The sequence below is a fragment of the Phacochoerus africanus genome, chromosome 1, assembly GCF_016906955.1.
Source record: "Phacochoerus africanus isolate WHEZ1 chromosome 1, ROS_Pafr_v1, whole genome shotgun sequence".
Lineage (NCBI taxonomy): Eukaryota > Metazoa > Chordata > Mammalia > Artiodactyla > Suidae > Phacochoerus > Phacochoerus africanus.
Window position 1 is genome coordinate 160,403,055 of NC_062544.1, and position 144,179 is coordinate 160,547,233.

Here is a 144,179-nt window from a genome sequence, read left to right on the forward strand (position 1 = left end):
CAGGAGGGAAATACTGGAAGGAAAAAAATCCCATAATGTTGGTTTCGTCTCTCTGCACTCTCTATTTGCATAATTTCTACAGATTGAGCTCTACTTGTGTAGTTGGGGAAAGCCACAACAATAAATAGCAGTGAGCCTTCCTGGGGTTGGTGCCTTTCCAGACTAGCGGACAGAGGCAGCCCCAGCCCTCTCCCACAGGGACTGGGGAGGTGAGCGCTCGGGGACCTTCAGGAGTACCCAGGCACCACAGTGCCCTGGAAGACTTGCTGCCCAGGTGTGGGGGTGTGGGGCAGCACTCTAGGCTCCATCCCGCCCTTGCTGGAGGGAGGGCTATATGTATGCTGCGGGGTCAGCGGGGGGAGGGGGGGTGTGCTACTGTTCCACACAGCCATCTGAGCCGACTTTGCCTGCTGCTCAGGGAGGGTCCAGCCCCTCCAGGCCTCCTGATTGACTGGAGCCCCCACCTCCACCCCAAGAAAGAAGTAGTCCCACCAAGAGTGTGACCCTGCTGGCCAAGAGTAGATGTTTTCCTTTGTCACCTCTGCAAAGCCAAAGTCTGTTTTGCCCAGAAAGTGCTGGGCCAAGTAGTTAGGAAAAAGCAGAGCCCTCCAGGCTAGAAGTGGTCGGAGTTCAGGTGTGGGGTTGATATGTACTGTGATGGCCAGAGGGTCGGGAAAAGCCTGCTTCATGGTCCAGGATGCTCGGCTGGGGCCAGCACGCCAGGTTTTGGTGGGTCCAGCAAATCTAGGTCATAACTTCCGCTTGACACCCACCTCCTGTGGGGCTGCAGGTCTCAATGCTTGCACCGGGGGAGGCTGCTGGCTCGGAGAGCAAGTAGACCGAGCTTGCACACAGGAGCACAGGACGTTGTGGCCCCCAGCCGAGTGGGCTCCGAAAAGGCCCAGCTGCATCAGCATTAATGGTAGTTCCCATCTACTGAGCGCTTGTCTGCAGTGGTGGCCCTGAACCGAGAGCTGCTCAAATGTCTGCACAGGTGTAGATAGGATGGATAATTGGAGCCCACCTGCCCCAGCTCTTCACCTGCCACCAGGGAGAAGTGATCATGAACAGTGGGGCAGGGTAGGGGAGGAGGGACTGGCATCCAGGAGAGCCACCGGTGCTGAGGAAGGTCCCCAAGGAGCCAGCAGAGCAACGCCCTCCTTGTAGGGGGTTGATGAGAGGCTCCACTGGGCGGAAACCTGAGCTCACCCCAGTCTTCCTCTGATCCAGTGATTCTGTGTTCAGCTCACTCCCAAGCCTCCTGCCTACCCACCCACAGACAAGTGGGGCAGTGCTGTGTTCCTGGCACCAGAGCTGGGCAGATGTGCACACGGGCCTCACTGGCACCCCCACTCACCCTGGCTGCCTCAGTCTCCACCCTGGAGTCTCACTCACTCCCAGGAGCAGTCTTGGGTTTCCTTTGCTGGATCTCAGCACGACTTCTCCCTCTCTGTGGTGGCTAGACCAGCGAAGCTATGCTTGGCATGTGTGTGGTCACAGGGGACAGTTGTGGAGTTACTTGCTGATGGTTGTTTTGGTTTTGTGTTGTGTTTGTTTGTTACTGTTTCTTCATAACGCTTAGATCAGACAGAGATGTGGTTATGCAAGAAAAGTAAGGAATGTTGGCTGTGAATGGAATGAAAACTCACGAGGAAATGAAAACTCAGTGCAATGTTTTGGTCTTTCCACCTCTTTTATAATAGTAGCTACTATTTATTGAGTGCTTACTGTGTGCTCTACCCCTTCAGTGGCCCTATGAAGTAGGTAGTTTTTTCATTCATTCTGTGACTCTTGAATGAATTATTACTGTATGCTAGGCATTCTTATCACCCCCAAGTTGCAGCAGTGAGACTCGGAGAGGTTAAGCAACTTACCTAAGGGCTCAAGCCAGGGAGTGATGAGAGGCAAGGGAGGAGAGGTGGAAGTGGGTCCAGATCCAGGGGAGACTGGGTGTATCAGGCCAACAAGGCTGGGAATTGCTACTGAGAATGAAGCCCTCAGAAGCACACGTTAGAACAAGTATGGGCTGGGGGTAATTTGTAAAGAGGGACCTGGGTCTGGAAGGGGCAGGAATCCTGGGGCTGTCAGATGAGCCCAGTTCATTTTACAGATTCCCAGACTTTCATTCAACAGAGCAAACACAAAAGGAAGAGCTGAGACCATAGGAACAACTGAGACTGGTTTTAGATTCATGAAATTTGTCTTATTGGATTTGATTTTCTAAAAAGCTCCCTCTAAGACTCGGATTAATCCCAGCCCCCAGCCCAGCTCCCAGTTCAGTCCACAGTTCCAGTGGACACTTACCATGCACTTGGGCCTGGGCTAGCTGCTCTCGAAGGGGAGAGAGGAAAGCAGGCGTGTCCCTGTATGCATCGAGTTACAGTCCAGGCGGAGGTGGCAAGACTTACACCCATTTCCTGGGTGCTCAAAGGTATCTTCATGGAGGAGGTGGCTCCCGAGTAGGGTAGAAGCTAGAGTGCCTCCCTCCACCCCCTGGGAAATGTACCTGGCATTGCTTTCTGGTGAAATGCCTGTGCTCCTGTCATCACTATCTGTGAAGATTAAGAGGTGCTTCACCTAGTAGTCACATTCCTAAGAGATCAACCTCCGGATTAGAGAAACTTGTTGTAGTCTTGGCTCAGCTGCTCCTCAGTGATGTGACCTGAGGCACGTTGTTTAGACTTGCTGCATCTGTTTTTTTCTCTGCTGGTGAAAGGAGAGGATGAGAGTTTCTATTTCATTCCCTATTGTGAGGACCAAGGGAGATGCAACCCTTTAAGTTTCATTGTCGCTGTGGCTCAGGCTCTGTGCCGTGACATTCAGGGAAGCTCAGTCCAAGAACCAGAAGTAACTTCAAAAGCATTCCCATCTCCATTGCAGCCCTTAAGGACTCTCACAGGGGATCCATTCCGTTGCTTGCCAGAATGATTCTCCAGGTCACTTTCCTCTTCCCCTTAGTTCTCCTGTAATTTGCACTGGCTCCAGAAATCCTTCTTCACCAAAGGGCTTTTTCTGCTCTCTCCCCACTGATTACCATTGTAATATGGCAAGTGGAGGGAGCCTTTGAATGCTCATACATGAATCATGTTTGTCTTGTTACAGAAATAGTGCTTAAAAAGCACTTAGAGCCTGGCCCTTTAAGACCTCAAGGCATTCTCTTATTAATAAGAAAAACTGTGGAAGCACACCATTACTTAGAATCCACTAGTACAAATAGCTTTTTTCTCCTAAAATAGTAACTGAAGACATTTAAACTTTTTATTCAAATCTTGAAAACCTTTTAAAGGAGACTTTCCCCTAATATCTTAGTTCCATAGATCTGCTTCCTGAAACCTTGTCTATGGATCAGCAAGGAAATTGCCTCCCCTGGCAGCCTCCCTAGTTCCCTTCCCCATACCCCTGTTCCCTGAAACCACAGTGAGCACCACTGAAATTCTAGGGAGTTCAGAGAACTCAGGACCTGGAAGGGATTTCATGGCTTCTTAGCTTCTAGAATGGAAGGAGGGGCTGTGACTTGCCGCTGGGGCTTGTCAGAGTTGATTGGAGTATTAACTGAGAATTCTGTGAAGACAGAGGAGAGATAAACAGTGCAGAACAAGAGTCCTTCATTCATTCATTTCACTCCTTTGTTCACTCACCAGCTCTTCGTTTAGCGCCTGCTGGCAACTGCTTGAAGCAGATTGCATTTTGCAGACACAATCACACCTCAGTATTTGTCCTACCCCATGTGCTTGTCCTGCTGTGACTATTAACTCCTTCCACCAAGAAGTGGCTAGCTATGTTTCTTCCCCTTGAATCTACATGGGTGTGTGTGGCCACCTTGATCAAGAGTATGGCAGAATCGATGCTATCTGACTTACACTTTTAGGCCATAAAAATGACACAGTTTCTGCCTGTCTGTATCTCTGTCTCTGTCTCCTGGGATGCTTGCACTTTGCACCCAGCCACCATGTGGAGAGGAAACCCAGGCCACATGGAGATGCCCAGCTGGTCCTCAGTCAATAGGCAGCATCCATCACCAGCCATGGTAAATGATCCTTCTGACAATTCCAGGCCCTAGTTGAGGCCCCAGATGCTGTAGACAAGATATCCCTGTTGTGCTACATTTCTGACTTCCAGAAACCTGGGAGATAATAAATAACTGGTGTTGTTTTGAGTCACTATATTTTGGAGTAATTTGTTATACAGCACTAGATAGCTAATACATAGGACCTAAAGGGAAGCTGACCTACCAAAGAGGGGGAGCTCTCAGGATCTCTGGGGAGATCACCAGCTAACCAGACAATGAGTCTGCCGTTTGATAAGGCTGGACATAGGGAAGCACTGAGGAACTCCCCTGGGACAGTGAGGGTGGGGGTTCAGAAAGGCTTTTTAGAAGAGATGACAGGAGTTCCCGTCGTGGCGCAGTGGTTAACGAATCCGACTAGGAACCATGAGGTTGCGGGTTTGATCCCTGGCCTTGCTCAGTGGGTTAAGGATCCGGCATTGCCGTGAGCTGTGGTGTAGGTCGCAGACATGGCTTGGATCCCGCATTGCTGTGGCTGTTGTGTAGGCCGGCAGCTACAGCTCCGATTAGACCCCTAGCCTGGAAACCTCCATGTGCCATGGGAGCAGCCCAAGAAATGGCAAAAAGACAAAAAAAAAAAAAGAGAGAGAGAGAGATGACACTTCAGCTTGGTCTGGAAGGGTAAGAAAGGATTGTCCTGGGAAAGGATGAAAAATAAGGAAGAGTATGGGGAGGAGGCACTCCAGGAAGACCCTGGACTGAGACCGAATCCTTGGGACATGGCTGTCAGGAATTGCCTGGATTTGCTGACTTTGCATGTAAGCAATAGGTGTTCTAAGAACTGGCCGTCATACTGGGCCTCACAGCTGGCAGAGCCCTTTGTATCTGCCCAAGACAAACAAAATCAAGGCTGCAGGCTCTGAAACACTGCAGCCAGGCTCTGGGCCCAGGCAGGGTGTGATGCAGGGGCCCCACAGACTGCAGTGGGTTATCCTGGAGAGCACCCTTCCCCCTTGGCTCGGCCAGCCTCTGCAGGGAATGCTAACCAGTGGTGGTGGGGAGGGTTGGCAGCCATGACCAGTCTGATTGGCCAGCCTTGGGAGGTCCTCATATGGCTTCCACTCAGAGGGAAAAGGTGTTTTAGGTGTTTGTTTTTGACTGCTCCAGTGGCACGTGCAAGTTCCTGGGCCTGGGATCAAACCCGCACCACAGCGGCCACCCAAGGCACTGCAGTGACAAGGCCAGATCCTTAACCCACTGCACCACAAGGGACTTCTGGGAAAATGTATCTTTAATGTGAATCACAGCAGCATCAGTGCCTATAGGTCGAGGTTGACTTGCTAGGCAGCAGGGCTTGGGTCTGACTCCCTTCAGATGCTCCCGGCTCCTCCTTGTGGCTGCGCCACACTGTTTAACTCCCCTTCTCTGAACATAGCTTCTCCTTCTGTCCTTGGGGCTTGGCCTGGGCTCCTTCTTATGCAGGAATGTCCTTTCTACCATTTTCACCTAATTCCTGGCCTTAAGCATCCCCTCCTCCGGGAAGAACTCAGAGACACCCCAGGCTCCTCAGAACTCCACAGCCCCCTCCATCACAGCCCTGACATGTGGTGATGCTCTGGCCTATTCACCTGTGCCTCATCCACCAGGCTTAGGACAGTGGGATATTAGGGTAGGTGGGCTTGGTGTGTGTCTCTCTCTATGTGTGTCTCCATCTTGTGGTTTGGGTCTGTGTTGCGTGGGTCTCTGTAGGCTTGTGTGTGTCTGTGACTGAGTGTCCATGTATGTCTCATCCTGGCTGTGTCCATATGTGTCTTGTGACTGCGTGCCTGTGTGTGGTGCGTATCTGTGTGGGATGCTCCCTCTGGGCCAAGAGCAGGGGGTAGAGACAGTCACCACCCAGTCAGGAGCCAGCCAGCTTCGTCTCATGCCTGCTGGCCTCCAGGACAGCCAGCCCAGCCCAGCAAGGCGCTGAGGGCCCTCTTTTCCAAGTTGCATGTCGTGGTACAGACACAGCCGGTGCTGCTGCTCTCCCTCTGGCCCCCTGCTGGGGTGGTGTGCGTGTGGATGTGGCCAGCATTTCTGGTCTCCTTGCTGCTCAGTAAGGAATGGATTATAATTCATGGGCAGGCTGCATCTGCAACCAACTTGAGGGAAGTAATTGTTGAGCAAGTTGAAAGAAAAAAATTGTAGTGAGGAACTTCAATCCAGCCAGTCATCCGTGTCATTAAATTAGGCTAATCTAAATCCTCAGAGCCTAATTTAGCAGCCTCCAAGGCCAGCCAAAGCCTTACCCTACATGGCTTTCTGCAGTTTTCATTGCTTCGGGGGAACGATGGGCAGTGACCTCACAGCTGAGGCCACACAGAGCCCAGGACGCACACAAGCCACTCCTTGGGGACAGAGCTGTGCAGGAGGAAGCTGAGCTGAGAGGCAGGCCCAGGTCTTGTGCTGCCCCTGCCTGGACATCAGTCACCCAGCTGCCCGGCCTCATCTGCCCCAACCCAGGTCCCAGGGGCTGTGAAAAACATTGCCTTCATGCCGCTCCTCCAAACTGTGTCTTGTTGACACCCACCAAGGGGTGAATGGAAGAAGGAATGAGAGATGGATCTGTGTTATAAAACCCAGCTTTTGTAAGGGCTGTAAATCCCTATGCCCGTTCAGATGCTTAGTGACTCATTAATTCAGCCCTTCCTCCCCTCCTGTATTCTTTCTTTCCTTAGATCACTCACTCTTGCATTCTCTCTCTGTTTTACTCATTCAACCACTGGCCTCTCCCTCCCTGCCTCCCTTTTAGCCCAAGCTTTGGGAAGAGGAGCCTAGTAGCCTTTGCATCCCAGTGGCTGCCCAGACACACACAAGAATTTGGGACCCGCTGCTCCAGTTGGACTCCCAAACTTGCTTCTTTTCCTCTCCCCTTGCCTCTGGCTCCCACTGCCCCCTCCCTGGAGCACCATTTCCTCTCTGCTCCAGAGCGGGTGTGGGAGCTGCTGGTGGCCTGGTGGGCAGGCCTTTGCCAGGGGCACTGGGAGGAAAGGTGCTGAAGTGACCTGATCAGTGAACCACCAGGGATGTGTGGCCTGGCCCCCCTCCCCCTTTGATCAAAAGCCTCTGAACCCCTGATGACATCCCGTGGCGTATTCCTCTATTAATCAGAAAAGCCTTGACAGATGTAAGCAATTTGTCTTTGGAGAAGACTAGAGGGGGGTGAGGGGAGGGAGCCCGCTCCAGCCCCATCCTGCATGGAGAAGATGCTGAGGGTACGTCTTGGAATGGGGGCTGAATTCATGCATACTAAGAAGGCAGGAGAAAGGAGAGGGCCAGGCAGATCAGAAAGAGAGCGTTTTCATTTCAAAGCATATTTCTTCCTTGATTGAATAGCCCCCCCTCCCCACTACCAACACCAAACCACGGATGCTGGAATGAGGCTGGGATCCAGGGGTTAATCCCACCCAGACCCCTTCAGGGCGCAGATGCTTGAAGCAACAGGGGCTCAGCGGATGGGGTTCAGGTGTAGATTCTCTGACAGAACAGCAGCGCTGTCATGATGCCCTGTGGCCATGTCCCTTCTTGCCTGCTGATAACAGTGAAGCTCAGCTCAAAAACACCCCCCATAGGTTAATAACCCTGCCATGCAGCAGGTCAGGAGCTGGCATCCGAGATGCAGAGAAGAGATGATGTCTACACTCCATGTTAACACACCAGTCTCAACCACTAGGCAGACAACCCAGGAAAGGGTGAGCAAGGGAGGGAGTGTGCCAGATACGGTGTGGACACAGAGAGGAAGTCGCCAGCTCACTGAGCGGAGGAGACAGAACCCGGGTCTTCCAGATGAGTAGATGTGCTCACATGAGAAGGGTCTTCCCTTCTTTGTTGGTTTGGAGAACTTCTACTCATCTGTCAAGACGCAGCTTGGGCCTCCTCCTCCGTTAGCCTCCTTTTCCTCATGAATTCTTAAGGTCAGAAACTGTCTGGTTCATCTCTGTGTCATCTCAGAGTAACGGCAGATGTCCCCTGATGTGAGTGGAACAGAGTTACAGATAGTGGGAACAGCATGTGCAAAGGCATGGAGGCAGGCATGAATTAACATTACAGAGAACTATACAGCCTGCGTTTAAATCAGCAGGGCTGTATCTAAGTAAGAAAACTGAAAACAGAATTGCTTTTCTTGGTTTTCACTTGGATATCTGGCACTACACAAAAAGCACCCTAAAAATCTGATTGCAACTATCTGAGGAGTATATACCGTCTTGTCTTCATTGTGGTTTAAAAAAAAAAGAAAAAGAAATAAAGAGTGCTCCACGAATCTGTTTAGATGCTTCAAACACAGATTTTTAAAACTTGCTCTTGCAAATTTCAGAGACAAGAGCCACAGCCAATGTTTTGATCATTTGCCTCCTTTCCCTTCCATTAAACACCTAACATATTTTGCCAAGCTTTCTGTGGTCAGGATTTACAGATCTGTGACTCACCCAAGTGAGCCAGGGAACATGAAAAGATGTCGCTGGGGAGAAATATGCAGGGAAGGATGGGAGAGGTCAGCGCCTCCACCAAGCAGGACAGACTCCCACAGCTTTTCCTAATAAACAAGTTTCCAGGGCCCTTTGAATTCTTCCGGAGAGGAGAGGCGCGTTAGTGTTCACATGGAGGGGAGGCAAACCACGGACAGTGACCACGTGGGCCCGGAGCCTCAGAAAGGGGTTAAATCTCGGGCAGGAAGCAGAACTGGGAGGTGGGCTGGTACCTGAGGGGTGGTTGCTGACAGCCTCACTAAGCAACTGCTGTTTGCCTATCCCCTAAAGGAGGCGAATTGCCTTGTCTAAGGTCATGTGGCCAGTAGGTGGGGAGCTGGGATCCAGGCTGGCTTTGTTGGTTCCAGAGTCTGTTGTTTTGGATCCCCCTGTGATTTGGGCAGTGTTGGACCTTTCAGTAGAGCTGCGACCAGTGACCTGGGCCTGAGCTGCCTCTCGGGGCAGATGGCTGCCCCTTGTCACACGCCCAGGGATGCTCACTGGTACTGAGGCCTTGCACTAGTTCTAAAGGAATTTGGAGTAAGAGGAGTTTAAGTAGGAGTCACCCCAGGCTTAGAGTGCCCTCTGAATGCCTTTTGACTGGCAGGACCAACCCTCTGCCAGCCAGGACTGCGCATGTGTAAATTCCATTTCCTCTACCCACATTGTTTCCACCAGCTCCCTGACCCCTCTACGAGGCCAGCTCAGCATCCACACTGTCCACGCTGCCCTCTTTGGCTCCTCTGGCCTTCATTTATTTCCTTTTCTCCCAGGGCCTGATACTGATGATAAAAAGCTGTTCTGCATATTGATTGCTTGCCATATGCCTGCTCTGGGCTCTGTGTTTTATGTATATTAGCTGGATTAAATCTCCCAGCCCTGCTCAGAGGTGGGTCCTCTGGTCTTCATGTCTCAGATGAGGCAGTGAAAACTCAGAGTTAAGGTGCTTGCTGGAGGCCACACAACTAGGAAATGAGGGAGCCTCGGTTTGAACCCCTCATCTGCATGACAGAGAGCACCCCTCACCTCTGCGCTCTTGTGTAGGCTGCCCCATCACCATCTCTGTTCCACCTAATAGGGATTGGCCTCTTCATCTCCCAATGCCTCTTAAACCCGTTTTTCCCAGGATGTTTGAGGCGTCTTCATGTGATCAGTCCTCAGCATGTGGTTTCTGGAAAGTCATTCTGTGCACAAAGGAGCCAGTGATTGGTTATGTGCATCTGTGTGCGTGTACAGGAGCGCATGCAATGCAGTTGTGTGCCCGCGTTGGTGAGGAGAAGCGGGAGATGAGGGTGGGGAGGGGAGTCAGAAAGTGCTCAGCATGCTGGGCAGGACAGATCTCTGGGTGACAGGCTGGGCCGAGTGTTTCCAGAGCACTCTGCTGCTCCCCACAGGGGACAGAAGCCAGCAAGCAGGGTGTGGAGGGGCTGGGGGCCCCGGGCTGGCAAGGCTTCTGCGAGGGAGACACACTCCTCTGTGATACACTTGTTGCTGCTGGGCAGCCTGGCACAGACTTGTGTGGACTTATGGGGAAAAAAGGACAAGGACACTGCTCAGTGATGAGGTATGAAGAGGTATAGTGATAACTGCTGTTAGCTGAGCACGCGCTATGTGCCATGCTTGAGACACGCGTGATCGTTTGTAATCCTCAAGCCCTTGCAAGGAATCCATCATGAGTGAGGAAACTGGCCCAGAGAGGTGAAGCGGCTGGTCAAGGCCACACAGCAGGGAGATGTATATGGAAACAGGAATGAAAACGAGGATGGGTCTGCCTTCCAGTGACAGGAGCTGACAAGCCTCCTGAGAGGCGCACAGACAATCAGTCTGAAGTCCAAGGGATGGGTTTTACAGGGCCATAGAGAGGTCTTCCTTTCTTAGGACTTGGGGACCTGGCCTCCACTCCAGGGCATTAGGGCTGTTGTAGAGTGGACCTGGGGGGCTGCCAGGTCTACGCTGGTAGGGGCGCCCAATGCTTCTGATCTAAGAGGACTCATGTTTCCCTACAGTTGACACAGAGTTCATGTCAGCAGTGTTGACACGATGTCAGAGACCTTGGATGTGAGTCTTGGAGGTCAGCTAGAACCTCATCAGGGAGACTCCAGGGCAAGTGCATGTTGTCACCAAGTTCATTCTGCTTCTGAGTCATTGAGCAAGCCATCCCCATTCCCTCCCCAGTCTGACTCTCACCCACTCTTCAGGGCTGAGCTGCAGGCCCGCCTCCTCTGGGAAGCCTTTCTGATCTAGTCTGACCATGCTGATGATACCTTTGGGTGGCCCTGCCCCGGCCTGTGTGCAGGATAATTGTGACCCAACCAGGGCTCTCCATTTGGTGGAAACAGCACTGCCAGGAGGCCCTGCAGAAAACAGGAGAGGTAAGAGAGGGAAAGATCCATTGTCATCTGCTGAATAAGCCCAGTGGGAGGGAGCTTTCTGGCAGTTCTCTTTTGGAAATAAATTATAGTCAGAGCTACAATGAAGCAAGTCCTTGACGAGTGTACAGAGGTGACTATACCCAGGATACTGTTTATTTATTTATTATTACTATTATTATTATTATTATTATTACTATGTCTCTAGGGCTCTACCTGCGGCATACAGAAGTTCCCAGACTAGGGGTCCAATCAAATCAAAGCTGCTGGCCTATGGCACAGACACAGAAATGTGGGATCAGAGCTGCATCTGTGACCTACACAGCTCACAGCAATGCCAGGTCTTTAACCCATGGAGTGAGGCCAGGGATCGGACCTACATCCTAGTTGGGCTCTTAACCCACTGAGCCACCCCTGAAATTCCAGGATACTGTTTTTAAATGCCTCTCAACATACATTCTGAAATAGGCAAGCTGGGATTTTTTTTCCCCTCTGAAATCCCACCTATCTATTGAGGCAAAGCCATGAAGTAGGTGCCCCAGGGGAGGAGAGAGCAGGTGTAGCCTAGATGATGGAGATCCCCTGGAGCAGGGAAGGAGGACATGACTAGGAGAATCCCATAAGACTGCAGAGGGAGGAAACCTCTCTCAGGATGGGGAGGCAGGAGGAGGAAGGCTGCGAAGTAGCCAGACTATGTCATCCAGCTAACCCACAAGCCCTCCTCCACCCCATGAAACCCAAGAGAGATGTGGTATAAGAAGATACAGATAAATTTGAGAGTATTTCTGATTTCAGGGCCTGTTTATGGTTCACCTTAGGAACATTGATCCCTCTTAGAGAAGCACAGCATCCAACGTGGCACCACCGCCCAGAGGACAGAGCCAGCAATGGCTGGACAAAGGACTCTACAAATCATTGACAGTCTACTTTGGCTCCTCTAGAGTTGTCCACCAGCTCCCACTGAGATGTGGAAAGTTGGGAGTGGGACAGCCGGGAGGCCACCATAGTAAGGGTCAGTGGGGCCCCAGAGGAGAGACCAGGATAGGGAGGCTGAGTCTGGGCTACGTGGAGCATGTGGCTGAGACACAGAGCTTGTAGCATCACTGAGAATGGGACCAGGTGCAGAGGTGGGGAAGCCCAGTGGGCACTGGTCAAGTTGAAGGAAAGACCGTGAGTTCTCAGCTCCAAGCTGCATCGGAGGAGGGCAGAGGTGGGTGGAGAGAGTAACTCCAGGGCTTAGCTCTCACTTTCCTGGGGACCCGCCCTCTACCAAAGGAGGACACAGAAGCTTCCTTCTGCTTTTAGAAGCTGCTTTGGGAGGAAAGGAAAGGGAGAAAGACTATTTACCTGAAAGAGGTGTTCATTGTTAAATTCAATTGCCCTTGTTTCCCTCCACTATCCTGATGGAGGAGGTATATTACATAAAATATAAAAGAAAGCCTCACCTCGGGGCATAGTCCAGCGTGTAGCATGTTAAATTCTTGACCATGAAACGAGATTAATCTCAGGTTTGGGATTTATGCTTAGGGCACAGTATCTCACATGTGAAGCCTTCTCAGAGAGTTTACCAGTTATTATTTTAAATCATTTTGTCAATTTAAATACCCAGAAACAGAGGTCTTCAAAGACTTCAAAAACCTCAAGGACAGTTATACCCCACCCCTCCTCCCTTCAAGTGCGAAAGTTCTTACTGTGCTTCCTTTTCTCCCATTCCACTTCCTGTGTGTTTCCCTTCTTTGGTGGGAGAGAGAGGAGGAAGTGCAGGGATGGGTTCTCCTAGCTTGGTTGGCTAGGCAGGGTACATGGCCACTGGAGACTGCTGCAAGGACAGCCAGATCAGAACTTTGTTTTCCTGTAACTGTACCAGGGTCTTAGCTTTTGATGCAAGTCACAGCTTAACTAAGGGTGACTTAGAAAATGTAGATACTTCACAGGAAGCCTGAAGAACGATGTATCCAAAGTCAGATCAGTAGTTTGAGGATATCATCAAGGAGCAAAGCTCTTTCTAACTCTCTGTTTTCCTACCCTCAGCATGTTAGCATTTTTGTCCCTGTGTGTTGCCTCACAGACACAATATAGCTGCCACAACTCCAGATATCACATTTTCATTCAACTTTATTCAAGTCTAGCTCATGTGCCTCTCTTTTCTGTTCAGAAAACTTCTCCCAGAAGTTGACCAGGGATGACTCGCATGTCCACTCCTCAAACTGGGTTCTGCAGCCAGCTTCCCTAAGATCAAGACATCTCTTATCAGATAACCAGTTTTACTAGTGGGGAGAAAGGTTGGGATGGCTTTGGGCCAGGAAACTAGCAATATTTGCCAATAGTTCAAGTGAGACCAGGCAAGGAGAGGGAGCCAGGGCAGGAAGCTTCATGTAGCAAAAGCTAAGAGGAGACAATAAAGAGGATTTGAAGTGGATTGATGCTGATCTGCAGTGTAGATGATGGTGATGATGATGGTGGTGGTTGTGGGGATGAAACTTCAAGTTATGGAGCACTTTGTGTCATATTTGATCCTTGTCAAGCAGGTCACGCTTAATCCTGAAACAATCCCACTTATTTACAACAAAGGAATTGAAGCTCGTTCCCATGCAGTGACAGGTGGTGGAACTTAGGTTATTATTGTACCTCCCTGGCTGCTGATGTGTGTTGTTGGGAACATTCCAGAACAGCTGCTTTGTGTAGATTCCTTCTTCCCTCTTCCATCCCATATTTGGCATATATTTAAGGAGTCTCTTCTCTTAGACTCATCAGACACCCTTGCACTCTAGGATACAGCAGAGAACAAGATCGACAAGAGCCCTGCTCTCCGGGAGCTACATTCTAGTGGGAAGTATGGGGGATCCTTCAGAAAGCAATCAGTAGGAAAACTCTCATGGTGAGGGCTAAGTAGGGCATTGTGACCTATTGGTGGTTCCAAGAATGCCTGAGGAGAGAGTCTTGTTTGTTTGTTTGTTTAGTTTTGCTTTTTAGGGCCACAGCCAAAGCATATGGAAGTTCCCAGGCTAGGGGTCCAATTGGAGCTCCAGCTGCCAGCCTACACCATAGCCACGGCAACTGGGGATTCAAGCCGGGTCCATCACCTACACCACAGTTCATGTCAATGCCTGATCTTTGACCCACTGGGCAAGGCTAGGGATCAAACCCACGTCCTCATGGATACTAGTCGGATTTGTTTCCATTGCACCACAATGGGAACTCCCAAGAGAGCCTTGTTTAAACAGATGGTCTGGGAAGGGCTCTCTGAGGAGATGGTGTTTGGGCTGAAACTTCAATGATGAGATGGCACAGCCATGTCATGATCTTGGGGAAGAGAATTCCAGGCAATAGAACAGCAAAGGTGCAGGCTCTGGGGTAGCTGTAGTTTGCCTTTGAAAAAATAAAACCACCCTGCCTAGAACCCAGCTGGACAGGGATTAGAGTGACTTAAAGAAGAGTGGAGATTTCTTCCCCAAGTGATGAAATGCAGGAGAGCAACTTTAGCAGGGAGATGGGTGATCTGATTTTTGCTTTTAGATGATGCCTCTGGGCACAGAACTCCCCCTTTCCATGGTGACACTGACCGTCCTTAGGCATCCATCTTGTCTTCTCCAGAGGGACTCAAGTGGTCCTGCAAGTGGTGGTGTGAACTGAACTCACCTCCTCTTGCACCTGCCTAAAGTCATCCAGAGTGAGCCAGCCCCAGAGACACCAGTGTCAGGAGTAAGTGTTGCAAGTTCTGTCTTTACCTGAAGGGACCTGAAAGGCAGAAGTCCCAGGTAGAAAGTGGAGCATAAAAGCATCTGTTTGGTGCTGGGTCCACTATTTCTCAAAAAAAAAACAAAACAAAACAGGGTCAGAAGAGAATATCCTGCCTCCCTTGGAGGTGTTTCTTCAGGTTGGTGGGGGTTCCTCTCCATCCAGCCTCCCACACAAGATTGGGAGCAGCCCTGGGTCTCATTAGGAGGCAGCCGTCAAATGATCTCAGCGTCCAGAGGATCATTCCTCCTGTGAGATCTGATAGGTAGCAGACATGTGGGCTGGGGGTGACCTGGTGAGTGGCTACCCCTCTGCCCCTGCCCCTCAGCCTGGGGGTGCTGCCCCCGCCCCCGCAAGGTGCTCTCAGAACTTGGCTCTGAATACACGAAACATGAGGCCATCCCCCTTAATCAGAGCTGACTTGTGGGAAAATTAAACACAGAAGGACACTCCAGCTCCAGGGATGGTTCCTCCCCTGCCTTCTCAGAGGCCCAGCCTGGCTCTGAGCACCATCAGGGAGAGAGGCTGACTCTGCTGGGACCCCAGGGTGACTGTTGCATCTGGATGATCTGTTCATATTGGCTGGAACAGGAGGACTAAAAACAAAAGAAGACGACATGGGCGAAATCTTTTTGTTTGCAATGTGCTGTCTGCTCTCCAAGTCTTTGTGACCGCATAGCATTGGTTTTTCCGAAGTACTGAGTTGAAATTTCATTAAGCTTTTCCAGGTGCTCCAGTGACAAATGATCTAACTCCTTCTGAAGCCATTAGGAGGAATGCAGGTTCTGCTTAAGGTGGTTAAGGATGGAAAACCTAGGGGACCTGCTTAGAAGCACTGTTGGGAGGCTGGGCATAGAGGACATGGGGAAAGTTTTAGGTTGAATCCTGAGTGAGGCTATGACTCAGCCCCACTGGCACTGTTTCAATTGGAAGATAGGCTGGGGGTCATCTCTTGAGCCACATTGAACTTGCATACGGGCAGCAGGGTGATTCAGAGCCAGGGTCTTCATGCACCTTGATTTGTCCACAGAGCCCTTTGAAGGTTGCATGCAGTGGGCTTCCCCTTCACTTAAAACAATCCTTTCTCATGAGGATTTAAAGCATATGCTTGGCCAAGGCTGTCAAAATGCATCATAGAGATGGTCCCAACCCAACCGCTGATCACCCCCCTGTCCTGATCAAAGCGGAGGCAGCAGACATCCGCTGCCCATGGGTGCTGGAGTGGAACAGGGGGGCGGGGAGCCAGCTGGGACTACAGGCCAGCAGCCCAGCTAGTTCTAACTACCACAGCACCCTTGCATGAGCACCAGCCATGTACCTGGTGCTGTGCCAGGGCTGTCACACCTGGCCTCAGGCCACAAAGGTAGGCATTGCCCATTTGACAGATACCATGATAAAATGCCAAGACTTGAGTACTGTGCCCACCTTCACACAGCTGGCTTGTGGCAGAATTAGGATTTGAATCTATGGCTGTTGAGCCCAAAGGTGGGCCCCCTAATCCCTGGGTAACCAGAGTTCAGACCAGATATGGCTTCATCACAGAGAGAAGAATGGTGTCAGAGGGCTTGAGAGCTTGGGGTGCAGGGCTCCACAGTGGGAGGCTGGCTCAGAGGAACACCACGTGTGCAGCTCAGTAACTGCATGGCCAGGGCAGATTGGAAGGGAAGGAACAGATCAAATGGGTGGGGTGTCCTGCTGTGACCACGAAGGCTGGTCCGCCCAGGGGGGCCCACTCTCCCCATCTCACAGCTCTTCCCAACATCCTTGAGTCTGGGGTGTGGCCCCATCCTCTGGAAACCCCTGAGAAAAAAGAACTCAGAGATGGAGGGAGTGGTGGCTGGCTCATGGTCGTTACAACAAAGAGGCTAGTCTTAGAAGAAAACTAAATGTGGGATATGTTCCCTCTGGGGTCACAGTAGCCTTGCCTTGGGAAGGCTTCAGCTAAAGAAGAGGATACCATGTCTCTGGGAGAGGCATGCTTGTCTAGCACTCTGCTTTTCTGTCTCCCTAATGGGAGGCCGTGGTTCAGGCCTCCAGGACCTCTCAGGCCTGGCTGTCCAGGGCCCATGGGTGCAGAGCCCAGAGCTAGGACATCAGGTCACCCTGGCTACCTTGCTGCTTCATCCAGGCTGGAATGGGGGCTTAGCTCAAGAGCAAGTACCATGTCCCCACATACCCCAGCCCCATAACTGAGTTTAAGCTTGGCCTCCCTGGCAGCCTTGGCTCTCTGCTTCAGTATTAGGACAGGTCCCTGGTACCCACTGGGAGTTCTGTGGTGCTGTCTGCCCAGCCCTGACCCCCATGCTTAATGCATCAGACTTTTCAGGGTCTCTTCTTCTGGCCTCCAGGAGCGACACCTGCCAAGTGTCTCCTTTCAAACCCCAGCTGGGCACTGGCCTCAGAGCCAGACACTCCTGGATCAAAACTCCATCACTTACTAGGTGTATTCCCTGGGCAGGGGACTTTATCTGTGGTGCAGGTTATTAAGTTCTTGTCTCACAGCTTTAAACCCTCTGTGTTGTGATGCTCTGGGATGCTGCAAGTCAGGTTGAAGCCTTCCAGAGGCTCTCTGTTAGGCTCTCCTAAGAGGGGCCACCAGAGGGAGCCCGCAGGTTTGGAGGAGGGAGGAGGGACTGGCTTCCAGTTCCTCTCAGCAATGGCCTTGCACTCTAGCAGCAGCTGCCACTTCCAGTTTCTGTGTCCTCCACAGGTCCAGAGGCAGGCTGGTGTCCCCTCAGAGGTCTGGGTCCCAGACTCGCAGGCCCCTCCTCCAAGTGTCTGTCTAGACCCTTTTATTTTTGTCTTTTTTTAGGGCCACACCCGTGGCATATGGATGTTCCCAGGCTAGGGGTCTAATCAGAGCTGTAGCCACTGGCCTATGCCACAGCCAAAGCAACGTGGGATCCGAGCCACGTCTGTGACCTACACCACAGCTCACGGCAACGCCGGATCCTTGACCCACTGAGCAAGGCCAGGGACCGAACCCGCAACCTCATGGTTCCCAGTCAGATTCATTAACCACTGAGCCACGAGGGGAACTCCCTCCAAGTGTCTAGACCTTTATAGCCCTAAAGCCTACACCTGTTTCCCCAGCCCTGGGGATTATTGCCAGTGTTGAGCATCTTTTCATGCACTTATTTGCAATCCCTATATGTTCTTTGATGTATCTGTTCACCTCTATCAATTTTTAAAAATTAGATTGTCCTCTACTTATTGAGTTGCAGGAGTTCTTTACACATTTCTGTGGTTACTACTTCTGTGATATCTCAGTGTTCCCTTTTGCCTTTTCAGTTCTGCAGTTCCTGGTTAGCAGAGCTTATGTGACATTGGCTCTGTCAAAAAGACATTTTCCATCTCTTGACAGACACACCTATTCTTACCTCAGAATCTGCATCCATCCAGTGGGGACAGTGACTTGACACACAGGTGGTCATGAGGACTCAGTGAGGAGATACCCATGAAAGGCACTGCAGACCAAGGCCTGGTGCCCAGAGAGGACTTGGTCCAGGTACCTGAAGCTTCAGCAGCTGAGAGCCCTCAGGGTAGCACCCTGTGTCTGTTTTAAGCTGACAGAAAAGCAGTGTTCTCTTGGCTTCCTCTCATTTGACAAGGAGGAAATTTTTCCAGCCAGACTCTCCTAAGAAGACTGATGGGATGAAAGACAAACCCAGCCCTGTGTGTCTCTCCACCTTGGAGTGGGGCAGGGGTCAAGGAAACCCATCTTCTTACCAAGACTAAAGTCACATTTAAGAAGGACCTCAATGAGAAATCAAAAACTTCTGACCCTCAAGATGCACTGATAGGAAGCAAAAAAACAAGCCTTAGATGAGGAGCAGTAATTCACTAATAAGTATACAAACATAAGCAAAAGATTTGGATACTACACAAAACAAGATATCTGAGTAGTCAGCAGGCACATGAAAACATGCTTGAGTATCTTTAGCCTTAGAGAAATTAAAATTAAACCACAGTGAGATATCATTGCACCCCCACTAGGATGGCTGAAGTTAAAAAGACAATACCAAGTGTTGATGAGGATGTGGAGCAGTTAGAGCTCTCCTACTTTGCTGGTGGGCTATAAGAAGATACGGCCACTTTAGAAAACAGCTTGATGATTTCTTATAAACAGCGCTTCCACAATGATCCAGCTTGCACTTACAGGTACTTACCTGAGAGAAGTGAAAATATCTACCTCTCCAAAGCCTTGAATGCAAATGTTCATAGAAGCTTTATTTACAATAGCAAAGACCTAAACACAACCTCAGTGTCCATCAACAGATGAAAGAATAAATTGTGACATATTAGTACAATAGAATACCAACTCAGCATAATATCAGTGGTATGCACAGTAACATGATGAGTCTCAAAATCATACAGAGGGAAAGAAATCATTTATAGATTACACACTGTATTCTTCCATTAATATGAATCTCTAGAAAAAAGTAATGGGATCTCTAATGATAGAAAGCACACCAGTAGAGCCAGAGTGTAAGGGAGCAGTGACTGACTGGGAAGGAGCCCAGAATACTTTAGGGTGATGTGAATGTTTTATTCATTGATTATGGCAATAGTTACTTGGGTGGATAAAGACTCATCAAAAGGTACACTTAAAGTGGATGCATTTTACAGTGTCTCAATTACACCTTTATAAAGTTCATTTTAAAGATATCACTCAGACATGAAGCAGTATCTTCACAAGGGAGGGACCCATCACCAGAGAGAGCCCCCAAGTAGAGCCCCTCCACACCCTCTTCACGCCCCTATGTGGAGTATCTCTGGGTACCTTCTCCCTCCTCCATCCTGCTGTGTCCAGGAGGCTGACCAGAATGGCCTGCATGGACAGCCCCTTGCTGACTGCCTTCCTGTTAGATTAAGCCGTGTCTGGGCAGCAGCAGGAGATGTGAAGGAGGAAGAAGTTTAGTGGGAGTATCTCCCCTAGCAGATCCTGCAGGGTTGCTGCGGGCCGCCGGTGCCCTGCAGATCACAGGCCTCTCAAGGCAGCCCTCTCTGGACCACTCTTCCTTCCAGGTTCTGGTGGCCCTATTCATACTCCCACTCTTTCTGTCTGCACCATCCTCAAGGTGGCCCTGCACCGGCTCACAATGTTCACATAGTCCGTTAGGTAAACTCCCTTCAAATCATCCTCACTCCAGTGTGCCATCTCCTGCGTGCTGGGATCCTGAGCGATAGAGTGCACGATTTTTCCAGTGAGACGAAACAGAGGCTCTGATCCTGGCAGGGGAGACTGGGGAGCAGGTGGAAGCAGAGCCAAAGGGCCCTAAACATCCCATTCATATGGGCCTCTCACACCATTGCCCATTGGAGTTGGCCCCCTGTATTCTTCCAAAGCTTTGACCCAACCTTGGAACCAAAATCCTTCCTTGGTCCCCTAAAGGGGCTAATAATTCAGAAACCAGGAACATTAGCAGGGAAGCAGGACACCAGAGGCCTGAACCACAGCAGGTGACACAGAGTGGGTTGGGGGGCCCGTGGCAGCCACCATCTGTGTGCTTCTCAGTTTGGCTGCAGTGGTTCCCAGCTGCCACAGTGAAGGCTACCACTTAACAGCTGCTGCTCTGCCCTTGAGGCTAGTTTGGCTATCTCACCTATACCAGTACATCTTTTCCTCTGCCAGCACTGTGACTGGGACACCTCTATTTCCCTTTTTACACATGATGAAGCTGAGGTTCTGCAAAGTCAAGTAGCTTGTCAAAGGTCATAATACTGGCAAGTCCAGATGCGAACCAAGGTCCAAGTCAGAATTCTAGCACACTTTACTGCCACCCTTCCTTAATAATCTTGGGTTGTAAACACTTGGACTATGTCTGGGTGGTGCCCCCACCTGTGGAATCCAAGGACCAAAAATGACCTACTTCCCAACACCCCCACCCCCAACAAAATGCCTTGATGAAGCCTGGGAGCCCCAGGCCCTCCTGGGAAGAGAGGAGGGGAGGCACCTGGCCAGGCCAAACCTCACCTGGCCTTCCAGGGCCCCTGCTCTGGTCACAGTGGAATGGAGCCCAGAAAACTTGCCCCACTGGGCAGTGCAACTCATCCTTGGGATGGGGAGCCCCTCTGTGTTCTGGTTTCTTGGGGGGGTGTTGAGGACAGGTACTTGGCTGCCCAGGCCTCTGAAATGCCTTCTGAGGGGTGTCCCAGCAACTGTACTTGTCCCCAGGGTCCCCTTGCAGCTGGAGGCCAAGGCTGACTTCATCTCATGGGCCTCCCTGCTCATCCCCCCAGGTGCCCAATTGCATGCTCTGGAATGATTTTTGGCCTGTAGAAATTATTATGTAGAATTTCCAGGATATATATAAAATGACCACCCATGTACATTGCCAGGATTTTAGAAGCTCTGTGTGAGCCACCCACCTTGTCCCCTAGATCAGGGTGTCTCAAGAGCAGCAGTATGAGATGCGGGCAGTATAATTCTATGGGGTGTGTGGGAGGCTGTCCTGTGCATCGTAGGATGTTGAGCAGTGTCTGGCCAGTAGCACACTCCCCCATCCCCCACAGTCATGGCAATCAAATATTTCAAGCAGGCGGGGGCAAAATCACCTCTGCTATGGAGGAAGCTGGCAATAGTCACAGCTTTGATGTGTAGCGTTGTAACACCCACGTGTGCATTCTTAAAGCAACATAGTTTTGTTCTGCTTGTTCTAAAACTTGGTCAGAATATAGAATCATGCATGTACTACTTTCTGTGTTTGTGAGATTCATCTCTGCTACTGCGTGTAGTTGTTGCCTCCTGTGCATTTTCACAGCCGTGCAGCCTTCCTGCCACATATTACCCATGTGCTGACCCTCGGGGCTGTTTTAGTCCTGGGCTGTGGTGAGCAGTGCCTCTAGGAGCACCTGGCAACACCCTCCTCATGTCCTATTGCACAGACCTGGGTGTGAAATTTCTCCTGCGGTCACAGGGAATGGGCCTTGCTAGTAGTTTTTGAGTAGTTCTGCTAAATTAGCCTCTGACTGGCTGGGTGTAAACATTCCTATTGTTCCGTGTCTTTGCCAACATTTTTGATGGCCAACCTTAACATTTTTGTCAGCCGAGCGATGCATGTGTGCACTCTGTATTATTCCGCACACCCAGTGGTCTGTACACTGTTGGGAGCCTGGCCCCCATGCCGTCCTGAGTGACCCAAGCCTCTCTCTGTCTTAGCTCTTCCTGCCTGTGTTGCATCTTCCTCACTTTCGTGTCTCTCTCTCTCTAGGGCTTGGGGACACCACAAAAGTAGGGATATGTCCTTGCTGTCCCCCAATCCCACCAGGAGTCTGTGTGTTGGATGAATGAATGAATAATTCTGTGGAGTAGCCCACACATGTGGAGAAGCTGCAGCCTAGTGGGGGTGAAGGACGGGCCCAGGGCTCAGCGGGGAGGCAGGCAGAGGCTCCTGACCCTTAACTGTGTTCTTTCAGTAGGACCCTTGACCCCAACTGCACTTTGGGCTGAGTGAACAAAAGCAAAGACTCCTGAGCTCTCCTCATGGTTCTCTACCCACTTTCACCCCCAAATACACTTTGTCCCGAAAGCCGCTTGGGGTCCCAACAAGGATGCAGCAGAGAGCCCCACCTTGGGCACCTTCCCTCCTTCCCTGAGGTGACTGAATTTCTGGAAGGTCTTGGTTTTGGTGGGAAGGGAATAAATGAGCTGGTGGTGTGACTGAGGCAGTGTTATCTGAGTTTGTCAGTTTCTCTACTGCACTTGGAGGACAATGACAGTGACCAGATTCCCATCATAAGAGAGCGAATCCAGTGAGGTTTGAGGAGGGCCAGCCAGATGAGCATTAGGAGACAGAAGCTGGCCAGGCCAGCAGCCTGGAATCCTGAGAGTGTGGAAACACACAAGGGGAGGCAGCAGTGATGGTGAGCCTTCCTTCAGACAGAACATTTGGGTGACTGCCCAAGGGCCAGCTGGCGTGGCCGAAGGCAAGGTGAACAGGTAGAATTGGTAACTAGCCCACTGTGTGCCCACTGTGTGCCTGGCTCTGTATTAGGTGTTTGGCCGGCATCATCTTATTTTCCTGTCTTAGAGGTGAGCTAGGATTAGCATCTCCCCATTGTACAGATGGGGACTCTGAGGCTTAGAAGCGGAAACAGCTTGTCCAGGGTCTCTGCTTCCCCAGCAGAGCACACACTCCAGCCAGGGCTGTGAAAAGGAGAGCTTCCCACTGCATCACATACTCCATCAAGGCCAAAATCACAGCAAACCCCAGGCAGGTGAAGTCCAGCGGGCAGGACCCAGAGCAGAGAATGATTTCAGCTTCCAAGAACCCAAAGAGCCCCTCCAGAACCATGGGGTGCGGGGTCGGGGCAGAGGAGGCATGAGAGTCAGAGGGGCAAGGGTTGGAGGAACAGGGGAGTCCTTTGGAGATGGAGAGATTCCACTGCAGCAGGAGAGGGTATGGATGCAGGGGAGAGGGTATTAGGACTTTCAAGATGAAAGGCCATTCTGGGTTGCTAAAGTTACTGTCCGCCATCTTTCCAGAATACCTCCTACCCTGTACTTTGAAAGCATTTGCAGTTTGAAGTCCTTTCACCCAAATGACCCCTGTAGAGTCTCCCAGGGGAATAGAGTTGCTAAGTAAGATACAAGACATAAAGGAAATTTTGAATTTCAGATAAACATCACATTTTTTAGTATAAGTACGTCTCAAGTATTGCATGGGATATACTTGTACTAAAATATTTTTTTATTATCTGAAATTCAAATTGATCTGGGCATCCTGGATTTTCCTTTGCTAAATATGGCAATCCTAAGAAGATAGGCTGGGCTGATATCACCCCCATTTTATTCACAAAGGAAGGGGGCACAGATAAGTCGTGTGGGGCTTGGCTGGTGTTGGCACCACGCACCCCAATTCCAGGCCCAGGCCCTTTCCACTCCGCACAGCTGCCACCTCTGAGAGCTAATTGCCAAGTGGAGTTGCAACCTGACATCTGGGGCATGTGTCAGACCACAACAGAGCCTGTCTTCCCTTTCATCAAGCCTGGAGAGGGGAGCTGCCAGAGCCCTTGGAGGGAGGGAGAGCCCTCACTTCAAAGGCCTCCTCGCTGAGAATTCCAGCCTCAGCCTTCCAGGTTTGCTTTTGGCTTCATTTCTCAGACTCACTTGGCTCTGCGGACTGAGGTTTCACTTCTATGTAGTGAGAAGATACCGCTTCTTTTTTCCACTGGGGGAAAAATACCATCTTCTCTTCAATGGCGTATGGCCCTTTTCCATATTATTTATGTCTGTCTGTTAATCCTCAGGGTGACCCATGAGGTCCCTTTGGGTACTGCTGTCCCCATATTACAGATGAAAAAAATAGAGCACAGCTCCAAGGGGTTGTCCAAGGCCCACAGAAGGCTCTTCTGCCTCTTTTCTGGATCACGGGCCTTACCTGGCTCTCGTGGGGAAGGAAAGTCACATGACGTGGGGAGTCGCCCCTGGAGCTCAGAACAAAGGCAGAACCCAGCAAACCAAGTCTCCCAGCATTCCAGATTCTGCCGCCTTCCTCTGCCTTCTCCTCCAAGGAGGCAGGCCCAGAAGGAACAGAAAGAAGCTGAGATTCGAGCTTTCCTCCAAGGATGTCTTCCTCGCATTCATCCTCAGGCCAGCCCCACCCCGTCTCCTCCTGTGGTCATGCCATGGCTAGGCTTCAGAGTTAACATTCAAGGGACATTTCATCCAAACCCCCAACAATGATGGGAATGCTGGTATTTCAGAAAGATTATCAGCCACAGGCTGGGAAAGGCAAGTGATTTCAGGTGCCTCCTATCCTCCCCAACAGAAGAGCCCACTGCTCCAGTCCTCTAGCCAGCCAAGGTCTCCTGGCGGACAGTTCCAAGGCTTGGTGATAAGCTTGCTGTGGCGGAGATACCAAAAAAGCGGGTCCCTCCACACTGTGCGGGCGGGGGTGGTGGCTGTAGTGCCTTCTCCTTCTGCTGTGTGGGAGAGAGGGTGAAGCCCAAGGGTGTCAGCACATCAGGTGGCCCTGTAGCTTGTACGGCTTTCCCTCTTTCCTCAGAGCAGAGATGGCCAGTCCTCCATACATTTTAGCGCATGCCTGTGTGTGTGTTGGGATGGCACTGCCAGGTCCTATAACCAGCCTCTCTCCTTAATCCATCCCAGACAGGCCTCAGCTGGGCTCCCTGCTGAAAACTGAGGGCGAAGCCTTAGGGACACTTTACATGGTGTCGGTGCAGATGGGAACACGTGTGTGAGCAGCCCTGGGTCACCTGTTAAGTGCTGCCTGCTGCGACCCAGCCAGTCCTATCCTCCAGAGTCAGGAAAGACCAGCAAGCCTCAACTCTGAAGCCCATTTCCATGGTTAAGAAAAGTTAGGGGAGAAACAGCATTTATTTCCAAAATCACAAGAACGAGGGTGAAAAGCACACTGATTTCAGAGCCTCCAGGCTGCCCTCCCATCCTCTCATCCCACTGCCGCCAGAGGGATCCTTCCAAGGACTGCCCCTCATGGAGATTTCTCTGATGGCTGGAGTGCTGGTTCACATTCAGCTGCTGCCCATCTCAGGTGCTGCCCCCTCCTTCCAGCCTATGGATCAGGCCCCACTCACCCCGCACTTTGCAAGCCCTGTGCTCCTGGGAACGCACTTCTCCTCCACCCTGCATCCTGACTGCCTGGCTCAAGGCCCATCTCTCCCTTCCACCTTCCTCCGCCCCCCCGGCTCCCTCGCTGCCCACACCAGCCATTTTGTCCGTGTCCCAAGGCTGTCCAAGTTTGCTATCATTTTGTGATAACCATGTGGAACAGGTGCTCAGAGCTTTCCAGTGGAAAAGCACTTTCCCAAGACACACTCTCTTACCCCAGTGCAGCTCTCCAGGGCAGGGATTCCTCTCCCCGCTCTACGCTACCATGCTGACTGATTCTAAATCACCTCCGTGTGTGGAGGCAGAACTTGCTTCCAGGCTGATGTTTCCTGACCCACAGGTTCTCCTCTATCCCACATTGAAAGGTCTACAGCCAAGCCCTGTGGACACAAGTGGGCTCCTCATTGCCAGATGGGTGGAAAGTGTCTCTGGCTCCCAGAAATAGACCCTTAGGAAAACAAGTCTCTCCAAAGACAGGTTTGCAAAGATTCATCAGCAAGCTTCCAGAATGACAAAAAGGGATTTACGTGCCTGGATGTGGGCTTTGCACAGTTAGGAGGTAGGCAGTTCTCTGCAGCAAGGTCTCCTTCTCTTCCAGAACTGCGCTTCCTGTCTGCTGCTACTGCCTCCTCCACCGAGACCCAGAGTCACTCTCCGCAGGGAAGAGGGGCCTCTCTCTAACCGTAGGGCTGGTGGAAAAGGAACAGAGAGCATCCGTGAAAAGGGAGTACGTGTGCAGTGTCATTCTGAGAGAAGCAGAACATGGAGGGGGGCTGCCTAAGCTTCAGGAAGGGCCAAGTAGGAAAGGGCTCCTCCAGAGCGGAAGATGGACCACACCGGGCCGGGGTCCCAATGGCGGTCCCACAGCGCCACCTAGTGTCATCTTGGCATAATATGCGTCCCATGGCGCTGCAGAGCTGTGTGCTGGACCAGAACCCAGAGTACCTCCTACTGGCCAGGTGAAAATCTGGACCCACACAAATGAGTAAGAGCTCTGGAAATGGCATACGTGGGTGTGTGTGTATGTGTATATTTATTTTACTTAAATCTCTTTAAGAGATAACTGTTAGGAATTCAGAATTGTACAGCCACTTTAAGAGAGTTTGGCAGTTTCTTACACAACATACTCTCACCATACTATTTAGTGATCATGCTCATAGGTATTTACCTAATTGAGTTAAAACTTAGGTCCACATAAAAACCTGGATGTGAATGTTTATATTGCAGTGCTCCATTGGAAACAATCAAGATGTCTCTCAGTAGGTGAATAGATAATATATGGTACATCCATACAATGGACTTATTTTTTCAGTGACAAAAAGAAATGAGCTGTCAGGCCACAAAAACACATGGAGTGATATTAAATGCATATTACTAAGTGAAAGAATTCCATCCAAAAAGGCTTCATATGTTATGATTCCAAATATAGGACATCCTGGAAGAATCAGTGGTTGCCAAGGATTCAGGGGAGGAGGAAGGGTTGACTAAGTGAAGCACGGGGCATTTTTAGGGCAGTGAAACTATTCTGAATGATACTGTGATGGTGGATGCATGACATTTGTCAAAACCCGTAGAATGTAACACACAGAGAGTAAGCCCTAAAGTAAACTATGAACATTAGCTTTTGAAAAAATGTATCAAGATCAGTTTATCAATGGTGACACTGGCAAAATGTTAATAAGGGGGAAACTGGGGTGGGCAAAGAGGGTATATGGGAACCCTGCTTACTGCTCAATTTTTCTGTAAACCTAAAACTGCTCTAAAAACTGAAGCCTATTAAAAATTAAAAAGGTAATTGTTTAAACAAAAATAGTAACCATCCATTGTGGGGGTCTAATATATATATGTAAAAGAAAAGTTTATATAGATATATATGTAAGGTGTATGATAAAGTAGCATAAATACTGAAGAGGAAAAACAAAATATACTATGGTGTAACATCACACCAAGTGTATTATGTTTAAGATATATACTATCCTGGAGTTCCCGTCATGGCTCAGCGGAAATGAATCTGAGTAGTATCCATGAGGACGAAGGTTCAATCCCTGGCCTTACTCAGTGGGTTAAAGGATCCAGCGTTGCCATGAGCTGTGGTGTAGGTCACATGCAGCTGGATCCTGCATTGCTGTGGCTGTGGTGTAGGCCAGTGGCTACAGCTCCAATTCGACCCCTATCCTGGGAACTTCCATATGCCACAGGTGCGGCCCTTAAAAGACAAAAAAAAAAAAAAAAAGAAAGAAGAAGATATATACTATTCTGGACTTCCTGTTGCAGCTCAGCGGAAATGAATCTGACTAGTATCCATGAGGACTCAGGTTGGATCCCTGGCCTCACTCAGTGAGGGTTAAGGATCCAGTGTTGTCTCAAGCTGTGGTGTAGGTTACAACTGGGGCTTGGATCCCTTGTGGCTGTGGTGTAAGCTGGCAGCTGCAGCTCTGATTCAACCCCTAGCCTGGGAACTTCTATATACTACAGATGTGTCCCTCCCCCCAAAAAAAACCAGGGGACTCAGTCACGGGACCTCCAGACTTTCACAGGTTTTATCTCCAGGAGGTTCTTATAATGAGTCCAAGCTCATATTGCTTGCCACAAGACAGGTCAGTAAATCAAGAGATGAGGTGTTGGGGCAAGGAATACTGACTTTATTAGGAAAGCCAGAAGATTAAGATAGGACCATCCTACCCAAGTTAGAGTCCTACCCAAGTTAGAGTTCAGGCTTCTTCTATACTAAAAGGGGAGGGCATGTGGCTGGTTGTGGCAAACTTCTTGGTGCTTGTCAGACCCTGGAGGGAATGTGATAATCCTGTGTTTTATAGCTGTCCACATAGGTCTGGTCATGATGATCCTATAAACCTCCAAGAAGAAAAATGTTATTCTCAATTTTGCATGTTTTTTAAAAAGTATAGTTGATTTACAATGCCGTGTTCATTTTAGATGTGCAGCAAAGTGGTTCAGATATTTTTTTCATATTCTTTCCCCTTGTAGGTTATTATAAAATATTGAGTATTATTCTCTGTGCTATATCTTTGTTAGTCTCTTGGTTATCTATTTTGACTATGGCAGTGTGTATACATTAATCCCAAACTCCTAATTTATCCCTCCCTCCTACTTTCCCCTTTGGTAACCATAAATTTGTTTTCTAGGTCTATGAGTCTATTTCTGTTTTGTAAGTTCATCTGTATCATTTTTTTTTTCTATTTAGGGCAATGCCTGTGGCATATGGAAGTTCCCAGGCTAGGGGTCGAATCAGAGCTGTAGCTGCCAGCCTACACCACAGCCACAGCAATGCAGGTTCCGAGCCTACACCACAGCTTATGGCAACACCGGATCCTTAACCCACTGAACAAGGCCAGGGATCAAACCTGTGTGCTCATGGATACTAGTCAGATTCATTTCTGCTGAGCCACCATGGGCACTCCTTCTTTGTGGACTTTCTGATGATAGCCATTGTGACCAGTGTGAGGTGACACTACTCACCTTTGATTTGTGCTTCTCTAACAGTTAGTGGTTGAGCATCTTTTCACATGCTTTTTGGTCATCTGTATGTCTTCTTTGAGAAATATCTATTTAGATACTCTGCCCATTTTTTGATTGGATTGTTAGTGTTTTTGACATTGAGCTGTATGAGCTGTTTGTATATTTTGGAGAAGAATCCCTTGTCAGTCGATTCATTTGCAAATATTTTCTCCCAGTCTGTAGGAGTCGTCTTTTCATTTTATTTTTGGTTTCCTTTGCTGTGCAAAAGCTTTTAAATTAAACTAGGCCCTGTTTGTTTATTTTTGTTTTTATTTCCATTACTCTAGGAGATGGATCCAAAAAGATATTGCTGCAATTTATGTCAAAGAGTATTCTGCCTATGTTTTCCTCTAGGAGTTTTATAGTGTTTGGTTCATGCATTTAGGCCTTAATCCATTTTGATTTATTTTTGTATATGGTGTTAGGGAATGCTCTAATTTCTTTATTCTACATGTAGCCATCCAGTTTTCTCAGCACTGCTTTTTTTTGGTGGGGGGGGGGCGGTGCTCCCACGGCATATGAAATTCCCCAGGCTAGGGGTCAAATCAGAGCTATAACCAATGGCCTACGCCACAGCCATAGCAATGTGGAATCCAGGCCATGTCTGCAACCTACACCACAGTTCATGGCAACACCAGATCCTTAAACCGCTGATCAAGGCCAGGGATCGAACCTGCGTCCTCATGGATGCTAGTCAGATTTGTTTCTGCTGAGCCACGACAGGAACTTCTCAGTACCGCTTATTGAAGAGACTCTTTTCTCCATTGTATATTCTTGCCTCCTTTGTCTCAAGATTAATTGACCATAGGTGTGTGGATATGTTTCTGGGCTTTCTGTCCTGTTCCACTGATCAATATATGTGTTTTTGTATCAGTACCATGCTGTTTTGATTACTATAGATCTGTAGTAGTCTGAAGTCAGCCTGATTCCTCCAACTCCATTTTTCTTTCTCAAGATCAGTTTGGCTATGCAGAGTCTTTTGTGTTTCCGTACAGATTTAAAAATGTTTTGTTCTATCATGATCAAGTGGGATTTATCCCAGGGATGCAAGGGTTCTTCAATATCCACAAATCAATCAGTGTGATATAACACATTAACAAACTGAAAAATAAAAACCATATGATTCTCTCAATAGAGGCAGAAAAAGCCTTTGACAAAATCCAACAGCCATTTCTGATAAAAATCTTTCAGAAAGTGGGCATAGAGGGAACCTGCCTCAACAAAATAAAGGCCATGTATGACAAACCCACAGCGAACATCATTCTCAATGGTGAAAAGCTGAAAGAATTCCCACTGAGATAAGGAACAAGACAAAGATATCCCCTCTCGCCACTACTATTCAACAGAGTTTTGGAAGTCCTAGCCACAGCAGTCAGAGAAGTAAAAGAGATAAAAGGAATCCAAATTGGAAGGAAGAAGTAAAACTATCACTATTTGCAGATGACATGATACTCTACCTAGAGAATCAATCCTAAAGACTCTACCAGAAAACAGTTAGAGCTCATCCATGAATTTGGCAAAGTCATAGGGTACAAAATCAATACACAGAAATTGATGGCATTTCCATATACTAACAATGAAAGAGAAGAAAGAGAAATTAGGGAAGCAATCCTGTTTACCATTGCATCTAAAAGAATAAAATACCTAGGAGTAAGCCTACCTAAAGAAACAAAAGACCTGTGCTCTGAAAACTATAAGACACTAATGAAAGAAATCAAAGATGACACAAATAGATGGAAAGACATCCCATGCTCTTGGATTGGAAGAGTTAATATTATCAAAATGACTATACTACCCAAGGCAATCTACAAATTCAATGCAATCCCTATCAAATTACCAAGGACATTCTTCACAGAACTCAAACAAAATATTTTAAAGTTTGTTTGGAAGCACAAAAGACCCAGAATAGCCAAAGACATCCTGAAAAAGAAAAATGGAGCTGGAGGAATCAGGCTCCCAGGCTTCAGACTATACTATAAAGCAACAGTCATCAAAACCATATGGTACTGGCACAAAGATAGACATATAGCTCAGTGGAACAGGATAGAAAGGCCAGAATTCAACCTACACACCTACAGCCAACTAATCTATGACAAAGGAGGCAAGAATATACAATGGAGAAAAGACAGCCTGTTCAATAAGTGGTGCTGGAAAAACTGGACAGCCTCATGGAAAAGAATGAAATTAGAACACTCCCTAACACCATACACAAAAATAACCTTGAAATGGATTAAAGACCTAACTATTAGGCCAGACACTATAAAACTCTTAGAAGAAAACATAGGCCAAACACTCTCCGACATAAACCACAGCAACATCTTCTCAGATCCACCTCTTAGAGTAATGACAATAAAAATAAAAAGAAACAAATGGGACCTAATCAAACTTAAAAGTTTCTGCACAGCAAATAAAACCCTAAAGAAAACAAAAAGACAACCCACAGAATGGGAGAAAATCTTTGCAAATGAATCAACTGACAAGGGATTAATCTCCAAAATTTGTAAACACCTCTTATAGCTCAATACCAGAAAAACAAACAACCCCATCAAAAAATGGACAGAAGATCTAAACAGACAGATAGTTCTCCAAAGAAGACTTACAGATTGCCAAAAAACACATGAAAAGATGTTCAACACCACTCATTATTAGAGAAATGCAAATCAAAACCACTCTGAGGTACCACCTTACACCATCTAGAATTGCCATCATCAAAAAGTCTACAAACAATAAGTGCTGGAGAGGGTGTGGATAAAAAGGAACCCTAGTACACTGTTGGGGGGATTGTAAATTGGTGCAACCACTGTGGAAAACAGTATGGAGATTCCTCAGAAAAGTAAAAGTAGAACTACCATTTGATCCAGCAATCCCACTCCTGGGCAGCTATCCAGAGAAAACCACGACTCACAAAGACACATGTACTCCAATGTTCATTGCAGCTCTATTTGCAATAGGCAAGACATGGAAACAACCTAAATGTCCATCGACAGAGGAGTGGATCCAGAAGATGTGGTACATATACACAATGGAATATTACTCAGCCATTAAAAGGAACGAAATACCTGCATTTTTAGCAACATGGATGGACCTAGAAATTATCATGCTAAGTGGAGTCAGTCAGACAATGAGACACCAACATCAAATGCTTTCACTGACATGTGGAATCTGAAAAAAAGGACAGACTGAACTTCCTTGCAGAACAGATACTGACTCACAGACTTTGAAAAACTTATGGTTTCCAAAGGAGAGAGGTTGGTGGGTAGGGGGAGGCACTGGGGTTGTGGGATGGAAATCCTATAAAATTGGATTGTGATGATCATTGTACAAGCATAAATGTAATAAATTCATTGAGTAATAAAAAAATTTCAAAAATGAAAAATTTTTGTTCTAGTCCTGTGAAAAATGCCATTTTGACAGTATTGATTCTTCTGATCCAAGAATATGGTATATCTTCCCATCTGTTTGTGTCCTCTTCAGTTTCTTTTGTCAGTATATTATAGTTTTCAGAATACAAGTCTTTTGTCTCTTAAAGTAGGTTTATTCCTAGGTATCTTATTCTCTTTGATGCAGTGGTAAATGAGATTGTTTCCTTAATTTCTCTTTGTGATCTTTCATTGTTAGTGTATAGAAATGCAAGATATTTCTGTGTATTAATTTTGTATCCTGAAACTTTACTGAACTCATTGATGAGCTCTAGTAGTTGTCTTTAGGATAGCATCTTTAGTATTTTCTTTTTTCTTTTTTTCCCTTTTTTGCCACCCTGCAGCATATGGAGCTTCTGGGCCAGGGATCAGATCTGAGCTACAGTTGTGACCAACACCACAGCTGCAACAACACAGGATCCTTAATCCACTGTGTCAGGCCAGGGACTGATCCTGCATCCCAGTGCTCCAGAGATACTGCTGATCCTGTTGTGTTAGGATTCTCTATGTATGGTATCATGTCATCTGCATACAGTGAGAGTTTTACTTTTCCATTTGGATTCATTTCTTTTTCTTCTCTGATTGTTGTGGCTAGGACTTCCAAAATTGTGTAAAATAAAATGTTCTGCCACTTTTTATCTCTATATGAATGAAAAGCATTATACCTTTAAAGGTAAAGCCTGGAAGACAGAGCCTTGAGAAAGGACATTATGTGTATTTCAGGCCAGTAGCAACATTCCTTTATGAAGATGCAGCACCAGCATGACTAAGCACAGACAGTAGAGCACAAAAGTTAGAGCTAAAGAAATAGATCCAATATGGAGTCAGGTTTGTTCTTCTCTGTTACATTCTCACAATGAATATCAGAGGAAAAAAAACCCTTCCAGCTTCCTGAACAGGGATGGGAAAATCTGCCAGAACAAAAGACTCTGTTCTTAGTAAGGCCTCACCTCAAGAGAAACTAATTTATTAGAGCCTAAACTGCTGGGGTTTTATGAGAACCTAATTGACCTTGAGCGGGTGGAACATGGAACTCCAGTTTCCATTAGCCATTCTTCCCCACCTGAGACGGGGAGGAGAACCTGAGAAGCACATGTAAAGTTCACTGAGGCATAGGCTTACTAAGACACCAGCCCTAATCATAGGACTGTAGAATTTCCTCCTTCTCCACATCTCACCAAATTACTTGAGGCCTGTTTATAGCAACTCCTTTTACTCAGTACATGATGACTTTCTATCAAGAAAAAAATCACAAAGCACACTAAAAGGGGGGAAATGTTTGAAGACACAGTGCAAGCTTCCAAACCAGACTCAGTTATAGCAGAAATGTTGGAATTATTAGAAGACGAATTTAAATTAACTGTGATTAACGTGCTAAGGGCTCTGATGGACAAGCAGACAGCATGAAGGCATAGGTGGGCAGTGTATGAAGAGAGATGGAAATTCTAAGAAGAAAAAGAAATACCTGAGATCAAAAATCTGTAACAAATATGAAGAATGCATTGATGAACTCAGTAGAGTGGGTTCACCATTGTTGAGGAAAGAATCTCTGAGCTTGAAGATATGTCAGCAGGAATATCCAAAAGGAAAAGCCAAGAGAAAAAAAAAAACTGGAAAAAGCAGAACAGACTATCCAAGAACTGTTGGGCCACCACAGAAGACGTATCATATATGTAACAGGAATACCAGAAGGAGAAGAAAAAGGAACACAAATATTTGAAGAAATAATGAATAAGAGTTTTTCCCAAGTTAATATCAGATACCAAACATAGACACAGGAAACTCATAGAACACCAACCAGAATAAATGTCCAGTAATCTACACCTAGACATTTAATATATATATCTACACCTAGACATTTAATATATACACTGTAGAAAATCAAAGTATTGAATGAAGCCAGAGGAAAAACACCTTACCAATGGAGAAGCAAAGACAGAAGTTATATCATACTTCTCAGAAACCATGCAAGCAATAAGAGTGGAGTGACACATATAAAGTGTTGAGAGATTTTTCTTAAAAAAAAAAAAAACCTATAAATCTATAATTTTGTACCCTGCAAAATTATCCTTCAAAGGTGAAAGCATAATAAAGCATTTCTCAGAGAAACAAAAATTGAGAGAATTTATTGCCAGTAGACCTGCCTTGTAAGAATTTTAAAACAAATATTTATTTATTTGTCTTTTTAAGGTTGCACCCACAGCATATGAAGGTTCCCAGGCTAGGGGTTGAATCAGAGCTGCAGCTGCCGGTCTACACCACAGCCACAGCAACACAGGATCCGAGCCACATCTGCAATCTATACCATAGCTCATGGCAATGCCGGATCCTTAACTCACTGAGCAAGGCCAGGGATCGAACCTGCATGCTAATTCGTTTCCCCTGAGCCATGACAGGAACTCCTGTTTTTTTTTGTTTTTATTTTTAAATTTATTTTTTTAGAGTATAGTTGATTTACAGTTTCTGCCATACAGAATAGTGAAAAGAAGTTCTTTAGAAAGAAGGGAAATGAAATAGTTCAGAAACTTAGAGCTACATAAAGAAAGGAAGAGCATTGGAAAAGGAATAAGTGAAGATAAAAACTTATTTTTTCTAATTCTTAGTTGAGCTAGCAGATAAAAGTTTGTTCAATATAATAAAAGCAACAATATATTACATATGCTTATGTATAAGCAAAGTAAATGACAGCTATGATACAAGGGATGGGAGGAAGAAATTAGGATTATTTGGTTACTGTAAGGTGCTTACAACTACCCATGAAGTTGTATGGTGTTATTTGAAAGTGGACCTAGAATGGTTGTAAATATATATTGCAGACTCTAAGGTAGCCACTAAAAAAAGAAATATGACCGGTGTGCTAAGAAAGGAGAGAAAATGGAATCATATAAAATGTTCAATTAAAACAACAACAGTCAGAAAAAGACTAGAAGACAGAAATAGGAATGAAGAATAAAGACAACAAACAGAAAATAATATCAAATGCGGTAAATATTTTCCAAATATAACAACAAAAGTTTTAAATGGTGATGGTCTAAATATACTATATAAAAGACAGAGATTGTCAGAGTAGTTAAAAAAGAAAGACCTAAAACTTGCGATCTATAAAAAAAACCTACTTTATAATAATATTATAAAGACATGCATAGATTAAAAGTAAATGGATAGGGAGAGACATACCTTGCTAATGCTAATCAAAAGAAAGTGAGAGTAGTTATATATCAGACAGTAAACTTTAGAGCAAGGAAGGTTATCAGGGGTAAAGAAGAGCACGGTATAATGAGAAGTGTGTTAGTTCTCCAAGAAGTCATAGCAATCCTAAGTGCATGTGTACCTAACAACAAGGCATCAAAATATGTAAGTTAGAAACTCATAGAACTGCAAGGAGAAAGATGAATCCACTGTTACAGTTGAAGACTTCAGTTCCACTCTATTAGAAAAGGACAGATCGAGCAGGCAGAAAATCGGTGAAGACATAATTGAATTCAATAGCACCACCAATCAATTGGATATAACTAATATCTATTTTTTTGTTGTCTTTTTGCCTTTTTCTGGGGCTGCTCGCACGGCATATGGAGGTTCCCAAGCTAGGGGTCAAATCGGAGCTGTAGCCACCGCCCTACACCAGAGCCATAGCAACACAGGATCCAAGCCTCGTCTGCAACCTACACCACAGCTCACAGCAACACCGGATCCTTAACCCACTGAGCAAGGGCAGGGACCAAACCCACAACCTCATGGTTACTAGTTGGATTCGTTAACCACTGCACCATGACGGGAACTCCTATAACTGACATCTATTAACTACTTCACTCAACAATAGCAGGCTATGCATTCTTCTCAAGCTTGCATGGAGCATTCACCAAGATAGACCACATTCTGAGCCATAGAACAAACTTTCACAAGTTTAAAATAATAGAGACCATATGGTGCCTGCTCTCAGATTACAATGGAATTAAATTAGAAATTAATAACAAAGATATCCAAATGTGTACTGAGTATTTACTAAGGTGAACTGTATTCTGGGCCATAATACAAATCTCAATAAATTTAAAAAGTTTCAAGTCATACAAAACATGTTCTCTGACCACAATGGAAGTAAATTAAAAAATGAATAACAGAAAGATATCTGAAAAACTACCAAATATAGAGAATCTAATAACATACTAGTAAGTAACCCATGGATTTAATCTTTATTCTTTAAGAAGAAATTTTAAAAGGAAAATTTTTAGGTTATTTTGATTTGAACTAAAATGAAAACAACATATAAAAATTTATGAGATGCTGCTAAAGCAATTCTTAAGGAGAAACACTATATATAATTATAGGTGTATATATCTTATGTATAATATAATAAGAGAAAAAGATCTCAGAACAACCTTGGTTTCCACCTTAAGTAACTAGAAAAAGAAGAAGAAAGGAGTTAAAGAGCAATATAGAAATTAATATAAAACGGAAGAACAATAGAGAGAAAATGAAACCAAAATTTAGTTCTTTGGGAAATCAATAAAATTAATAAATCTCTAGCTAGACTTATTAGGAAGAAAAGAGAGAATGTACAAATTACTAATATCAGGAATAAGAGAAGGTGTATCTTTCCAGAATCTACATGTAATAAAAAGCTGGTTAATATTATGGAAAATGTTTTCCTGGTAAATTTGACAACTTAGCTATACAAATTTCTTGAAAAAATTTTGAAAAAAATTTCTTGAAATATGCAAACTACCAAATCTTAAAAAAAAAAAAACCAAATAGCCATATATCTACTAAAGAAATTAAAATTTAATTAAAAACCTTCCCACAGTAAAACCTCCAGGCCCAGATGGCTTTACTGGTAAATTCTACCAAACATTTAAGGAAGAAACAATACAAATTCTACACAAACTCTTCCATAAAATTGAAGAGGATGAAAGACTTCCCAGTTTATTATGTGCAGCTAGTATTACCCTGATTCTAACACCAGAAAACACTACAAGAAAAGTAACTATAGACTGATTTCTTTCATGAACATAGAGTAAAAATTCTAAACAAAATTTTATTAGATCAATCCAGCAATATGTAAAAGGATGATACATTCTTATCAACTGGGGTTTATTCCTGGAATGCAGAGTTGGTTTAACATACAAAAATCAATCAGTATAAATCACTTTTTTAAAAAAAACTATATAGGGAAGTCCCCATTGTGGCTCAGTGGAAACGAATATGACTAGTATCCATAGGATGCAGGTTTCATCTCTGGCCTCGCTCATTGGGTTAAAGGTCTGGCGTTGCTGTGGGCTGTGGTGTAGGTCGCAGACACGGCTCGGATCTGGCATTGCTATGGCTGTGTCACAGGCCAGTGGCTACAGCTCTGTTGGACCCCTAGTGGGAACCTCTGTATGCCACGGATGCAGCCCTAAAAAGGAAAAAAAAAAAAAAACCCAAAAAACAAACAAAAAAAGCTATGTAAGTAAAACCTTGTGACCATCTGAACAGATTCTAAAAAATTTTTGATTAAAAATCCAATATTGGAGTTCCATTGTGGCGCAGCAGAGGCAAATCCGACTAGGAACCATGAGGTTGTGGGTTTGATCCCTGGCCTCACTCAGTAGGTTAAGGATCCAGCATTGCCATGGGCTGTGGTGTAGGTTGCAGATGCAGCTTGGATCTGGCATTGCTGTGGCTGTGGCATAGGCCAGCAGCTGTAGCTCCAGTTCAACCTTAGCCTGGGAACCTCCATATGCTGTGGTGTGGCCCTAAAAAGCAAAAAAAAAAAAAAAAAAATCCAATATTCATTCCTAAAATTCTCAACAAACTAGTAATAAAGAGGGCTTCTGCAATCTGACAAAGGACATCTATGAAGAACCTAGATCACATTTAATATGAAAGCTTGTTTTCTCTCTAAGATCAGGAACAAGACAAGGATGTCTGCTCTCACCATGGTTACCCAACATTATACTGGAGCTTCCGGAAAGTGCAGTCAGGCAAGAAAAAGAAAAAAAGTAGCCCAGGTTGAAAAAGAAGAATTATTAGGTATCTTTATTTATAGCCAACATGATTGTTTATGTAAAACATCTGATGGAATTTATAAACAGCTTAATAGAACTAAAATGAGTTTAGCAAGTTTGCCAGATAACAGATCTATGAGCAAAAATCAACTATATCTCTATAGACTAGCAACATCATAAGTTGAAATGAAAATCATAACAGTTACAATAGCATCAAAATATGAAACACTTAGAAATAAGTGTGGTTAAGATATGATCTGTACATTGAAAGTTCCAAAACCTTGCTGAGAGAAATTAAATAAAACCTACATAAATGGAGAGATAAACTTTGTTCATAGATCGGAAGACTCAATATTGTTAAGACATAAATTTCCTCCAAATTGATTTGGAGAGAATAGATTTGATTTGATCTGAGATCTTAGATTTTATCTGGGAGTTGGTAAAATTTCAATCAGAATTTCAGGAAGGATTTTTGTAGAAATTGAAAACCTGATTTTAAAATTTATATGGAAATGCAAAGGACATAAAATTTCCAAAACAACTTGGAAAAAAAAAGACAAAATTGGAGAACACTACCTAATTTCAAGGTTTACCATAAAACCGCAATAACAAATAAGTATGGTATTGACATAAAGATGTAAAAGTAAATCAACACAGTTCTCTTGTGATGCAGTGAGTTAAAAGATCTGGTGTTGTCACTGAATCAGGTTGGGTTGCTGCTGTGGTGCATGTTTGATCCCTAGCCCAGGAACTTCTGCATGCTATGATAGTGGCCAAAAACAAACAAAGTAGATCAACAACACAACAGAACAGAAGTTCCAAAAATAGACCCACACGCATATGGACAACTGATTACTGAAAAAGTTGCAAAGGCAATTTAGTGCAGGAAGGATAGTTTTTTCAACAAATGATTCTGGAAGAGTTGGCATATACATGCAAAATATACCTTAATCCATACCTCATACTATTTTAACAAATAAACTCAAAATGGACCATAGACTTGATTTGAAATATAAAACTATGAAACTTCTAGAAGAAAACAGAGGAAAAAAACCTTTGTGACCTAGGGTTAGGCAAAGCAAACCCTGTAAAAGAATACAGTGATAAATTTAAAATTTCTCTTTCAAAGATATTAAGATAATACAAAGGCAATTAACAAACTAGGAGAAAATATTTGCAACCGTTTTTAATATGGACTTGTGGCCGGAATATTTAAGAATTCATGAAATTCAATAATAAGAAAACAACTTGAAAAACAGGCAAAAGATTTGCATAGACAACTCAGCAAAGATACATGAATGGCAAATAAGCACATGAAAATATGCTCAACATCATTAGTCATTAGGTTATGCAAATTAAAAACCATAACAAAATACCACAACACACCTATTAAAATGGCTAACCTTGAAAAGACTGACCATATCAATTGTCAGAATGTTGAGGAAGTAAAACATTCATACATTGCTGGTGGAGATGTAAAGTGGAAGGCAGCTATGCTCACCACTACATCTCCAATACTGGGAGTGTAAAATGGTATAATGACTCTAGAAAACTGTTAAAGTTTCTTAAAAAGTTAAACATACACATATTCTATGATTGAACCACCCCACTCTTGGATATTTCCCCAAGAGAAATGAAAACATGTCTAAAGACTTGTACACGAGTGTTCCTAAGAGTTTTATTTGTAATAGTCAAAGGCTAGAAACAACTGAAAAGTCCCTCAAGAGGTGAATGGATGACAAATTGTGGTACATCCAAAGAATGGAGAATTATTTAGCAATAAAGAGGCATAAACTGACATGACAACATGAATGAAGCTTAAAATAATTATGCTGAGTAAAGCCCCAAAATTTATGCTTGTGATTATAATCTGGAGGTGATAGAACTCTAGAAAATTCAAACCAATCTGTACGAAAAGAAAGCATGGTTGCCTGGGGGAGGTGGGTGTGCAGGAAGAGTGGGAGGGAGAGGATTATCAAGGGGCTTGTGGAAACTTTTGAGGTGATGGACATGCATTGTCTTGATCATTATATAGTGTGTACATAGGTTAAATCTTATCAAATCATAGACTTTATATGTGTGTAGTTTATTGTATGCCAATTATACCTGAATAAGCCTTTGGTTTACTTGTTTATTTATTAAAAACAACAAGGCAGCTCCACTGGGAAATCGTTGAGATCAGGGATATGCGTATTCTCTTCTCACATTTTTCACGGAGCCTCTGTCAGGCCTGCATGTGCAGAAGGTGGCCAACAGCCATTTGATTACTTTCATCTCTATGAAACATACCAGCGTAGAAAGAAAGCTTGTTGACCGGGGGTAGTTCCCATTTAGCTGATGGGAAATTGTGATTTACTAATGGGGCCAAGTCATGCTGGGTGAGGGGAATTGGTATGGCCCCTCACTTTTCTGAACTGCTGGCTCAAGTGAGTTCATTTCCATGTGAAACATTTGCAGCCCTGGATGGGTTTTAAAGCGGTAGAATAAATGCTACACAGCCAGGGAACAAGATGATACAAGAACGATGATGGTGGTGGTGGTGATAGTCATAGTAATGACTATATACAACTTGCTGGGCACTGACTGTGTGCCAGGGAAGAATCTGCTTCATGGCTATTAACCCTCACCCAAGTCCTATGAGGAAGCCGTTATCATCCCCTTTTGGAGAGGACAAAACCATGCTGGTGAGAAGCAGGGCTCATACAGCTAATAAATTGTAGAGTTCAAAGTTGAACCCCTGTCTGATTCCAAAGCTCTCACCATTAAACTGCCCCATTCCCAGGCCGATGTAGATGTGTGAACATATGCATGTCCATCTGTACATACACAGCACCACACACATGTTCAACACATACGTACGTGTACACACACACACTTGAACACACATGTACACTTACGTACATACTGAATGGCCACCCATACACAACACACATACATACACATGTCCCCTGGAGACAAACAAACATACACATAATATACATTTGTGTGATACACCAAGCACATGCACACTGCATGTGCAGCCTCACGAGCACACACTTAGGACATCCTAAGAATATACTTTCTACCCTTTCTGGCCTCCTGTCTGTAGCAGCTAGTGCATCCCTCAGTCACCTTCTCTCAGCCCAGGCCCCAGGAATCTTCAGAACATTTGTGGTCCTGAGTCTAAATTGAAATTATGCTCAGGCCCCTGATCTTGGAACTGCATGCAACTTGGGGTGATCATATTTTCTCATGAAAGAAATTTCCGATGGGCTTATTAACCTTTGAAAATACCAGCCCGCAGTCTGAAGGACTTCCTGAGTCCAGATCAAACTGAAAAATAACCTTGTGACAGACCACCCGGTTCTGAGCCGATGGGAATTACTTTCAACCCAGGCCAGCATGTCCCTCAGACAAAGTGTTCCACATACCAAAGCTGACAGCAGCCAGCTCTTGGGAGTAGGGGAGCCAAATGTCAACTATTATAGATCATATCCACAATGGCTGTGACATGGGGTGATCGCTCTGGGCCTGTGTCATGGGGGTGGGAGGGATCTGGGATGGCAGGAAAGAGCCCGCCTAAGTGCCTTTGGCATTTATGTCCCTGTGCTGTAGGACATAGAGTGTCTGCCTATCATAGACAGATATAGCCTTGGCTTTTGGTAGTTATTTCTGTTTTGAGGGTTCAGTTTGGGATAGAATTGTAGTTCATTAGGTGCTAGCAGAAGAAAAGAGAGTGTCACGTGGGAAATTGGGGATAAACTGATGATTCCAGGCTTGGGGAAACTGACTTATCCACCCCAATGTCTCATGGAGGAGGACAGTTTTCCTGCCTGCTCTCTTTTGGGCCGCATTCTGAGATAGAGATAATAATATAGACCATCTCTATTATTTCTGCCAGTCTGTGTTTTTCCTCACCCCATGAGACACATATGAAACAGCTTTCCACTGTAACAGTTGCAGGGGACTGCAGAGTTTAGCCTCATCTCTGTATTGAATGAATTTGGTGGCCTTGGGGAAGACCTGTAACTGTGGAGCCTCAGCTTATACATTGGAAATGGACATATCAACACCTGCCTTGTCTATCTCACCAATCTGCCTGAGGACACACTGCACTAAAGAGAAGACTGTGCCCCAAGTGAGTGGGAAGGTGGCTCTGCTTTGTCACCTCTGCCAGCATCCTCACTGTTGCTCAGGGGTTTCTGCTCAGACGCAGACTTGCACAGGCATTCAGGCATATCTTCACATGTTTTTCATCTTCCTTGAGAACTACCAGGAATAGTATCCTGGCCTCCAGGTCATGGTTCCTCTACTGCACGGCTGCAGACTATCACACTACTCTGTGTGCTGCATTGCTTCAAGTTTTAGTGTCATTGGCATGTGCCCAGCCCCCATCAGCTACTTCAGACCTCCTGCTCCTACTCCTCACAACACAACACTATCTTTTCTCAGCTGGTGACGCTGCTTTCCATTGCTTAGGGAGAGGCCAGAGGCAGGAAGGCCCTCTGATTCTCTCCTCAAAACCTGTTCACACTCTACCCATCTTTAACTCCCTGCTTCCTGGTACAAAGGGCTCTTCCCATCAGTGACCAACATCCCCACCTACGATCTTATTTCCTGTGGCTTCCTCGGGAACCTCTCATCATCACTTGTCCCCTCTTACTCTACACTTGCTCTTGCTACTGGTCCCTTCTCGGTGTACAAAGGGGCTTTGGCCATGGAATTTGTGTCTGTAGAAACCTGTTTGAGGTTTGGACCCTGAATGGGGAGAGGGATAAACACTCTGAGTGAGGACAGAAATGGGGCAGGTACAGCCCTTGAGGAAGTCTTCAAAGATAGGGTCTTGAAGACTATGTGGAAGTTGCAAAGGTTTTGCTAAAAATTACAAGGGTTTGTGGATTGTTCAAACTCACCTTTCTCCTTCTGTCCCTGTCCTTTCTGTCTCTATCCCTCTCCCTGACATCTATCCTCACACTCTCATCTTGAAGAATTCTAAAAGACCAGGGGAAAATCTTAGTCCTTTACAGAAATAAAGTTCAGAGCTCATAAAATCACTGATAGTTGGCTGACTAAAATGTCACTGTATTTTTGCTTTACAAATATTAGGACTTGTTCTTGCTCTATAGAGCTGATGAGCCCTCTCCCAGATTTGACCTGATTGATTCCTGCCACTAGATTCAGCCAAGCTATCTTGGGACTGTCAGTGAGAGGGCCAGTTCTCCCCATTTCCAAGGGGTAAATAGGGTCCCACTCAAGTCAATCAGCTTCTCTCACCAGGAACTTGAATTTGATGGAAAGCGTCCCTCAAGATCTGCAGAGCATTTGGTTCTAGGACCCCCTTGGATACAAAAGGCAAGGACTCGCAAGTCCTTTACATGAAATGGTGTAGTATTTGCATATAAGCTACACATATCTTCTTCTTTTTTTTTTTTTGTCGTCTTTTTAGGGCTGCATCCACAGCATATGGAGGTTCCCAGGCTAGGGATCTAATTGGAGCTGTGGCTGCTGGCCTACACCACAGCCACAGCAACATGGGATCCGAGCTGCCTCTGTGACCTACACCACAGCTCACAGCAACGCCAGATCCTGAACCCACTGAGCGAGGAGGCCAGGGATCAAACCTGCAACCTCATGGTTCCTAGTCGGATTCGTTTCCACTGTGCCAAGATGGGAACTCCAACCTATACATATTCTTCCTTATACTTTAAATCATCCTCAGATTTCTTAGAATACCCAATACAATGTAAATGCTCCGTAAGTAATTGTAAATAAAATGCAAATGGTATGTAAATTGGTGGTAGCACATGGCAAATTCAAGTTTTGTCTTGGGGAACTTTTTGGAATTTTGTTTTTTAAAATTTTTTGATCCATAGTTGGTTGAATTTGTGGATGCAGAACCTTCAGATGTGGAATCCCTGAATTTGGAAGGCCAGCTCTAGTTATACTCAGGTCATTCTGACAGCAGCCTCCTGGAGAGATTCTCTTCAGTTCTTGCCTCTGGGGACCCTGAACCTTCCATCCTTCAAGTCTTTCCTGAGACTTGGCTGTTCAGCTTTCCCTTTAACTCTATGAGAGAGTCGACATCCTCCCCATCATTTCCATCTCTGTTTTATTCAGGAAAGATTTCTGTCATTTACAACTAGAGAATCTTAACTGATAAGCATATAACCCTAAAGCTCTCCCTCTGAAGATCTTCAGAAAGCCACCAACTTGCTGCCACATGACCTTCCTGCACCCCTTTTGGAAACACCAGGCATAATATCCGGGAGATACTTTTAAAAATCATTTTTAAATTATAGTTTATTTACAATGTACCAATTTCCACTGTACAGCAAAGTGACCTAGTCATACATATATGTACATTCTTTTTCTCATATCATCCTCCGTCATGTTCTATCCTAAGAGATTGGACATAATTCCTTGCGCTGTACAGCAGGACCACATCACCCATTGCACATTCATTCTAAATGTTTGTATTTAGTAGTTTGCATCTACAAACCCCAAACTCCCAGTCCATCCCACCCCTTGGCATACACAAGTCTGTTCTCTATGTCTGTGAGTCTGTTTCTGTTCTGTAGATAGGCCCATTTGTGCCATATTTTATATTCCAGATATAAGTGATATCATATGGTATTTGTCTTTCTCTTTCTGACTTACTTCCCTTAGTATGAGACTCTCTAATTGCATCCATGTTGCTGCTGATGGCACTATTTTTTATGGCTGAGTAGTATTGTGTATATGTGTACCACATCTTAATCTGCTCATCAGTCATAGACATTTAGCTTGTTTCCATGTCTTGGCTATTGTGAATAGTGCTAATATGAACATATGGTTGCATGTATCTTTTTGAATTGTAGTTTTGTTCAGATATATGCCCAGGAGTGGGATTGCTGGATCATGTGGTAGTTCTATATTCAGTTTTCTGAGGAACTGTTATACTGTTTTCCATAGTAGTTGTACAATAATATGTAACACTTCACAAATTTGCATGTCATCTTTGTTTAGGGGCCATACTAATCTCTGTATCATTATAATTTTGTTTATGTGCTGCTGAAGCAAACACCTGAAGGTGTATCCTCAGAGTCTGCAAGATAGGTACTATCATACCCATTTTGCAGGTGAGGGACTAAGGGTCGAAAAGATGTGGGCATTATTCCCAGGATTAAGCTGGAACCAGGAATCTTAGTCTCCCGATCAGTAAGACTTAGTGTAGTCCACGTAGAGGAGACTAATGGAAGGAAAATGGAAGTGTCTTTGGACAAGATAGCACCTTTCTCCATCTCTGTTTCTCAGTCCTCCTTGTCTGCCATCTCTGCTTTTGCTCCATTTTCCTGCCTTTCTCTGTAGATTGGCTTTCTCTACTCACTCATAAGTGAGCATAAAAATGCTGGAAAAGGCTGCTCCCAACCTAACTCTAAATTTTCACTTCAGGCTTCTACTATCAACTATGGTTTCTCTGTTTCTTAGTGGGAAATATTGAGATAAAATCTGCTTGGTACCTGGGCAGCTGGGGTAGGCTGAAAAATGTTCTCCCTCCTGAAAAGATATTTATTTCCTAATCCCTAGAACCTGTGACTGTTGTATGGAAACAAGGTCTCTGCATGAGTAATTAAGGATTTTATTTTTATTTTATTATTTTACTTTATTGGCTTTCTAGAGCCTCACCTGCAGCATATGGAGATTCCCAGGCTAGGGGTCCAATCGGAGCCACAGTTGCTGGCCTACACCACAACCACAGCAACGCCAGATCCGAGTCGCATCTGCAACCTACACCACAGCTCACAGCAATGCTTGATCCTTAACCCACTGAGTTAGACCAGGGATTGAACCCACAACTTCATGGTTCCTAGTTGGATTCGTTTCCACTGTGCTAGGACGGGAACTTCAAGTTAAGAATTTTAAAATGGAGAGATTATTGTGGATTATTTGGATGGATCCTAAATGAAATTACATATATAACCTTACAGAGGGAATAAAGGAAGTTGGATGCATACAGAAGAGAACCAGAGATTGGAGTGATAAATCCATAAGCCAAGGAATATTTGCAGTCACAAGAATCTGGAAGAGATTCTCCCTTAGGCCTTCTGAAGGGAGCATGGCTGTGCTAATACGTTGACTTCAGCCCTGTGATACTGATTTTAGATTATGTGAATCAAGAACTGTGAGAGAGTAAATTTCTCAGCAACCAGCGGATTCATTTCTCCTGCATTAGGTGTCCACCCATTGTCCAATCAGTTATATCCAGGGGTGTTAATAGGAAAAGCACAGCCACCAGAGGCCTATCCTCTGGGAAAGTAAGTGGTCTAGTCTCAGAGAAAGGACATGGCTGGGATACACTTGCATGCATCCCACTACCACTCCCTGACACCTTTTATCATATAGGTGTGAGAGGAAGTGTTGGGAAGCACTGGGCAGCAATCATGCCTAAATGCAGCACCAAGCCTACAGCTCTCTGCTTCCTTGCCCAAGAAGGGAATGAGTTCATATACAGAGCTCTTACTGGGCAGTGGGTGATGAGGTTAAACGATGAGTCTGTCCAGCTAATTCCAACATTTACTTAACTTTCTGTAGCTGGGCCTTGGGATAAGTTAGCACAGGCACTTATAAGGAAAGATAAGACCTCCTGGACAGCTGGGAAGAAAGTAACAGGCTCCTTTTTTAATCATTCAGTCATTTACTCAACACATGTTTGCTGTGTATGTATGTAGCAGGCTCAGTGATATTATAATACAACATAAAAAGTCATTGTTTTCATGGCATGAGAAAAATAAGCAAGCTGATAAATGAGCAAAATAATTGAGCACAAATTGATAAAAGAGCTACAAAAGAGACGAGTAAGATCCAGAAACAGAAAAGGGTAAATTGCTGGTGAATGATGGTGCTGGTTGGAATCAGGTGTTATTTGGAGGGGGTAGTGGGTGGGGCCCTGTGAAAAGTTTCCGTGGAGAAGGCAAATAGGCAGCTGGATTTAAATCTGGGGCTGGGAGAAAAGGTGTAGGCAGGAAATGGAAATTTGTTATTTAGAGCCATGGAAACGAAGGAAACGTCCAGGAAAAAGCGTACATTAGTACCTTTTACGTGTGAACAAGCGATTTACAAGAAAAAATCTAGAAAATTGTTTTACAGGTAAAATAAAACAATGTTATTGTTTTACAAAGAGAAGTTGCGTCGCTTCCTACTCCATCCTCTTTCCGCCAGACCACATTTCCCAGAATGCCGCACGAACCGCGCGAGACCCGGAATCTCTCTCTGCCGCTTCCTGCGTTAGTGGCTCGGATAATTATGGCTACCCTCAAAGCGTCTGCGTTGCTGCGGAGCCTCCAGACAAATTCTTGCGGCACGGGGCGGGTGTGTTTCCCGGTTCGCGCTCGGCCCCGGCCCCGCGCCCTGTTCCAACCTCTGCCCGGGGCCTGTGGCACGGGAACACTATGCCGTGGGCTCGGCTCCGAGTCCGGTAAGTGACCCACCAGACGTCCGCTGGGGCGTTCTCGCTGGAGACCCAGAGCCTGTTTCAGGCTGGGGAGACCCACGCGGGCGCCCCGGCCCTTCACGCAGCGCGTCCTTAGACCCAGGCGGCTCTCTCCTGTACCCGCAGGGTCTGTCGTCGCTCGCGTTTGTTCGTTCGCTCTCTCACTTAAGCATCAGTGCCTGAGCTCCGCTCTGCAAAGCCTCGAGCTAGGTTTAGGGAATAAAGTGGACTAAGACTGACACGGGTTTTGCCCTGAGGGAACGCCAGCCCCACTGGGGAGTGGCAGTGAAGCGTGACCCGGACTGTGATACGGAACGCAGAGCAGAGTGGCGCTCAAATGGTGATGGAAGGGCGAGGAAGGGTTTCTAGAAAATATGACCGAAGCTGAGACCTGGTTTACCGTGCTAGGGAGAAAACAAGAAACATTCCAAACGGCGAATACAGCATAAGCGAAAGTCCGGAAATGAGACTGAACAGGTGGTTTAGGAACCCACTTTGGAAGTAGGATTGATAAGGATGGTTATGACTTTGAATCTAGGTTTAAAAAGGAGAAATCGGTGTATCTTCTCAAGTTTCTGGCTTGAGCAGTTGAGTGGAGAGTAGTCTTATACACACCAAGCCAGAGAAGACTAATTATAGGACAGTTTCTTAGCTGGGAGAGAGAGGAGGAGAGGTCGAGGAGAAAAGGCAGGAGTAGATGAGGTAAGGAGTTGTGAAAGGAAGCCGAATTAAACGTCTGTTTTGGACCCATTAAATTTGAGGTGCCTTCGAGATTCTAGTGGAGGTGTCTGGTATGCAGTTACATATTAAGTGAGAAACATTGGGGTAAAAATGGTAAGTGAAGCTGAGGGAATGGGTGAGATTGTCTGAGAAGAGATTAGTGCTGAGTACTGTTGTGTGCCAAGCACTATAAGGGACCCTGGATCCCAGACCAGTATAAGACAGGATGTTGACCTTGGGAAAGCACATAGTCTAGTGGGGATGCAGTCAAGTAAGCAGATCACCTTAGCTTTTTTCCCCCTAAATGATGTAGGAAGCCATTGATGAGTATGGGAGTGATTTTAATTACATTGTTAAAAAATTACAATTTTTTCCAGTTTTATTAACATATCATTGACATACAGCATTGTTTAAGTTTAAGTTGTACAGCATGCTTGGATTTACATATATCATGAAATCATTACCACAGGAAGTTCAGTTAACATTTGTCTTCATACAGAGATTAAAAAAAGAAAAAAAAAATGATTTTCCTTGTGAAGAGAACTCTTAGGATCTAGTCTCTTAACTTTCATGTATGCCATGTGGTATTCCTAGCACTTATTTATCTTATAGCTGAAAGTTTATATCTTTTGACCACATTCATCCAATTTTAACAAAATCCCCTTTCCCCCTATTCCCAGCCTAATCTGGTCTCTTTTTCTGAGTTGTTGCTGTTTAGATTCCACATATAAATGAGATCATATGGTTTTTGTCCTTCTCTGCCTTACTTATCTTAGCAGAATGCCCTCAGGGTCCATCCACGTTGTTGCAAATGGCAGGATTTTCTCCTCTGTGGCAGAAAAATATTCTGTGTGTATTTTACTTGATATGTTAAATATTTTTTCTTTTTTTTTTATTAGAGTTGAATTAGTGTTGTGCCAATTTTTGCTGTACAGCGAAGCGACCCAGTAATATATATATGTGTATATATATACACATACATGCACATACATACATACAATACACACATACTCCCTTTCTTATATTATCTTCCATCATGGTCTATTACAGGAGATTGGATATAGTTCCCTGTGCCCTCCTCATTGCTTATCCATTCTAAATGTAATAGTTTACATCTACTAACCCCAAACTCCCCGTCCATCCCACCCCTTGGCATACACAAGTCTGTTCTCTGTGTCTGTGAGTCTGTTTCTATTCTGTAGATGGGCCCATTTGTGCCATATTTCAGATTCCACATATAAGTGATATCATATGGTATTTGTCTTTCTCTTTCTGACTTAGTTCACTTAGTATGAAACTCTCTAATTGCATCCATGTTGCTGCAGATGGAATTATTTCATTCTTTTTACGGCTGAGTAGTAGTCCATTGTGTGTATATATATATATATATATATATATATGTACCACATCTTAATCTGCTCATCAGTCATAGACATTTAGCTTGTTTCCATGTCTTGGCTATTGTGAATAGTGCTAATATGAACATATGGTTGCATGTATCTTTTTGAATTGTAGTTTTGTTCAGATATATGCCCAGGAGTGGGATTGCTAGATCATATGGTAGTTCTATAACTAGTTTTCTGAGCATTCTCCATACTATTTTCCATAGTGGTTGTACCAGTTTGCATTCCCACCAACAGTGTAGGAAGGTTCCCTTTTCTCCTTATTCTCTCTAGCATTCGTTATTTGTAGACTTATTAGTGATGGCCATTCCAGCCAGTGTAAGGTGGTACCTCATTGTAGTTTTGATTTGCATTTCTCTGTTAATTAGTGATGTTGAGCATTTTTTCATGTGCCTGCTGGTCATCTCTTTATCTTCTTTGTAGAAATGTCTTCTGCCCATTTTTTGATTGGATCGTTTGTGTTTGTTTTACTGTTGCATTGTATGAATTGTTTGTATATTGGAGATTAAGCCCTTGTCAGTTGCATTGTATGCAACTATTTTCTCCCATTCCATAGGCTGTCTTTTAATTTTTTTTTTTTTTTATGGTTTCCTTTGCTGAGCAAAAGCTTGTAAGTTTGGCTAGGTCTCATTTGTTTATTTTTGCTTTTCTTTCTATTGCTTTGGGAGACTGACCTAAGAAAACATTTGTATGATTTATGTCAGAATGTTTTGCCTATGTTCTCTTCTAAGAGTTTTACTCTATGATGCCTTATTTTTAGGTCTTCAAGCCATTTGAGTTTATTTTTGTGCATGGTGTGAGGGTGTGTTCTAGTTTCATTGATTTACATGCAGCTGTCCAGTTTTCCTAGCACTACTTGCTGAAAAGACTCTTTTCCCCATTTTATAGTCTTGCCTCCTTTGTCACAGATTAATTGGCCATAGGTGTCTGGGTTTATTTCTGGGCCCTCTGTCCTGTTCTATTGATCTGTATGTTTGTTTTTTTTTTTTACTGGTACCACACTGTCTTGATTACTGTAGCTTGGTAATATTGTCTGAAGTCTGGGAGAGTTCTGCCTCTTGCTTTATTTTTTATCCTCAGGATTGCTTTGGCAATTCTGGGTCTTTTATGATTCCATGTAAATTTTTGGATTATTCTAGTTCTATGAAAAATGTCATGGATAATTTGATAGGGATCATGTTAAATCTGTAGATTACCCGGGGTGGGGGGGGTAGTATGGTTATTTTAACACCGTTAATTCTTCCAATCCAGGAGTATGGGATATCTTTCCATTTCTTTGAATCTTCTTTAATTTCCTTGATAAATGTTTTATAGTTTTCAGTGTGTAGGTCTTTCACCCTCTTGGTTAGGTTTATTCCTTGGCATTGAGGTTTTGGGGGGGTATAATTTTAAAAGGTCTTTTTTATATTCCTTTTCTAATATTTCATTGTTAGTATACAGAAATGCAACTGATTTTTGAATGTTAATCTTGTATCCTGCTATTTTGCTGAATTCATTTATCATTTGAGTAGCTCTTTTGTGGAATCCTTAGGTTTTTTTATGTGTAGTGTCATGTCATCTGCATGTAGTGACAGTTTGACCTCTTCCGTTCCAATTTGGATACCTCCCCCCCCCTTTTTTTTTTCTTTGTGTCTGATTGCTGTGGGTAGAACTTCCAGTACTATGTTGAATAAGATTGTGAGACTGGCCACCCTTGTCTTGTTCCATATTTTAGCAGCAAGGATTTCAGCTTTTCTCCATTGAGTATTATATTGGCTGTGGGTTTGTCATAAATGGCTTTTGTTATGTTAATAAACGCTCCCTCTATACCTACTTTGGTAAGAGTTTTTTCATGAACGGATGTTAGGTTTTGGTGAATGCTTTTTTTGCACCTATTGAAATGGTCATGTGGTTTTTGACTCTTCTTTTGTTAATGTGGTGTATGACATTGATTGATTTGCATATGTTGAACCATCCTTGTGAACTTGGGATGAATACAACTTGGTCATGAAGTATAATCTTTTTTATATGTTTGTGGATTCAGTTGGCTAAAATTTTGTTGAGAATTTTTGCTTCTATATTCATCAGAGGTATTGACCCATTATTTTCTTTTTTGGTAGTATCTTTGTCTGGATTTGGTATTAATGTGATCATGGCTTCATAGAATGTTTTTGGGAGTGTTCCTTCTTCATTCTTTTGGAAGAGTTTAAGAAGGATGGGTATAAGTTCTTTGTATGTTTGGTAGAATTTGCCTGTGGAGCAGTCTGGTCTTGGACTTCTGTTTGTAGGGAGTGTTTTTATACAGTTTCATTTCTAGTGATCAGGCTGTTCAAATTATCTATTCTTGATTCAGTTTGGGCAGGCTGTAAGTTTCTAGAAATTTGTCCATTTCTTCTAGGTTGTCAGACTTGCTGGCATGGAATTGTTCACAGTATTCTCTCACAGTTTGTTTGTATTTCTGCAGTATTAGTTGAGATTTCTTCTTTTTCATTTCCTTCTCTCTTCTTCCCTCCATCCCTCCCTTCTTTCCCACCTGTAGCATATGAAAGTTCCCAGGCTAGAGGTGGAACCAGAGCTGCAGTAGAGGCACATGCCACAGCCATGGCAACACCAGATGCAAGTTGCATCTGCGACCTATGCCGAAGCTTGCAACAACACTGGATCCTTAACCCACTGAGCGAGGCCGGGGAGGAAACCTGCATCCTCAAGGCCATTCTGTTGGGTTCTTAACCTGCTGAGCTGCAGTGGGAATTCCTCCTTTTTCATTTCTTATTTTGTTTATTTGGGTTCTCTCTCTCTTCTTGGGAGCCTGGTCAGAGGTTTGTCAATTTCTTTCAAAGAACTAGCTCTTGGTTTTATTGATTTTTTTTTCTATTTTTTAAAAATGTCTTTTATTGATTTCCTCTCTGATCTTCATGATTTCCTTTCTATTGCTGACTTTAGGTTTTGTTTGTTCTTCCTTTTCTAATTCTTTTAGGTGGTAGGTTAGGTTGTTGATTTGAGGGTTTTGTCTTGTTTTCTTTGAGGAAGGCCTGTATTGATCTGAACTTCCCTCTAAGAACTGTTTTTGCTCCTGCTGTATAGCACTGGGAGCTATATCTGGTCACTTATGAAGGAGCATGTTAATGGGAGAAAAAGAATGTATGTATGTATGTATGTATGACTGGGTCACCTTGCTGTACCAGAAAATTGACAGAACACTGTAAACTAGCTATAATGGAACAAAAATAAAAATCATTAAAATAAAAAAAATTTAAAAAATAACTTTTTGTGATGCCCCATAGATTTTTATGTGGTTGTGTTTTCATTGTTATTTGTCTCAAGATATTTTTAATTTCCTTTTTGATTTCTTCATTGACCCTGTTTTTTTTTTTTTTTTTTCCCCCTTTGGCTGATTTGTTTCATGCTGTTGTGGTCAGAGAAGATGCTTGAAGTAATTTCTGTACTCTTAAATTTGTTGAACCTTGTTTTGTGTCCCAGTATGTGGACAATCCTAGAAAATGTTCCATGTGCACTTGAAAAGAATGTATATTCTGGGTGGTTTTTTTTTTGGGGGGGGGGGGAATGTAATGTCCTAAAAATAGCAATTAAGTCTAAGTGTTCTGTTGTGTCATTTAGGATCTCTGTTTGCCTTATTGATTTTCTGTTTAGAGGGTCTGTCCATTGATGTGAGTGGGGTGTTAAAAGTCCCCTACTATTATTGTATTCCGATCAGTTTCTCCTTTTATGTCTGTTTATTTGTTTTGTTTTGTTTGTGTTTCTGGGTCACATCTGTGATATATGGAGGTTCCCAGGCTAGGGGTCACATCAGAGCTGCAGCACCCAGCCTACACCACCGCTCATGGCAACACCAGATCCTTAACCCACTGAGAAGGCCAGTGATCAGACCTGAATGCTTATGGACACTAGTTGGGTTTACTACTGCTGATCCACTATGGGAACTCCTATGTCTGCTGTCAGCATTTGTTTTATGTATTTGGGTGCTCTCTATTGGGGCATGTATGTTGATGAGTGTAATATCCTCTTCTTGAATTGATCCTTTTATCATTGAATAGTGTCCTTTTTCTTTATATCCTTTGTTTTAAAGTCTGTTTTGTCTGATAAGAGTATTGCAACTCTCACTTTCCTGTCATTTCTATTCTCATGAAATACCTTTCTCCATCCTCTCACTTTCAATTTATATGTGTCCTTTTGCCTTGAGGTGGGTATCTTGTAGGCAGCATACTGTAGGCTCTTGTTTTTTTATCCAGTCTGCCACTATCTCTTTTTTTTTTTTGTCTTCTGTCTTTTTTGTTGTTGTTGCTATTTCTTGGGCCGCTCCCACAGCATATGGAGGTTCCAGGCTAGGGGTTGAATCGGAGCTGTAGCCACCAGCCTACGCCAGAGCCACAGCAACGTGGGATCCGAGCCGCGTCTGCAACCTACACCACAGCTCACGGCAATGCCGATGGTTAACCCACTGAGCAAGGGCAGGGACCGAACCCGCAACCTCATTGTTCCTAGTCGGATTCGTTAACCACTGCGCCACGACGGGAACTCACCACTCTCCTTTTTGATTAGAGCATTCAGTCCATTGACATTTAAGGTAATTATTGATAAATATGTATTTTTTTGCCATTTTAAACCTTGTTTTCTAGTCAATTCGCTGTTTCTCCTTTGTACCTTTTTTTCTTTTTTTGGTTGGATGATTTCCTTTTATTTTATGGTTGTGTTCTCTTCTTTTTGGCTTTTGTGAATGTATTGTTTGGTTTTAATAATGTGGTTGCCCAATTTTTCACGTTAACCTCTTCCTATATCTGCTTGTTTTAACCTAATAGTCATATAGGCTCAAACACATTCTTAAAAAGAGAGTCTAGATTTTCTTACTCTTCTCCACATTTCATGATTTCCTGTTTTACATCTTCATGTTTATCCTTTTGCTGTTCCTTATGTTTATCATCACTTTCACAAATAGTTTTGTTTTGTTTTATCCGTCTGCTGGCTTAAGTGGTTACTTTCCAATTGTGATTTCCTTCAATTTATATCTTCTTATTCCCTATTTAGGGGAAACCTTTCAATATTTCTTTTAGAATGGGTTTGGTATTGCTGTATTCTTTTATTTTTTGTTTGAGAAATTCTTTATTTCTCCTATTTTGAATGATACTCATGCTGGGTGGAGTATTCTGGGTTGCAAGTTTTTCCCTTTTAGAACTTTGAATATATATGGCCACTCTCTTCTGGCCTATAGTATTTCTGTAGAGAAATCAGCTGATAGTCTCATGGGGGTCCCGTTATAACTAGCTATTTGTTTTTCTCTAAGATATACCTTTATTTTATTTTTATTTATTTATTTATTTTTGTCTTTTGTCTTTTTAGGGCCGCACCCACGGCATATGGAGGTTCCCAGGCTAGGCGTCTAATTGGAGCTGTTGCTACCAGCCTACACCAGAGCCACAGCAATGCCAGATCTGAGCTGTGTCTGTGACCTACACCACAGCTCACAGCAACGTCAGATCTTTAACCCACTGAGTAAGGCCAGGGATTGAACCCACAACCTCATGGTTCCTAGTCGGATTTGTTTTCTGCTGTGCCAATGACGGGAACTCCTAAGCTACCTTTAGAATCTTCTCCTTATCTTTAATGTTTGCCATTTTAATTATAGTGTGTTTTGGTGTAGATCTGTTTGGGTTCAACTTGTTTGGGCCTTTTGTGCTTCCTGTATCTGGATTTTTGTTTCCTTTGGATTTGGAAGGTTTTCAGCCATGATTTCTTCAAATATATTTTCTTTCTTTTCTTTTCTTTTTTTTTTAAGGGTCACACCCACGGCACATGGAGGTTCCGAGGCTAGGGGTCGAACCAGAGCTGTAGCTGCCATCCTACACCACCACCACAGCCACACCAGATCCAAGCCAAAGTCTGTGACATACACCACAGCTCACAGAAACACCGGATCCCTAACCCACTGAGCGAGATCAAGGATCAGACCTGTGTGCTCATGGATGCTAGTCAGATTAGTTTCTGCTGAACGACAGGAGCTCTTCTTCAAATATATTTTCAATCTCTTTTTCTTCTCTTTCTAGAATCTCTATTATGTGTAGATTGGCACACTTTATATATTATCCTATAGATTTCTTACGTTGCTTTCATTTTTTTTTTCATTTGGGCTTCTGTCTGCTGTCTTGATTGAGTGATTTCCATTATTCTGTCTCCCAAGACACTTCTTTCTGCTCTTCACTGCGTTTAAATCAACTTTGGTCTCTGCAAATGAATTTTCTAATTTTTTCTGCCTCCTCCTCATAGTTTCTAGCTGCTTTTTAAAGTAATCTGTGTTACTATTGATATCCATTCTTAATTCCTTCAGTATTTTCATTACCTCCTTGTTGAACTTGGTGTCTGTTAGATTGCAGAAGTCTGTTTCATAATTTGCACCTTCAGGGGAATTTCCTCATATTCTTTTAACTGGGAATGGTTTCTGCTTATATTTTTCTTACTCTATGAGATCAGTGAAAACAGTTATTTACTGTAGTCTTAGAGGACTATTTATTTATATGCAGGAACATTCCTGGGTAGCTTACAGGGCTTACTATTTTTTTGGCGTCAGGGCTGCTTTTGGTTTGGATGCTTGCTGTCTCTTTCCTCAATGTGTGCAGGCTGTTATCCCCTTGATGGGGGCATGAAGGTGTACAGTCTGAGTGTGCTTCCAGGGAGGTGGGGACAATGGGAAACTCCTTCAGGCGGCATCTGGTTGCTGGGCCCTTGGCAGTGGAGGGGACCCTCAGGGTGGTCGGGGTGGCACCCAGAGCCCTTGGCATTGGCAGTGGTGGGGTGTGTGCATCCCCAGAGTTGAGGGCAATGGGTGGCACTCAGTTGCAGAGCCCTCAGCAGTGGCAGCCTCTGAGAAGACTGGGGCTGCAGGTGGTTCCTGGTCACGGGACCCTTAGTGGTGGCAGGCTGCACCCACCTCTGGAGTCTGAGATGGCTGCGGTGGTTTGCACCTGCACCCGTAGCCCACACCCCACTTCTCTTGCATTCCCCAGCAGTGGTGTGTTATTTCTCCTGTAGGCCCAGGCCTCCTCCCGTGCTCCCTCGGCTGTGGCACACAGCTCCCTAGCCTCCCAAGGCTGTTTCCCTAATCCTCTCCCCTGAGCTGATCTCCATAGCTCAAGTCTCAGCACCACCCACATGTCTCAGGCTGTGGTGCCCCAAACAGTGGTATTGATTGTCTGTGAGGCTCTCTCTCTGCTTTGCCTTCCTCAGTCCAGCTACTGTGCTTTGCTCCTAGGCTTTGAGGCTCCCCCTCTGTTGCACCTGATCTCCCTGTCAGTTAGGTGGTGCAGATTGCTCTTGGGAGTGCTGCTCCCATCCTGATTCCTTTTCTCTTCTCTCTTTTTTCCTTTTGTTCTGCCTAAGTATGTAGAGGGTTTTTTGCTCTTTGGGGAAGTCTGAGGTCTGCTAGTGTTCAGTAGATGTTCTATGTGAATCATTCTACATGTAGATTTTTTTTTTTTTTTAATGGCCACATCTGCAGCATATGGAAGTTTCTGGGCTGTGGGCTGAATCAGAGCTGCAGCTGCAGGCCTATAGCACAGAGATAGCAACATCAGACCCAAGCTTCATCTGGGACATAGGCCACAGCTTGTGGCAACACCAGATCCTTAAACTGCTGGGCAAGGCCAGGGATCAAACCCATATCTTCATACACACTATGTGGGGTTCTTAACTCTCTGAGCCACATTGAAAACTCCTACATGGTTGTTTTGTTTTTTTTTTAAGTGTTTGTGGGAAAAAGTGAATACCATGTCCTACTCTTCTGCCCTCTTGATCTTGCCTCTTTCTGTCCATTCTAAATGTAATAGTTTGTACACCACTCCTTGTACTTGCCTTGTATGTAGCACTTACTCTGAGGAGCATGGTGGTAGATTGGAATTGATCTAGGCTCTAGAGTAAGATAAACCTTGGTTTAAATCCTGGCTCTATCATTTAATAGTTAGTTGCCTTTAGGTAGATTCCAGTATCCTCATTTACAAAATCGAGATATCATTACCTATTTTGTGGGTTGTTGTAAGCTTTTCTGAAAATGTGTGTAATGCCTGGCATATAGGAGACAGCTCTGTAAATGGTAACATCCATTATTGTTATTAATATTGCATTAACTACTTTTTTCCTGTTGCTTCCTCCACTAGACTTTGCCTTTTTGGCCGAAACTATATCTTTATCATAGTGAATGCTCAGTAAAATTTAAATGAATGAATCTTGTAGGTATTGGCATTATGCATCCTGAGGTAGACATTATGTTAGTCATTTTTATTGTTGACTTATTTTTCATTTAGAGGTCTTGTTGGCTTGTCATTTTGCTTTCTTATAATCCATTTTGACAGAATCTGGCAACTCAGAGATCAGGAAGCCTACATTTATGGATGAGGAGGTCCAAAACATACTCATCAAGATGACGGGCTTGGATTTGCAGAAGATTTTTAAGCCAGCTTTACAAGAACTGAAGCCACCAACTTATAAGCTAATGACCCAAGCACAGCTGGAAGAGGTATGTGAATGCAGGAATATTGGCAGAATAGCTTTCTTTAAAGAATTAAACAGGATTTCCAGGGCCCCTCCATCTGCTGACAGCTGCTCTTCCACAGGCACCAATGAGGGGGAGTTCCAGGCACAACTGAGAAAAGAAATGTGAGTGGGCAGGCAGAGAAGAGCAGGGATTATGGTCAGAATTAGGCAGACTGGGCATGTCATCGGGTCCAAAACCAGCCCAGGCATCCTCCCTGCTCCAGCTTCCTTTCTGGAGAAACATTTATGGTGAGCTGCTTTGAGGCTGAGGCTTTGGTGAGATTATGAGATTCTTTGGAACAGCATCCTGCTCCGGGCAAATGTCCTGCTAGAGTCATGAGTTTTGAGTGCTTTGTAGAGAAGACTTTGATGCATGAATATATGAAGTATTATTGTGCTTCTTCCTAATTCAAAAGTAATAGTCATGGCAAAATATTCAAATACCCAGTAGTATATTACATGAAGAACAGAAGGCCCCCTTTCACCTCTCCGAGGTAACCACTGTTAACACTATGGCATATAGCAGTGTGCTCAGTGGTTACAGGTATGGGCTCTGGAATTAAGTTGTGTGGGTTCAAATCCCAGTGCTGCGGTTTCTTAGCAATTTGCTTAACATTTGTGTGCCTCTGTTTTATTTCTTGTAAGATGATGTAACACTAGCACTTAGCTCATAAAGTAGTTGTGGGCATTAAATGAGCCAAATACATTGAGTATTTGAATCATATCTGGCACATGGTAAGTACCCGATAAATGAAATCCTCTATTCTTTGTCAGGCAGCTTTTTGGCCTAGCTCTGTCTCAGAGCATTCCCTTGCTGTTTGGAGAATGGTTTAGCCTGTAGCTGGTGCTCCCAGCTACCCCACAGAGGCAAAGGCCAGGGCCTAGGAGCCCAAGTCTGGCTTTTCACTCACTGATTTGTGGCTACATCGTCTCCTGTTTGCAGCCCTTAGCACTTTCGATTAGTATCTACTGTTGTCAGATGATCCTTTAGGTCTGTAACCTTGTGGCTTCCTCTAAGATTTATTGTATTTCATTAGGCTACAAAACAGGCAGTTGAGGCAGCTAAAGTCCGATTAAAAATGCCACCAGTTCTGGAAGAGCGGGCGCCAATAAATGATGTGTTAGCTGAAGATAAGATTTTGGAAGGAACAGAAACAGCCAAATATGTGTTTACTGATATATCATACAGCATACCACACCGGGTAAGTATTATGTCTAAATTGCAAATGATCTTTATTTGATGTGTAGATGAGGGATGAGGGTCAACATCGTGTGACCCAGTTGTCTCTGAATCTTCCAAACCAGAATTTCTGACTGGGTGAGACCTGGCAGATACAGCAGAAAGAAGAAGGAAAATGCAGTCCAGCATCACATCATCATGTCACCATTTCCCTTTAGATTATGGACACAGTCTGTTCCAGATTGACTGCAGAGAAAAGGTGTGCCGAGATAGTACAAGACAGACACTCACCCCCAAACCTCAGCTAGGCGAAAAATTCAGGGCAGTGGGAGCAGGGAGAGTCTTACTGCCCAACCTAGACTGACTTCCTTATTAAATGACACTTTGTGGGAAGATGGAGGGTTTCTTTGCTGTAAATTCTTGGTGATGCCCAAAAAACTCAGACTTCCCAAAGAATTTTGACTTTCCAGAATTTGCATTAGAATGGCAGATTTCCCCAGTAATTTTTGGACAACACCGCTTTATTCGTTGTAGTTTTTATTCTCTAGCCCCTCTCCCCTTGATTGCCAGTTCCAAAAGAACACTCTGGCATTTCTAAAATATTTTAGTTTTTATATTTGAGCCTTTTCAAGCAAAGAGCAAGAGGAGTAATTTACAGTTCAGCTTGCAAAATGCAGCAGAATATTGCATAGCCATAGGATTGGGAAAGGAGCCACCCTATGCTAATCTTTCATCACATATGGTAAGGTTAAGCAGACATGATTTGAGCAGTGTCCATGTCTGTACATCCCCCTGTATATCTGACGCAGTTAAGAGGGATCAGAGTTTTCATTGTAGTTGGAATTTCTGCTTTGGAGTACTTTAATATGTGCACGGTGTTCTGAAAGCTGGTGTGGGAGCATTTTGTAACTCTCCAAGGGAGAAAGGAACTTGGAATTCAAGTTACCAAAATTCATTTGAGGACTAATTGTGTTACTTTGCCATCTGTTTTTTTTCCTTTCCTTTTCGATTTACAATGCTTGATGCAAATTTTAATTATATTATCCTCAAAACACGTTCAGAGACTCTTAACACCTCTGAAGAGTTGAGCATCAGTACCATCTGGTTAATTTAAACAGTAATCAGAAGTGTATCATTTTTCTTCTAAGTGCAAAGCTCTATGTAAGTCACTTTGGGTGTTGCAAAGAATTCTAATCCATAGTTCCTGACCTTTTCCAGTTCTGTAACAATAGTAGCAGTAGCTGAGGTGTCAGGCATCTTGCACATGATAAATTGCCAGTTGAAAGTACAGAGTGAGTGGAATTCAGTGGAAGAAGTGTGGCCTGGAATTTGGAAGCTGGAAGAGACCAGAGGCAGGTAGACCAATCTCTCTCACACAGTCGTCTGCCAGCATGAGGAAGCATAGACGTGTGGGAGTGAGACTCCTCATTCTTGGAGTTCCCATCATGGCTCAGTGGAAATGAACCCAGCTGGTATCCATGAGGATTCGGGTTCAATGCCTGGCCTCACTCAGTGAGTTAAGGATCCCGTGTTGCCGTGAACTGCATGCAGTGTAGGTCGCAGATGCCGCTTAGATCCTGTGTTGCTGTGTGTGGCTGTGGTGTAGACCAGCACCTGTAGCTCTAATTCAGCCCCTAGCCTGGGAACCTCCATATGCCACAGGTGCAGAGCTGAAAAAAAAAAAAAAAAAAGAGTCCTCCTCCTTGGCTTTGTTCCTATTCTCTCTGGGCATTTTTTTTTTTCTTTTTTCCGTTTTTCTGGCCATGCCTACAGCATGTGGAAGTTCCTGGGCCAGGGATCAAACCTGTGCCACAGTAGCAGCACAAGCCACTGCAGTGACAACACCAGATCTTTAACCTACTGTGCCACATGAGAACTCTCTATCCCTGGAACTTTAAACACAGATCATAAAGGAGTAAAGTCTGTCTAGATGAGACTTTAGGATGGGGAAAGGAAAAATTCAAAAATGTTGTCAGAGGCACAACAGTGATTTGTGAAGGAAATAATCAAATCTTACCAAGTCTTTAGGTTTAAAATTATCATCAAAATCATAAACATGATTGCATTTTTATGTTTCCCAGTTGTATTTTATATTGTTGATTGCAAATTAGTCTTATGGTGCTTAGTGGGACACTGGATCTAAAAATAAGTCCTCACAAACTCATCCTTGATTGTTTGCTATTTCAGGAGCGTTTTATTGTCGTCAGAGAACCAAGTGGCACACTGCGCAAAGCCTCTTGGGAAGAACGAGACCGAATGATTCAAGTTTATTTCCCAAGAGAAGGTCGTAGAATTTTAACACCAGTAATTTTCAAGGAAGAAAATCTTCAGGTAAGGTGACTGATTTCATAGAGACAGTGGTCATGGTTTCTTTGTTGAACCAGTTGGCTCTGGTGTTGGCATTTTGCTTTGATAAACACAGGTTTTCCTGAGGATAAATAGAGTTCTCTATCTTGTAATGGGCTGAGTTGGGATTTGAATCCAGATGGGACAGTTACAAAGACTGTGCTGTTTCTGCATCCACCTTTCTGGGCACAGATGGGGCCTGTGTGTGGATGGGCAGGCTTGTTGTGTCAGGATAGGTGCTGTGCTTTCCTGTTCTCATCTAATTCCACCTCCACCGTGTGGGTTTAGACCATGTACAGCCAGGACCGGCATGTTGATGTCCTCAATCTCTGCGTTGCCCAGTTTGAGCCAGATTCTGCTGAATATATCAAAGTGAGTATACTTCAGTTTCTGAAGTCTGGGCTTAAATATGGTTATGAGTAGGATTTTATTCTAGCACAAGTGAGTGAGGTTATAAGCTTTGATACTTCTATCAAAGTGGGCTGGGCGGGGGGATGTGCCTGAACATCTGCTGAGTATTGGTGTATTCCAGCTAGATATTTTCATCCTCACAAAAACCCTTAAGGATGAGAGAACTTTAGAGAGTTAAGTAACTTAAGTTGCACAGGTAGTCAGTGATAGTTAGGCCCCAACTTTGATGGCAGAGATTATTCTTTTTTCAACTTATCATACAGGAAATAATTATTTACTAAACTTCACCAAAATGCAATGTACGTTTCTTACAGTTTAATTTAATAATCATACAGTACCATCCACATATAAGGTATTATTGTGGAGGTACAAGCCATGACATGAACTCGGAATGGGAGCCCTGTCAAAGCTTACAGTCCAGAAATGATTGTGGGGAAGGGTGTGATAAGGTGGAAGGGGTGGTTGATGGTATAGGGAAAAGGGGAGGAGTGGTGGTGGCCCGTCATTTCCAGTGGTCCACATATACATGTGATACGTGCTTCACAAATAGTGCGTGGCTGCTGAAGAGTAGTTGATCTGGCTATAATAATGTTGGCAGACTTGTTCTAGGCTCCACACACTTCCGCAGTGGAGGGCTAGTCTGACTGGTTAAGGATAGTGGGGGCATGTGTAAGTAGGCATGGTTTTACTGATACTTTCTTGGGCAGCTCTCATGCTAGTAGATGTATACCTGGTAACACTGCTCACTTCTCTTTTCATATTTCTGAAATTTTTTACTGTGGCTAGATTCATCATCACACCTATGAAGATATAGATAAATGTGGAAAGTATGACCTTTTACGTTCAACAAGACACTTTGGTGGAATGGCTTGGTATTTTGTAAATAAGAAAAAGATTGATGGCTTACTGATTGACCAGATTCAGAGAGATTTGTAAGTATGATCCTAGTAAGCAAAAGAAATTCTTGTGACCATTACAGTAAACCTGAATTTAAGCTGTTATTTTTCCAATAATAGAGTACTGTCTAGTGATAAATAACTCACATCAGTTTATTTATGGGTTTGTTCTTCCAGCATAACCCAGTTTTCTCAGTGTTTGCTTTTGTGTTGTGTAAACAGGGCTAGATTCTTTGTAAGAGTGAGTGGTTTGGGATCTGTACCACATACCCTGGCCTTTCTGGTACTCCTGGGTATCAGTGAACTGAACTACTCAGAGGGGGTTAAACAGTAGACCCCCTGATGGGTGCTTATTTTCCTCATAGGACTATTTAAGGCTTTTCAGTAGAAGTCACTTAAAACAAGAGTATTTTATGAAAATACTCTTGCTTTTGCACCTCCTTGTTTTTGCTAGATTTTTAAGGCATTGGAAAGGTTACTTTTTTTTTTTTTTCCAAAGTTGCATGAAACAAAGAATGTGTTACTGTGTTTTGGCATGCAACTGGTGTGTACAGTAGCTAAAATAATAGTGTCTTTATAACTTGTGATGAAACTGAAGAAAAAATTGTTTTTGAGCATCTCCCTACTGGGTGAGTTAGAGACAGGCCAAAATGACAAGAGAAACCAGCATGGCTGTAGTCAAGTCAGTAAGGTTCATGATTATTGCCACCTTGACTGTAAGGAGTTTTGACTCAGAGTATCCTCTGTGTACTCTGAATCATGTACACAAAGGCATTTGGAACTAGAAGGTTTCATATTGTCTAAGAAATACAGCCCATATGGAAATAGCATCACTTCTTAATAGAAACGTCATTCCTAGTGGTAAAGGATTTCGAGGCCAGCCCTCTTCACCAGCGCGTGAAGGGCAGAAATAATACCTTCATCCCATATAAGCCGGGGGCTGGCTGGTGGTCGTGAAGATGCTTGAAAATGACCTGCCTGATTTGGGGAGCATTAACAGTGACATCTCTTGTGAATGAATTTTCTTATAAAGCTTCTCAAATGTCAATATTCTGAAATTATTTTATTATAAAAACAACGTAACATTTTTGGAAAAAATTAGAGCAATACAAAATGTGCTTCTTTGAAAATTAAAGTTCTTTATAAGTGGTATCGTAATACTACTCATCACATGTAAGCTTCACATGTGAAGCAGCTCACCTGCATACTGGGAGGGAATTTCGAGTACTTAACCTTTCCTGCTCTGCATAAGTAAAACTTGTTGTGGATGTTCTGGACAGGACAGTTTGCCACAAATCCCAGCCTAACCAGTAGAGGGTGCAAGTCCTCAATGAATGGAGCCCAGACCAGAATTGGGACTCTGCAGACATTTATTTTACACTTAGCTCCTACTGTTGGTTCTGAATTGAGATTCTTTTAAAATCTTTCTGGACATGTAAATTTATTTTAATTTCAAATACAGGCCTGATATGAAGATAAATTATTCTGTGAGTCCCAGGCATTATAACATACCATGAAAAGCCCTAAACATGATTGTTACAGAAACCCAGTTAAACTCTGTATTGGTTCACATGCTTATGCCCTAAAGGGAATTACTGTTCATCTTTTGTTGCCATGTTTATTGGACTGTTAGATTATTAGGAACACAGCAGATTTCTAATGAACGTTAATATTTTTTTTTACTTTGGAAAGTTTTGGTCTCAGCGCTGGTTTTCTCAGTTCTACCAAGAGGTGGCCTTTAGGGTGGATGGGCCTTGGGATAAGCCCAGAGCATTTCTCTAAGGTCACCATGGCTTGGAAAATTCTTTTCCCCACTGTCACCCCACTCTGGAAGGGTTATTTTTATATACCCGCTCAGCTTTGAGGTGGCAAAGAGTAGGAATATATTGACAGTGATTATTTAGTTTGTGGAAGGCTAGGTAAGGTTTTTGTTTGTTTTTTGTCTTTTTGGGCTGCACCCATAAAAAGACATGGAGGTTCCCAGGTTAGGGGTCAAATTGGAGCTGTAGCTGCTGGCCTACATCAGGACCACAGCAATGTGGGATCCGAGCTGTGTCTGCAAGCTATACCACAGCTCACGGCAATGCCGGATCCTTTAACCCACTGAGTGAGGCCAGGGATCGAACCGGCATCCTCCTGGATGCTAGTCAGGTTGACTAACCGCTAAGCCACGACAGGAACTCCAGGCTAGGTTAAGTTTTAATGTCGATAAAAATTGTTTATAGTTTTCTAAAATAAGTACAAACCATAAGAATTAAACTTCTGGCTTCCTCAGTTGTGTGACACTGTGGTTGACAGATGCTGAGGTAGAACCTGATTTTCCTTCTGTCTGGTGTGCACAGTTTCAAATTTGTTTCCCTAGGATGCTAATTCAACCAGTGGGTTCCTGTAAATAGACAGGTGGCCTTGGACTCCTAGGATGCCTCTTAAAGAGGCACTTATCCACTAATTCAAAGTCTCGATGAAAATTCATTAGCTGGAGACATCACTGCTAATGCACGTAAAGGCAGTGCAGTAAGCATTCCCATGACCACCAGCCTCCAATGCATGAGATGAAGGCACAGTCCCACCCTCTGAGTTGGATTACTTGTTACCTGTGGGTGATGAGGGCTGGCCTGGAAGTCATCTACCATTAGGAATGCTGGGTCTATGAGAAGTGATACTCTGCTTCCAAAAAGGATACATCCAGGATACGTATTAGAATATTTCACTTTCATAAATTAGACACTTGCCTATATTGACTCCTGCTCTGCCTATCTCAAAGTTGATTCTAAGCCTAAATTAGCCAATATTCCTTAAAGTGCTTTTGAAAATATGAAACTGAAGGCTTTAAAAAAATTTTTTTTTGGCCCAAGGAAAGTTTGAAATGTAAAGTTTAGCATACACTGTTACTGGACTATGAAGCCAAAGAACAAAATAGTGAATTCTTTTAACAGTAAACCCTTTCCTTCTAGAGTCAATGATGCCACCAGCTTGGTCCACCTCTATCACATCCTCCATCCAGACGGTCAGTCAGCTCAAGAGGCCAAAAAGCAGGGTGCTGAGGGATTACTTTTAATTAAGGTAACAGGACTTTTTCCACATTGACTATTGTGTGGTGATTGAGTCGGGGAGAATTTTGAAGTGAGTCATATTTAACAGTAACTAAAGAAATCTGTCATCTTGAACCAGAGTGACTAGAGCCCCCATATTTCTTCAGTTAGGACAACACAAACAGCTCTAGCTGGAGTCCTAGATGTATAGACAATGTGGCAGCAGCCCCCTTGTTCTTCGAGTACTGGCATCTGTGTGCTCAGGTCACCAACAGGGGGTGGTTGAGGGCTGGTTAGCACATGACCCCACTGTAGCTTCCTATTCCTCAATTTGATCACATTCCTGCTCTGCTCAGGTGTCCAGAAGCAGGGAGGGAAGTGTGTATATAAATAAGCCTTAGCTGCATTACCATTTTGGAACTGCATACCTCTCAAAACTATAGGCTTATGTAGATATCTCTGTAAATGTTGAGAGATGAGATGATGACTTTTCAGGAAGGGAAGGGTGAAACCACTGTATGATTTTCATCTCTTCTAGTGCTCAGAAAAGACATATTTGCGGATCTGGCTTCTATCTCAATATTTTATGCATAATACAAAGCAGTTATAAAGCTTACTAAGAGTAAAAACAACCAGTGATGACATCGTAGTGGGGTAGAAAGAAACCATCCCTTAAAGTGAAAGATTAGTTTGCTAACTCTCATCCTCCAGATTTCTCTTGAAAAACCTATGGTTTTCTTTTTGATTCAGCAATGTCAGGTTTTAAATTTTTTTTCTGAAAGATGGCAGCCATGTTTTGATACTGCTGGTGTTTGTTTAGAATTAATATTGCTTTAATTGTGATACTGTTTTTTCTGTCCATATAGTAAGCTTATTAAACAGAAAAATACTGTGAAATGTGGAAGGCTTTTTAAACTGGGACTTTGCTGTTACAGAAATGTTAGTGATGTTTCAAGACTAAAACTTTATCAATAGTATGTCATTATTTTTTTTTTTTTTTGAATTTTAACAGGTCTTTGCAAAAACAGAAGCACAGAAGGGAGCATATATAGAATTAACACTGCAAGCTTATCAAGAAGCATTCATTACCCATTCTGCAGCTTCCTAAAAATATTTTTCTTTTTTCAGCTGTGCCTACAGCATATGGAAGTTCTTGGGCTAGGGCTTGAATCTGAGCTGCAGCTACAACCCATGCCACAGCTGGAGCAACACGGGATCCCTAACCCACTGCACCAGGCTGGGGATTGAACCTGCACTCAGAGACAATGCCAGATTCCCTAAACTCACTGCACCACAGCGGGAACTCCCTACATTTTAAAAATAAATTTCATCTTACTAAATACTAACTTCTCTGTTACTATTATTAAGCTATTTAAAAATTTCAAAATCGGTAGTTCCCAATAAAATTTTGTTTTTTAAATTCAAAAATACAAAGAAAAATTTGCTATTCCACTTACTTTCCTAGGCTATGAGGGGACAATTGAAAAGTATATTTGAGTGCTTGATTATGAATTTCTCTAGTCATGTCAGATGAATACAGTATAAAATTAAAAACAACAACAACAAAATACTATGCCTTTCTGTGTTACCAAATGGGCCAATTGGTAATTTAAATAGAGCCCACCTTAATGAGGTCAGAGGAGCCAGGGTTTCAGACCCTGATTCCAGAAACAGGTACCTACCACACAAAATCAGGGTAAGGCATAGGAAGGCTGCACAGACTAAGGGGAATAATGCAGTGACATCAAGGAAAGGGGGTTAGAAAACGATAGCATGGATATTCAGTTCTAGGAAAAATGTGACTGGTGATATTTGAAAATAGTTATTCAAAGAAAAGAGAATGTGGACTGGTCCCTAGGTGAGGTGTAGTTTTGGCTCAGCTTTCTAAAACTAGAGTTGTATTTTCTTTATGCAGAAAGGAAACTATGAAGTATCTTCATTAGTTCAAAAGATTTTATGAGATGTGGTCTAATGACAGTACGAAAAAAATCAAAGCCCACAGTTGTTTTAGTTAACAAGTAAAACAGTGATTTAGGTGCTGGGCATAAACTCCTCTGAAGATAAGGAGGGCACTGTGCTCCTGTGTAGGCCACAGCATTTACATATAAAAATCTATGGAGTTTCTGAGTCCAAAGCACTGTGGTCAGAGCAATGATCAATACCTGTCCATTATAATAATAATCTGTTTAGTTGGGTAAATGGGAAACATTACGTTCAATCATCCAAAATATCTTCATCCAGGTTGATATCTGTTGTGTCAATGTCTTCTAATTCCAAATTATCCAAATCTACTTCCAGTTCAAGTAAACTCTGCTAAGAAAAGGAAAAGGGTGAGTTACACAGTACCGTGTTAAAGAAATTATGTGATTCATGATGCAAAGAGAACTAGAACAGTAGTAGACAGAGGCATCTTCCCATTTCAAAGCCCCTGCCCTGGGACTGATTACATCACTTAAAATGCAGGGGCCTCTCCCACCCCCACATTCTCAGGGAGGGAGAATGAGGCTGGGGCTGGCCAGGAGGTTCAGGTGTGATGTCTGTACCTTTTCTACTTTGTTGGCTGTGTGGGAGGCCACAATAACAGGAGTAGGAGAAGCAGGTTTCCCAGCAAGTTCCTGAAAACCCAAGTGGAGATAGTATAAAGACAAAGGAATTTGTTAGAGAATTTGAAGTTTTTCCCCAAAGGAAAGGCTGATTAAGGTTAGGAAGTGGGAGATGGCACTTAAAACCTACAAATCTCAGGCAGACTGTCTTGTAGTATTCTACTGACCTGCTGAGCTGCAGATCTTGACGGCTGGAAGCCTTTTGCCTCTTCCATAACATTTCTTTCTTCATTTGGCTGTAGAGAGTAAAGCAATGATGAAATGAAATACTCAGAAGGCATAGTTCATCTATGAACGTAGCCCAAATCCTAGATATTAGCTCTTAATCAAACAATACTTATGCAGTACAGTTCACAACCTTAAGTCCTGAATGTACTCCTACCCAAAGTCCCCAGAATGAGGCACACAGGCACTCACCGTGACCAGTGGGTATTGTTTGGCCGGCCACAGGTCAGCATGTGTTTCCTTCACCCATTCTTCCACAACAAAGGCTTCTTTTAATCCAGGAAAGAGGTTTTCATATTCTGTTGGATCAGCAAGGGATTCGGCTGCTTTCTGATTGACTTTTGAGAGATTTTCTCTCCAGAGTTTCACCACCCTATTATAGATATCATGGAGCCAAAGGGAGACTGGATGAGTGCTCTGTTTTTCTCTGAATCATTTCTTCCTAAAATGAAAAGTTTGTACCTTGAAACCTGACTGGGTAAGTAAGTCCGTGCCAAGAAGGCAGCTTCTGGCAGTCGTCCAGTTCTAATCAAGAGCTCCAGGCAAGCATCAAGCCTAAACATTCAAAAGGAGAGGTACTGTTAGCAAGAATAAATGCTATAATGATGGCACTTAACACACTGAAGAAATGTGGATTTAGTGCTGCAAAGTCAGCACTCCCTCTCCAACTTCCACACATAGGCCTCTTTTCTGTCACTGAGCCATTAACTTGTCCTCACCAGTTTGTTTCATAATCATGGACTCTGGGACTGTGAGAGGTAGGACAGCTTTTGAGACCATGTTCCATCTCCTTAACTTTGCTAAGACTGTAAAGGGGCTTTTTTAAGACAAGGCAGTTTCGATGAGCACATTTAGAGCTGGGGCAACAGAGGAGTAGAAACTCAGTTTCACAAGTACAGTACTGAGGGCGGCTTCTTAACATGGACTGTGCTGGACGACAATGGTGCCCAGTAACAAAATATCCAAGTGTCCATTTTCTAATTTCGATTTTTTCCTGTGTAAGTTTCATAAAGTAGATAATGTGCTTTAGAAGTCAGAACTTTTTGGACTTTAAAAAAGGTAATACCGTATTTAACATCCTCAGCATCAAAGTCGCAAACATTAATAAATGTTTGTGTGTTCTAAAATAACACAAATACTAAATGCAATGAACACTTACCAAGTGGCGTAAAAGCAACTAATAATAATATTCAGAGTTCAGGTCAAGTTTTGCTACCAAATAAAATTTTCCAAGTGTTTTTGGATTTTTTAATTACTGATAAGAAACCGTGAACTTAATTCTTACAGGTATATAAATTTATGTATACATGTTATAAAATACATATACAAAGTTATGATTAAATGGTTTAAATAGTATGTATGGCAAGTTAATACTTTTCCTGTTTCATCTCATAATATGGTCATCTAATGAAATCAGATATGCACTAACTGCTAGACTTCTGAGAATATCATATTTTTATGTTTACAGCTGGACTCAAATCTGAAAGAAACTGGCATCCTCATCCCCTTTATTTTTGTTATATATAAACAGATCAGAATTATTCAATTTGGGTAATAAAGTCTCCTGCCATTCAGTTACCAAATGAAGCAAGCAGCCCCAACAGCCTCCTGCTGTCATTAAATAAAATACCTTAGCCAGTAAGTGGCAGGGCTGCTGAAAACGGGGTTTAACATTTCTCCCAGCTGAGCCCTGAAGAGCTCACTCTGCTCAAATGCTGAGACCAGATGTATAAAGGGCATCCTTTGCTGAAGGTGAGTGCTACCGAGGAGTCCAGACTGCTCCCACAAACACCACCACCTGGCCAGCCCTCAGAGTTCTCCAGAGTGCCTCCTTTGTGTTCCTCTCCAAAGACCACTCTCACCTTGGACTAATACTTACTTGCCCTGTAAAAAGTAGCTCATGAATGCCACATTATTCTTGCCATCTCGCTCTGCACCCTCTGCTAGCTTGTTCACCATGCTAGCATTTCCAGAGGCAGTGGCCAAAAGCAACAGACCCCCATAGTCCTGTGCATGGTGCAGGCACTCCTGGGCCAGGCCAAACTGGCATTTACTGATGGCAAGTTCAGCAAGTTGTTTCCACTTCTGTTCTGACTGTAAGAAAAATTTCTGAGTTAAAATACCTTTTAAATAAACATTAACATTTCCTGCGTTGTTGCTATTCTGTTAATCTGAGCTGACTGTTCTATATAATTATACAAATTATCTATAAAATACATACCTTCGAGTTCCTGTCGTGGCTCAGTGGTTAATGAATGCAACTAGTATCCATAAAGATGTGGGTTTGATCCCTGGCCTCACTTAGTGGGTTAAGGATCTGGCACTGTCATGAGCTGTGATGTAGGTCTCAGATGCGGCTCAGATCCCATATTGCTATGGCTGTGGTGTAGGCTGAGAGCTGCAGCTCTGATTCCACCCCTAGCCTGGGAACCACCATATGCCGTGAGTATGGCCCTAAAAAGACAAAAAAATAAATACATACTTTATGTATACTGAGCTATGCTTAAGTTGGTTCTATCAATCAAAATGAGATTGGAATGACAAAATGTATAATGAGGCAATGGAAATTATTCACATACACAAAATTCAAAAACAAATCAGTTTTAATGATGCATGAATAATCACTATCAGCCTATTTTTATTTTGTAATTAGAGTGAAAATAAAAGTAAAGCTAATGAGTTTAAAGATAAATTGCAATTACTTTAATGAATAATATTTTTAAGAAAAAAATTTCATGTCCTTAAGAATTAAATAAAATACTAAATATATTTATCTGTCATTTATAGCTTCTCAGAACTCAAATAAAATACTGCTCATTCAGATGATCTTAACATAGCTAAAATTCATTTAGTACATCTGAAATGAATTTACCAGTAAGTGCTAGACTTAAACCATAACTGGGAGCCCTCAATATACAAAGATCCATAAAAATGTCATTAAATGATCCCAGAATGTCAGAACCCTTCTTTAAAACCAACGTCTTTCTCACTAGTTTAGGATATTGGCAATTACTGCCATGTCTGCATTCTTTTATTGTTCCAGACTACTTTACCTACTATCTGCTAGCTTGCTTTCTCCTCCAAACCTGATCTCATGTAAGATAAGAAAGCACTTAAATTAAAATCCTAGGAGTATATTAAATATGTAGAATGTATGTATCTCCACATATATATTAAATATAATCTATTTAACTTATGCAAAGATAATTCATTTTTTAAAAAGATCAAAGAGGCAATAACCTTAGCACTAATGTGCATTTCAGAAAATTTCAATAACACAACTTACACTAAACACAGAAGCACCTATTAACCTTTCCATCAGTTATGCAAACTCATGAATCAGCACATACCTCTGCTTCCACGGCCAGCTGGTATGCAATTTTTAGTTCTCCAAGCTGAAGAGCAAGTTCAAAGCGATGCTCAGGATCTGTGGATACTGTAAGAGCTTGCTGCTTGAAGCCCTGAAGAGAGAAAATATGTATGTATTTATGTACAGAAAAACCATATATATGGGGCAGATGGCAAACCATCCATTTCCCTCTCAAACTAAAAATACACTCCTGATGTTGAAGGCCCCATTACTTAAAAGTAACAGATAAAAAAATTCAATGAGAAAAATTAAGGACCCATTAAATTAACTGGTAAGAACAAACCCCGCAAAGATCAGTCACACGCCTACTGTTTCCTAAGCAGTGGGAGCTCACCAATGCTAGATAAACTCAAGTAAAACAACTAGTAAAATTTAGAAATGTAAATGTCAAAAAGAGAAGGATTTTTGAAAGTTCACAGAACAAGAGCCACTTCCAAACAACGGGCACGGAGTAAGCCCCAGCTGTTCATATTCTCGCTGAGCTGGGCCGCAGAGATTGAGTCCAGTGCCTCAGAGGAAAAGAAGTCAGTGTAAAACCTTCCAATTTTCTACCATCTGCAGGTCACAGCAAACGCTACTTTCAGATAGGTCCTGACATTAATCGAGTATCAGTACCTATGCCTTTTCTGTTGGTCTCATGTCCAGTTTATTCATTGGCAGATATTTGAGAGGGCAGAAGTCTAAAGCTGACTGCTCATGCTCCACTCAGTCATCAGAAACAGGCTTTAACCAACCACTGTAATTACTATGTTAACATCTCCCTCCAGACAGACGTGCTGATTGGGTCTGCCCTGGGCAGGTTCTTCAGCTCCAGGGATGTGGGATGTGAGACAAGAGGTTCAGGCTGCAGAAGACTTCCTCAGACTGAGGGTGATGCTCAGTCAGAGGTGGCCAGGACAGAGAAGCCTGGACAGTTTTCTGAGTTCCTGCCTGCTAGATGTTCGGGATGGCTATACCACTGTGTCTACAACCACTTCCTGGACTATACAAACTGCCCCTCACTCCATTCACCCACAAGTACAACATAACAAGGCGTCCTGAATAATCTGCATTACTGCTCTTCCCAAGCACTGATGTAGACAATATAAAATCCAAGACTGGAGGATGGGAGAGCAATAGAACTAGTCAGATATAGGTGTGGGCAAAGCAGATAAATGAGGTGGATTATATACTTTTATTTTCCTCCAAATCCCCACTGAAATGACACTAATGGGATTAGGTGCTTTTTTTTTTTTTTAAAATGATTTGAAAGCTGATAAATTTTCATAATCTGCATTTGTTAAAATTTTACTGTTGCTGATTTACAATATTGTGATAATTTCTTCTATACAACAAAGTGATGCACACATCTTCTTTTCCAGATTCTTTTCCCACATAGATTATCACCTAACATTGGGGTAGAGTTCCCTGTATTGTACAGCAGGTAAGAGATTTTTTTTTTTTAGGGCTACACCCGTGGCACATGGGAATTTCCCAGGTGAGGTCACAACACAGGATCCTTAACCCACTAAGCAAGGCCAGGGATCGAACCCACATCCTCATGGATCCTAGTCAAATTAATAACCCACTGAGCCACAATGGGAACTCCCAAGGGATTCTTTTTTTTAAGGCATAAACTCCTAAGAACACATGGAAAGGAAGAGACATTAGTAACATTTTGGGATAAACATTCAGAAGCAACACTGGAAGAGACTAAACCCTAAATCAGGAGTGAAGATGGCATAGAAACAACCTGATTCACACCTCAGAATCTCCAGCATGTCTTATGAAGGGTGGTGCTAAAACCAGCAAACGAAACCACCATAAAGTCTATATAAGAATCAGTGAGATAGCCCAGGTCCCCACTGCTCTCTCCATGCCTCTCAACATACAGAGAATAAGGCTTGGAGTTCTCCTTGGGCACAGCAGGTTAAGGATCTGGCATTGTTACTGCAGTGTCTCAGGTGACTGCTGTGGCACGGGTTTGACCCCTGGCCTGAGAACTTCCATGTGCCATAGGCCTGGCCAAAGGGGGAAAAAGGGAAGAAAAGAGGCTTGTTCTTTGGAGAGGGTAAATTAGAGGGGGGGGTCTCCAGTCCGAGGGATCCTTGCACACCCAAGCAGCAAAAGGAAAACAGGCAATTATGAGGATGAATGTTGAGACTAAATGTTAGAAATACTAAATACTGAGAACCAAGCAGTCACCACCCCTGAATGATGGTGACTGGGGAGCTTCTCTATAAACTACCTAGCCAAAGGGTAAGACATAAAAATACTAAAATGTCAATGAGTGCTATATGCTAGCCTGAACAGTGGCTGGTTCATAAGTAAATGCTCATTAAATTCACTAAGTGAATAAATGAGTCATTCAATTCATTAGATGAAGATACTGACATTGATTGAAGCTCCCCAATCACACAGCCCAGCCACATCATACTGTAAGTCTATCCCCAACAAGGTCACCCACAAACTTAATCAGAGCTGCCCTTAGGCCTCTACTCTTAAATGAGTGCCCAAAGATCACCAGCTGCCTGAGGAAAATCTTTACAAGAAAAGAGATCAGAGACGGGATTAAGATGGCGGAATAGAAGGATTGGAGCTCAACTTCTCTCCTAAAAACAACAAAATTCACAACTAAAGACTGAGCAATCTCCACCAAAATGGACCGGAAACCCATACCCTACTCCAGAAGAAAAAGAGCAGGCCACATCCACAGGTAGGAGGGGTGATTTTGTGATCTAAACAACCCCATAACTCCCGGGTGGGAAGCTCCACAGACTGAAAACTAACTGGCTCACAGAGACTCATCTATAGGAGTGAGAGTTCTGAGCCCCACATCAAACCCTCACATGCTGGGATCTGTCACTGGGAGAAAGAGCCCCTGGAGCATCTGGCATTGAAGGCCAGCAGGGCTTGTTCGCAGGAGCTCCACAGGACTGGGGGAAACGGCGACCCCATTCTTAAAAGGCACACACAGACTTTCACGTGCACTAGGTGGCAGGGCAGAGCAAGGTCTCCACAGGAACCTAGGTCAAACCTGACTGCAGTTCTTGGAGGACATCATAGGAAAACAGGGGTGAATGTGGCTTGTTGTGAGGGAAGGACATTGAAGGCAAAGCTCACGGGAATATTCAGCGGCCGGCAGTGCCTTTCTCTGGAGGGGGCCATTTTGGGAAAATCTGGCCCCACCCATCAGTCAGCACTGAGAAGCCCCAGGGCAAACAACAACCCAGGTGGGATCACAGCCCCGCCCCTCAGTAAACAGGCTACCTAAAGACCCCTCAGGCACACAGCTGCCTCTAATCCCATCCAGAGACTAAGCCCCACCCACCAGAGGGATTAGAATCAGCTCCACCCACCAGTGGGCAGGCATCAGCCCCTCTCATCAGGAAGCCTACAGCAAGCCCCCCATACTGACTTCAGCCACAAGGGGGGCAGACACCAGAAGTAAGAGAGGCTACAGCTCTATTATCTATAAAAAGGTCACCACACCAAAAACCTATAAAAATGAAAAGACAGAGAACTATAACTCAGATGAGGGAGAAAGGAAAAACCCCAGAAAATCAGCTAAGCAATGAGGAGATTCTCAGCCTCCAGGAAAAAGACTTTAGACTGTTGATGCTGAAGATGATGCAAGACATTGGAAATAAACTGGAGGCAAAGATGGATAACTTACAGGAAACACTGAGCAAAGAGATACAAGATATAAAACAAACAAGAAGAGATGCAAAATACAATAACTGAAATAAAAAACTCACTAGAAGCAGCTAACAGCAGAATACAGGAGGCAGAAGAACGAATAAGCGAGGTGGAGGACAGATTAGTGGAAATTATGGATGCAGAACAGAAAAGAGAAAAAAGGTTGAAAAGAAATGAAGAGAGTCTCAGAGTACTCTGGGACAACGTTAAATGCACCAACATCCATATTATAGGGGTGCCAGAAGGAGAAGAGAGAGAGAAGGGGACAGAAAAAATATTCCAAGAGATAATAGCCGAAAACCTCCCTAACATGGGAAAGGAACCACTCGCTCAAATCCAGGAGGCACAATAAGTACCATATAAAATAAACTCAAGGAGGAACACACCGAGACACATAATAATCAAACTGACCAAAATTAAAGACAAAGAGAAAATCTTGAAAGCAGCTAGGGAAAAGAAACAAATAACATACAAGGGAACCCCAATAAGGTTATCAGCAGATTTTTCAGCAGAAACTCTGCAGCCCAGAAGGGAGTGGCACCATATACTTAATGTGATGAAAGGAAAAAACCTCCAAACAAGATTACTCTACCCAGCAAGGCTCTCCTTCAGATTTGAAGGAGAAATCACAGCCTTCACAGACAAGCAAAAGCTGAGAGAATTCAGCAACACTAAACCAGCCTTACAACAAATACTAAAGGAACTTCTCTAGGCAGGAAACAAAAATTCCACAAATGACAATGGTATATATACAGTAAAGATACGAAATCATCCATGCACAATTATACCATCCCCAAATCAGAAATCATGAGAAGAGGTGAGTACAAATGCAGGACACCGGAGATGAACTTGCAATTAAGAGAACAACAACTTAAAACAATCTCATATACATATAGACTCTTACATCAAAACTTCAGAATAACTGCAAACCAAAAATCTACAATTGATACACAAACTAGGAATCTCTGGAGAAGAAATATATCTCATAGTAAATAAGAGCATAATCCACCATGAAGGGGGTCATTTGACATCATTCTTGGAATGCTGAAGTCTTCTTAGATCTGATTCTGATTTCCTCTGCATCAAAGAACTTATGATAATTATAATTAAATAATGCCACTGTACAATTAAATAATACAGTTCCACAATTGTATTATTAATAACCATTTCTCTCCAGGTACAATGTAAAGTCTATAATGTCTTGTTTATCACATCACCTAGAATGGTGTAATGCCTTTATTGAAGAATCAATGAGATAGAACAAATTCTGAGGACATATTTATATAGTTACACTGTTTTTTAACCAACTTATGCATTTTATATTTTACTTATTTTCAGAGGGTATATTCTTTTTGTTAGGCTTACCAGTTGTTATTCTTTTTACTATGCTATATAAACTATTTAATGGTATATAAGGCTTTCTTCTTTATAAATTTTAGTTGCATAATATAACAATTTAATATAATGCTAATTTTTAAAGAAAAATTGAAATGTAATAGATAAAACTAAGTAGTAAAGATGAAACCCATAAAGTTGGGATAAAGTATAGAATAAATTTCCTGTTTGTCTCAGCATATTTTCCGTTCCACTTCTCCAGTGGGAGTCACTTAATCTCTTTCTTAAGATCCATGTTATAATAATCTGTGTGAATGTAATTATGTGTAAATGTATGTATTTTATTCTGTAATAAAAAGAAAAAAAAGAAAAAGAAAAGAGATCAAAATGAATCAATAGCAGCAATCTGAAGGAAGCATACCTCCCAGGGAGAGAAGATGACCTTAAGAATAAAGACTATCATTCATACCCTTACAGAGGGCAAAAATAGAAACTTTTCATCCATAAACAAGACATTAAAAGTCCAAGAATAGGAGTTCCCATCGTGGTGCAGTGGTTAAATCCAACTAGGAACCATGAGGTTTCGGGTTCGATCCCTGGCCTTGCTCAGTGGGTTAAGGATCCGGCGTTGCCGTGAGCTGTGGTGTAGGTTGCAGACACGGCTCGGATCCCATGTTGCTGTGGCTCTGGCGTAGGCCAGTGGCTACAGCTCCGATCAGACCCCTAGCCTGAGAACCTCCATATGCTGTGGGAGCAGCCCAAGAAATGGCAAAAAAAGACAAAAAAAAAAGTCCAAGAATAACAAGAAAACCAGTACAGGAGGCCCACCATCTGAATAACAGCTCCACAGAAAGAATATAGAAAAAGAAGGAAATCATCAGAGAAATGATTCAAGAAAATCTCTCAGAAATGAAGGACATTTCCAATTAAGAGAGCTCATCAATACCCAACAGAATTAAATCATAATTGACCCCTACACCAAGGCCCATCATCACAAATAACATCACAGAAAAAAAGCTTTCAAAAAGAAAAAAAAAAAAAGATCACATATTGAGAATCAGGAATATAAATAGCTTTAGACTTCAAAAGTAACTAAGTAAAAAAGCTAGAAGGCAGTAGACAAAATAGAATTCTGTCTTTAAAATTCTTAGAGAAAATTATCTCCAACCAGAATTCTATACCCAGTTAAGTGTCCAAAGATGTTTTAGGGTGGAACAATGGCACTTTCAGATAATCAAGGGAACAAAAAAATTTTACTTCCTCTCTCAGAAAACTACTGAAGAACACACTCCAGCAAAATGAGGGAGTAAACCAGGAGAGAAGATAGGGGATATAGGAAACGTCAGATCCATCTCAAGAGATACAAAGAAAACCCTAACATCATGATGACATCATCATCCATGATGAGGGCAAAAAACAGTTCATCCTGAAGCAGACTGAACATACTGAAAGGAGATTTCAAGGAAATCTGGAGAAGCACCAGAGTAGGGAGGCTAACCCTAAGTACACAGAAAAATAAGCAAAGGTTAAAAAAAGAATTATTAACTCCAGGGAAAACAAACAACTGCAGGAAGAGAAAGCTATAATATACAACATGGTTAAGCTGTGAACAGTATTTATGTAACCATAATGATATAAACAATGAATACCAACCTAATCAAAATTATAATGTAACTTTATTGGGAAGATACAATAGGAAAGTGGCATGTATGTGGTAGAAGTTTGGGGGCAGGGGTGAAAGAAAGATAATCCTCATCTTCTACAGAGTAGGAAGTCATAAGAAATGCCTCAAGCTGAGAAATGGCAATATAAGCATGTTACTTAGAAATGTAGAAATAAATACCAACAGAATCAGCTAACAGAATTAAAAGTGATTACCTCTAAGGAGTAGAAATGAGAGAGGAGGGAGGGCTATTTTTTTCTTAAGCTTTTCAAAGCTTTATACTTTGGGCACATATGACTTTGATTTTAAAAATGCTTCATTAAGCAAAGTTAGTGATTATTGTTATCACTAACAATAAATTCTGTGTTATGTGTATTTTATATATAGAAAAAAAAAACAGGTAAGGAAAGGAGAGATGGAGTGAGAGAAAAGGAAAGGAAGGAAATGAAAGGAAAGGAAGAGGGTGGTAGGGGGTAGGGAGAGGGAGAAAGAGAAAGAAGCCAGCTAGAACAGAGAAAAATGCAGCAAAGAAATGAAAATATTGAAAGAATGGAAAAGAAGTCTACAGAAAGGGAAGACTGATACTCACCTCTAACATTTAAAGGGGATACAAAAGGCAATGAGAAAGGAGAAGGAAGAGTATAACAGTGACTGGAGTTTATAAGAGAAATTCCACTGCCATAAGGAAATAGTGGCAATTAAGAAATAAAGTTCTTCAGATTCACACTAACATTCCTTCAAATTGCTGGTTTTAAAAAAACATGCATAAGTAAAAGAAACAAAACCCCCTTACCTGCTTTTCCAAAAAGTGTGCAACTCTGGTCCTCTGCTCTTTTGGGATGGTCGGGAGGACCTTGTCAGCCATGCTGAAGTCCCTCCGCATGACAGCCGTCTGGTATTCCAGCACTGAAACCAGCAGGGAGTAGCTAACGATATTTAGTTCCTTATCCCCCAAATAAAGCCTGTTGTCTTTAGGAATATAGCCCAGGAGATACATTGTCCTGTAAGAGAAACAAGAAGTAATTTAATTTAGAACTAAGCTGAAATCAGTAGACACACACACACACACACCTTCGCCTCTTGCTCAATATCTTTCCATCTGGTTGATGCACTTTTGGTTAGCAACTGCTAACCTGCTAAAACCATAACACTGAAAAATCACAAGCCAGCGATTGGTTTTGTTTAAAAAGTACACTTTAGGAGTTCCCGTTGTGGCTCAGAGGATTAAGAACCTGACTGGTACCCATGAGGATGCAGGTTTGATCCCTGGCCTCACTCAGTGGGTTAAGGATCTGATGTTGCTGCACACTGCAGTGCACGTCGAAGATGAGGCTCAGATCTGCCATTGCTGTGGCTGTGGCATAAGCCAGCAGCTGCATCTCCAATTCAACCCCTAGCCTGGGAACTTCCATATGGCTCAGGTACGGCCCTAAAAAGAAAAAAAAAAAAATTGCACTTTAAAATTTAGGATGCAAAAGATAAAAGCCAATGATACTCAGCTACCTGTCCAAGTGGGCAATGGTGACTATTTCTCCTCCAACATAATAATTTAATCTGTTCACAGAACTTGTGTATATGAAGCAGTCGCCTACCCACAGCCCTGTTTTCACAATTTCCTGAATCTCACCAAGAACCTGCAGAAAGAAAATAAGTTCTATTATTTTATTCAGCATTAGAAATCCTGTCAAAAAAAAAAACTGAATATAATTAGGGATGATAGGTAGAATGAGAAATGCAAAGAAAAAAATCCTATTCAAGAAAGAAAATCTTTCCTTGCAACTTCCATCTTCCTTCTTCAAGAATACATTCCTGGGGTTCCCATCATGGCTCAGCAGAACGAATCTGACTAGGAACCACAAGGTTGCAGGTTCAATCCCTGACCTTGCTCAGTGGGTAAGGATACGGCGTTGCCGTGAGCTATGGTGTAGGTTGCAGATGTGGCTCCGATCTGGCATTGCTGTGGCTGTGGTGTAGGTTGGCAGCTACAGTTCCAAATAGACCCCTAGCCTGGGAACCTCCATATGCCACGGGTGCGGCCCTAAAAAGTCAAAAAAAAAAAAAAAAAGAATACATTCCTAGATGAGTATCTGTGAGTATCAGTAGTGTAAACTTTCATTGTTACATCAAGATCTAAGAAAGTGTGATCTAAGAAAGTGTTGATCTAAACTCCTTATATAAAATCATCCAAGACACCTTCACAAGGGATGATTTATGTTTACTATCTGAGAGCTTGTTTTAAATCACCGGCTAAATCACCTTAGGACCAAAACACCTTCTAACGTCCTTCCTGAAAGATAATCAAAGTTATTATAAATCTTTCCTAAAATCAAAGCACAGATTTCTTTTAAACATAAATATTTCAGACCCTGATCTTGGAGCCGAGATGTTAACTTCCACATTTTACCATAACTCTTTAAATGCTTATTAGTTTCCCCAAGCCTAATGTATAATAAAATGCTTCAAGAAGTAAAGTTCTATTATAAGAATACAAATCATGTAAAAACAAAGCTAAGGTTGTGTTGATGTAATTACCTCAAAGCCATCTTCAATGCCATCTTCAGTAACCCCCTCGTGTGTTTCCTGTGCAGCCAAGACTTTCTCCGACAGATACTTAAGGATAAAAAATGATTCCTCAGTAGCAATACAGACTAGCTCTCCAGAGTCAGACCAGAAAATCTGCAACATGACAAACAGAAACAGAAACAAACGATTTTGGATTCCTGAGTGGATATGACCAACTGAATACACTCTGTTTCCTACGAGATTTATGTTCTACATTAAATAATAAGTACGCACCTAACAACTTGATGCCATGTATATACATATATTTGGGAGAATGGAGGGGGCACTGCTGTTTTCTTTATAGAAATGGAAAGCCCCAAGGGAGGCAGGAAGGAGCATGGCATTGAGCACCAGGCATGCTGCGACTTGGGGGCGGGCGGGGGGCAGCAGCCTATTCCCTACTGGTCTTGGAAGAGTGTTTCTCATCCATTATGACCCCCACCCCAAACCTTTTTTAGACTTTTCGCCCATCACCTTCCCCTATGAAGTTTTAATGTCACAGATACTATCTGGCTATACATATATAATGCATAAACATATGATACGCAAACACATCATATGTACATACATATGAATACCTGTGCTTTATAAATAAAAAGAGCACTTTTTTCACCAGTTGGCTTCAGGAACCAATTTCTGCCTCCTGAGGATGACATCCCCCTGCTGAGAACACATGCTCTACAAGACGGAACCAGAACCCTGGGGAGGTAGATTTGTCTCCACAGATAGCTTCCTGACAATGAAAGCTGTCAGAGAAGCAGCAGTTCTTTTTTTTTAGAATTCAGATTTATTGATTTCCACTGTTGACTTTAAAGAATGCAGTCAGCTGGCTGCAAGAACAAGCAGGCAGTTCTAAAGGTAGAAAATACTGTCACTGGAGAGAGCTTCCTAAAGTTTAAACAGCCATTATCAGGTAAAATATGAAGAGGCTTTCTGAACTGAGCAGGAGATTTGCAGGCTTTATTTGCAGGCCTTCCCACGTCAAGAACGCCTGGACTTCTTATCTTCAAAGCATAGTTTTTTTAAACTGTGAAAAGCCATTTAAAATATGAATAGCACTTGGCATTTGTATAACGTTTTCTTTGAAGCCCAACAGCTACTGCCTGATTCAAATTCCACGATTCTCATTTTCTAAGCATTTCTGAGGTAAATGGCACTGCGTCCAGCACAATGGAGCAGGGACAGTAGGGTACAAGGACGTTTCTGGGCCTCAGAGCTTGTCACAAAGATGTACATGCCAAAAACAGCAACGAAGAGGGAGCTCACGTGTTTGGGCTGAATTTCAATCCTGCGTATGAGCTCTGTATTGTCCCAATCGTAGAAAGCTAAGCCATTGACAGATCTCACTCCCAGTAAGAAGCCTCCATAGATACCTGAAAAGAATTTAAAAGATTTAGATCTTTAGATATTTTTGAGCCATTACAAAGCTTCTAAAATTGTATTATATACAAACAGCACTCACTTTCAGCTCCAAAATCTGGTTTAAATGATTTTTTTTCCTTAAAGTTCTTAAATATCTTTACAACACTGTTGCTCTCTCTGATTGCATATCTGGGGGGAGAAAGGAAGGCAAACAGCATATTACCTAGGTACTAAACAACACCAGATATTACAAATACCTTCAAATATATTTTAATGCATTATGAAAAAATATAAATATTTGAAGATTCACTAGTGTGTCTTTTTCCTAACACATCAGTGAACTCCTTTCAGTTGGACAAATGATGTATGGGTTTCACACTGCTTATTACACAAATTACTAGGGCTTACAAACTATTTTAGAAACTGAAAAGACCCAAATCTCCCTCAATAGGGGAATAATTAAGCTAATTGTTGTCTATTCATACACTGGAATACTACTCTGCAAAGAAGGGATTACTGATGCATGCAACACTGATGAATCTCAAAAACGCTGAGCAACAGCCAGACATGGAGTGTGCACCGCACACCTCCACTGATATGAAACCGGAAGGAAGACCAATCCACTGGGGAACAGGGGTAGGGTGCTGTTCCCTGTGAGGGAAACAGAGGACTGGTTTTGAGGTGACAGGAATGTTCTACATATCTGGATCATGCTGGTGGTTATGGATTACATTCATTTGTCCAAATTCATTAAAACAGACACTGAAAACAGTGCATTTTATTTTGTATAAATTATACCTCAATAAAAATTACCTCTCAATTAATGTATACTAGGTAGTTGCTTACTGGTTCCTTCTTGATTCCTGCTTGGTGCATGTAATAAACAGTGGGGCTTTGGTTTTTTCAGACCATGTACTGAATTATGTCTTCAGTTTTCTTAGTTTTGTTTGCCCCATATTTTGTGTTGCCCTTTCTGCCAACAGTGAGTAGCTTAAGCCTCAAGTTGCTGGGCCAGAGACTGAATCCCAGCCACAGCTGTGACCTACACCCTAACTGGAGCAACCTCAGATCCTTTAACCCACTGGGCTGGGGATCAACCTACGCCTCAGTAGTGACCTGAGCTGCTACAGTCATATTCTTAACCCACTGCACCACAGCGGGAACTCCAATAATTGAGAGGTAAATTTTTAATGAGACTATTTTATGAACATTTCGAATTTAGACAGAATTTGTTAAGAATGGGAGATGGATGGAGTTCCCATCGTGGCTCAGTGGTTAACGAATCTGACTAGCAACCACAAGGTTGTGGGTTTGATCCCTGGCCTCACTCAGTGGGTTAAGGATCTGGCATTGCCGTGAGCTGTGGTGTAGGTCGAAGACACAGCTTGGATCTGGCATTGCTGTGGCTGTGGTGTAGGTTGGCAGCTACAGCTCTGATTTGACCCCTGGCCTGGCAACCTCCACATGCCACAGGTAGGGCCCTAGCAAAGGCAAAAAGACAAAAAAAAAAGAAGAATGGGAGATGGGTAACATCAGAAGATGAGTTTTAAAACAGATTCAATCAAGTTTTCATCAAGCTTACATCAGACTCTTGCATCTCCCCTAAGAAATTCAGAAAAGGGCAACAGCAGCTCAGGATGCCAGGTCCTGGGAAAGTCTTGATCTCAGAACCTACCTTGCCTTAGCCCTTGGGTTCCATCAAAGAAATGGGTGCAAGGTCCCCAGTTTAATGAGATCAGACTGAGTGAGCCAGCTCAATTTTGAAGAGAGAAAAGGCAAATGCAGCTCACACTGCACAGCTGCCCTGACTAATCTTCCAACACAGCTCTATGAGAACTGGTCTTTAATGTGGAGAAGAACGGCCTACACTGGGCCTTGCAAACCTCTTTAATAAAGCTGCACACAGAATACCCATTGCCAAGCAGGGCAAGCTGGATCTGACACAGCCAACACTTACTCCGAAGAATCGTGGGCCCACGCAAACTCCTGGGCAGACCCAAAGCTCTTGTTTCTTAAGGCCATTGCCGTATAGATGATATACTCGCCATCACCACACACCACAACAAACCTAGAAATTACAGAAGTCAGGGAGAGACATGCAGAGGGCCAACGACATATAGAAGTTAAGAAACAATCATTCCTCTTTATGGTACAGTATTTCTAAAAACAAACTTTATTTCAGTTGACTGTTATAAACGAACCTAGTATCTTTTAAATTCAACCAGTACTTGTCGAGCACCAAGATGCCTGGCACTTTGCTCATCACATTTACACCATAAGGCACTATCTTACCCCGCAAGGCTATGTTCATTTTAAAGCCGATCATTCAAATAAGTAAAAATGTTACTCCAGTTTTTAATGACTATTAAACCTATCAAAATAAACAGAACATTTTAACATTTAAATAATAAGAAAAAAAGAATACTACATGGCCAAAATTTTCTCAACAGACGTAAAACAGCTCTTTAAAGCTCTAATTTAGAACACTACTGGCTGTTACTAGATTGCCAAAGGTGAAATGCACAACTTACAGCAAAAAAATATTTTATGATATTAAGGGAGGAATAAGAGTGCATTCCTAATTTTCATAATTTTTTTTTACTACAAGTAATAATGGATACCACTTCCTGAACTAGGCAGCCTACTTGGTTTATATATTCTGACTTTTTCAGTACTCAAGACAGCATTATAAAATGCCCAGTTCTGTTGTAAAATAATTTTTAAAGCTCACAGGTTTAAACTCATTGTACTAGAAACTCTTTTCTCACAAGATGTTTGGTATTTTATAAATCTTAAGGGAGAAAGAGAGCTGATGATTCACATTACAGAGAAGAAGCAAAATTATTACTAGTCCCAAAACTTTTTCAAAAAAGACCTCACAGTCAGCTTTTCTTCTTAAAAGCAATGAATCAGCAAAGACTTAGCATGTGCTAAGCCTCAGGATAAGACAAGATTCTTGCCCTTAAAGGAACCTAAGGACACATACCAACATATTTGAAATGAAGAGTGAGCAAAAACCACTGAACTGTTCAAAACTGTGTGCCAGGACAAAGCCAGGAAGGCAAATAGGCTTCACCTCGCATGTCAACCTGATTACCCGGCATGGCTGTGAGGCCAGGGCCAAAGCTCAATGAGGAATGCCCACCTCAGAGCAGGGATGGGATACGCTGTGAATACGCAACCCCTGCTCTAACACACACAGAAGTGTTAGGAGAGATTCTGATGGTGGCTTACCGCCCATTAGGATTGTGCTGAATAGTCTGAGGGTATATTTCACAACTGCCCATATCCTTTACTGCCAGTGGCAATCTTTCTCCATCTTTAATTTCAGCATCTCCCATTGCTTTTAGGTTGGCCTGCTGGACCTCTGAATGTTTGGCCCAAATTATCTTTCCATTGGCATCCATGGACATGGCAGGTTCCTCCCGACCAAGCTAGAGGAATAACAAATGACTCTTAGCATCAAAAAGAAAAACAAATAAAACCATGACAAAATAAACATCTTCTATTTTCATTTAGCAGAAGGCACCTTTCTTCCACTTTAAGTCTCCGGTGCTTACTCTCTCGTGCTCAGGGACCCAGGTGCAAGTTTAACAAAGCTGGTGACTTGGAAAATAACTGCTTCCCCTCTGTTCATCTACTCAGAGACGGTGTAATGAGAGATTACCTTAACAATGATGCTCCCTTCATCATAGCCCAAAGCAACGTTGTTGGACCCTCTCAGACTGGCCACACACCACACCCTCTCCATTCCATAATTCAAGGTACTCTCAAGGCGATAGGTGCTTGAATGCCAAATTCGCACAGTTCCTAAAATGGACAATGTGAATGCTCCCTTTTCATTTGAACATCCAACCATGAACTGCCAGGTAAACTAGCCACATGGGAGTCTTTCTATTCAAACAGAACACACTTCTTGGCAGCTGAATTTTTTAATCTATTGTCTGTAAGTGATTTTATAAAGCAACATAAATAACAGAAAATTTATAAGAAACTAAAACTAAGAAATGCGACTTTAAGTATGAAATAATGACTGGGACAGTCAGTGCCCCTGATTTGCCAGATGCTTTCTACACGTGACTTCCCTCCTTTCTCTACTGTCCTATGAAATAGATCTATCTATTCCCACTTCATAATCTACCCACACCACACATCTATGAAGTAAGAGAGCCTGAATCTGACCCCAGGCTTTTAGACTCCAAAGCACGGGCATCTCTCCAGCACTTCTGGCTGTCTTCTTCTTTAAGTAACAGAGAGAAAACACAGCAGAATGATGATGATGATGATGATGATGATGATGATGATGATAATGCCCCTTTACTCTTTCATAGCTTAAGAAATCTATTCTAACGAAAATATCAAAATGCTTTGACACTTCCAAAGAAAATGCAGAGTACTAGCTAGCTTCAATATCCACTTAGTAAAGATAAGCACAGGAATAAAGCGATGTTTCTAACTTACCATCCTCTGAACCTGTGATGATAATTGGCAGCTCAGGATGAAAACTGGCACAAGACACGTTTTGGGCGTGCCCCTCCAGCGTTTGCACACATGTTTTATTCTGTAATCGAGCCATTGAGAACACTTTCATTAGTGAAAAGCAACTCGTCCTTGATTTTCCCAGTGTACTGATACATGATAAATGATGCTGGCTATGACTATCTAAACAGAGATTCAATACAGAGATTCCTGCAACAGAATTATCTTATTGTGTACATGTTTTCTCTAATTATTTGACAGTGCAGGCAAATGTAAATGTAACAGTCACATTTAAAACAGAAAGCGCACACACATGCACGCATACACACACACACACACCTCTCGAAAGATCTGGTTTTCATCCGAGTGTTAGTCCCCCAAATTAAAGATATCTTTAATATTTTTATTCTGTGTTTAAACACAGATGTGTAAATATCTCAGGACAACTGGTTTTCTAGGCCTCATTTTATTAACCGCTTGTGGAAATTTTGATGTGGGAAACAAAAAATTGAACAGTATCTTTATAGCGTTAAAAAGCACAGTAACAAGAGTTCATAACTAGGTTTTACAAGAGTCTATGTGGCACTGTGGCTGTTGGGTGGGGCTAGGTCCAGGTGCTGGGGTGCTGGCTTCCAGGAGAGCTCACACCAGTGGGTGATCTTCAAAATGCCTTCACCACCTTATCCGCAGGGTGGGCCATGGCCGCCCCCCACCTTGCTGAGACCCTCCAAGACCAGCAGTTCTCCAAGCTAAGGCACAGAATATGGATGGACAGAGGCCTTCAACGCAGCAGAGCCCTTCACGTGTCTGGGTCTGCCTCCTAACTGCAGTACAAAGGATGGGATGGCTGCTGGAGCAAGCATCCAAGTGGTGCCCACCTACAACACACATAACAGGACTCCAGGAGGCAGGCAGCTGCTCTGGGGGAGAAGCAGAGGTGACCCTGGGAACCCCAGCAGTGATACTGACCCTTTCCTTGGTTGAATGATACCATTACACCCACCCCTCTCAGGCCCGAAAGGGAGGATATGCCAACAAGAAAGACAAACTGTGATGACACCTCATCTTGTGACAGTGTCTAATTTTTTTTCATTTATTCTCTCATTTATTCATCCATGGACATTTTATTGAATTTCTGTCTTTTGAATAATAAACTGATATTTTAAAATAATGGAAAAGAGTTCATGTGGCAAAATGACAGTACCATGGTGACATCATGACATTATTCAAGATCTACCGGTTTTCAAAATATGAAAGTCTACCAGTGACGATACCAGAGGATGTAAGAATTCATTTTAATTAAAATCTTAAAATTTCTCATTTCTACTATTAAATGAAAAGTAAACATGATGGCATTTTAATTTTAAAATCTTGAGAGGCATTTGTTGTCATTTTCATGGGGGATTCTGGGACCACAATTTAGGTGCAAAAACTGAGAACTTAAGTTATTAGGTTATGAACAGAGTTCAAAAACCCAAGTTTTGGAGGTCCCCGGCAGCCTAGTGGTTAAGGATTCCTTGTTCATCCCTGGCCTAGGAATTTACATGTGCTATAGGCACAGCCAAAAAAAAAAAAAAAAAGTTAAAAAAAATAACCCAAGTTTGGGAGTGCTCACTGTGGCTCAGTGGGCTACAAACCTGACTACTATCCATGAGGATGTGGGTTCAATCCCTAGCCTCACTCAGTGGGTTAAAGATCTGGCATTGCCATGAGCTGTGGTACAGGTCTCAGATGCAACTCTGATTCGACCCCTAGCCTGGGAACTTCCATACGCTATGAGGCCCAAAAAAGAAAGAAAAGAAACAGTTTTAATTGTCTTGTAAACAACAGCAAGAAGCACATCTAACACATGGCAAGAAAAGTTATGAAAAAATTGTACCTGATAGTCCCATATTTTCACAAGACGGTCATCTGCACCTGAAATGAGGTATGGCTTGTCGCCACCACTGTAGTAATCAATGCAATTCACGCCTTTTTCATGTCCCTCCAGAGTGAAGTTTGGTGATGAGGAGCCCAGCTGCCACACCTTCAGAGAAGAACATCTGCCAGTCAATGTGCGGCCTTGCTTTTCAGAAGGCAGCTCCACCACATTTTTAGCATATAAATGCCAAAGCCCACAAGAGAAGCTAAGGAATGTTCTTTTTTTCATCCATTTTTTTTTTTGTTCTTCCTCACTTTACCTGAATTTCCAGGGAACAGAATCACTATGGCATTCTCTTAAAAATGCCAATTTCCAGGCTTTATCCCTAGAGATTATGATTCAGTGAATCTATAATGAAGCCCAGGAATCTAGGTTTTTCAAAGACACCTTCCCTTTGAGAAACACCACTTTAAAGGTAAGAAATGAGTTTATGAGAGATTTACTGTAAAACTAATGAAAGTAGACCTAGATATATTAAAAAGAGAGAACTGCTGCTTAATTAAAATATGAAAAGTATAGAAAAGTAGTCAAATGTTACTACAGCACTGGTACTCAGCTTTATCTTTACAAATATTTATTTTGTATGCCTACTATACACCCTCTGGGGATTATAAAAATGTTTAAGCAAATTTTACTACAGCCAAGGACAAGTCTAATTTAGTGAAGATAGTTTAAAACTAATTTCATAGTTTTCAACCTATGTTAAAAAAAAAAGGACAACTCAATGAAAAGAAAAAAAGGCAAAGCCCTGGCATTCCCCTCGTGGCTCAGTGGTTAACGAATCCGACTAGGAACCATGTGGTTTTGGGTTGGATCCCTGGCCTTGCTCAGTGGGTTAAGGATCCGGCGTTGCCATGAGCTGTGGTGTAGGTTGCAGTCTCAGCTTGGACCCCACATTGTTGTGGCTCTGGCGTAGGCCAGTGGCTATAGCTCTGATTAGACCCCTAGCCTAGGAACCACCATATGCCACAGGAGCGGCCCTAGAAAAGGCAAAAAGACCAAAAAAAAAAAAAGGCAAAGCCCTAAGATATTCAACATATAACATAAATAATAAATTGGCAGATAAATAGCATATAATGTTTTATATAAATTAAAGGAAAACTAATAAAAATGTTATTTAGATATAAGCCTATATATGTAAGCAAAAGTTAATGCAATGTATACTTTTAAATCTATGTATATGAAAATACTTTAAATATTACAATGGAAAAAGGAATATATTTGCACGCGCTGCAACATGTATCAGGCACCTAGTACGGGCAAGGCACTGTGCTGTTTGCTTATGTGTCTGTTTGGGAAAGGGGATGTCATGGGGCTCCCTGCCCCAAACATCGACATTTCAGGGATAAAGATTTCTAGAGACACATTCATTATTATTCAATGTGAAGGCCATAACAGAGGCAAAAAGCAATAGAAGGAATGGGATGAGCATGACTGGCTCTGGCTAGAGATGAAATGGATGTCCGAAAAGAGGTTCTCAGAGTAAATAACTGCTCAGCCTTGAAAAATGAGTAATTCTCCAGAGGAAAAGAAATTTTAAAATGGAGAAAAAAGAATATTGTGAGGAGTATTCCTGTGGAACAGTGGGTCAAGGATCTGGCATCATCACTGCAGCAACTTGGGTCACTGCTGTGATGCGGGTTTGATCCCAGACCTGGGAATTTTCGTGTGCCATGGGTGCAACCCCCCCAAAAAAATATTGAAGGCAGAGGGACAGGCTGAATTAGGTAAGGTTCTGTGACCATTCATGGTCTCTAGAAAATGATGAACAGTCCAAGATTATAAGAGATATCTCATAATATCAGCTAAAGCTAGTCTTGGAAAACCTTGTATTCCACACAAAGGCATTTGGACTTTATCCTCAGAATGGGAACTGACAAGATGGAATCCACATTTTAGAAAGATAACTGGCAGCAGTACAGAGAAATGGAATAAGAGAATGGAGGCAGATGAAATTTAAATATAAAACAGATTATAATCAGCAGAGGTCAACAACAAATACACCAAAGAAGAGAAAATAGTAACCTAGATAGAGGCATTTTCTTATTCTGGGTTTGCAGAGATTTAAAAGTCTTATGAGATATTGCTTCCACACAGAAAAACACTCTTCCACTAAGAGCACCAAGTTGCCACATTATCTTTCTAAACAGAATACACCCTTCTGGATCAAAAGGAGAAGTCCTAATGAGCTTCTGAGAGAAACTTCTAGGGCAAGAATAACTTTCTGGGCATTCAGCAATAAAACACCTAAAATAAACAAATTTCACCCCACACACTGTGGACACCCTACCTTGATAGTCCTGTCCAAAGAAGCGCTGGCAAACTGGTTGTTATCTTTGGGGTTGATCACAATCTGCATAACATAATGGGTGTGTCCTTCAAACACTTGTGAGCAAGACCATTTTTTATCCCAGTCCCAGAGTTTAATAAGCATGTCATCTAGACCAAAAGAAAGTCTCCAGTTAGTTGCAAATTTCTATTTCATTCGTTCAGAACTAAGATGCAGAATCTTTGTGCCTTTTAAGGCAGCAAATTTAACACAAATCATACATTCCATGACTTACAGAAACAGAATCAGAATTGAATAAATTTTTCAAAATCCTTATTTATTCTAAGAATAAATTTAACTTTCTAAAGAGTGAAGATAAAAGAGATTACTAATAGCAAATACACAAATTTCATTGAAAAAATTTAAGACATGGAGTTCCCGTCATGGTGCAGTGGTTAACGAATCCGACTAGGAACCATGAGGTTGCGGGTTCGGTCCCTGCCCTTGCTCAGTGGGTTAACGATCCGGCATTGCTGTGAGCTGTGGTGTAGGTTGCAGATGCGGCTCGGATCCCGCGTTGCTGTGGCTCTGGCGTAGGCCGGTGGCTACAGCTCCGATTAGACCCCTAGCCTGGGAACCTCCACATGCCACGGGAGTGGCCCAAAGAAATAGCAAAAAGACAAAAAAAAAAAAAGAAAAAATTTAAGACAGACTCAATGCTTTACAGAATGGTGGAAGAGTAACACAAAGTACGACTGAATAATGACAGCAATGACTATTTCAAGAATAAGCATTTCTCTCTTAATACAAGATTAATTTTTAAAAAGTTTGCATTACTTCTCAATTTCTAATTTAAAAATGTTTCAAAGAGCTATTACTAATTTACTGCAACATGTTTTAATTGCCTTCCAAAAGAGGCACAGTTTTATACAAAATACCAAGGAGCAAACTAGTCTGAATATAAAGATAAAACTGACTAGGATGTATGGCACTTGGCCCCAAACCCCCTCAATCAGCATGTAAATTAGTTTTCTGTTCAGCAGATGTTTCAGCATCTACACCTTCAAGTCTTCCCTGGCAGGAATAGGAGCAACTGCCATACAAACCTTAAGTAGAGTTGAGAGTCATTAAAATACAAAAAGAAGCAGCACAGACAGCATGTTAAAAGATTTAAATAGTTTAAAAGCTGCCTGGAATTAGAACTCTACTTGTAACAGCAGAAGAAGAATTGCATGTCTCCCTGAATGAAAATGAATTAAAGAGATGCAAGTGACCGAAAGGCGTCATCTCTTACCACTGCTAGTTAGAATGAAAGGCTGGGTTGGATGAACGGCAATACAGCGAATGTAGTCTGAATGCGCTTCAAACATATGAACTCTCTCCAGAGTGTTGTAGTTGAACACTCTAATTTGCATGTCATCCTAGAAATGGAAATTTAAAAACCATTTAAAAGCATTACGGTTATGAAGTAAATTGCACACACAAAAAATATAAAAGTCCAGGCTTCAAAATACTGCACCAATTAACAAAACAAATCAAGAGTCAAAATTCTGCAACTCATTTTAGCAATCATTGATCAATTCTGAAATGGGATTAGAAGCTCATAGTTACTTACCGCTCCTGTCACAACCCAATTCTTCCTTGCAACAAACTTTGCGGCTCGAACAGGAAGATCACATACTTCGAATGTTTTCACCAGTGTCTTTAAAATTTAAAAGGAATATGCATTTGAGTTATAAAACAATAACTGAAGAATCTATTAGTTATATTCAAAACATTCAATTATTTAGATCACTTCCAATTTTAAAATATCCGTGGACTAAAATATATAAGCTCAACAAACGAAAGAAACAGACCAATCATCTTTTCTTTAACAGATTCAAAATTAAAACTCTTGGAGTTCCCGTAGTGGCACAGCGGAAACGAATCCAACTACGAACCATGAGGTTGCGGGTTTGATCCCTGCTCAGTAGGCTAAGGATCCAGCATTGCCATGAGCTATGATGTAGGTCAAAGATTCAGCTCAGATCTGGCATTGCTGTGGCCCTGGCTTAGGCCGGTGGCTACAGCTCTGATTAGACCCCCAGCCTGGGAACCCCCATATGGATTAGACCCCTAGCCTGGGAACCCCCAAATGCAGTAAGTGCAGCCCTAAAAAGACAAAAGAAAAAAAATTTGAAACACTTATAAGAGCAAATGTCCACAAGATGGGAGTTCCAGATCCTCTGTGCTCCAGCCCTTCCCTACCTCTCCGACCTCATCTTTGGCTAGTCCCAGGCTCACCCTCTGCTCCTGCTTCCCTCTGCCTGAAACCCACCCAGAGGACCTTATATTCCACTTTCATAATATGGCACCTTCATAATTACGTGTTTAATGCCAATCTTTCCTGCTAAGCTCCCTGACGGCAGGAATCTCGCTTACCACTGTATATCTAGAGCTTAGAACAGTGGCTGGAAAACAACCAATGTGTAAGAAGTATCTGTTGAATGAATTAGCTATTTTCTTCTTTTTAAAATCAAACCCATAAACTCATAAATTTATAAACAAGATACATCCTTTTATACACTTTAGCAACATGCTCCCATACAATGCTGTTTCTTCTTAGTAAAGTGTGAGAACACAGTGATTTAGATGTCCCTTCAAGCCGCTCAGAAGGGAATTGCATACAGAGGATAAAGGTAGAAAACTAGGAAACCCTACTAGAAAGAACAGGGATGAATGCATCGCTTTGTCCTCCCAAACTGATGCCTTGTTTAAAAGCCAGAAAAAATCAAACTATCATTTTTCAAACTCTCTTTCTGTATAAGAGAATAATGAAAAGCATATTCTGATTGATTAACCATGTGCACTAAATTAAAAAATAAGGATTGGTTCGTAAGAACTATTTGGCCTACTATGGCTCCCTGAACAAGACTTCAAATATTCTCCAAAGACTAATTATTGGGGACATCAGCTCCAACCTATATAACCACGACCAGCTAACTGCCACAAACACTGAGAGCAGACAGAACATGCCACCTATGAGATGACAGACAAAGCTATGGAAGTTCGTGGGGAGTCAACAAATTCAGGGATTTGCTGAGCAGTAAACAATAAATAAATAAAACTAATAACCATCATGGTTCATATCCATGTTAAGTGTTATGGCTGATACAAATGAACTAAGGGGTGGTCTTCACACTTCAGAAGCTAAAGAAGCTAGAGAGGAGGAAATGCTACGCACGCAACATAAAAACCACCCAATGTAAGGCAGGAAAATAATGAAACATTTGTCTGGTACCTTACAGGTCTCACACACCATTTTACCTAATTTGATTTAATCCTTCTGACAATCCTGAGATACAGGGAAGACAACATATCATACAGGGAAGGCAACGTATAGTCATGAAAGTAAGTAAATCTAGCCACAACAAGGTTAAAAGGCTTGCCCACATCACTTAATTAGTGGGATGCCTTCAAATTCTTACATACTGATTTTTTAACCACTGTACCCATCACTTCAAAGAGGATATAATATATCCTCATTTGAAATTCAAATACATGTGAATTTACTTCCAAAAAACCTTTTTGGCTCTTTTAAGAATTTTGCTTCCGTATACATAACTGACAAGTAACTTCTGTTGGTAATTAATGGAGGGACAAAAAGCAGGGAGAACCAAAATTGATCAATCACTCAACAAAGACTTCCTGAGTATCTACTATGAGCCTGACTGACAGGCCTGCACTTGAAATAACAATGGGAATTAAGACTAGATAATCCTTATCCTAACAGAACCTCAGTTCCTGAAGGAAAGAACAAAATTATACAAAAATTACCAATGTAATGAATTAAGAAAGGGGAACCAGATGGCCCTGCAGGAGAACAAAGAAGAGTTAAAAAAGAAAAATGAAGCAAGTAGATGATCCAGATAAAGCAGTTATGTTACAGTAAAGCCTAGAGAAAGATAAGGGAAGTACACCTGGGCTTTAGAAAATGACAGAGCTGGAGTTCCCGCCATGGCTCAGCAGGCTGCAAATCCAACTAGTATCCATGAGAATGTGGGTTGGCTCCCTGGCCTCGCTTAGTGGGTTAAGGATCAGGTGTTGCCGTGAGGTGTGATGCAGGTCGCAGATGTGGCTTGGATCCGGTGTTGCTGTGGCTGTGGTGTGGGCTGGGAGCTACAGCTCAGATTCAACTCCTAGCCTGGGAACTTCCATATGCCGTGGGTGCAGCCCTAAAAAGACCAAAAAAAAAAAAAAAAAAAGAAAAGAAAAAGAAAGGAAAGGAAAAGAATGAAAGAAAGAAAGAGAGAAAATGACAGAGCTGAGATATGGCTAAATGGAGCTAATGGAGGGGACCCCTAGGAAACATTAGGAAGCATGGTACAGGAGGGGTGGGAGGCACCAACATATTTGTTAAGCATAAAATCAGAAAGGTTCTAAACATTTGGATAGAGCAGCTGCCCAGCACATCTTCTGCCTTCCCTCACAAAAGCAGTTAGCAAGTATATTCTCCACCTCCAGGCAAAAGGAATTTGCAAGGTAAAGACTTGAAATTGCATAAAACAGAAATTCTGAAGGTGATATACTGATAAATGGAATGTTTATTATTCACTAGTTCTAGAAATAATTATTGAGCACTTACTGTGTGTCAGGCAATGTCATAGGCACTGGGATACAGAGAACGAAGTGTTAATATGAATAAAATGTCACTAGTGGGGTCTTAAGTATACGGTCATTACTGTTTCATTAGAGTGATACATAAGCTGCAAGGGTGTTTTTAGGTTTACTCATGACCTTGATTCCCTAAGGTCTATTTTTGCCATCTTAAATCTCTCAAATGTGAATTTTATCTGGATTTTAAGAACTTAACCTTGGATGATGGAGATAGTTATTATACACAGACACAAAACTGTATGGCATAGTGCTATCTGATACTTTGAAAGAAAAAAATTAAGGATGGCCAAGAAAGAGTGGAAAACATGACATAAACTAAACTGAAAGATTTATTATTTAGTCAGATGAAAGCATTAAAGGCAGATAATTTCATGTGTAATGAGAAGCTGACTATAAATATTTCTCTGATATAATCTATAATTTGTAGGACTGACTGGAAGTTACCTGCATCATTCATTATATTGAACACTTGGGGAAAAAATAATAAAAAAAATCCCTTTCTTAAGGTTTTTAGAATACTCATCAAATGGAAAATTCAGGACTATTAAATACTTTTATCTAGATCAAGTGATCTTATATTGTCAGTTCCTTTAATTTCAAAGAGGAGCTAATACTACCTATATCAGAACTTCACATTTAAATATTGGATATAATGAGCTCAGAAGTTTCTCCCACAAGCTCTAATCTCATAAATGGTAATTTATCTCTTTTTTTTTTCTTTTTTGGCTGCCCCATAGCATATGGAGTTCCCAGACCAGGGATGAGATCCGAGCCACAGTTGCAATCTATGCCTCGGCTGCAGCAACCCTGGATCCTTAAGCCACTGGCTGGGCTGGGAATCGAACCTGTGCTCCAGCGCTCCAGTTGCGCCACAGCAGGAACTCCTAACGTTAGTTTATCTTTATCAAAAATAAAGATACCAGAGTTCTTGTTGTGTCACATCGGAAATGTATCTGACTAGTATCCATGCAGATGCGGGTCAATCCCTAGCCTCGCTCAGTAGGTTAAGGATCCAACACTGCCGTGAGCTATGATGTAGGTCAGAGACGAGGCTTGGATCCCATGTTGCTATGACTGTGGCTTAGGCTGGCAGCTGCAGCTCTGATTTGACCATTAGTCTGGGAACTATCATATGCCTCAGGTGTGGCCACTGCCCAAAAAAAGCAAAAAAAAAAAAAAATTCACACCAATTTGTTTGAGAAAGCAGTGTACATATACTACTGGACTCTCGTATTTCTTCTCTTTCATTATAAACAGTCTAACACAGTATTTCTAATAAAGCCTTTAAAAATTCCTACCTGTGTTTCATGATTCCAAACACACACACTGCCATTGTAAAGACTCGCCAACATCCATGGCTCTGTAGGATGCAAATCCACACTCTTAACTCTATCGGATCGAGCAGTTAGCTTTCTCTTGATATCGAGTCGCAGAGGCTAAGCACAAACAACATAAAAAACAAGTATTAAATTGTTATGCCAAATAAAACATGTTTAAGATCTTTAACAAAAACAGTGTATTAACATGCCTACAAAATAATTTGGCTTTTACTTCAGACACAGTCTCAAGTCTAAAGCACCTACTAATACACACACACACACACACACACACAAAGAGTATTTAATATTTTTTAATTTAGGAGTTCCCGTCGTGGCGCAGTGGTTAACGAATCTGACTAGGAACCATGAGGTTGCGGGTTCGGTCCCTGCCCTTGCTCAGAGGGTTAACGATCCGACGTTGCCGTCAGCTGTGGTGTAGGTTGCAGACTGGGCTTGGATCCCACGTTGCTGTGGCTCTGGTGTAGGCCGGCAGCTACAGCTCTGGTTTGACCCCTAGACTGGGAACCTCCATATGCTGTGAGAGCAGCCCGAGAAAATGGCAAAAAGACAAAAAAAAAAAAAGATAAAAATTTTTAATTTATAGCAGCAATTGTCAAACTTTTTGGTCTTAGGACATCTTTACAGTCTCAAAAACTTTTGAGAATGCTAAAAAGCTTCTGTTTATGCAAGTTTTATCTATTAATATTCACATTAAAAATTAAAATTGAGTCAACTTTAAAATATTAATATATTAATTCGTTCTTCAAATAACAAACTAAACCCATTACATGTTCACATAAATGCAATATTTTTATGAAAACTGCAGTTTCAAAAGAAATTTAGAGAGCAGAAATGTTTCACATTTTTGCAAAACTCTTTAAATTCTGACTTAAAAGAAGACAGCTGGTTTCTCATATATGCTTCAGCCCGCTATATGCTGTAATATATTGTTTTGGTTGATGTATGTTTAATAAAAAAAAAAAATCTGGCTCACAGATACAGAGAACAGATTGGTGGTTGCCAGAGGTGGGTGTAGAAGAGAGCAAAGTGTGTGAAGGGGGTCAAAGGGTACAAACTTCCAGCTATAAGTAAGTCATGGAGATGTAATGTAGCGCATAGTGACCATAATTAATAATACAGTGTTGCATATTTGAAAGTTGCTAAGAAGAGTAGACCTTAAAAGTTCTCGTTATAAGAAAAAACACATTTCTGTAACCAAGTATGGTGACTGATGTTAACTAGACTTATTGTGGTAAGGTTTCACAATATATACAAATATTGAATCATTATATTTGTTATTTTGGCCTCGCCCATGGCATGCAGGGATTGAACCCACACCAGGAGTGTCCCAAGCCACAGCAGTGACTATGCCAGATCCTTAACCTGCTGAGCCACCAGGGAACTCCTCAAATCATTATACTGTATACCTAAAACTAATATGTCAGAGCTCCTATTGTGGCTCAGCAGGTTAAGAACCCAAAATAGTGTCCATGAGGATGCAGGTTTGATCCCTGGCTTTGCTCAGTGGGTTAAGGATCTGGCATTGCCACAAGCTTCGGTCTAAGTTGCAGATGTGGCGTGGATCTACCGTTGCTGTGGCTGTGGGTAGGCTGGCAGCTGCAGTTCCAATTTGGCCCCAGCCCAGGAACACTGCAGGAGAGGCCGTAAAATGGGGAAAAAAAAAAAAAGTCAATGATACCTCAGTTGTTTAAAAAAATTGAGTTCTTCAGAGAAAAATAGTAGATTTATTTTGGCAATATTAGTAAATGCTAGTCGATGTAACATGGGATTAATACAGGTTATATCCATGTCTGTTAAGGGCTTTGGAGCCAAACAGGAATGCTTATAACATTTTAATGGATTTAGGTTACGGGAACGAAATGGAAATTAGAACAACTTTAAACCAAAGCTAAAATACACTTTCCAGTCAGAAAATATTAGTTTAAAACTTTTTCAACCTGGATTCCTCATCTAAACCACCGAAAGAAAATGATCTATTGGAGTTCCCATCGTGGTGCAGCGGTTAACGAATCCGATTAGGAACCATGAGGTTGAGGGGTCAATCCCTGCCCTTGCTCAGTGGGTTAAGGACCTGGCATTGCCGTGAGCTGTGGTGTAGGTTGCAGACACGGCTCGGATCCCGCGATGCTGTGGCTCTGGTGTAGACCGGTGGCTACAGCTCTGATTGGACCCCTAGCCTGGGAACCTCCATATGCCACGGAAGCGGCCCCAGAAAAGGCAAAAAGGCCAAAAAAAAAAAAAAGATCTATTTTCTCAATTCTCCAAACAATACCTCTCTAGGAGAAAAGTTAATTCAGTATATACATTGATGGCTGAGGGTAGTAGTCTTAATTCTCTCTTGGAAGTAGGTCTAAGTAAGACGTTTTAAAATGTTTCTCCTGGAGTTCCCGTCCTGGCTCAGTGGTTAATGAACTCAAGTTAAGGATCCAGCGTTGCCATGATCTGTGGTGGAGGTCACAGACGCAGCTCAGACCTGGCATTGCTGTGGCTGTGGCGTAGGCCAGTGGCTACAGCTCCAATTCATCCTCTAGCCTGGGAACCTCCATATGCCATGGATGTGTTCCTAAAAAGACAAAATAAAATAAAATAAAATAAAATAAAATGTTTCTCCTTCAACAGGTTTTAAACACAACCTAAAAGTTTATTTGGCGAGTGGAGTTACTATTTTTTTTTTTTTAGGGCCACAACTGTGACATATGGAGGTTCCAAGGCTAGGGGTCTAATAGGAGCTGTAGCTGCTGGCCTACACCACAGCCACAGCAACCCCAGATCCCAGCCGCGTCTGTGACCTACACCACAGCTCACGGCAATGCCAGATCCTTAACCCACTGAGCAAGGCCAAGGGATCGAACCCACAACCTCATGGTTCCTAGTCGGATTTGTTTCCACTGCACCATGACAATGGGAACTCCTACTCTCAAATTTTTATTTTTGCAATCTTCTATGATGATCATGAATGGGACAGAAATTTAATGTTACTTTTCTATACAAATGAAGATTGCTATATAATTTCAGCAGAGATAATTTCCTGTGACAAACCAAGATCTCACAAGGCTTTTATTCACTGTTTTGGATCTCTATCAAATTTGGGTCTCTGACTTCTTCAAACCTTGTTCTCAGTTCTACACAGGCTCACCTTTGGGCAAAAAGCTATACCTCTTATTTTCCTTTAAAAGATCCGAGTTCTCTGGCTCCTCCACAATCACCACAAAAATGTTTCCACTGTCATACCTTCTTCTCCATCTCAAACTTTCCACTTTCAAGCCATCATCTTTACATTCCTTGCTGAAGCAGGACCTTTTACTTCATCTATTTCTGAATTTTGCCCCATCAATTATCATCACAAATGTTAACTCCTTTTTTCTGGTATTTTCAGTGTCAACAAAGATGACATGTCTATTACAAGCCAGGAACACGGTGGGGGCTTTAATATAAGCCAAGCACATCTCATACTTTTCCTCTAGTAAGTGAGGAAATTGGACACTTACAAACTGTGTATATTTTACCATTAAAAAGTGTTTTAAATGACTGATTACTGATTAAAAATAATGCTTTAGGAAGGTGACCCAGAGGACTGAGCAACCCCAGTATAACTCCACACACCCCCAATGCAATCTCATATTAAAAAGCACACAGCCAAGAGCTCTTGCTGCATTTCTCCCAAGATTTTAGTGACTACTCTAAATGAGACATTGTACTGGGCACAGTGGAATACCAAGATGAATAAGGTACTCATAGTGTACCCTTAATTCTAAATGTCTCCTTGCATCTCCCAAAAGTTGGAAGCATTTAGGACTCGGCTTAAATGCCACTGCCACCAATAAGATTTTTCAGATTACCTTATCAGAAGTATCGTTTCTTATGGGATCCTACAGAATTTAGCTTTACTTTTTTTTTCCTTTTTAAAATTTTTTTTCTTTTTTTCTTTTTTCTTTTTTTTTTTTTCCTTTTCAAGGCCACACCTGTGGCAAATGGAAGTTCCTGGGCTGGGGGTCAAATTGGAGCTGCAGCTGCAGGCCTACACCACAACCACAGCAATGCTGGATCAGAGCCACACCTGCAACCTACACAGCAGCTTGTGGCAACACCAGATCCTTAACCCACTGATCGAGGCCAGGAGCAACTGAACCAAACCCTCATGGATTACCATGTCGGGTTCTTAATTCACTGAGCCACAATGGGAACTCCAAGAATTTAGTTTTAACTTTTAACATCTGTGCACAGGTCTCTTTTTGGTTTCTAGAGTAGATTCTCCTTAAGGGCAGGGTCACTGTTTACTCATGTGTTTATGTCCACAGCACCTTATATTTGGGTATGGGGGTTTAAGGACAGACAGTATAGTCCAGGGTCTAAAGAATTATGCTAGATTCAAACTTTACTTCCACCACTCACTTCAAACGTACAATAAAGAGCAACTTAACTTCTTTGAGGTTTGACATATGTAAACTATTGATTATTACCTACCTCTGTGTGTGATGAGAATCGTGTTAAGCACTTAGAACAGTGCCTGGCTTAGTGTTACCACTCTGTAAACATTTATAACTCACTCTCCCAAATGCTGAGAGAATTAGGAGGCAAAGGTTTAAGCAAAATCCATGGCACATAGTAAATATTCTACACTACATAAGTGAATAAATAAATTCACATTTTGTGTCTTATATAAAAGAATTTTAAAGTGTTAGATAATTAACTATTTCATTATAAAAACACTTGGAAAAGTGTTTAAAAAGATTGGAAAAGAAAACTAAGATAGGCAGATGCGAGGGCTGTTTCCAAAAACCATCTGTTGCTGAAAGCACAGCACACCCCAGAGCAGATCACTGGTAATATGAGGTGGTGAAATTGAGTATTGTTCAGGGGCTCTGGGGACCCAAGAAAGTTCAGGGATGAGGATGGAGGGTGCCTGTGAGTGAACCTCCTGAAATTTTATGCAACACTGTGTTTCTCTATGTATTCTTCTATAAGTATCCATAAAGTTTACCACTATCTCTAGGGAATCAACCTCTGTTGTAGTTAAAACTCTGCATCAATTAGTCTTAAACAAACTTTAATTTTTTTTTCTTTCTTTAACTGCAAGGTGAGGAACTTAGACTTCTTAATCCCTAAGGTCTTCAACCTCCAAAAATCTTTGCACCTGTGCTGCCTAACAAATGCAAAAAAGCAGGAAAACGTTTAAATACAAAATACTGACTCTCTTACATATTTTTGGAAAGGAATTCTCACGCTATTGTATTATTTTTCTTCTTAATATAACACTTTTGTGCAAAAGTATTTTAGAGCATATTTGGAGGTGATAAAAAATGCTGTCATTACAGCCATTCTTACCAGCTACTCCATTTGCAAATGTAGAAAAGCATGCCAACCAGTTTTATATACAATTCCCCAAGTCTTTTCTCCTTAAAACGTAAGCTGGGATCCCAGAATATTTTAAATTCCACCTCTGATTCTCTATATACTTACTGGGGTGGGATGGAAGCGTGCCTGTTTAAGTTCGTAGTTTGTGGTCAGCACACACTATACCAGAACAAGCCCAACATGAGTGCAAAATCAGCTATCACCGTTTTAAAAGCAGAATGAGGTAGTTTTGTCAAGGCCTTCTAAGGACATCGACGTTTTCGGTCTCCTGCTATTTCCCTACACCACGGACCCCGCTGCAGATTGTAGAAGCTCTGGCGACGCCGTAACCACCGGAATCAGGGACACCTCAATTCCAGCCATTACCTCTCCAAACCACCCATCACCTTCTCCCTCCCAGAATTCAAACTGGACCAGGGCCCCGCAAGGCCTGAGGCGGCGGCCGCAGCGGGAGCCCAGGCTACTGCTGCTGCTGACTGTGGTCCCCAGGCCAGGAGCTCCAGGTAATGACCTGGGCCGCAGGAGTCCCGCTCCCTCCTGCAGGGCCTGGACCTACCATGGCTCCGTTGGTCCAAGTCCGGGCGTCCTCGCTTGCTACTGGCGAAGCAGTCCCAAGACAGACCCACCGAACCACTGACCCGCCGACGGACTGACGTGGAACTTCCGGGAGGAGTTCTCGCGATAGTAGAGGCCAGGGCCCGAGCGCCTGCGCAAAGCCGGCGCAGGGCTGACGTTTGCCAAGCCCCGCCCCAATTTCCTAGGCAACGTGGCCTCCAAACTGCCCCGGCAGACCTGGAGCCGCTGGAGCAAATTGGGGTGTGGCCTCTACTACTCTGCACGGTGGTTTGGGTCTGCTGTGGGTGAATGAGAATCGGAAAACCGAGAGACAGAAAAGATGGGGGGGGGGGGGGATTCCCCTCCAGGCTTAGAGGAAACAACCCGACTGCTATCCATGAGGACGCAGGTTTGATCCCTGGTCTCGCTCAGTGGTTAAGGATCCCGCGTTTGCTGTGAGCTGTCTTGTAGGTTCCAGACAGGGGTGGAATTGTGTGTGGAACCGCGCGTGGCTGTGGCGTAGGCCGGCAGCTATAGCTCCTATTGGACCCCTGACCTGGGATTTAAATATGCCTGGAGGTGCGGCCCTAAAAAAAAAGTGACAAAAAAGAAGAAAAAAAAAAGGCAAAAAGCAGAATGTTTAATCCAAACGCTAATGGCTAGAGAAACTGCCCCTTGGTGTAATTTTGTCACAGGGGCTGAGCAGCGCTGTCAGGGCTCCTCTGAAGGAGTTAGAGGGAAGAAAGAAAGGCAGGCGAGGCTTCCAGCCCGCTGTGCCCTGGTGAGCCTGAGTACAAAGCCCAGAGAATTCTCTACTGGTGCACTGATTGAGGCTGGAAAGATGTGGCCTGGACTGCGGGCTGAGCTTCCCCTCGGAGGGTAGAAAAGAGCCTTCAGGCTCTGGATCTCCCCAGGAGATGGGAGTATCCGACGCTGCTTGACCTGCTTCTATTGAGCATCGACCACGTTGTCCATGCTTTTGTTTCATTTTTTGGTAAAAATTTAACTTTTATTTTGCAGTGTTGTTCTTTCTTTTAGAAACTGGTTATTGATATTCAGCTGTATGCCAAACAGCCTTTTCTCTTAAATTTTCGCATCAGATCTGAATTATGTCCATTTTACTGATGAGAAAACTAAGGCTTAAAGAATTTAAGTGTCCAGGCGAAGGCCACATAGTAAATGGTAGAGGCAGAATTTGATACTGGACTAGTATGGAAGTCTTGTACTCTTTCTACTATACCAAAGTATATCTTCATTAAGGTAGTTGAACACTATAATAAGGACCTGCACCATAGGGGTTACAAAATTAAGTGCTAGAGCATTTGCCTACCACCACCTTCCTACATTCCACCTTTTAAAAATAAATTATTTCAACTTAATTTTTAAACACCACAGGCCTAATAACACTTGCCCTCTTGCTGCATATAAATGTATAAATGGGAGTTCCCACTGTGGTGCAGTGGAAACGAACCCAGCTAGTATCCAAGAGGATGATGGTTGGATTCCTGGCTTCCTCCAGTGGGTTAAGGATCCTGTGTTGCCCTGAGCTGTGGTGTAGGTCACAGACTCAGCTGATCTGGGGTGGCTGTGGCTGTGGTATAGGCTGGCGGCTGCAGCTCCGATTTGAGCCCAAGCCTGGGAACTTCCACATGTCCCAGGTACAGCCCTAAAAAGCAAAAATTAAAAAAAAGTATAAACGTATACCTCAGGCCTGAGAGTAGCCTTGGGGATTTTTTTAGACCTCTGCATTAAAAAGAAACACACATACACGTGTGACATTCAAAGAGAGACAGAGACTCTGCATCAGATAATTTGGCTTTTAGCAGGAGTTTTGTCACCATTGTAATCTCTTTGTGGGTTTTAGTTTTCCTTACCTTAAAAAAAATTAGGTTGAATAATTTTTAAAGATTCTTCCATTTCTACTATTCTGTGCTTCTATCATGTTCAACAGTAGAAAGAAGAGTGGGTCTGGAACTGGATTTTAGTGCCAGCAGTGTGATCTTACATAAGTTGAGACAAATGATTGAATACTTTGTTTATGCTATGGAGTGATTGAGGATCACAAGAGTTAGTTGAAAATTTTGCAAATGTGAACTATACCTAATCTGCTTGTATACTGTAACTTCCAAGATTTCTGATTTCTGGATACCTTTGCCCTTGAGAGAGTATCTTCAGACTTGGCACTGTAACAAGTAATACAAAATAAAATGATATCTCTGTTCTCAAAAAACTTGGTGGGGGATAACTTAAACCCTTGTACATTACTAGGCACCCAAGGATTTACCTAATTGGTACTGATGAGGGGCTGAGCCTCCAAGTATCACACTCACTCTGACCGTATATTTTCTTATTTTTCCACAGCAATTAACCAACATTAAATTCTGCAGTTGTGCCTTGTAAATTCATTCTTCTTTCAACCACTTAATAGTGAATTTGTACTGTATCCAAGCACTATATTAGGTGCTGCCTGAAGATTATACCTATAAAAATTTAGTCTTGGATTTAGGTTGAAAGAAATTTCACTTTAAAGAAATAACATTCTCAAATACGAACTAATGCATAAAATAACATCAAATATATGTGTGTATATTCCTGTGTGTTCAACTGTGGGCTTAAAATGAAAACTTTTGTTTACTCTTTGGTTTAAGAGAAGACTAGAAGGTTAGAAAAATAACTCTGGGGAAGAAAAGAAATACTGATAATCTTAGCAAATTGATAAAGGGTTTCCCAAGAGGTTGGTTGATTGCAATTGACCAACAGATCTGAAAGTCTTACCTGGTCAATTTCTAGGATGACTGTTTCAACTCTGACTTTCTGCTGCTGCTGGGAGAATTCCAAGTGGAAGTTCAGCCAGCAATGCCTCTATCAGTACCCTACATACATACTTCCCTCTCTATTCTATTCCCACCACTTCATGAGAAGTTGAGGAAGTGAAAATAATTCCTTGAGGAAAAGTGTAGTTGGTATTTTTAAAAAATAGGATATCCCTTGTGGTGCAGTGAGTTATATATCCAACATTGTCACTGCAGCAGCCTGGGTCACTTCTGCATGCTACAGATGCAGCCAAAAAAACAACAACAAAAAAACGACCCATCACTTAGCAAAGTGTTGAGTAGGAGAATGAATGAGAAACTAGTTTCTTCCCTCAAAGGGATTGCAACTCATGAGACGTACCTATAAACAACTCAGGATAAAATACCCAGCTGGGGAAATAAGTATCATAAAGGAGGCAAAATCTGAGCTGGACCTTTGGACCACAAAATGTCCAGTTTGCTTGGAGAATGGTAATCATTCTGGAGGGCAGTGAGGGAGAAGGGCAGAAAGGAAGGATAGGGCTAAAAATCTGAAAATCTGCTTAAATAGGAATTGGGCTCTGATTCAGTAAGTAGTTGGGAACAATTAAGCCAGAAAATGTATTCATATATGCACTCTATAAGATTTATCTTTTGGTGACGTATGAAAAATGGATTGGAACAGTGAGATACTATACAAATTTGGGGTATGTGAGTGTGGAAATAACTACTAAATGCATAGGTTTCTTTGAATGTCCCTTTCTGTACCCAGCATTGAAATATGCACTTTGCATTCTGCAATTTGAATAGTGATACTGAAAGAAAGTCATTATTTTCTTCAACTTACAGATGAGAAACTGATGCCCAAATGGGTTAAGTGCTATATTCCATGCCACAGTGCTCAAGAGTTGATGACATACTTGAGATCTGAACCCAAGTTTATCTCTAGAATGAATGCTGTTTTTATTGGACCCTGGGTTCTTCCTTTTTCACTAAGAATCTAGAATCAATAGGACATACAAATAATTTGAGTTTGTTTTATGAGTTAAGTGATGTGGAGGCTCCCTAATGCTAATGTTTTGAATCTAGTGAACTTAGAGAAATATCTTTAATTAAAGGAAGAAGTGAAGCCAGTAAATGACACAGAAAAGGAACAATTAGAATGAGACAACTAGGAAACCTGTATGCCACAGAAGGAAAGAGATGGTGAACATAGAGTGACTAGCAGTCTAGATGGCTTTAGAGAACTTAAGAAAACATAGTATTTGGGGGGAGAAAAAAAAACCATTGCCAACGAATGAAATGAGTATGAGGACAATAGTAACCTTGAATTTTTTTTTTTTTTTCAGTTGAGTAATGCTAGGGGAAGCAGGTTTGCAAGGGATTAAGAAATGATTGGATGACAAAGACACCAAAAGTTTAGTGGTGAAAAGGCAAATGTTGATGTCCCACTGAAAGTGGATTGATTGTCCCTGTATCTGGGGTGTAGTTGACATGAATTAGCTCACGATAACATTCTGAATGGATGTGTGCCACTGCATGGGCCCTGGCAGTATGAGTGGGAACTAGCCTGACAAATGTCAAGAGGGTACATGCAGGGCATTTTAAGTGGAGGGAATTGAAAGTTCGATTTTCCCAGAGAACTGAAAGTAGTTTAACATGCTTGGGCCAGAGACTAAAAAGGGGGAGGACTGAGAAATGGGGCTGGAAAGATAGATGAAGCTCAGCCCCTGAAAGCCCATGATTGCCAGTTTAAGAAGTCTGGACTTTATCCTGAAGGCTCTAGGGAACCATTGAAGAATGTTAAGTAGGGTAATCTTCATGCTCTGTTACTGATTCATCATTGCATGTCAGCTACTTTCCCTATTAAAGGAAATGTTAAGGTTCTCAGCTGGATTTCTGCATGAAGTGAATGAAAGTGAGAGTTTTGACCACATAATCACATACTGACCATGGCGAGACTAAACTGAGTTGGAGAACCACTGACTTGTCTACCAAGAAGAGTGAAGCTTATGGTTGCCTGACGCTTAGAGGCAAACCTTTGACTGACTGCAACAGCTTTGATCGACTACAATGTGCTATGCACTTCATATGATTAACTTCTAGGAATTTAAAATTTGTTAACTTTGCTCCACAGGAGTTTGCTGTGGGATTCAAGGTAGAAGGAATATTCACTTTTATTTACCTGAAAGTGTAGATATCCAGATTGTCACTCATGTTTTTGACATGAGTACAATTTTACCTTCTTAAAATTTTCACTAAGGATTTCCCACTGCAGCACAATGGGATCGTGGCATCTCTAGCACCAGGACACAGGTTTGATCCCTGGCCCAGCATGGTGGATTGAAGGATCTGGCATTGCCACAGCACTGTGGTGTAGATCTGATCCCGGGCCCTGGAACTCCATATGCAGCAGAATGGCCAAAAAAGAAGAAAAAAATTGCATTAACTGCATATCCCTTTAATAAACATATTTAGAGGAGGCAGAGTTTAAAATGAGCTTTGAATGAAATGGAGGGGGAATCGCTGGACAATTGTAAATATGGCAGTAGAGTTTTGGGAGCTTGTCATTTAGTGACCTCCGTAGCGGTCCATACATCGGACATTCTGTATCCAGCTCTTCACATATATGGTGCTAAGACCACAAGTGATAAGTCATGACCAACAGGTTCTGGAGGCTTCTTTGACTCAGGGTTGTCTTGTAGAGTGATTCTCTGGGTCTCAACTTCATTACCTACAAAATAATTTTGAAAAAAAAAAGAACTTTAAAAGTCCCCTCAAGGAGTTCCCGCTGTGGCTCAGCAGAAATGATCTGACTAGCATCCATGAGGATGAGGGTTCAATCCCTGGCCTTGCTCAGTGGGTTAAGGATCTGACATTGCCATGAGCTCTGGGGTAGATCGGATCCAGCATTGCTGTGGCTGTGGCGTAGGACGGCAGCTATAGCTCCAACTCGACCCCTAGCCTGGGAACCTCCATATGCCACAGATGCGGCCCTAAAAAGACAAAAAACAAAAAATAATAAAATTTCCCTTCTGCTCCAAGCTTATTTAGAATTTTGAGTCTGTGATTTTATATTCTTATCAAATGAAGTGATCAAGGGGAGTGGCTGCAGGATATATTAATAGACTTTTTTTTTTTCTTCATTCATGCACCAATGAGGTAGTTCTCCCCGCATATTTCACAGCATGCATTGCTCTTTTTCTCCAGAAGCCACCTTAAATCAGCAAGTTTTTGTTGAGGATTTCTTACACTTGGAACAATTCTGGGTAAACTGGAGGGTCCTGGGGCTTGGGGCAAGGAGCCTGGTGGCTGTGAGGTGACCAGGAGCATAGGCCCAAGTGTGGATGGTATGCAGAGTTCTAGGGGAACATTCTCTGACAACCAATGTTTAACTTTCTTTCCAGAGAAAAGATTTTACACAGTTTTATATAAGCAAATTGATAGGTTTAGAGCAATTATGTTTCATTAAGAATTATGTCCTTATAAGTGATAGTGCTGCATGTAAACAAATGAATAATAATGACAAATAGCCTGGATATCTGGCATGTAGCTGTTACCTTTAAATCAATGGAAAAAAATTTTTAATGTGGAAGTGAAATATTTGGAGTGACAAGGCACTGCACAGTATAATCTCCATCAAATTGCCTTATTCTACTTTCTTCTAAAGAAGTTGTCAGCTCAAGTTGATCTAAGGGCATTACTGAATTTGAATTCGAATGTAGTTTAAGCCCCAAGTTTTAAAAATGAAGTCCTTGGGCTCAGAACTGATATGCTTTTGTACTGGAGATGATACTCCAAATCATATTGCGCTGCACTGCCACAGGACTTTTCATGTGATGTTACAGCAACTTCACATTGATAGTACTTGATCCAGTCACTAAAATCCAAATACTGGAAGAAGAAATTGTTTCTTTTGCTAAATATGGCCATACCTCGGTGACTCAGACATTGACAATGAATACAGAAATAATTTTATCCAAAGAAGCTTTATATATACAGCAAATGTTAGTTAATTGGGTTTTTATATATATATCCCAATTTTATGTGTATATATATACATATATATCTATCTCCATTAAACATATATACACATATAGGTAAAGTCAATATCTGAGGAAGATGGAAGAAGATTACAGGTGCTTTTGTTTATTTATATTTTCTACCTTTTCTATTATAACCATATATTGTGTAATAAAGAATATAAATTATTATTTATATTTATGCAAATATAAAATGTAGCAAAGGAGCTTGTTATTTTAAGATTAGTTTTAATCTGACTATAAAACAAAGGCATACCTTTTATTTTCTGCATAAATCTGGATTTTCATTTTATAAAGCCCATTTGAGGTGCAGCAAAATGATATAGTCACATCCAAGAGTGAGCAGTGTGCCAAAGAAGAGTATACAACACCTGAGTAAGGGTTACAGGGGAACTAAGAGCCAGGTTTTAAGAAAGGAAGTTATTCTATGGATTTTTGGTTAAGATGTATTCCTGGTAGAACTACACAAGGAAGCAGCTTTGTTGAAAGGTTTAAAGTTGCAAGGGGGAGAGGCGAGACCATGATCAAGGAGCAGGAAGGATGAGACCCACTAAGGAGCCTGGTGGAAGGGCTGAAGGGGCTGGTGTTCAGCTGGTATGAACTAGTAGCCAAAACATGTATTAAAATAGCAGTTGTTGGATAGTTGCTTCCTTGACTGTCTCCACTATCCTGGCAGATCAGGTCTCTCCCCTGAGTTTCTCCATATTCTAGCCACTAAGGGGTAACAACTGACACTTCCAGGGGCCCCCAGGACCCTAACCTTGTGCAACGGTTAGCATCTAGTCTGACATTAGCTATCTCTTCTGACTGATGAGTGCTGGTGCCTTAGCATTGTTAAATATTTTGAGTATCAACCCTGATCATAAGGTAAGGATATTGAACAGGTCCTGGATGCATCTGTAGATGAGGAATAAGCGAAAGGAGAAAGCAGGCACTTTACACCAACAAGCTGTCTTCACAGAAGGGCGAATTATAAGGTAAGCCTGGTTGGTCTGAGGCAGCCACTTCCAACCTCTCAGGTACCCCCTTCTCCCTTTCCCACAAACTCTGTGACATTACAGAGCCTTGTTCTATGATGTCCTCAAACACTGGACTGATAAACCCATCACCTAGCCCATCACTTTAAAGTGCAATCAATCAATATGGGTTTTTTCAAAGCCTCTTTCAGAGTGTCCAGAATTTTATAGGGGATCGCACTCAAGGAAATAGGACCAAGTTCTTTTTTTTTTTTCTCTTTCTTTTTCTTTTCTTTTTTTTTTGTCTTTTATCTTTTTAGGGCCACACCTGCAGCACATGGAGGTTCCCAGGCCAGGGGTCTAGTTGGAGCTGTAGCTTCAGGCCTACACCATAGCCACAGCAACACGGCATCCGAGCCATGTCTGCAGCCTACACCAATGCCAGATCCTTAACCCACTGAGCAAGGCCAGGGATCGAACCCGCGTCCTCATGGATACTAGTCAGATTCATTAACTACTGAGCCACAATGGGAACTCCCCCAGTTGATTTTTGAATGGTATTTTTTTATGCTTGCATAGAATTCTAGGTTAGCACTAATTTTCTTTGAGCACATTAAAGCCATATCAGGCTACATTTCCTGAATTGCTGTTAAAACTCTGTTGTCAATTCCTTCTTTGAAGGTAATCTTTTTTTCTCTGCTTGCTTTAAGATTTTCTCTATGCCTTGGTTTTCTGCAGTTTCCTTATGAGTTGTTTAGGCATGGGTTTTATTTTATTCTGCTTGGAATCCATTGAGTCCCCTATCTGTGAATAGGTGTCTTTCATCTGTAAATTTCTCAATCTCTGTCCTATTCCCTCTTTCATCTCTTCCTGGCATGCCAATGTTAGAATTTTGTACCCCGTTCTCCACATCTCCTACACACTTTTGGGTATTTCCCCCATTCTCGTCTCTCATTCCTGCATTCTGTGTGAGATCTTCTGCACAGCTCACCATTTCTCCCTTACCTTGTCAGTCTGTTGCAAATGTGCTCATTGAGCTTTACACTGCAGTTACTGTATTTTTAGTTTGGTTCTTTTTTCATATATGGTATGTACCTTTTCGTAGTCTCCTTATAGTTATTTTCAAGGTTGTCATATATTTCTGTAAACGTGGAAACCTTGGTTTTTAAGACTGGCTATAATAGTTAAAGGCTCTGTGGGTCCATTTCTTCTGTTGTTTTGTTAGTTCTTATTCCCTGGATGCTTAGTTATCTTTGATTGGATAACTGGTCACTGTCCTTCAATTATTTATGCAGGTGTTCTGAAACCTAGCTTGGAGGTACCCCCCTCCTTGAGAGGCTTTATTTTGGTTTCACCAGGTACCTGGTAACAATAACATTCAAGATCTGGTCACACCAAGTTCTTAGCTTAAACACCTTTGGCTCACCCAGGCTAAGTGTACACACAGTACAGATCCATAGCAGGGTTTTCTGTGGTTATAGTATATTGAAGACTTCTTGTTTCTTCTTGTTTCCTTTTCATTATTTTGCCTTGCTTATTGCCGTGGAAGGCTTTCCTGCAGTACCCTGAGGTTGAGGGGTAGGGGAGGCAGATTTACATCTGGTTTCTCCTCAATCTGTGTGTGTATTCATTTGGGAAAATGTCCTCTGAGGCTCTTCAGCTTCTGTGGGTCTCAGGCCTTGACCTGTGCCCATCCAGACCCTAGTGGCCACAGCAGTAATGACAAATGATCTTAGGGGTTTTGATCACCCAACGGTCTTTTTACCATTTTCAGAAGAGGCTCTCATCCAGATATTGACCTGGGAGTTCTTTATTGTATTTTTCAAATCTTTGATTATTTTGAGGTAGTGGTGTTTATTTAAGTCTATTTTAGTGGGATTTGTTGTCGTTTTCAGCAAGAGTGTTGATCTGAATAACCTAGCTTGCTATTAACAGAAACCAGAAGCCTCTAGGGAGTTTATAATTGGTTCTTAATGAAGGCATTTTGAGCGAGAAAACAATAATGATGATAAGTTATCCTGACTTAGGATGGAGCAAACAGATCTAGGTGAAATCAGCATGGAGCTGCATTACAGAATAGTAGGACACACCAATGCTACACTTTTAAAGGAGGTGAGACAAAGAGAGCCCTTGGCAGTGTCCCTGAAAATTGACCCCGTGTGGAAGGATAACATTTTGACATATTGGGTGAGGATTTTCCCCATGTCCCTTCATGTGCCTCTTTTCTCCCAGCACCTCTTAGCCTTGACTCTCCAACAGCCTCTGTTCAATCATTTGTCTCAAGTTCTCCCTCCATTCTCCCCACCACTGCTGCTTCCCTGACCTGGATCAGAATATGAAGGAAAGGTACACAGCATTACTAGTCTTCCCAGGTCAGAGCAAAGTATTCTCCCAGGGGGAAAAAAGGATATACACATATAGTTTTTCATACAATTTCAAAACTTCACAGAACCCATGTAAAAAATCCAAGCACCAAGTCAATGACGCTGACAACGCAAATTCAATAAGCATTTCCTGACGCCCTTATATGCTAGGCATCATATAGAATTCTACACCTAGAGAAAAAAAACACCCTCCCTATCCTAAAAGTGCTTGAGTTTATTGTGATAATATAGTAAAAACATTGTCTTCACAAACATACCCAGGGCAATTAGTTTTTGAAGAGATTTTATACAATTATTTTTCCTGCTCAAAAACAAAAAACAAACAAAAACACCCAGGAACTCCTGTCGTGGCTCAGCGGTAACAAATCCAACTAGTATCCCTAAGGACACAAGTTCGATCTCTGGCCTCACTCAGTGGGTTCAGGATCTGGCATTATGAGCTTAGGTCGCAGGTGTGGCTCAGATCCACAGTGTTGCTGTGAGCTGTGGTGTATGCCAGCAGCTGCAACTCGGTTTCAACCCCTAGCCTGGGCACTTCCATATGCTGCAAGTGCAGCCCTAAAAAAAAAAAAAAAAAAAACACAAAAAAAACCCAGGGAGATTAGATGCATATATATTCCAATCATAGCAAAAAGAACAGGGGGCTAGCTACAGATGTTAGTGGCTTGTAGCCCCGTGGCTAAAGAAGAATGAAGGACACAGTGCTGTTGTCACCCTGCAGGTATCAGTGGTGCTTACACAAAAGCCATGTTCCCATAGGGAACTGGGGCCAATGGCAGTGGTAAGAAGGCATCTGTGGGACTCTAATGAGAAGGGCAAGGTATACACAGACCCTAAGAGCCCTGGATAAGGATGGACATCAATCTCGTATTTGATTAAGGTGAGCAGACAGAAAGACGAGAAATTTAGTCACACCTTCCAACAGTCAAGATTATAGTGAAGAAGGGTTCCCTTGTGGTGCAGAGGGTTAAGGATGCAGCATCATCACAGCAGCAGCTCAGGTTCAATCTGCTATGGCAAGATCCCCTGCCCAGGGAACTTCCACATGCCATAGGAGTGAACGGCCAAAAAAAAAAAAAAAAAAAAAAAAAGATAACAGTGAAGAGGGCTCTTAACGCAAACTTAGAACATTTTCAGATCAGATATGCCCCCCCATCTTATCCCTTAGCACCCTCACTGCAACTTACTGAAAGGCTAGCATGTTCACCAAAACTCTGAGTAGAACTCACCAGTGAGTTAAGACAGGGTGAGTTCCTTAGTCTGTGACTACATGGTGAAATTGCATCATACATTTAAATTTACACAAATTCAGCTCTTTGAACTTAGAAATAAAGAAATAATTTAAGTAATATTTGCAGTACCTCTCTCCTCTTGGAATGAACACAACGTAGAAGTAAATCTGCTATTCCTTTCAAACACCTCAGCTCCTTTTTATCTCCTGTGATGAGATCCTATTCTCTCACTGGATGAGATGCTGGGGTTTGAAAACAGATGATTTTCCTATCACCTGTCCTTAAATGCAATCCATCTGTGGATACTTAACCCAGCAATCAGGAATCAAAGTGGAAAATGGCTGTGTTAGATTTATGGCAAGTCCTCATGTCTGTTTCCAGCATGGTTCTTTCCTAAGGAGGTGTTTAAGAGTTATTTCATCATGATTTTGTATAATACGCTAAATGCAGAATCCAAACTTTGCTTGTGTGAATCTGTCTTAAGTGCAAAACCTCTCCTTTATTGTTGAGAAAGTGCAATTTAGACAACTAAGCAGCACATTTAGTTTGCTTCACAATCATTGGCCATGGAGAATTTAGTTTGACATTTCAATTCGATGGCACTTTATAGAAGACCTACTGTGTGCAAGGCATTGTTAGGTCTGCTGGGGATACGGTGAAGATTCCTGCTCTCTAATAGCCTTCACTGCCTGTGCTGAGCTCCACGAAGGAGGTGAAAGAGAAAGTTAAAAGGAGGAAGGTGGGATTCCGTCTGCCTTGGGAGACTGAAGAAGGCTTCTTGGAGGAGGTAACACTTAAAAATGGGCCAGATTGCAGCTAATGAGTAGTGACAACCATTGGCCACATGTCACAGAGTGTGGCACTTCATCCAACAGTCCTGAAAGTACTTCCATTTATAAATGAGAAATCTGGTGGCGAGAGAGGTTAAATAACTTGCTCAAGATCACAATATGTGAAAGAGCTGGGTCTCAAAGCCACATGGGTGTTGTAAGAAACAGCTCCACCTGTTACAAGGGTAAAGTTGACCTAACGAGGACCCAGAATACTTGATGATAAAAAAAGCACTCAGCAAATGTTAGTTCCCTTCTCCTCTTTCTATGTTGTATCTCTATATTGTAGCTCAGAAGCAAATGCTTAATAAAAGGGCCAAGAAGAAGTGAGCTGGAGGATGGGACTGAGGTGTGTAGGGCAGGAAACTGGTGCAAATCACTGGGGCCTGGCAGTCTCAAAGAGGAACCAGGGCAAATCCCATGTAAAAGCTGCTTTAGGTCTTCGCAAGGATACCCAAACCTACTGTCTATAGATATTATTGATTGATCTCCAGGAAAAAATACACACTAATATGTGGTGTGAATATATATACATAATATATATATACACATACATAATATATATACACATATATGTATATAGTTGGATATTGCATGAGAGTAGCTTTTTTTATTTTTTACTAACTTACCTTCAGTGAGCATGATTGCTTGGCTGCACTGGATCCCCTTTCTGTGTGGAGAACTTCCCCATCCCCTGGCAGCTTGAGCTTGAACATGGCCATGTGGCCTCAGTACAAACTGTAAGGTGCTGCTGTCCAAGCTGAATCTTGAGAGACTAGTCAGCTGGTGATAACTCAGTAGAGTCAGCAGCATAGAGGGCGTGCCCAGGGGGATGAAGTGCAGCATTGCCAACAGACAGGATGCAGGACCGTGATGCCTATAGTGCTCATGGCGCTGTGCCGCACACACGGATCCTTGGTGGAATCCTAAAATGCATCTGGTACAGACCTAGAGTTGGTGTCTACATTTTCAGTCAAGAATGCTGCCTAGTACAGTAGCCAGTATCCTGGCCACAAACAAAAGATGATACAATGCTCTCAACTATAGCTTTCTGCAACCTGTAAGAAATCCCTAAATGTCACTGTAATTTTAATGACAGCCAAAGCCAATTTGGGATAGCAAGTAGCTATTCCAAATCAGCCCAGGGTTTGGTTATCATTTATGGAAATAATGCCCATTTCTTAGATATATGGGTGGCAAGGTGTGAATCATCACCGAGCCAGGCCTGAGCCTTGGCTCTGTGTGGCTCAGCTGGTTCTTGGCTCCTTTCTTATTATATCTAAAGCTGGGTCAGACCGTCCAGGTGGAATGTTCATAAAAACCAAAGCCTTAGTGTGAACATTTTCTTTAAGGTCAGGGTAATTTACGGTCTGTCCAGAGGAGCCTTTAGAGATGTAGAAGGGAAGGCAGAATGTGCCTGCAATTGACAATGCACTCTCATTAGCCTTCACTCCTATTAGAAATTGATTCTGGCACGGTTCCTTCAGGTGGAAAGAGACTCTTGTCAGCAAATGTCTGTTTCTTTTTTCACACATCGGGGTTCCCCCTACCAAAGCATTAAAGTCTTTTTAATGTTCCTTTAGGAAAGGTTAAATACAGTCATCACCAACATTTGGAGTCATATCTGCCTGCTATTTCCGTTGTGCTTTGCTTCTTGGGCAATTAGCAGTCATGTGGAATGGAGGAGCTTTTCCTCAAATCACCTGAACTTGACTGCACTCTAGGCCAAGTGACCCTGAAGGAAAACATAGCCAGACAAAGCACGTCACCCTGGCCTTGGTTTATAGCATGTGTCTCCCTTTCTCCCTACCCCTGTGGATCTTGCTTGCACTTTAGAAAGAGATGACACTGTCACCAAACTGCTTGTGACACCTTGCAACTTGACTTGAGGTAGGATCCCTGAGAACACACTGGCCCCTTTTGCTAGATGAGTTGAAGCTGACAAAGAGGGCAGTTGACTCCTCTTTGTATGTGGTTGTTAGCATTCCTGTAACTTTCAGGGTATTGGATAATGTGATGCTGAAGTTTATGTGTCAACTTGATGGGATCACACGTGCCCAGCTATTTGACTAAAAATCATCTTGGGAGGAGTCTGTGAGGGTATTTCCAGAAGAGGTTAGCATTTGAGTTAGACTGAGTAAAGCAGATGGCCCTCCTTGGGGTGGGTGGGCATTGTCCAATCTGCTGAGGGCCCAAACAAAAGAAAAAAGTGGAGGAAGGGAGAATTTGCTCTCTGCCTGTCTGAGCTGGGGCACCAATCTTCTCCCACCCTTGGACTGAGACTTAGATCATTGGCTTCCCTGGTTCTCAGGTCTTTGGACTCTGAATTATACCACTGACTTACCTGTGTCTCCAGCTTGCATACAACAGATCGTAGGATTTCTAAGCCTCCATAATTATATTCCTCCTGATAAATCAAACCTCTCTCTCCATCTCTCTCTCTGTCTCCATACATGTGTGTGTGTTGGTTCTATTTCATGAAAAGCACTTGCTAATACAGATAATGTCTCCTAGTAGTGTCCATAGTGCTCACTTCCTGATCCCATGCATTTTAACCTGCTTAAATTCATGCCCCCTTTGGTTAAATAGAAAAATTGTCAAATCTAAAATATGACAAAATATGACGCAAATGAACTTATCTATGAAACAGACACAGACCCACAGACATAGAGAACAGACTTCTGGTTGCCATGGGGGAAGGAGGTAGGGAAGGGACAGATTGGGAGTTTAGGATTAGCAGGTGCAAACTATTACATGTAGGATTGATAAACAACAAGGTCCTACTGTACAGAGAGGGGAACTATATTCAATATCCTGTGATAAACCATATTGAAAAGAATATGAAAAATGGAGTTCCGTCTGGGCACAACGGGATTGGCAGCATCTTGGGAGCACTGGGATGCAGGTTTGATCCCCAGCCCAGCATGGTGGGTTGAGGATCCAGCATTGCTACAGCTGCAGCTCAGGTTGCAACTGTGACTTAGATCTGATTCCTCACCTGGAAACTCCATATGCCATATGGCAGACAAAAAAAAAAAGAATATGAAAAAGTATATGTATGTACAACTAATTCATTTTGCTGTAGAGAAGAAATGAAAACAACTCTGTAAATCAACTATACTTGGATAAAATAAATTTTTAAAATGTCTCCCATACCATATATTGATCATTGCATCTCTCATAGATTCTCAGATGTGAAGAAGATATTAAGTTTAATTTCCTTTAAACTTACTGCTCATTTTAAATGTTTCCATGTATGGAAGCATATTGAATATGCTTTTAAAAAATTAAGTTGATTCCCTGGAGATTTGGGTCAGCTAGTATAGGGAGAGGCCCCTGGTTAACAGTTATGGATTATGGCAAACCTGCAGGGTGCTGGACCCAACCTCTTCCTTATAGCCATTCACTTGAAACACCAACTAGATTTTCCAGATTTCCTTGAAGTGAAGATGGACGTGTTATTTAGTTATCACACCAGTGATATGCAAACAGCAGTCTGCCAGCGAGGGTTCTGGGAAAACCTTTTCTTTCCTAGTAAAGGGGACAGACATAGCTGGCTCAATCTCGTCACCTCTTTTTAACTTGGGGAAGTTCACCACCATTAGCAAGCTCAGTCTTTTCAATGTAAACTGATAATAGTAACCAATTCATGGATTGCTGCAAGAGTTATAAAGATAATACATTTGAAATGAGGATAACTTTAAAAAAATATTTTTCCCTGTTTTTTTGCACCTCACATTTCTTTTGTGTGTGTGTGTGTGTGTGTGTGTGTGTGTGTGTGTGCTACGACTCCCCATCCCATCCCCTTATTCACGGTCAACTATACTACCCCAGGGATTAGATGTACCATATAAAAAAAAGATAAACAAGAAGTCCCTCCACTCAGTGGGTGGAGATGAGGAAAGAAAAGACACAGGGCACAGACTAGAGAAATCAATAGCCTAGATGTTTAGATGTTTTTAAATTTGTAGATATCAGTACTTGACTTCCAATTCCCAGAAAAATGAAATAGATGGACTTCTCCCTACTTGTCTCTCTAGTTTAACAGACCAGCTAGGGACCTCAAGACCCAAATAATGACACAATAGTGAGTCTTCTGGGTTGTCTTTTTGTACTATGTATTCCAGACTTGGAGCTGAAGAAGGCAGCAACCTGGAAACACTGATGGGCACACACAAAACAAACAAACAAACAAACAAACAAAGCCTAAATAAGAGCCTGCTCTCATTAACTAATGGACCAGGAAAGGGGAAGTCTAGAAAGCAGAAAACTTTTAGACGACGCTAACCATTCTACTTGATCCAAACATCACAGAAGAAATTGCTGCCCACCCGACTCAGGCCATCAAAGACCAAGTAGTGAGCCTACACTTCCACCCTCACCAGACGGTGATGAGGTGTCCCAACCCACTTGGTGGTTTCAGAGAAGACTGGTACAGAGCTATATTTTCATCCTCCCTGGATGAAAAGGAGCTCCCCACCCTATAGTATCAGCAGAAAGCATGTGGGGAACCTGGACTTCCCTCTCCACCTGTCAGTAAGGAGGTGCCCCTCCATCCTGCCTCTGTGATATCAGAGAGGCCTAATGGAGAGTTTAAGAATAAGGAGGTCACCTTCCCCTCCACACCCATGGTGTTAGTGTAGGCTATGTGGGGAAAAACAATGAGACACTCCCACCCTTCGCAGATAGAGAGGTATCATTGGAGGCCCATTGGGGAGCTGTAACTCCTACCTCCACCTAACAGTAACAAGGAGCTCTTCCCATCTTGTTCCTAAGTGTCAAAGCAAGCTAAGGAGTGAACCCGAACTTCTATCTGTATCTAGCAATGAGATGCCTCTCTTCTCCCCCGTTGCTAGAGCAGTATCAGAGGAAGTCAGATAAAATAGAAGGTTTAAATAAGGTCAAGAGTCAAACATAATAGCCAAAAAGTCCAGATTTTAATTGAAAATCACTCATCATACCAAGAATCAGGAAGATTTCAAACTGAATGGAAAAATACAATCAATAGATGTTAACACCAAGATGCCAGAATTGTTGGGATTTTCTGACAAATTTTTTTTTATTAGGGTCACATCTTTGGCATATGGAAGTTCCAAGACTAGGGGTTGAACTGGAGCTGTCCTATACCACAGCCACAGCAATGCCAGATCCAAGTCACATTTGTGACCTATACTGCAGCTTGTGGCAATGTTGGATCATAAATCCACTGATCCAGGTAAGGGATTGAACCCATATCCTCATGGACACTATGGAAGGTTCTTAAACCACTGAGCCACAACAAGAACTCCTAACAAATATTTTAAAGCAGCCATCTTAAAAATTCTTCATGAAAAATTATGATAATGCTTGAAACAAATGAAAAGTAAAAAGTAATCGGCAAAGAAACAAAATATATAAAGAAGAATATTTTTGTCACCAGAGATCTGGAAGGAGAGGAAAAAGAAGACGAAGCTAAAAAATGTTCAAAAAAATGACTGGAAACTCACCAAATTTGGCAAAAGACATAAGCCAAAAAATTCAAGAAGATGAGAGAAACTCAAACATGATAATCCCAAAGAAATCCATACTAAGACTACATCGTAGTAAAACTTTTGAAAACTGAAGACAAAGAAAAAAATCTTGAAATCAGCAAGAGAAATGACACTTTATTTATAGGAGAAAAACAATCTGAATGACAGCAGATTTCTCATCAGAAACTATGGAGGCAAAGGAAGTAGCATAACATTTTTCATGAGGTAAAAGAAAGTACTGTCAATCCAGATTCCTCTATAAGTAAAAATAACCTTCAAGATTGAAGGGAAAAATCAAGACATTTTCAGATGAAAGAAAGCTTCTCACCAGCACACCTACTCAAAAAAAAAAAAAAATGGCTAAAGAAAATTCTCTAAACAGAAAGGAAATAATAAAAGAAGGAAATGTGAAACATCAGGGGGAAAAAAGAACAGGGAAGCAAAAATATGGGCAAATACAATAGATTTTACTTTTCCTGTTATGTTTTCTAACTATGTTTAATAACTGAGATAAAAATTATATCACTGTCTATCATGGTTCTAATGTATGCAGAGGAAATACTTAAGACAATTATTTCATAGGTGAGAGAGGATAAAAATATGTAAAGAGCGATAAAGTTTTTACATTTCACTTGAACTGGTAAAATAATGATATCAGTAAACTATGATAGTGTATATACATAAATATACATTTATTCACATAGTGTAATACATATGCCAACCACCAAAAAGCTATACAAAGAGATATAAAAAGCAATAAACCAAAATGAAATTCTTTAAAATGTTTAGGTAACCCACAGGAAGGCAGGAAAAAGGAAACAGAGAAGTAAAAAACAGAATAGAAAACAAAAATAAAATATCAAACTTAGGTCTTGACAGATCAAGAATTACATTAAATTGGAGTTCCTGTCGTAGCTCAGTGGTTAATGAATCTGACTGGGAACCATGAGGTTGCAGGTTTGATCCCTGGCCTCGCTCAGTAGGTTGGGGATCTGGCGTTGCCGTGAGCTGTGGTGTAGTTTGCAGACGTGGCTCAGATCCCAAGTTGCTGTGGCTCTGGCACAGGCTGGCAGCTATAGCTCCAGTTGGACCCCTAGTCTGGGAACCTCCACATACCATGGGTGCAGCCCTAGAGATGGCAAAAAGACAAAAAAAAAAAAAAAAAAAAAAGAGAAAAGAAAAAGAAAAAAAAAAGAATTGCATTAAATGTAAATGGTATAAACACACTGATTAAAAGTTGAGGATTGGCAGAGCAGATTAAAAACTCATCCAATTATATGCTATCTATAAGAAATCCACTTTTAATATAGTGATGTAAGCAGATTGAAAAAAAAGCATGGAATAAGATATATCACACAAAAATTAGTCAAATGTGGCTGTATTATATCACATTAAATAGACTTCAGAGCAAAGAAAATCTCCAGAAACAGAGAGGGAAATTATATAATGATAATGAGATAAATTCACCAAAAATATACAGCAAGCCTAAGTGTGTACCAAAATTAGTGCCACAAACTATGTAAGGCAAAAACTGAAAGAACTAAAAGGAGAAATAAAAAAATTCACAATTAAAATTGGAGACTTCAACACTCCTCTTTCAACAATTAATAAAAACAACTAGACAGAAATTCAGCAAGGACATAAAAACTCTAATGAACTCAACATCATCAGCAAATAAGATATAATCAACATATATAGAATATTCCACCATACAATACCAGAATACACATTCTTTATAAATGCCCACAGAATATATACTAAGATAGATCATATCTTGGGCAACAGAACAAAAATTTTAAAGAAAAAATTATAAAGTATCGGAAATAATACAGAGTATGTTCTCTGCTGACAATTGAATCAAACTAGAAATCAATAACTGAAAGATGACAGAAAAATCTCCAAACACCTGAAAACTAAATAATACACATCTGAATCATCAATGGATCACAGAGAAAGTCTCAAGAGAAATTTTAAGAATACATTGAAAGGAACAAAAATGAAAATACAACAAATCAAAATTTGTGGATCACAGATAAAACAATACCGACAGGGAAGTTTATAGCACTAAATCTCAAATCATTTACCTAAGCTCCCATCTCAAGAACCTAGAAAAAGAGCAAAATAAACCCAAAATCATTAAGCAGAAAGAAAAAAAAATTGACCTTTGAACAACATAGGTTTGAACTGCGTGGGTCCACTTACATACAAATTTTTTTCAAAAATATGTACTATGGTGCTATAAAATCTGTGGTTGGTTGAATCTGTGGATGCAGAACCCTGATATGAGGGGCCAACTGTAAAGTTATACGTGGATTTTTGACTGGGTGAAGGATAAGCACCCGTAGCCTCCACATTGTTCAAGGGTCAAGTGTAATAAAGATAGAAGCAGAAATCAATGAAATGAGAACACAAAAATAATAGAGAAAATCAATGAAGCAAAGTGCTAGTTCTTTGAAAAGACCAATGAGGTAGAAAACCTCTAACAAGACTGACAAAGCAAAAAAAAAAAAGAGAGGAGACACAAACTATCAGTATCAGAACTGAATACACACTCTGCAGACATTAAAAGGACAATAAAGGAATACAAAATTGGCTCTGTAAAAATATGACCACTTAGATGAAGTGGACTATTTTCTAAAAGAAACACAAATTACTGTAACACCTAATATGAAACAGACAGTTTGAAAAGCATTATGACTATTGAGAAAATTGAATTTTTAGTTTGAAAAATCCCCTAAGAGAAATCTCTGGGCCCAAATGGTTTTGCTGGAGAATTTTAGCAAATGGTTAAAAAAGAATTAACACTAATTCTACACAGTCTCTTCTAGAAAAAAGAAAAGCGGGAACTTTCCACTTCATTTTATAAAGCTAATGTTATCCTAATACCCAAACTAGACAAAGATAATTCTAAAAATAAAAATAAAACCCTGTAGACCAGGGACACCTCATGAAGTTAGACACAAAAATCTTCAGCAAAACCTTAGTACATATACTTCAGTAATACATGAAAATAATTCTATACCATTGCCAAGTGGGGTTTATTCATCAGGGATGAAAGACTGGTTCAATATTTGAAAATCAACCAGTGTAATCTTTCATGTCAATGGGCCCCAAATTACCTGATCATATATCAACTGATGGAGAAAAACGATGTGACAAATTTCAACACGTATTCATGATAAAATTGCTCAGAAAATTAGGAATACAGGGAAATTTCCTTAACTTGATAAAAAAGAAGCATATATAAAAACTTTTAGCTAACATTATACTTAATGGTCAACGATTGAATACTTTCCCTTTAAGATTGGGAACAAAGCAAAGGCAAAGATGTCCACTCTCATCACTTTCATTCAGCATAGTGATGGAAGTTCTTTCTAATTCAATAAGGCAAGAAAATAAAAAATAAAAAGCTTACAAACATTTCGGAAAGGAAGAACTAAAACTAGCCCTATTTACAGATGACATGATTGTCTATGCAGAAAATCTCAATATCCATAAACTATAACTAATAAGTAGGCTCAGAAAATTTGGAGGATAAAAGATAAATATACAAAAAATAATTTATTGTGGCATTCCCATTGTGGCTCAGTGGTTAACAAATCCGACTAGGAACCATGAGGTTGCGGGTTTGATCCCTGGCCTTGCTTAGTGGGTTAAGGATCCGGTGTTGCCATGAGCTGTGGTGTAGCTCACAGACGCGGCTCAGATCCCGCGTTGCTATGGCTCTGGTGTAGGCTGGCGGCTACAGCTCCGATTGGACCCCTAGCTTGGGAACCTCCATATGCCACGGGAGCGGCCTAAGAAATGGCAAAAAGACAATAATAATAATAATAATAATAATTTATTGCTATATACTGGCAATGATCATGTGGACAATGAAATTAAAATATAATACAGAGTTCCCGTGGTGGCTCAGTGGAAATGAATCCAACTAGTAACCATGAGGTTGCAGGTTCAATCCTTGGCCTTGCTCAGTGGGTTAAGGATCCAGCATTGCCATGAGCTGTGGTGTAGGTCACACACTTGGCTTGGATCCTGCATTGCTGTGGCTGTGGAGCAGGCCGTTGTAGCTCCGATTGGACCCCTAGCCTGGGAACTTCCCTCTGCCACAGGTGCAGCCCTAAAAAGCAAGCAAACAAACAAACAAACAAAACAAAAAAAAACCAAAGACCCCAAAACCTAAAAATAAAATACCATTTATAATTGCTTAAACAATTAAACACTTAAATGTAAATATAGCATAACATGTATAGAATTTGTATGCTGAAAACTACACAACACTGATAAAATAGAGAAGATCTAAAATAAACAGAGAAATAAAGTAAATGGAGAGACATCTCTTGCTCATGGATTAGAAGATGCAACATAGTAAAGATGTCAACTCTCCCCAAACGATGCACAAATTTGTGCGTATTTGTAATTATTATCAAAATTTTGGCAAAGTATTTTGTACATCTAGATAAGATTATTCTAAAATTTATATGGAAAGGCAAAGAAACTAAAATGGCTAAAGCAATGAAAAAAATGCAGTGAGAGGAATAATCTGTTTAAGCCTTATTATGTAGCTATAGTAACAGGACCACTGGAAGAGAGATATTCACATAGATCAAAGGAAGAGACTAGAGAACCCAGAAATAGAGGCACACAAATATGCTCAATTGTTTCTAAAAAAATGCAAAAACAATTCAGTTGAAGAAATACAGGCTTTTCAACAAATGCTGGAGAAATTGGATATCCAGGGAGGGGAAAAAGAGAACCTCACTTTAAGTTTCATACTTTGCATAAAAATAAAGTCAAAATGGATCATGGACTTTAGGTACAACATAAAATTATAGAGCTTTTTGAGAAAAAAAATAGGAGAAAATCTTCAGACCTAGAGTTAGGCAAAGAGTTCTTAGATGTGACACAATCCACACAACGAAAACGGATAAATTGAAAATTTTTGCTCTGTGAAAGACTCTTAAGAGTATAAGAAGACAAGCTATGGACTGAAAAATATTTGTAAACAACATATCTGACAAAGGACTAATACCTAGAATGCATAAGGAGTGCTTAAAACTAAACAGTAATACAAGTAATTCAATCATACATGGGCGAAAAGCATAAAGAGAATTCCACCAAGGAGAATATTCGGAAGGCAAATAAAGACATAAAGAGATGCTTATCATCAGCCATTAGGAAAATACAAATTAAAAACGCAATTAGATATCACTACACGCAGATCAGGGTGGCTAAAATGCTGATGAAGATGTGAATCAGAATGATCACTCATACATGGCTAGTGGAAGTGTAAAACAGCAAGGCCGCTCAGGAAAACTGTGGCAGCATCTTAAAAAAAACTAACCATGCATCTACCATACACTTTAGCCATTGCACTTCTAGGCTTCTATCCCAGAGACAAGAAACTTATGTTCACACACAAATCTGTACACAAATGTTTATAGCAGGTTTATTTGTAACAACTCCCAAACTGGAAACAAGCCAGGGGTCCTTCAACACATGAATGGTTAAACAATCTGTGGCATGTCCACACCAATGAATACTGCTCAGCTGTTTGTACTGATGATACAAAGGACAACCTGGGTAAATTGCCAGGGAATGATGCTGAGTGCAAAAGCTGACACCAAAGGATTACCTACGGTATGACTTACAGTATGTATGGATAAAATGACAAACCTAGGGAAATGGAGAACAGAATAGCAGTTGCCAGGGGGAAGGGGACCATGGGTAAGATAAAAGTAGATGCGGCTAAAAGGGAGGCATTAGGAATCATTGTAGTGATAATAAAGTTCTGTATCTCAATTGTATCAATGCCAATATCCTAGTTGTGATTTTGTACTATTGTTGTACAAGATATTATCATTGAGGAAAACTAGCAAAAGTACATGAGATCTCTATTCTTTCTTACCACTGCATGTGAATTTATGACCTCAAAATAAAGAGCTTAATTAAAAGTATCAGTACTTTGTTCAAGGAATGTTGTTTATTACTAAGAAAGCAACTTACATTAATTGTGAACTACTGTCCTAGAAGTTTCAGCAAGTAGTTTGGTTTTTTTGTTGTTTTTGTTTTTGTTTTTTTGTCTTTTTGGGGCTGTACCCGTGGCATATGGAGGTTTCCAGGCTAGGAGTCGAATTGGAGGTGTAACTGCCGGCCTACGCCACAATCACAGCAACTCCAGATCCAAGCCACGTCTGTGATCTACACCTCAGCTCACAGCAACACCAGATCCTTAACCCACTGAGCAAGGCCAGGGATCAAACCTGGGTCCTCATGGATGCTAGTCAGATTTGTTTTCACTGGACCATGATGGGAACTCCTTTATTTAGCTTTTTATTTTGAACTACCTTCAAACTTACAGAAAAATTGCAAAATAGTAGTTTCCGTATATCCTTCACTTATGTGCTACAATAATTAACATTTTGTATAAATATCCGTTGTTATCAGAACCAGGAAATTAACACTGCTACAACACTGTTAAGCAAATTCAAGACTCCATTCAACTTGACAAGTTTTTTCATTAATGTTCACAATTCCCACATAGTATTTGGTTACTTCCTCCCGTTCTCTGACTGGCTCCACTGTTCCTCAGATTTTCCCTGTCATTCATGAACTTGACATCACCAAAGATCAGTTTTTTTGTTGAATGTTTCTCATTCCAGCCCTATCTGGTGTACTTCTGTGACGGGACTGAGCTCCTATGCTATAAAGCCATCTGAAAACTTCTAGCTTCTGAAATCAGGAAAGGATTCCTAGGGCGAGGAAGGGGTAGGGGGAGAAAATTCACAGCTACTGCTGGGTCCTTCCCCTCCTGAGCTTTTAGATGTGAACCTGGGGAAGGACCACAGAAGCCCCGAAGAGACTTATGCATCAAGAGCTAGAGGTCGGGGGACTCTCAGCCAGCACAGACAGGAAATGACAAAGATATTACACAAATCCCTCTCATTTTACCCCCGTATCTGGATGCAATCAGGAGATTGGAGAGACCCTCCAAATTGGCTATCCACCTAGCAGAATAGGAGCTCAGACTACAATCTATTTTGAGTTGCAGGAAAATAAAAATTACGTTTATTATGCAACTGAACTGTGACCTGAAATTCATCCCCATTGGTAATTGAATAAATGACAGTGAATATTGTGAATAAAGGTATATATATGTATACATATACACACACACCCTGTAGTGTGCAAATGAGTATGCCATAGTATGTGATTTTTTCTGACTGGAAAAGAGCAGCATGTTCAAAACCTGGAGACAGAAGTAAGCGTGTGTATTTTGGAAACCATAGACTGTTCATGGGAGAGTACACCCTATACCAATACCAACTGGCTGTATTTGTTAGGTGGAGTGCCATCTACATTGCATTGTGTTCTCTCTATTACACAGTGACATGGGTGCAGTGCACCAAGTTGTGATGCCAGGAAAAACATCTTTTTTTTTTCTTTCTTTTTTGTCGTTTTTAGGACCGCACCTGCAGCATACGGAGGTTCCCAGGCCAGGGGTCGAATCAGAGCTGTACCTGCCAGCCTAAGCCACAGCCACAGCAACGCCAGATCTGAGCCACGTCTGCGACCTACACCACAGCTCACGGCAATGCTGGATTCTTAACCCACTGAGCGAGGCCAGGGATCGAACCCATGACCTCATGGTTCCTAGTCAGATTGGTTTCTGCTGCGCCATAATGGGAACTCCAAGGAAAACATCTTTTTATGAAATGCTATTCCCCCCCCCCCCCAATCTGGGCATGGTGCTGTGTGTCTTTGATTCTCCAGATCACCCCAGAAGGTGCACTGCCATTGACTGTGAAGGGGCACCCTTGGCATGTTTCTGAGTGTGGGTGGAGAGCCTTGGCTCGCAGTCCTCCAGGTGATGAGCAGCTGAAGGGACAGCTCAGCCACTCCACCACCAATAAAATTCCCTCTCACCCACTGGCTCTTTATGGACTGGTACTCAGACTTCTAGACTTGTATCATGATAGAATTTCAGATCAATGAGCTTCCTAGAGGGGCCAGCACCCTAAATTTACAAATGGGGAGACCGAGGCACATATTGGGAGGGATTCCTTGTCTAAGGGTGCTCTGCAAGCCAGTGACTGAATCTCTGGGGCTCTGAGTCCCCATCCCAGTGTGTTGTGGCTACTTCACCACATTTCATGACCCTCCAAGGTAGCCACCTCCCAGAAAAGTACTACCTGCGTCCCCACCCACCCGAGCCCACTAAAATCCTACTCAGCTTTCAAAGTCCCCTTCATATGTCTCCTGAATTGAATTTTCCCACTGAAAAAAAATTTTTTTTTGATGTTTTTTAGGGCTGCGTCCATAGTGTATGGATGTTCCCAGGCTAGGGGTCGAATTAGAGCTGCAGCTGCTGGCCTACACCACAGCCACAGCAATGCCAGATCCTTAACCAACTTAGCAGGGGCCAAGGATTGAACCCACATCCTCATGGATACTAGTCAGGTTCATTACTGCTGAGCCATGATGGGAATTCCCCATGGCAATTCTTGTCAATACTATTTGGCAATTAAACAAACATTGTCTTAATGCCTTATCTTCTGAGGCTGTTATGTCAGCTTTTATATATATACTTTGTAAGCCTTTATGCATAACCTTATCCAATAAAACTATTTCTCAAGAATGATCATCATTGTGTGTGTGTGTGTGTGTGTACCATACATCAAGTGGATACACAATAAATAAATATCAGTTGATTGGGTGTTGGTAGCACAAGCCTCCTGTGGTGTAATATGTGCCACAAAAGCAGTGTAATACAGAGGCTAATAACATGGGTTCAGGAGTTATTAGGCCTGCTTTTGACAAGGTGTGTGACCTTGGGCAAGTTGCTTAGTCTGAGCCTCAATTTGCTTATCTGTAATATGGGATCACGATGCTAATTCTCACAGGATTGGCAAAAGGATTAAATCTCTCTCATATATATATATATACGGCACACAATATGCTTATCTATACACACGGTCACAGCCACAAACCTTCAGTGGATGGCAGCTATTATGACCACTAATGCCATGGGTTGGAAATGGTTGAAGATCTATGAACTCCATGGTCACAAACTCAAACTTCAACAGTCATTTCAACACCTCACAGAAGGATTACATGATCAGGCAGGGGCACGTGGATGTGTGACCATAATTCTCATCCATTCTTTTCCCCTATCCACTCTCACCTACATAAAAAATGGTGGTGAGTATTTGATAATATATAAATAATATATATTTATAATATATACATGTAATATTTTCAACACATATTTGCGGGGCACCCCCTCTAAAAAACCCCAAAGAAGTAGGTATCTCGGCCTACAGTTATTAGCCATGTTCTCTCCCTGCATAAATACTTTCAACCACTAGGCGGTGCCATAGTTCTTCCCGTGGCAGCATTTTTGCTCCTTAACACCAGGGAGTCAGCTCTGAAAGTCTTTAAGTGAATCTTTCTCAACCTACTGCAGAGTGAGCAAATCATTTCCTCAGCTGACTCAGATGTATTATGAGGTACTGGGAAACCTGAGCATTCTCTCACCCTGTGGAGATTAATTACCTTGAAATATTCATTGGATTAAATGTATTTAAACATGCACTGTTTAAAGCTCAGTGCTGCAAAATGCCACACTCAAGATCTATACTGTGGACATTAAATAATTAACTTTATTGTGTGAAAGACAGAAAGAGAGGGTTTTTTTAGAGAAAGCCATGGGTGAGACTGAAGATCTCCACAAATCAGCTAAATCCTGGATCACCTAATGCTAGAATTATGTGACCTTGGACAAAATACCTAACCTCTCTGAGCCCCAGCTTCCTCATCTGTAGAATTGGAAGGATAGGACCTCAGAAGTATGAAAGCAACATGTCTATACATGGAAAGCCCTGGGCATTATCTAACATGTAGCAGGCCCTCATATAGAACAAGATCTGGGATTTTTTTCTTTTTGCTCCTTTAGATGCAGAGAAGGCTTGGTCCTGGCTTTGTGGCACTCTCCTTCCTTCCCTGTGCCAAGGTGTTTCCCCTTAGCTCTGGAAGAAGCATCAGAGCATGATTGTTAAGTGCCAGACTTAGGAGCCAAGTTGCCCTGGCCCACGGCCCAGCTCCACTACATACTAGCTGTGTGACCTTGGGCAAATTTCTTAAATTCCTCATGCCTCAACTTCTTTATCCATAAAGGGGGATAAAAACAGCACCTTACCTCATAGGGTTGTTAGACAGATGGAATGAGTCATCACTGATAAAGTCAAGAGAACAGAATCTGCCATGTAAATAGTGCTCTACGGGTGTTGGCTATTACTATTATTTCGGGTTCAGTCCAGGCCTCAGGTGCATCCACCTCTTAGCAGGCCTTCACACTCAGAGTAGGGAAGTATTGCCTCCCAGTGCCCCATCCTCTCTGTCGCAGTGCCATGCTCAGATCTTGGAATTTCTAAAAATCCCTATACAGGCCTATCTTCTCCATATGGCATCTGCTCCATCCTCTAAGCCTAGCCTTCCCCCTTTTGCTCATTGAAATTCCCCCCTCCTTAGCACTATGATTTGTGGCTGCTGTAGAAAATGGGAAAAACCCATCTAATTCATACTAAGATGCTAATGGCTACTTAGAAGATCCAGGGAAGAAAAGTCTCATCTGTCTGTCTTATTCACTGCTTATCCCTAGTACCTAGCAGCTGCCTGAATGTAGGAAGTGCTCAATAAATACCTGTCGTGTGGCTATTTGAACCTATGCGAACACAAAGCCTTAGTTGAAAGTCATGTGTCTTGAATGATGAGATTTCAGACCTCTTGACAAGGCTGGAGAGGAAAGTGGGAAAGGCAGGGGACTCCTATCTGTGTCTCTCAGACCACAGTGTCTAGGGGAATTTTTACTTCACTTAAGTATACAGTAATGTTATTTAAAAACTTTCTTTAAAAAAATTCAAGTACAGTTGATTTACAATATTGTGTTAATTTCTGCTGTACAACGAACTGCTTCAGTCACAAACATACATATATATATTAATTTTTGTATTCTTTTGCATATGGTTTATCTCAGGATATTGAGTAGAATTCCCTGTGCTATATAATAGAATCTTGTTGTTTAGCCATTCTATATATAATAGTTTGCACTTCTAATCCCAAACTCCCAACCCTTCCATCCCCCACCCCACCTCCCCCTTGACAACCAGAAGTCTGTTCTCCATGTCTGTGAGTCTGTTTCTGTTTCATAGATAAGTTAATTTGTGCCATATTTTAGCTTCCATATATAAATGATACCATATGGTATTTGTCTTTCTCTTTCTGGCTTCACTTATTACTAGAATCTCTAGTTGCATCCATGTTGCTGCAAATAGCATTATTTTGTTCCTTTAATGGCTGAGTAGTAATCCATTGTATATACGTACCACATCTTCTTAATTCATTCACCTGTCTATGGACATTTAGGTTGTTTCCATGTCTTGGCTAGTAAATAGTGTTGCAATGAACATTGGGATGCATGTATCTTTTGAATTATAGTTTTGTCCAGATATATGCCCAGGAGTGGGATTGCTGGATCATATGGCAAATCTATTTTTACTTTAAAAAAACTTTTATTTTGAATTTCAACTTTCAGAAAAGTTGCAAAAAGGGGTACCCATCTCTCAGATTCCCTGAAAATTAATGTTAACATCTTATCTGGTCATAGTCCAGTGATCAAATCCATGAAATTAACATTGATACTACAAATGTCTTTCTAAGCACTATTAATTCCTATTAATTAAATGACAGGCCTAATTTGAATTTCACAGTACTCCCACTGATGTGGATCTCATATTGCATTTAGTTGCCACATCTCTTTAATCTCCTCCAACCTGTGACAGTTTCTCAGTCTTTCCTTGTCTTCGGTGACTTTGTCACTTTTAAAGAATACTGGTCAGTTATATTGCAGAATATCTGTCCATTGGGGTTTGTTGGATGTTTCTCACTATTAGATTGAAGTTATGGATTTTTGGCAGGAATACTGCAGGGTGTTGTGACCTACTCAGCATATGTATCAGGGGGTAGATGATGTCAATATGTCTTATGACTGGTGATAATTAACCTTGAGCACTTGGTGAAGGTGGCGTCTGCTGGGTTCCTCCACTGTAAAATTGCTATTTTTCCCTTTATAATTAATAACTATCTCAGGGGAGATACTTTAAGGCTATGCAAATATTCTGTTTCTCCTCAAACTTTCTCACACTAATTTCAGCATCCATGGAGAGATTTTGCCTGTAATAACTATTACTGTGGTGTTTGTCCAATTGTGAATTTTTACATTTCTCATTTCTTTTACATTTATTTATTGGAATTGTTCTGTAAGAAAGAACTGTCTCTTCTTCCACATTTATTTATTTATGCAATTAAACATTTTATATCAGTATAGAGTCACAGATATTTGTTTTGTTTTCTGTACCATAATCCAATAATTTATTTCTCATTTTGTACCAGTTTTGGCCAATGGGGTTGCCTTCAAGTTGGTGGTGTGTCTTGTCACATGCCCTGTTTTTTTTGAACCCTCCCATCAAGTTATATTTGGTAACCATAGAGATCACCTGATTATATCTCCCATCATACAATGGGGGTGAGGTCCAAGAAGGCAGGCTGCTGTTAGAAGTGGTTGGGTTATAAGTCAGGTCTCCTGGACCCATGAGTAGGTGCCAATTGCTGCCCCCACCCTCGTGGGCCCTGGGAGTATGCACAGGCTACCACATCTGCACACACCCCATCAAGGGGATAACAGCCAGCACACACTGAGGAAGGAGGTAGAAGGCATCCATACTAAAAGCAGCCCTTGCACCAAAAACATTAAACCCAAGCTATGCAGGGACTTTCCAGCATATAAATAGACTTCCAAGGCTACAATAGATAACTGTTTCTCCTAAACTCACAGAGTAAGAGAAATACAAGTAACATGAAGGAGGAGAAGAACCACTCCCAGTCAAAAGACCAAGAGAATTTCCCTGAAGGAACAAACAATGAAACAGCCCTCTTCAGTCTAATAGATACTGAGTTCAAAAAGGAGATTAAAAAATAATACTGAAGAAACTAAGAAAGGCTGTCAACAGAAATGCAGATTACTGTAAAAAGGAACTAGAAACTAGAAGGAAGAGCCAAGAAAAAATTAGAAAATTAATTTGCAGTGACAAAAGCTGAACTAAAATCAATGACTATCAGAATGAATAAAGTGGAAGAATGAATAAGTGGAAGAGAGAATAATGGAAATCACCCAATCAGAAGAGCAGACAGAAACCCAAACTGAAAAAAAAGAAAAAAATGAAAGCAATAGAAGAGACCTATGGGATAGTATAAATCAGTCCAGTCTACGCATAATAGGGATTCCAGAAGGAGCAGAAAGAGAAAATGGGGTTGAAAATATATTTAAAGAAATTATGGCTGAGACTTTCCCAAACCTAAAGAAGGAAATAGATATCCAGGTATAGGAAGTACAGGGGGTCCCGAACAAGATAACCCCAAATAGATCCACACCAAGACATATCATAAAAATGGGAAAATTTAAAGAGAGGATTCTTAAGGCAGCAAGAGAAAAACGAAGATTTAATTACAAGGTGCTAGGTTCCCTGGAGGACGGAGACAGACACCCTCCCTGCAAATGTGGCTGTTCACCTTTGAGACCTGCTGTGGACACCCTTTCCTGGAATGTGGATGCTCAAGTTGGGCAGCAAGAAACAATGGCCTGCAGAAAACAACTGCCTGCATAGATTAACCACCCACAAGAATTAACTGCCCTCTGTCATGGGACCACCTACCCCTCCCTTGACCTTCTCCTCCTCCTTCTTCATCATTCTGCCACAGGTTTCCACCATGAACTCCAGCCACAGTTTCCTGCCACAGATCCTTTATGAGATTAGCACCTCCTCACAGTCAGAGTTGGTGCCATCTTGAGCTCAGCCCATGCCCCTTTGATGCCTTAATAAATCTCTTCTGCTTTACTAATTTGGCTTAGCACATTCCTCCCTAGGCAAACCTAACACAAGGGAACCCCCCAGGGGGTTATCAGCTGATTTCTCTATAGAAATGTTGCAGATCAGAAGGGAGTGACAAGATATATTCAAATTCCTAAAACGGAAAAATCTGCAACCTAGGATACTCTACCCAGCAATACTGTCATTTAGAATAGAAGGAGAGCAAAAGAATTTCTCAGACAAGTAAAAACTAAAAGAACATAATACTAAAGCTATCCTAAAGGAAATATTGAAAGACTTCTCTAAATCGTAAAGAAGCAAGCATCTCTAGAAAGAGAAAATCACAATTAGAAAGGAAATAACTTAAATAAGCCTAGGCACATATTTTTTTAAAAGTCAAAAAACTTCTGTGAAAGCAGTGATAACCACAATGAACAGCAAAAAGATAAACATGAAGTTGTAAAAGAGAACATCAACATCATAAAATGTGGGGGAGGAGAACAAGAAAACATAGATTTTTTTTCTAGAAAGTCTTTGAGCCTATATGACTAAAGGTCTGAAGCAAGCAGATATAGGAAGGGGTTAACATACTTGAGAAACAAGGCAACCACAAATCAAAAAAAATATAATAGATTCACAAAAACCAAAAAGAAGAGAACATAAGCATAATACAAAAGAAAATCATCAAACCACAAAAGGAAAGAAAAAGAAAAGGACAAAGAAGAAATAAGTAATTCAATGGGAAAACAAAATTGAAAATGGCAATAAATACATATCAATTAATTATCACATTAAATATCAATGGACTAAGACAAAAGACACAGAGAGGCAGATGGGATTAAAAAAAAAAAAAAAACAAGAGCCTACAGTATGCTGCATACAAGAGACCCACTTTAGGGCAAAGGACACACATAGATTGAAAGCGAGGGAATGGAAAAAGACATTTCATGCAAATGGAATGCTAAGAAAGTGGCGGGGGTGGGAGGAGGGGAGAGTTCCTGTCCTGGCTCAGTGGTTAACCACCCTCAGTAGTATTCATGAGGATGAGGATTCGATCCCTGGCCTTGCTTAGTGGGTTAAGGATCTGGTGTTGCTGTGAGGTGGTGCATGTGGCAGACTTGGCTCTGACCCCATGTTGCTGTGGCTGTGGTATAGGCTGGCAGCTATAGCTCAGATTTGACCCCTAGCCTGGGAACCTCCATATGTGAAGAAGTATGGCCCTAAAAAGAAAAAAAAAAAAGAAAGAAAGAAAAAAAAGAAAGTGGGGGGGTGGTTTCGATACTCCCATCAGACAAAGTAGATTTTGAAACAAAGACTATAAAGACAGATACATTAATGGTGATGAACATTAATTATTTTGGAAAAAAGCAAGAAACCAGGTTTCCTGGAGGTCTGTCCTGCTCTCTGCTAAGGCTGCCTTTTCACACTTTACAGCCTTTGTTTACCAAGAAATTCCTGTAATCCCATGCATCCCACCCACTTCTGATGCCCAGGGCTCAGCCCATCACTGAAAGGCTGGGAGGCATGGCTATGTCTCCACTTCTGCCTAACTTAGATCCAAGTGCCTTGGAGGGCTGGCCTTCTGTGGTGGCTCCTGCAGCTTCCTCCAACTTCTGGCAAGCAGTCAATAGTTCAGGAAGGTAAAACTTTAGGTTATTGTTACTATTGTTTTTATATGACTGTGAAAATAAAACTTCTCACTTTTCAGCTAGTGTGGACAGCCAGAGGGTTTTTTGTTTGTTTGTTTGTTTGTTTTTTGTCTTTTTGCCATTTCTTGGGCCGCTCCCGTGGCATATGGAGGTTCCCAGGCTAGGGGTCGAGTTGGAGCTATAGCCACCGGCCTACACCACAGCCACAGCAACTTGGGATCCAAGCCACGTCTGTGACCTACATCACAGCTCACGGCAATGCCAGATCCTTAACCCACTGAGCAAGGCTAGGGACCGAACCTACAACCTCATGGTTCCTAGTCGGATTCATTAACCACTGAGCCACGATGGGAACTCCAGCCAGAGCTTTTTTAACAAAGTGTAGGTAGAGCTTATTTCTTATTCATGCAGTAATGGTTTAAATGCAAATGAGACTGGTTAAAGGAGCTGAGACATCTTAGCTGAAAATAATTTTCTCTACAGAGAGAGGAATACCACTAGGAAACATCAAGACATATCCACAGTGTAGACTGTTCTATAAGAAAGTTGGCCTGGACTCTACAAAGCCAGTGTCATAAGAACTGAAAACAAAATACAGTGTGTCAATCCTTGGTGGGACACCAATTTTTAAGAAGTTATACAAGAAATAGCAACAACAACAACAACAAAAAGACAAAAAAAAAAAGGAGTTCCCGTTGTGGCACAGTGGTTAACGAATCCGACTAGGAACCATGAGGTTGCGGGTTCGGTCCCTGCCCTTGCTCAGTGGGCAACAACGATCCGGTGTTGCCGTGAGCTGTGGTGTAGGTTGCAGACGCGGCTCAGATCCTGAGTTGCTGTGGCTCTGGCGTAGGCCTGTGGCTACAGCTCCGATTCAACCCCTAGCCTGGGAACCTCCATATGCCGAGGGAGTAGCCCAAGAAATAGCAACAACAACAACAACAACAAAAAGACAAAAAAAAAAAAAGAAGAAGTTATAAATGTCATTTTGGACACATTTGAGGAGATTTGGACTCAGACTGGATATTGGACACTGCAGATTTATTCATTTTCTTAAGTGTAATCATTTATCATCTTTGTTCTTAGAAGATATATGCCATACTATTTAAGGGTGAAAAGCTCCTAGGTGGAACCAACCGTGGAGATACCTTGATCTTGTACTTCTAGCCTCCAGAACTATAAGACAATAAATTTCTTTTGTTTAAGCCACCCACTTTTTGGTAGCTTGCTATGGTGGCCCTAGAAAACTAACACAGAGGTCAACTAGATATTGGGGAGTCAGTTGCCATGATCTCTACATCTGCCATCAGGTAATAAATATTATACTAATATCTCTACTATGATGTACACTTAAAATGTGAAGCAAGCAGGATCGTGAGATAGAAAGTGCCCAGGCTTTGGAATCCAAAGATGTGGGTTCAAGTTGTATCCCTGACTAGATTTGTGACCTTGGGCAAATCACTTAAGCTCTCTGAACCACTAAACCGTAAAGTCCACTACTGAACTTGAAATGAGATATCACTTATTAGCATGGAAGTATTCAAAGATATTTCCACTAAAGAGGACTCCACCCCCTTAATTTTCTACCTGTCTCCATTCTATCCCTACCTCAATCCTTCCCCACCCCACCTCCACACCAGGACAGTTTGAGTTTGTTTCTGCAGAACTAATTGGGTGGAGAAAGACAAGGCAGTAGAGGAGAGAAGAGGAAGAGGAAGAATTTGGCCCCTGGGGAAGGAAGTCAGTCTGTAGAATAAAGAGCTGAGAGAAAAAAGGGAAGAAATGGAGGAAAAAAGTTGCAAGGGCTAGAGGTGGAGAGACATCATTCTGATGGCCTTTGAGGGGCTTTGGGGAGAGAGAGGAGTATAAGAGAATTAGAGAGAAAGAGAGAAGAGATTTGCTGAGGACTATGGATTGGATCCACCTTTGTATTTTTGAAAAGGTTCTGGTAAAGTATGTAACTTCTGAGGTCTAGAGAGAGAAGAAAGTTGGATCACAAACTCATCTTTCTGGGATTCTTAGTGAAAGAATCACAACATTAAAAACAACCTAGCCCAACCCCCTGCACCCACTGCAAATAAAAACCAGCAGCAGCCAATCAAGGGAGGGAGTATAACATCATGCCAAAAAAGTCCAAAGAATGGTGGTCAGGGAACAAAGCAAAGACATCTTGTTTGACGTGCCACGACTTGTAAACTTTCCAGAAGAATTCATGTGAACAAAATTCTGAGAATTCACACAACTATGCCCCAATCAGGAGCAAGAGTAACCAAGCCAAGGCTGCCAGCTTACATACAGGATACCTAGTTAAGTTTGAATTTCAGTTAAACAATGAATAATTTTTATTCATTGCAAAATAATTTTTAATTATACTTATAAAAAGTATAACATTTTTATGTCATGCAGTATTGGGGACATACCTATCCTAAAAAATTATTTTTGTTTGTCTGAAGTTCAAATTTATTAAAATTTTTTTTTAATTTTTTTTCTTTTTAGGGCTGCACCCATGGCCTATGGAGGTTCCCAGGCTAGGAGTCAAATCAGAGCCATAGCCGCTGGCTACGCCACAGCCACAGCAATGGCATATCCAAGCTGCATCTGCGATCTACACAACAGCTCATGGCAACGTTGGATCCACTGAGCAAGGCCAGGGATTGAACCTGTGTCCTCATGGATACTAGTCAGATTTGTTTCCACTGAGCCACAATGGGAACTCCAGAATTTCAAATTTAAATGGGAGTCCTAGTATTATCGTTATCATTATTATTATTAAATCTGGCAACATTAGATTGAGGTAGTGAGCAGATATTCTTAGAAAACTAAAAAACAAAACATAGGAGCTTCAAGTGGAAGCTCCAAACCACTTAAGAAAGATCTCGTTGGCAGTAGGATTCACCATTTCTTAGGCTTCTTTCTGAAGGGGGCATAGGAAGGACCAGTCTAAAGCCTTAGAGGAACTTCCCATAGCTTAAATAAAATCCCAATAGAGCAAACCAGAATCCTCCAGGCTTCATGTGACTTGTACACAAGTTCTCCTCCCTACTGCACCCTCAGGATGAAAAAATTGGAGAGACTTGCATTACCCCAGCGTCTCAAGCTTGGAGAGACAAACAGCCTTTGAGTACAGTGGGACAGAATCCATAAAGGAAGTTTGTTGGAGGTACCTACATTCTAATGACAAAATAAAGAGAAATATGTAAATATGAAAGCAAGCAATTCGTAGAAGGCAAAGGATAGGTGAAGAACCCTGCCTAGAAGAAAAACCCAAGGAATAAAAGAAAATTCCTTCCGGTCATTTTGAGGCAGCTGTTTTTGTCCAGTTGGCTGTTCACTAGATTTTTATAGGAAAAAGAAAAGAAAGAAATGGCCTTACATCTTTGATTAGCCCTCTCTCTACGTCTGGGAATTCATGCTTAAGGCAAAAATTAAAGAATTGTCCTGAATAAAAACAATATATATTTGGTATATTTGTTCTACTATTGTTTATAACAGTTAAAATGATTTATATAGTCAAACATTTGTTGAGTAAATGATGGAAATTCATAGAGTGGAATACTATGCAGTTTTGAGATCAAAGATTGGGATACATATATTTTTTATTTCTAAGTAAAAATAATTAGGATATGAAGCATTTTTAAAGGAAGATCCCTTTGATGCTGATCTGCATACTGTAATTGTGTGTATCGTGTATTTATTTGGAAAAGTGAGAGACTGTTTTCTAAGATGTTATCAATGGCTGTCTCTGGATAATGGGATTTCTCATTTTTCACCCTTCTCTGCACTTCTCGGAATTGAGTTGACTTTTTTCTTTTACATCATATGTATATTGATTTTTATTTTAAAAATAGCTTGTATCCTCTTCTGTCTTCCTTGAGCTCAGGGACCTTGCAAGCTCCCTGAAATCCTCTGGGATGAGATGGACTAGACGGAATAAGACCAGTTTGTGTTTGCTTTGTAACGAGTGGCCAAACACCTTGACTGGCCTTAGGACAGTTCTATAGCCCAGAGCCCTTGGGAAGTTTTAGCAGCAGCTGCTTGACCTGAAGCTACTGATGACCAGCTGGACAGGCAGCTGTTGGGACATTGGACTTGTGGCAGATGAATTGTTTTGGGAGGCAAAATGGGTAAAGAGTAAGAACTCAGCAACTTGTTGGGCAGGCAAGCCTGGGCAACTATTGCTCTTCTCTAGCCTCGGTGTCTCTGTCCGTAAAATTCATTTTAATGGAATCTACATTCTAGGGTTGTGGAAGGAATCAGATAAAATCATACACAAGAAAGATACACCATAAATGTCAGTTCCCCTCTTTAAACTCTTTCTACTTTGCTGTTCAAATTAGATATTTTATTTTATTGCTGATTGGACCTTGAGGGCAAATTCACAGGGAAATATTCATGGAGGAAAAATGCCCTCCCTGTCCCCTAGCCTATAGTCACACACCTAGCCATCAACGCATTTTAGGATTTCACTCCTGGCAGGAGACTTACGACTCCATTATTTGTTTCCAGAACTTGATTTCCCTGTGCATTATCTTGTTTGATATGTGGGAAACAAGAGGCTTCTACTGTAATTTCTATGAATAGAGCATGATTAAACAGTTGTCAGGAAAGCAGAACAAAAGGGATTATTTAGCACTCAAAAGGCCGGCAATCAGGGAGGAGCAGTCAGAATGGCGACCATCAAGGGCGAGAGAGTAGGTTTTCCATTTCCCCTGCAGGGTGATGGACTCTCGGTCCCCAGCTCTTGTCTCTGGGTTTCAGCTCCATTGAACAACAGAGGCAGCCTGCTGCCCTGGGCAGAAACACAAGTCGAGCACCCTTATTTACCTCTAGCTTATTCAGAACAGCAGTTTGGATTTAAAAACAAAAAAAATGATTAAGATGAGTTAACAGCACTTTCACACTGTTTTTTGGAGGGACACTCTGAGCCAGGATACGGTGAGAACATATTCTCCGTAGAGCCAGCTAACCCAGCAAGACAGATTGTTCATGGGAGTTTTGGAAGCAATGTTTAAAACAAAAACTATTTCATGGCCACTTAGCATACATCAAAGCAGTGAACTCAAAGAGCTGAGTTCCAGTTCAGGCACCAAGCCTGTCGCCATGGAATCTAGGATTCACCAGGGCAAATATCACGCCTACATACAGTTCAGGCAATTTCCTTCTCAGATGACAACATCTGCATTTTTCATTGAGGCGAGTGTTTAGAAAAGATGGAGAGGAGTTCTTGTTGTGGCACAGTGGGTTAAGGATCCCATGTTGTCTCTGTGGCAGCGCGGGTTCCATCTCCTGCCTGGCACAGCTGGTTAAACATCTGGTGTTGCCGTTGCTGTGGCACAGTTTGCAGCTGTCACTCATATTCGATCCCTGGCCCAGGAACTTTCATATGCCCCGAGGGCGGCCGAAAAAGAAAAGAAAAGATGGATATACCAGTGAACTGAGACTTGTGCTTAGGCCAGGGGCTTCAGAATTTAAAAATGCGTGAAAACCCAGGTGACAACTTTCCCAAGTCAGAGTCCCTACCCCAGGGAAATTCCACCTCTGTCAGGTGGGTATGCATCTGCCTGGGGCTTGACATCTTGACTCTCATCAATATCACTATAAAAGGAGGGAAACGAGGGATTCCTTGGGTTGAACACGATTGAGAAGTGATGACGCTGATGAATCAACCACCACCAAATAGTCAAGCATTGAGACCAAGCGCTTCAGAATTTTCTTTACTGGTAACCACGGGGTTAGTAACTTGGCTCCTATTGTGAGTGATTGTGTGTGTGTGTTTTGTGTGTGTGTGTGTGTGTGTGCATGTGCACATGCACATTAAGGGGACTAAGAGAACAGAAATAAAAAATTCCAAACAATTAATTGCCCAATTAGCTGTCCTGGCAATTATGGGAATGTGACATTTAGTTAAAAATGCAATGATTGTTTAAATTAAATTGCCCATTTTGAAAGCATCATCCTGGCTCAGTCGCCATGCCAACTGGCTCTCACAGTGGTGCCCTTGCTTTTGAGAGGCAGACACAATAGTCTCCCTCACACCAAGCCCCAGTCTGCTTTCTTAATTAATAAAGTTGAAACCAAGGAGGGAAAGGGCTGGGGTTGGGAGCTGGGGGCTCAGCTGGACCCCCTTTTCAGTGATTCCCCGGATAAGGGTGGCCTGTCTGGCTTCTGCCCCCAAGGGAATACTGCGGGGGAGGCAGGGCTGGGCATGACCCTGGCTGATCTGGAGCATTGTGGTACCATCAGGTAAAGGTCTCTTTTTAAAGCAGGGTGGTATAAGGGCAGAAATGAAAGACAAGTGAATATGAGCAGAATCTCAGGTTCCAGAGATTCAACAACATTACTGATTAGATTCTTACCAGCATTTCTGACTGGCATCCAGAAATTCAGAAGGGGATAGAACATGGAAACTTTTCTCCTCCTCTTTGTTTGCAAGTATCTAGTACCATGGACTGACCTGCTGGCCCACCCAGGGTCCATCTTCAGGACACACAAGAACCTCAGGGGGGGTTGGCATCCCTCTCCCTGGCATCATGCCCACCCTCTTCCTACACGTAAAGAGCACAGCCTGAGTATAACGGGGACTGCTGTTCCCACATGTATCATTTTCACAACCCTGAGCTCAGGGCCAAGGGAAATCAGGATCCTGAAGGGCCCTGAGACCTCCTCCTGGACAGACCTCTTCTGTCCTGGGTGGCAGCTCAGGTCCCAGAGCCCAGGGAGGGCCCTGAACCCAGTGAACATTTAACAAATGTAAGGCTTTCAAGGCTCCCGAGAAAGCCTTACTGGCCAGCACTCTGCTCTCCTGCATTTGAAACGTGTTGTTTATGAGGCATGTTATAGGACAGGAACCAGCACTTAAGGGCTGGTGGGGGTGGCGGGGGGAAGTGGCTTTTGGAGCCAAGATACTGCAGGCCCTGCTGCTTTGCAGCTGGGAACACTTTGACAGGTTACTAAACATCCTAAACTGCAGGGAGCCTTATTGGTAAAATGGGGATAAAAAATGGCTATTGGATTATTGTGAGGACTAAATACGCGAATAGATGGGAAGGGCCTAGCCCTATGCTTGGTATATGGTAATTACTCAAAAATGGTAGCCTTTATTACTATATATTTATTATTCCTTTCAAAAGGATGGTGCAGTGTCAAAACTGAGACCCCAGAGAAGATCTACCAATTCATCAGCCTTGCACAGACCCTGGGGTCTTGAGGCCCAAACAAGGCCAACTGGGCGAACTATATGACCTACTCTCCACATGGCCTCCTGAAGGGTATTTCTAAATGTGGCGCTATAAAACATGTCTTTCTTACTATTTGAAGCCCTTCTGCGGCTGCCACTGACCCCAGGGTAGGGGTAGGGCTCCTTGTAAGACAGAGGGTCTCTGGGTGGGGGACCCAGCA

At 42.2% G+C, this 144,179-nt stretch overlaps 2 protein-coding genes and 1 non-coding gene across 4 annotated transcripts; 1 reads left to right on the forward strand and 2 right to left on the reverse strand.

Annotated features, from left to right (window-relative positions):
• Window positions 1-45,073: 45,073 nt before the first annotated feature.
• Window positions 45,074-45,176, reverse strand: LOC125114147 (U6 spliceosomal RNA). The gene has a single exon (XR_007131712.1). It is a non-coding gene; the product is annotated as a U6 spliceosomal RNA (small nuclear RNA).
• Window positions 45,177-47,366: 2,190 nt separating this feature from the next.
• Window positions 47,367-71,062, forward strand: MRPS22 (mitochondrial ribosomal protein S22). The gene is made up of 8 exons (XM_047783409.1): window positions 47,367-47,567; window positions 58,042-58,205; window positions 59,260-59,424; window positions 61,590-61,733; window positions 62,037-62,120; window positions 62,946-63,091; window positions 66,010-66,118; window positions 67,100-71,062. The coding sequence occupies exons 1-8, from the start codon at window positions 47,396-47,398 to the stop codon at window positions 67,193-67,195; spliced, it is 1,080 nt and encodes a 359-aa protein (XP_047639365.1). The 5' UTR covers window positions 47,367-47,395; the 3' UTR covers window positions 67,196-71,062.
• Window positions 68,027-103,585, reverse strand: COPB2 (COPI coat complex subunit beta 2). 2 transcript variants are annotated; one of them, XM_047783395.1, is made up of 22 exons: window positions 103,462-103,585; window positions 97,509-97,646; window positions 93,170-93,256; window positions 92,849-92,975; window positions 91,576-91,724; window positions 89,244-89,390; window positions 87,347-87,446; window positions 86,553-86,695; window positions 86,120-86,319; window positions 84,843-84,953; window positions 82,986-83,074; window positions 82,790-82,896; window positions 81,494-81,637; window positions 80,465-80,595; window positions 79,755-79,962; window positions 72,266-72,376; window positions 70,795-71,009; window positions 69,378-69,470; window positions 69,108-69,288; window positions 68,858-68,926; window positions 68,631-68,702; window positions 68,027-68,397 (listed from the first exon to the last, which is right to left on the reverse strand). In XM_047783395.1, exons 1-22 carry the CDS (start codon window positions 103,462-103,464, stop codon window positions 68,302-68,304), a joined length of 2,721 nt encoding a protein of 906 aa, XP_047639351.1. In that variant the 5' UTR covers window positions 103,465-103,585; the 3' UTR covers window positions 68,027-68,301. The 2 variants fall into 2 exon arrangements, with proteins under 2 accessions (XP_047639351.1, XP_047639341.1); XM_047783385.1 differs by having other exon boundaries at window positions 68,027-68,400; window positions 103,462-103,575.
• Between the last annotated feature and the right edge of the window lie 40,594 nt (window positions 103,586-144,179).

Excerpts from the sequence above, each read along its gene's own strand:
- MRPS22 (XM_047783409.1), top strand. The coding sequence starts at position 47,396 with ATGGCTACCCTCAAAGCGTCTGCGTTGCTGCGGAGCCTCCAGACAAAT. Across the intron at positions 58,206-59,259 it reads CCCAAGCACAGCTGGAAGAG|GCTACAAAACAGGCAGTTGA; the intron begins GTATGTGAATGC and ends GTATTTCATTAG. Across the intron at positions 59,425-61,589 it reads CATACAGCATACCACACCGG|GAGCGTTTTATTGTCGTCAG; the intron begins GTAAGTATTATG and ends TTGCTATTTCAG.
- COPB2 (XM_047783385.1), bottom strand. Across the intron at positions 91,725-92,848 it reads TTTCATTCTAACTAGCAGTG|ATGACATGCTTATTAAACTC; the intron begins GTAAGAGATGAC and ends CTTTTGGTCTAG. Across the intron at positions 79,963-80,464 it reads ACCATTGCCCACTTGGACAG|GACAATGTATCTCCTGGGCT; the intron begins GTAGCTGAGTAT and ends TTTCTCTTACAG.